This window comes from Ambystoma mexicanum, chromosome 1p (assembly GCF_040938575.1).
Source record: "Ambystoma mexicanum isolate Mex_15411 chromosome 1p, UKY_AmexF1_1, whole genome shotgun sequence".
NCBI classification, from domain to species: domain Eukaryota; kingdom Metazoa; phylum Chordata; class Amphibia; order Caudata; family Ambystomatidae; genus Ambystoma; species Ambystoma mexicanum.
Genome location: NC_090921.1, coordinates 91,231,362 through 91,375,540, shown reverse-complemented (window position 1 = coordinate 91,375,540; position 144,179 = coordinate 91,231,362). Strand labels below are relative to the sequence as shown.

Sequence of the window (144,179 nt, the reverse complement as noted above, 5' to 3'; positions counted from 1 at the left end):
ATGCATATTACTGTGCTTGGAGCACAGGTTCCAGTCATGGCACTAAGGGGCAGTACGTTGCTTTTATGGAAGCTGATGATGATTGTAACATGCCATACTTGCCAACATGATCCAGTCCTGTTTTTTTTTTCCTTTGCATTCTGGGACTTGTAGTTACGATGTTCCCATCATAATACTCGGACTAGGAGTCCCAGAATGCAAAGAAAAAAACAGGACTGGATAAGCACCTACAGATTGGAATGGATCCTGTTGGCAACTATGACACTCACAACAAAAGTAGCCTACATTAAACATCACACAATGCTACTTGTATGCATGTTGTGAACATGGTGCAGTGCACAGCAATTACGGGTGGGCGGAAAATGTGGATGTGGAATCCATACCTTAATTCCATTCCACCACCAGGTTGGAACCTCCCTGAGTCTGCCTTTTTTGTCTAATGCACATGATCAGTTAGCATGCAACAATTTCTGCCAATTAGGAGACCGGCCATTTTCAGGCATTTTAGTCATTTAGAGTGTGTTGTGGGAATCAGTCCGGCCTTCCGGTAAGACGCCACGCCTTGCAGCGCTAACGGATAAGACTCTCACACACAGTGGAGTGCCTTTGCTGAAAATGTTCGGGGCGGGGGCCAGCATGACATCTAAGTGAAAGGGGCCCCTGCCAAATGAGTGGGATAATATGGTGTGCCACAAAAGTTGGGTGGGATAAACACCCTTGTCAGTTGTCACCCCTAAAATTTCACCCATGTTCACACAGCTGTGTTGCTTTACTCTCACGTCACGTCTGCAGGTATGCAGTGTGGCAGCGGGGTGACGTTACGCCATCACTCTTTAACCTTACTTAAAAATCGCCACAGAATACTGAAACTTGCTTAACCGCACAGGACGTGTACCATCATTTCCTGTGTGATGTCCTTCCGTCGATTAAGTAATCCTTGAATTTATCACGCACACTCCGTTGTGCCCAATGAGCGTATCTTGACGTGGGAGGGCTGACTTCTGATTGATGTCTAGGTGAGGTGTCGCCATTGGTCAATTGTCTCCCTTTCATCAGTTGCACTGGCTTCCTAATCACTGGTTCATCATTACCTCCACGTCCACTCTTCCTCGTCCCAGTACTTACTTCATGAGGCCCCTGCCTCCGACACAGGACTTTCTTCTATTTCTTTAAATTCCTATAACTCCTCCCCCACATCCACGTCACTCAGTTTAATTTTTCCTGCCTCCGGCAGGTTGGACTTTTTCTTCCCGGTGCGGGGCACTGGGGAGCACCGATTGCTGGCCCCGTGGGGGGGGGGCTGTGTGGCGGGGCCCTCGGCTCCCTCAGGTGCGGCGCTGCTCCTGGGCCACCTGCGGGGCTTGGGTCACAGTTGAGTGGGATTGCTCGCTCGGTTCTTTGCTGGGCTCCGGACTGCAGCGTGAGCATTGTGTCCCGGGTCATGCATGGCCCGGGGAAGGTAAGGAGAGGGGAGGACTGGGCTTGATGTTTTTTCCCCTCTCCTCCTGTTTTGGCCATCTTGATTCGACAGGCCTTTTCCTCGTGCTCTGTGTACACATCTTTGTTGCAAATGATGGCAAGCACTTGGCAGTATGGACTAGCCTTCCCTTTTGTTGTGTGGCCTCTCTGCTTCTTGTCGTGGGGTGACAGTGGCAGAGAGTCTTTGAAAGTGCGGGGGCTCTGTTCTGTCGCAGGCATGTCACATACCACCCGCTCCTCAGACACACACAGCACAGGATGCACCGGATGTTAGCTGCATTCTCTGGGGGAAGGTAAGGAGAGGGGAGAGGACTGTGCTTTATATTTTTCCCCTCTCCTGCTGGTATGGCCATCTTGACTCCTTCAACATGCCGTTTCCTCGTGCTTTGTGTACAAATCTTTGTTGGAAATGATGGCAAGCACTTGGCAGTATGGGCTAAGTCTTCCCTTTTGTTGTGAGGCCTCTCTGCTTCTTGTCGTGGGGTGACTGTGGCAGAGAGTATTTGAAAGTGTGGGGGCTCTGTTCTGTCGCAGGCATGTCACATACCAATGCTCCTCAGACACACACAGCCCAGGATGCACCGGATGTTAGCTGCATTCTCTGGTGGAAGGTAAGGAGAGGGGAGGACTGTGCTTGATATTTTTCCCCTCTCCTGCTGGTATGGCCATCTTGACTCCTTCAACATGCCGTTTCCTTGTGCTCTGTGTACACATCTTTATTGGAAATAATGGCAAGCACTTGGCAGTATGGCCTAGCCTTCCCTTTTTGTTGTGAGGCCTCTCTGCTTCTTGTCGTGGGGTGACAGTGGCAGAGAGTCTTTGAAAGTGCGGAGGCTCTGTTCTGTCACGGGCATGTCACATACCACCCGTTCCTCAGACACACGCAGCCCAGGATGCACCGGATGTCGGCTGCATTCTTTGCGTGCAGCCTGTGAAAATGGCGCAGATTTGGACGCGTCTGGAAGCGGCTGGAAGGGTACCGGCCTGGCATAGTCTACACTTCGGGTGCGAGTCTCTGCGGTGCTGACTCGGCCCTTCATCCTTCCTAGACCAACGCATTGGAACGATTTAGAGCTTGGGGCTACCAGCTACTGGATACAGGGCTCAGGCCCCCTCTCAGCAATGTGGCAAGTTAGTGGTGTGTTTGGGTCTGTGCTAGCTATGGACGCAGACTCCTTGTCCTGTCCTCTTCCTCTCAACTGCACGAGGGAAGATGAAAGGAGATGATTTTCTTTTCCCTTGTCCGGCATGGAATTATAGAAAATGCACCATGGAAGTAATGGCCATTCAGAGGGTTCCCAGTGTCTCTTCTTTTAGGGCTTAGGTCCTCCGGTGCCGACGTGTTGCTTTCACGCCTCCTCTCAGACTTGTGGGAAGTGATTTGGCACATGGTGGCACATGTCTGTGCTTAGAGGGGTTCTCAGAGCCCCTGGTGTCGGTGGAGGGGGATGTCACTTCAGTGGGTTTTTCCAGTGTAGGAATACCCCAGGTGGGGGGTTGCCTTTCATGTCTGCTATCCGGGATGGATTGCTTTGCCCCGCTTTGTGACAGTACTCTGCCCTTTTGACGCCAGCCTGGTGGCTCCTCTGTCGGCTAGGGGGGGACCATGGTCTGCTGGACTTCTGGGCTGTCCTGTATCTTCCTTTTGATAAGTGGGATCTTTTTGTGGGCTGACAAGCATGCTGTTATATTGTGGCACAGGCATGCTTCAACGTCCTGTGATTTTCCTCTGGTGCAAGTGCAGTGACTGGCGGTTTTCCCTTGCTCCTCGTCTCTGTCTTCTCAGAGGTGTATTGGACCGGTGGGGTTTGGCTTCCTGGGTAATGGGATCCTTCCGGAGGGGGGTATCAGTTGCAGTACCTGTCTCCTCCTGTCCAGGTTTGCATGGTTAGGACTTTGGTACCCAGTTCACGGTCCAAGTAGTTGGCCATGGGATCAGTTCTCTCCAAACGATTGTTGTGGGTTACCGTCTTGCCCATTCCTCTCCCTGTTCAGGGTCAGGTTTTCTACTTGCGGGTGTTCCTGGTCCCTATGCCTTCTAGGATGTGTCAACTGCTTATGGGTCTCAAGACCCTGCACTGCTTGTCCGGACGTCTGGGGAGAGTGTACTCTGGATGTTGTGCAGGGGTGGCACTTGCTGGCTGGTTTGGGCTGGGTTCTCAGAAGGCAGTGTGTCTCGGCTCGCCTGTTGCTGAAGTTACAGGGCACGTGGCATCTTGGGTGTTTTCCGGTTCCTTGAGCCCATCTTCGGTTACGTCCCCTGGTGTCTTATACTCTCTTCCACTGGCTTACGACGTCTCGGCTTTCGTAGTTGTGTTTTCAGTGTCCCCAGCGCTGCGAGTCTCCCTGCTGTGGTGGCGGGGGGTTTCAGGTCTACATGCTGAGGTGTGCATGGTCCATCCTCCTGTGGCCTCTCTTACTACCGACGCCAGCAGAAAGGGTATACATTGGGGGTCCTCTCAGCTCAAGGGTTGTGAGATCTGGGGAGAGCCGGCGATCATCCAATTGGCAAGTTTTGTGCCATTGTCCCAGCTCTGGTGTACTACAAGGAGTTGCTGGACGGTCGGCAGTTTTGATCTGATCGGACAATACGGCGGCCTTGGTATATGTCAACTGCAAAAGGGTTCCGGCCGCTCCTTGAATGCTCTGGCAGCACTGATAGGCACCTGGGAGCAATCTCATCTGGTGTCTCTGGTGGCCTCACGTATCAGAAGGGTGGAAAATGTTCAAGCAGATCTTCTCAGACGCCGGTTTTCACTCCTCGGCAGAACTGGTCCTGTTGGCCCAGGTCTTTGCGGTGACCTGTATCAGATTAGGGTCCCCGGTTCTAGACCGGTTTGCATCCCCGGCCTCAGCAGAAGTTCCCCTCTTCTGCTCTCGGTTTCAGGCCGGGGGGATTGGGGAATGGACACCCTCTCTGTACAGTGGCCTTGGGGTTTTCCTTTATGCCTTTCCGCCTATTCCCCTTCTGCCCCGGCTGGTTTGGCGCATCAGAGTGTCCAGGGTGACTGTGTTGTTGTTAGCTCAGTTCTGGTCCCGCCGGAGTTGGCTCCCCTCTCTGTTGGAGCTTCGGTCATAGGAACCTTGGCTGGTTCCGAGCTGGCTGTGTCCCCTTCAAGGGGATCTGCGGTTGGAATTCCACTGGATGCAATGGGCAGTGTGGCTATTGCTCGGTCTAGGTTGATATCTCAGGCGTTCTCAGATCCTGTAGTTGAGTACATAATGGATGCTCTTAGACCCTCCACTCTGAAGGTGTTCGGCAGGCATTGGGGCCATTTCCGAGACTGGTATGGGCGGTCTGGGATCCCTCCCCTGCGTTCTGGCCTCTGCTATCCTTCGATTCCTCCAGAAGGGCTTTTGACAGGGGCCTGGCAGTTTTTTTTCCCAGGCTTCACTCTCAGTGGGCCTCCATGAAATTGATTTTGGGGGACTCTGATGGTCACTTGGATGGGGAGGTGTTGGTGGGGAAGTTGCTCCAGGGTTTTTCTTCTTCCCGTCCTTGTGCTGATAAAGGGCTTCCCCCTTGGGATCTCCCTCTTGTATTGCAGTTCCTTCAAGGGCCTCCTTTTGGCCCTTTTCCGAGATTGATATCAAACATCTTACACTGAAATCTGCTTTTCTTATTGCCCTCACTTCTGCCCGTAGGCTTGGGGAGATTGGGGCTCTCTTATGTCACCCTCCTTTCCTGAGGGTGCTGCCAGACTCGGTGCTGCTGAGGTGTGGTCCGAAGTTCCTCCCTTAAGTTGTATCTCGGTTTTCACACCTCTCGGGATCCGGTTCTCCCTGACTTCTTTCATGATCCAAGAATGCATGAGGAGGTGGCTTGGCTTAACATTATGTCCGGTGGGACGTGTTGGAGTATTTGGCTAGGTTTTTTTTTCCACCAATCTGATAGTCTTCTGATTGCTTGTGGTCCGGCTGGGGCTGGGCATAACACATCTGTGGTTTCCATTTTCCGTTTGTTCCGGGTTGTGATCTCCAGGGCCTATGTGGGGTTTGGCGGCTTCCTGGGCCGATGCAAGGAGGGTTTTCTCTGCAAGAGATTTGTATGGCTGCCGCCTTGGCTGGTCTAGGGATTTTCATCAACCGCTATGGGTTGAGTTTCTCCCACTCGTGGGGTTGGATCCTTCCTGGTTGGAGTTTTATCTGTGGGGATATGAATTAAGAGTTATTGTGGGTGTGTTTGCTGCACTCTCTTTAGCTCTGTGTCTCATTGGGACCTTTTCCCCGTTCCTGCTTTGGTATACCTCATGAAGTAAGTACTGGGATGAGGAAGAGTGGACGTGGAGGTAATGCTCTGATTACTTACTGGTAATCTTCATTACTCCTAGTCCTACTCTTCCTCGTCACAGTACTGACGACCCTCCTCACCCTCCCTGTGGGGAAGGTCCCATGCTCTGGCTTGGTAATATGAAACTGAGTGACGTGGATGTGGGGGAGGAGTTATAGGAATTTAAAGAAAAAGAAGAAGGTCCTGTGTCGGAGGCAGGGGCCTCATGAAGTAAGTACTGTGACAAGGAAGAGTAGGACTAGGAGTAATGAAGATTACCGGTAAGTAATCAGAGCATTAACCTCCCTGTCCTGGGTAACTTGGCTTCTGAACCAGCTGCCATTTCTTGTTACTCCCCTTGGCTGCTCTGTGCCGGCATCAATTCTTTCAGTCACTGTCATTAGTGGATTTTCATGAGGAAAGCACAGTTTAGGGATGATAGCTCTGGAGCAATGCGCTTGTCTTGGAAGCAAGCCAACAGAGAGCAGCACTGGTTTGAATCCAGATCCTGTGCTTAGAAACAACTCATTGCTATTAAGTGGTTCGAATCCCGATCCTGTGCTTAGAAACCACACGATGGTATTAAGGGGTTCGAATCCTGATCCCGTGCTTAGAAACCACTTGCTGGTATTAAGAGGTTAGAATCCTGATCCCGTGCTTAGAAACCACTCGTAATAAAAAAACAATTATGATAATTTATGGGTGTGGTGACGATTGCATCACACTGGTCATTAAGAGGCATTTGGTTGTCTCTTGTGGCCTGAATGCTATTGGTTGGCATTTCTCTTGATTTGTGGTCAGGCATTGCGAACTGTACTTTCCGGCCTAGAAATGCTTCGGCCGGGGATGCACTTGTGGGTGTGTGCGGGTAACTTCTGTGTGTGCCATTGGAAAATCAGTAAGTACTTTGCCCATCTGTGTGTCTTTTTCACAACCGTTGCGGAATGCCTTGTTCAGTGTTCGCATAACTCTTTCTGTATCTTCATTCGCCCTTGGCCAGTAGGGAGTGATACAACGATGAGATATGTTGGGAAATTGTATGCAGTGGGCAAACTCTTGTCCTTGGAATTGGGAGCTTGTTGACTGATCGCAGCGCTACAGTAGGCTGAAAACATCTATTCCAGGATGGGCCTGGGAACATCAGCCGCTGTGAATGATACAAATTGTACCTCTCGATATCTTAGTATTCGTCCAATATCACAACAAAATGATTGTTTTGTTGTATGGTGCCAGTGTCGTGACTCTGGCCAGGAATTCAACCGGGGAGGTCTTATTGGAGGAGCTGAGGCCTGGCACCACCGACATCTTGCCAGCAGAGAATCAACAGTCTTCTCTAATTCGGGAAAGCATACCTTCTCTCCCTCAAAGTCTTGCCTTTGTTTCTTTGGCACCCTGGTAGCCTGTATGTGCGATCACACTGCCGTATTCACAAGTGTTGGTAGAATGACGATAAGTCTTGTGCCTCTCAAAAGTACTTCTTGCTCGCCTACTGATAGATCATGAACTTCAACCCCAAACAGGTAGGCGGGGGCATCAATGAGTCAGATGAAGAAACTCAAGAAAGCACTGTGCATGCACAGAAAATATTCCCATGGACCAGCATGACGGCATCTGCTTTCCATCTCCGAAATAAGTAATCTTCCATGACTCACGGGTACGTATCACACTCCATCTCGAAGGAAGAGAGCTGTATTCCCTCCCAAGGCATGGCCACCAGCCCTACTACCTGATCTCATATCGCACATCACCTCTGACATTGGAATACTGCTACGTCCTGCGATATAATTCGGTCTAGCTGGACACATAATCAGTCGCCTTGACTCACATACTCTCCTGACAGCCTTCACAGCACCCAACCACTGACCAGTTGGACATGGGTTGCTAGCAGGGACCTAGTCACCCCTACTTACCTTTGTGCTGGCTAAAATGCACACACGCACACACGCATTCTAGATTTGTCTGACCAACCTCCCCTTCCTCGGTCCTCCAAGGCCATTCACCAACAACGCTTTGAGGCCATACCAATGGCACTAGGCGTTATACAAAAGATATATTACATTACATGTCTGACGCTCTGGAGATCCTGTAAAAGAACTCGTTGAATTCTGTTGATGTAAAGAAACAGAAACATGGCTGCCATGCAAAATCCCAGAGTTCGGAGTCACGCTTTTAATTCCTCAGCATGCACGTGAGGGGCCTACAGAGTGCGGTGCTATGAAGCAGGAACTGTTGTATGGCAGTCCAGGGCACTGGGGGCCATACAATAAAGACGCAAACCGTCTTTATGGTTTCTGGGAGTGTCTGTCCGCATGGGTCGATGGACCTACCTTTTATTAACCTGATGACCCGGACGTTACCTGACCCGGTGGCAATCCTGCGCAGTAACATCCCCTCCGACCTCCATTACAACAGGAACTCCATTAAATAGTCTCTCATTCTTCTAGGGAGCCAGTGATCGGATCGCCGAGAGTTTCTCACCGGGCTTGGTGTCGAGGCCGGGTCAGCCTGATGGTCTTGGCTGCTTTCCCTTGCATCAGTTCCTACTTCTCTCGGGCCTTCAATCTCGTCCTGACCCTGGAAGCTGTCATTACTGCCACCTGTCACATCCTCACCACTCTGGGTTTCCCGGAGGCGATGGAACCAGCTGCTGTTCTGGGTAAGCGACTCTCTTTCTCGAGTTGCCGTGATCATCGTCCCCTGTTGAGCAGCCACCCACCATGGGATGGGATAATGTGTCAAATACAGCTTGCTCATTGGGATTCTCATTCTTGCCAGCACTCTGTCTCTGACCTCCAGTGGTCATGCCACCAATCCTTGTTGAGCTGACTCTGTGGCATTATAATGCTTGTGTCCTGCCTGTGCTGCAGAAGGATCCACCGTCGCTGGCTGTCGGGACTCGTGTTCAGGGATGGTTGATTTTACTTTTCTACCGAAGAGCGTTTTCCCTGGCGACACTCCGGTTGTTGAGTGGGGCGTGGTGCGGTACGCTAGAAGAAAGGCAGTGAGAGCAGATTCGAGCAGCTGTCCCTGTTCCAGCGCGATGTGGATGCATACATCTCATGACGGCCCTATTCACCTGGGGCCAGCAAAGTGTGACTCGACGGTGCTCCACTCCGTAGGACGCCAAGAATCTGGCCAGATCCTCACTTTGGAAGGGGGGGCCAATTGTCTGACTACACCAAAATTTATAAATATGTCCAATAGCAACTGGATGAGCGACCGGGCCGCTGTTGAGTCTTCGAACCGCTCCACTGGGAACCATGAGAACTCATCCAGCACCACCAGGAAGTGCTGCAACTGAAGGACAGTGCCAAAGTCTAGGCTGAGGGCTTTCCATGGTGTGTCAGCTCGCTCCAACGATGCAATGGGGGGATCCTTCGCAAGTCAACTAGCTGCATGACACCACGCGCATGAGGCGACAATGTCCTCCACTTTTCATTCCAATTCAGGGATCCACACCTTTGCACAATCATCTTGCTGGTTCGTTGGTGACCTGCATGTGCCAGCCTCAGTACCTCCTCTTCGAGTGCGACGGGGATCACGAGTTGTGTTCCTCAGAGTAGAACTTGTTCACGGCCCAGGGCCAGTTCATTCCTTACCCTCCATAGTCCCTGGAGGAATGCTTGGGCTTGTGAAATGGCCAGAAATCCTTCCCACTGCCAGATCCCCAGTTGCTCGACCAACTCCTGGATTCCTGCATCCTGGTGAGTGGCTATTGCATTGTCAGCAAATGACATGGAGCGTGGGATGGCGGCCTTGGTTAGCATTGCCACTAATTCTTCAGTATCATATGTACTTGCCTTGTGAGGGAGTTCCTGCTGTCTGGGGTGGTGTGGCAAGTAGTCCGCAGGATTATCCGGTCCTGCCTTGAAAACCAGAGTTACTGCATACTCCTATAGTTGTAAGAGCCAGTGTTCAAGTCTAATTGGCGGACCGGGTGCCGATCCACCCAGAACTGGTACCAACAGTTTATGATCGGTGACCACCGTGACCGGGTGCCGATATATGTAGATGTGGAAATGTTGGCACCCCCAAAGGACCGCCAGTGATTCCCACTCGATCTGTGAGTATCTGCGTTGAGTCGGAGTGAGTGCCTTGCTTTCATATGCCACCAGTTTCCTCTGACCGGTCTCAGTGACTTAGCAGCACACCACCCCAGCCCGACGTGGCTCGCGTCGACCATCACCTCGGATTCTCTAACCAGGTCGAAGTAGGCCAAGGTGGTGTTGGCGGGCAGTGCTTCCTTGGTAGCCTAAACTGCATCCTGCTCAGCCTTCTCCCACTGCCAGTCTTGGTCTTTCTTTGTCAAGATGCGTGGCACTCCCTGATGGTGGCTAGATCTGAGATGAACCTCCTGCAAAAGTTCACTATGCAGAGGTAGCTGCGGACTTCCAACTGAGACGTAGATGCCGGTGCTGTCTTGATGTCCTCCACCTTTTTTGGTTCCGGTGATAGCCCTCTGTCATGGAAGACATATTCAAAGAAGTCCACTTTGGGCTCCATTAACCAGCGCTTCCTTCAATTCAGGGTCAGACCTTGCTGGGAAAGCCTTTCAAGCACTGCAGTGAGCCAGGCCATGTGTTCCCTGGGGGATTGTGAGTAGATAAGCACATCATCGCTCACATTGAGGATCTCCGGGAGTCCTGCCAGCACACCCCTGATGGTGTGCTGAAACACCTCAGTGGCAACAGACACACTAAAGCTCAGGAGGTGCCTGTACCTGAACAGGCTGATGTGCGACAAGAATGTCATGATGGCTCTAGAATCTTTATGCAAAGGAATCTGGTGGTATCCGGCCTTCAGGTCTAGCGTCTATAAGAGCTGGGCTCTGTGCAGGTCGGCCAGGATGTCATCCAAAGTTTGTGTGGGGTGCCTCTCCCTTCTGATTGCCCGATTGGGCAGCCTCATATTGACACAAATACGCACCTCCTTAGGGCATTTAGGCTTTGCCGCCACCACTATCGGCGATACCCACAGCATCAGTCCCACCCCTCTCTTGATGTTGCCAGCTCCCTTCAGCTTATGGATCTCCTCCTCCATTTTCTTTTATAGGTATAGCGGAATGCGCCGGTGGCACATTCAGTGGCTGGATCGTTGAGACCACATGTATTCGAATCTCCTGATCTTTGAGGCAACTTACCCCATTGAACAGGTCCTGGAATCTTTCCAGCAGACTTTAAATGTCATGGCGGTATACCTGAAAAGTGAAGTGTACTCCTCGGCAGTCGAGCAACTCAGCAAAGTTTTAGTGGCCACTGAGGTGACATAGAATGTAGGTTTTGCCCTGGCCCCCTTATGGCACACTGTGGTAGGGATGGCACTCTCCATGGGTAACCGTGACACCCCTCCATATATGAAGATGCACATTTTTGGCCCTTGCAGTTTAGGGACAGGGCCTTCTATGGTGTGCCAGCGACATGACATTGACAGAAGCTCCGGTATCCACAACTATGTACAGTTCTGTGTCCATAATGGAGACAGAGCAGCATGGTTTCCTTTCAATGACCCACGTTACTCAGGTAAATGGCCGAAATGAAGAACGCCTCCTCGATGTCGCCTGCACCATCCATCCGTGACAGGACAGATAAGCTCGACCGCTGGCTCTCATCAACTGCCGTGACATGCTGATGTCTGGGCCTTGGTGGTGTCAGGTACAGTCGGGACGACTGCACCACCTGCCAGGGGCTCCGCACATGCGTGCATAGTGGTTGAGCTTGCCGCACCGGCCACACACGGCCGCTACAGCTAGGAAGACCTGATCATGAGGTGCCTCCGCATGCGTCATAGGATTTTCTGTCTTTCCTCTGGCATTCTTGGCATGCCTTGCCTGTTCTACTTGCTGAACCACCCTCGGGATCTTGATGACCCTCTCGCCATGACAGCTTGCATCAGTTCCAGCCTAGCGCCTTTTGATGACTTTTCTAATTGTGCCGCCGGGATGCTTGCAGTTCCTGCGTCCGGCCAAGTTCCAGTATTCTGTGCAGAGAAAGGTTCTTTCAGTATCTGACGTTGCAGTGCCGCTGCTGAGCAGTGCTGTATAATTTGGGCTCTTATTTCATCAGTCTCGTCATTGAGCCGGCAAGTCATGGCTAGTCGATGCAGCCATGCCTGATTTGCATCAAGTGACTCTGATGGCTCTTAGTGCGCCTGTCGCAGGCAGAATCGCTTGTAGTCGTGGTTGACAAGTGGACAGAAGTACTCTTGCAGGGTATCTTTAGCTTCATCATATGAATCATCGCAAGGTCTTAGCATTTTGAAAATCTGATGCACCTCACTGCCAGCATAAAAGAGCAGCATGGCCCTCATATCCTTCTCATCAATCTGCTTGGTGGTGGGAAAAACATTTCTAGCTTCTCCACCCCTGTGGCATCAAACTCTGGTACGGGTCAACCCGTGAAACTTTTATGTGTCTCATGTGGTGTGCTGCTGTTTCTTGCCCAACACACTTGGAAGCCAACAGTGACACTCTTGAAGGTGTGGGTCCACCCACTTCGTCGTCCTGGTCCACACCCAACATAATGGCGGCATTTCTCACGCCCTGTGCATGTGTTCTGCTTGGTACTGAGCCAGGAGCAGCTGTTGAGGCCTCCTACTACTGGCTGCACTGCAATAGCACCCGTTCTTATTTTGCACAGGCAGCTAGCCAGGAGGCTGAACCCTGTTGCTCCCTCTCGCCCCGTACCACTATGCGGCCTTTGCTTCTACCCTCTGTCGTGTTGCAGTCTGCCCCAACGAGCAGCATGAGCCCACTTGGCACAGGGCTGCTTGCTGGATCAGCAACCCGCCTGGTACCTTCTGAGTGTGGCTCACCCACGACACACGTCCTTCACTCGCCGGACCTGCTGTGGACCTGTATTGCAGCAGCCAACCGTCCGTTTTCTTTCTTCTCAGCCTCCACGTGGATTTGCGGACTCACCAGTGATTCCTCCGTGTCCCACCACCCGCGGGGTCACAGCCGTGAGTGCCCTTGTTTTACAGGACACCACCGGAGCCCTACGGGCAGTAAGGCTGAACAGATCAGCTGTTCAGCACTTCAAGGCAGGCAGATCCTGAGGCACGTCGGCACACCGAGTTCATAAACTTGTCATCGTCAGTTGTGGTATGGCCGGCCGGGGTACCAGGGGCATAGAATAATGACGCAAGTATCACCTGGGTATCACCGATCAGGCGCTGGCATGGCTGACCTCATTCCTCTCTGATCGACCCTCCCAGGTCCAACTTGGGTCCTTCCTTTCCTCTATCTCACTCTCTACCTGTGGTGTTCCCCAGAGGTCTAACCTCTCTCCCTGGCTGTTCAATTAATACCTGGCACCTCTCGCCCACCGCATTGCCGCTCTCTGCTCCAACTTTCAGTGCTATGCAGATGACACGCAGCTCGTTTTCAGGCTCCCCTCTGCCACCTCTTCTCCTCTCATCTATGACTGTCTGTCTGCTATCCAGGAGTGGTGTACCACCAACAATCTCTGCCTTAATGCCAGTAAGGCAGAGATTCTCCTCATCGGCACACCTGCACCCTCCTTTCCTCTCACTCTCTGGCCGGCCTCCCTTGGCACTCTTCCTGCTCCCACCTGTGAGGCTAAGAACCTCTGGGTCATCTTTGACTCCAACTCTCCTTTTCTCCTCACATCTCTGACGTCTCTAAGAAGTCAAACTAGCAACTTCACCTCCTCAGAGGTATTCTTCCTTTCTTTCCTCTCCTTCCCCCCAGAAAGCTCACTGTCTCTAGAACTCTGGTTCTTTCTAGGCTGTACTGCCGGCTGGACTACTCCAACAGCCTCTTTCTAAATCTGCCTACTTCTACTCTCCGCCCTCTGCAACTCATCCAGAAAAGGACTGCAAGACTTGTCCTTGGCCTCAAGCCCAGAGATCGTATCTCTCCAGCCCTGAAACTCTGCATTGGCTCCCAGTGGCTGCAAGGATTAAGTTCAAGACTCTCTGCATTGTCCACAAGGCCTTCTGGGGCCTGGGTCCTCTATACCTCCAACTCTCTCTTCGTAAATACCTTTCTACTCGAGCTCTTCGCTTCTCCACCTCCAACTCCCTCAGGGTCAGTCGCTTCTCCAACATATGATTTGGTGGTAGGTCTCTTTCTTCAGCTGGGGCCTCCCTCCGGAACAGCCTCCCTGCCTCTCTAAAACTCTTTGATCCCATGTACAGCACTGTCCCCTCCCCTTTCCCCTGGCACTTTTCCCCTACTCCCTCCGCTGCTCTTGCATACATGCCAACCCTCCCGATTTAGGCGGGAGACTCCCGATTTAGGCGGGAGACTCCCGATTTTTAAATGAAAAACCAGGCTATTTTTTACTCTCTCCCGCCTAAAATAATTATAACCCCAATGCAATCCTATGGGAAAAATACATTCTCCCGATTGTTGTCATGAAATCTCCCTCTCAGGGCCTGCCGAATGTTGGCATGTCTGCTCTTGTACGATTCCAATGTCACTTGTCCTAGTAAGATCGGTCTCTGTCCTTCCTCTTTTCCCCCTTCCTTCCCTCATCGTGCCTTGAAACACCTGTGTATAGGCGCGTTACAAATGCCTTTTCATATTGTATCATATCAAGCCGTCTTTATGGTTTCCGGGAATGTCTGTCCACACGGGCGGATGGGCGTCCCTTTTATTAACCTGATGATGCGGCCGTCACCGACCTGGTGACGGCCGTAACAGGAACAAGGTGCAGTGGGAGAAGGCGAGCAGAGTGAAGTAACAGGAAGGGGTGGGGGAGTCCAAGGACAGCCAGACATATGGTGCATTTGGGATACAAAGCTGCTTCCAACGTGGGCTTGCATCTCTTAATAAAGCCTGTGTTCATGAGCAGCTGGTTGGCTGACACTGATTCCCTGAGTGCTTATAGCACATGAAGTCTCCCGGCACACCCCTCCATTTTGGAGAAGTAATATCACTGTCTGGTGTTGTGGGCAAACCTGGGCCCAGGCTCACAAATGACATGGGACTCGGGGCTCGGGTCATAATCTTTATTGCCCTCACATTACAGACTGCCTTTTCCCTTCCTGTCTCCTCCCCTTCCTCCCCCTTCCGCGTCCACCCCAAAACCTGTCATGTGGCCTCCTCTTAAAGGGACCGGTCTCTCCCTTGTAACACCTCCCCCTTGCTTATCATGAAAGTCATTGGGATCACATCTGTTCTATTAGCTGCAGTGGTTTCCTTACCAGGTAGCGTGGCTCGCAGGTTTCGCCTGGTCTTTCCTCTAACTTCTGTCACCCGTCCGCCAACTGATCTCCCGCATTGCACACTGATATGTATTCTCTTGTGCCTCCTTGTTCTGCCTCTTCTTGTGATGGCTCCATGGCTTCCGGAGTGTGTAGTCGGTGGAAGAACAAGGCATTCTGGGTTATTTCCTGTCCATCCCCTGTCGCTGTGACTAGTGAGCCATTGACTTGGGTCACCAGGAGTCAGTTAGGGACGTATTGAGAGTCTGTCTTTCTCTGTTGCCTTTGGCACACTAGTACAGGATCCCCGATAGGTAACTGTGGACTCTTGCCCATCTTTGCCTGTTGGCCCATCCCTTCGCTTTCTTCTTCTTCTCGGCATCCTGCTCTCAGATCTGTGCATCCTCCTCTGCCGTGTAGTCCTCCAATTGCAGCAAGCGTGTTCAGGGTTTGTATTTGATCCCAATCTCCATTGGTGTTCTCCTCATGACTTCATGTGGTGTGTTCCTGTAGCTCCTAAGCATTTGACAAATTGCTTGGAAAAACGATGTCTCGTCGCCAAGGGTCTTCTGTCTAGTCATTTTGATGGTGAATATGAACTGCTCCACCATCCCGTTAGCTTGCGGCCATAGTGGTGTGGTTTTCTGGTGTTGGAAACCCAGGTGTGTTGCAAGCTTTCTGAATTCATGACCTTGGAATGGGGGCCTGTTGTCTGTCTTCATGACATTTGGTACTCCCCCATTCACTGAATACCTCATCTATCACTCCCACCACATTGTGGAATACTGTGGATTGCATTGGGTTTACTATGGGGAATCTTGAGTACTCATCCATTGCGACAAGCCGATATCCCCCTTCTTCTGGTGGGCGGTAGAAATCCACAGCGACACGCTGCCATGGTCCTTCAGGTAGTAGTACGTTCTTCAAGGGGCAGGGGGCCGAGGGTACCGCCGCCCTCTGGCAGGCCTGGCAGTTCATTAGTATGTCCGCAACTACAGGGTCCATGTAAGGGAACCATACTTGGTTGCGTAGGATCTTTTTTATGTTCGCTAGTCCTCAGTGGCCTTTGTGTGCTATGTTTACCATTGTCTTCCTTAGACACTTGGGGACCACCAGCCGGTTCCCTCTTAATAGGATGCCTTGATCTGTGGTGGCAAGTTCTCTCTGTATTTTGCCCATCCTTTCTATCTCTTTCTTGTCTACCTCCCCCTGCTGAAACAGTTCCTTTCAATGGTTTCTCCATTTGTTCGTGTTGGTGAGTCTCACTGCTGCTCTGATGGTGTGATCCATGTTGCTTTTGTCTCTGGATGGTGCGAGGGAGAGTGTTGGTGGGAGTGCATTCTCCGACAGGTACTAGATGTAGTGCTCTGCCTCCTTCTCTAGCCTCTCATTCCTGTGTCCCTCTGGGTGCCTTGGCAAATAGTCGTCCGGGTTTGCCTCCCTCTCTGGTTTATGGATTATGCGATAGTCATATTCTTGGAGTCTGATGCCCAAACCTTTCAATGCATGGGGGCATTCTGGTTTTCGGATTTCCAAATATGGAGGTGAGCGCCTGGTGGTCAGTTCTGAGGGTGAATCTTCTCCCAATTATGAAATTGTGAAATTTCTTGCATACCCACACGGCCGCCAAACTCTCCCGCTGAGCCTGTGAGTATGCTTGCTCTGTGGGTGATAGGGCCCTGCTGGCATAGGCAACGATGGGTCAGCCTTGTCGTCCGACGGGGTCAGTTTTGGCAAGGATTGCCCCTAGTCCCACACGGCTCTCGTCTACCGTTACTTCAGTGTCCCACTCCAGGTTAAAATACGATAGTCTGCGTTTGTTGGTCAGTTCGATCTTGATGGCTTGGAATGCGTCATTGCATGCCTTGTTCCAGTGGAAAGGGACGTCTTTCTTTAAAAGTAGCCTGAGTGGGTTAGTGAGTGTAGCATCATTTGGAAGGTAGCGAGCGCAGTATGCCACCATGCCCAGGAACGATCGGATTTGGCCACTTCAGTTGGGGGTGCTAGAACAACAATCGCACTTATCTTTTCAGGATCGGCTGTTACCCCTTGGTCCAAGAAGATGTGCCCAAAGAATTTTAGGCTGAGTCTGTTTATGGTACATTTGTCTCCATTTAGGGTAAGGCCTGCTGAGTGGAGGATGTCACATACCCTTAGTAAGATGCCCCATTGCCTACATTGACATTTGTGTTAAATCCGTATCTTGGTATTCAGACACTGCTACCGCTGCAATCATTGTTTTGATGCCCTATTGGCGGGATTGCCTGCATTGCTACTTAGATTGTGCATTTAGCCCTCACCCTCCCTATCCCCTTGTGCACTCTTTCACTTCCTCTAGTTATATTCAAGGCGCTACCGCTACCACTATTGATCTTCATGGCTAATTTGCGGACAGTCACGCTCACCATGGCCACTTTACTACCTCTCTTTAGCTCCATCACACCCACCAAATTCCTTCTACCTGCTGCTCCTATCCAGGGGCCCAGACCCACCTCTGCATACTTAGCAGGACCTACCATTGCTGATTCCGTGAATAGTGATCACCCTCTCACCCCCATCCAGTGGATTCAGCGCTATGCTACAAGGCCCAAGCCTAACATTCCCTGTTCTACCGCGGTCAGAAATACTAGTCTTAGCAGCTCTCGCACTAAACCTAGGTAAACACTGCATTTACCAAACAGATATCAGTTATCTCCAATTTCCCTAGTATGAATCATACAGTTCCCCATTTTTGCTTGCCCCACCAGCAGAGACCCCTCACATCAAAGGAGCTCTCATTAACGCTAGTGTCACAGGTTTCCCCCCTTCTCACCTGTCTGTGTTGTTTATTGGAGTTCTTTGAAGGAGTCTTCTTGCGCACAGTTCGGGTCTTGTATAACCCTGTGCGAACGTCCTCGGGTTCCAGCGTGCGGTCAGTGTTCCGACTCCTGGACGTTCAGAATGTCCGGGAAGTCCTGGAAAACGATGAAGAGTGTACTCTGAGATGGGTACACGGAGATCCAGGATGCAAGAGGTAATAAGAGGAAGGGAATGAATGAGGAGGGAAAAAATAGGAATCAAAAGGAGTTAGCAAGAGCGAACTATGGCAGCGCACGTCTAGCCACTGCAAGCAGTAGCGTTGAGACGCGCGGGACCGCGGGGGCGCGTCTTCTTTATAGAACGTGCTGCGTCTGACGCGGAAGCTGGTAAACAACGTTCCGTGTTTGACGGCCATGTTGGGAGTACAGCTGAGTGCAAGCCCCTATGTGTCAGGGACCAGGAGGTCCAAAAGGGACGCGTCCGATGGTTCATGACAGCATGCCTCCTCCGAAGGCCTGTCCCTCCTGGTTTACCCGGGTGTATAAGATGATACCTTCTGAGTAATCTGGGGGCATTTAGGTTTGAGATTGGCTCCCAGGTGCGTTCACTAGGAGGGTACCCTTTCCACTCAACCAGGTACTGTAGCTGACCACGTCTGTACCTTGAGTCACATATTCTGGACACTTCGTATTCCAGCTGGTCATCGACAATTACAGGGGTAGACCTTGGGGCAGTCCGGGAGGACTGGACGTATGGTTTCATTAGAGACGTGTGAAACACTGGATGGATCCTCTTCCAGGAGTCTGGTAGTTTGAGTCGGAAGGCCACTGGGTTTATGATTTCATTTATGGAGAAGGGGCCATAGTACCAGGGAGCCAACTTATTCGGTCATAAATGTCGAGGCAGTAGTTTCGAGGATAGCCAGACCTTATCACCCACTGCATAGGAAGGTCCTGGTCTTCTTTTGGAGTCTGCATAATGCTTGGTGTTAGTTCGGGCCCTTTCTAAGTTTCCTTGGCTTCCTTGTGTACATTGATGAGAGTTTCAATCCAGGAGTCGACTGTAGGTACTGATGTAGGATATAGGAGAACGGAAGGTAGAACCGAAGGGTGGAATCCTTGGCTGCAAAAAAAAGGGCTGGTCTTGACAGCTGAGTGATCCAAATTGTTGTAGGCGAATTCAGCCACAGTTATTAAGAGTGACCAATTGTCCTGTACCTTGGTGGTAAAACAATGAAGAAATTGCTCCAGGGTTTTGTTCAGTAGCTCTGTTAGTCTGTGGATGATAACCTGAGGAGAGGGCGCGTTGGATTCCTAGTATACGCCATAAGTGTTTCCAAAATAGAGAGATGTATTGAGGTCCCCTCTCTGATATGATCTTGGAAGGGAGTCCATGAAGCCGAAATATGTGTTTCAGGGAGATTCCAGCGAGTTCTGAGGAAGATGGTAGTTTATACAATGGTGTAAAATGAGACATATGAGTGAATAAATCAATGGTGACCATGATAGTCTGTCAGGACCTTATCCCCTTCTAGGGGTCACGGGCCCATAAGGACCTCATTTGGCTCGCCTCGGATGCCCTGGAGCCAGTCTTGGCGCAGCTGGCATAGGAGACGCTTGCAGGAATGGGGTTTCAATGAGCGTTGGACCAGCATGGCCGCCCCCAGGTGGAATACAGGAGAACTGCATCCTGCGGTCTAGCTTCCAGGGTGGGGTCTGCCCCAAAGACACCTGGGAGGCCGCCTTGCCATTTAAACCACGCCCGTCTTGAGGCACGCGCTTTGCGTTAATCTGCTTAGCAGCGTGACGCTCATCTGGTCCTGTCCAGCATACCTCCGGCTTCGTCGACATCCAAGGCCCGAATCTTCTCCATCCTTACCTGCATCTCTGCATCCATCGGCTAGACGGTGTCCTCCGGCTTCGTTGACATCCAAGACCAGTCTCTTCTTCATCCTACCCTGTATCTCTGCATCCGTCGGCTAGACGGTGTCCTCCGGCTTCGTCGACGTCCAAGACCCGTCTCTTCTTCATCCTACCCTGCATCTCTGAATCCGTCGGCTAGACGGTGTCCTCCGGCTTCGTTGACATCCAAGACCAGTCTCTTCTTCATCCTACCCTGTATCTCTGCATCCGTCGGCTAGACGGTGTCCTCCGGCTTCGTCGACGTCCAAGACCCGTCTCTTCTTCATCCTACCCTGCATCTCTGAATCCGTCGGCTAGACGGTGTCCTCCGGCTTCGTCGACTTCCAAGACCAGCCTCGTCTTCATCCTTCCCTACACAGCATCATCCACCGCCTGGGCAGTACCCTCTCCTCCCGGATTTTCGAGGACAATTCACCTCTGGGCCGCCCTGGCCTGCAAGATAAAGCAAATCACAGTTTAGCCATTTGCAAGGACGCTTCCGCGCCGCTTGGCGTTCACTTACCTGTTCGGACTCGCCTTCGGCTACTTCGCAGCATCATCACCTGCAGCAATAGTAAGAAGGTTACTACCGTCGAATTCATCACAGCAAAACCCCACCCAAAGACAGTGGGCCTCATTACACGGTAGGCGGTGAACCATGGCGCAATTAGCGCCATGGTTCATGCCGGTAAAATACCAAGGTTGGAGGGGCGGTAATTCCCCCTTCCACCATTGCCCTTCCCCATTCCCATTTTTGCCCCATAGGGCATAATGGGAATGGAGAAGGCGCTAATTACGGCACCGCAAATTGCGGTACCGTAATTAGCTCCCTGGGTCCCTTTGCGGTATGGTTTTTAACGCCTGCAAAAAGCAGGCATTAAAATCCCCAACCCGCAAAGGGACCTCGTAGTAAGGCGGTACCGGTAAACCCTTACCGCCTACCGTGTAATGAGGCCCATTGTTCCACCAGTCAAGACTCACCTGAATACTTACCTGGATAGGAGTTGCAGCCGGTCTGAACTCCGGCCCTTGCCAGTGAAGTAACTCAGCGATACGGTCCCACATCGACCCGCCCCTGGCCAGTGTGGCAGGACGGAGAGCGCATCTTTACATCATACAAGGTGAGAGCCGTCACTGGGGGAAAACTATAAGGGGAACCCGGGTGGAGGGTCTCGAAGAAGGAGCAGTTTCTAAATCGCCCCTCCTGTCTTCCAGTGTTACCTCTACCGATTCCAGGGGCAGGCGAAGGGTTCCGAAGAACTTCCCGGTTATCGAGAGGCGCCCCCGTGGAGACACAAGGTGAGCGTTTACAGAACGCGAAGCCCTAACTTAATAATCCACCTGGGCGTCTAGGATGGAAACTTCAGAAACAGATCAGCTAGCCCAGTTGTTGGGACAGTTGCGTGCGGAAGTCCATTCCGCGCGGCAGGAGACCAACGTGTTACGAAGGGAACTGATTGTCGCCAAAGAGAGGACGGAGGACTTAGGGCGGCAGCTTCTTCAGTCCCAGGCAGGACAGGCTCCCTTGCCTGGATTGGGTCCGTCCACCTCAGCCACCGCCAGTAATCCAGTTCAAATCAATCTCCCTGGAACCGTGCCACTAGCTCCTCCTGAGCGTTTCCGGGAGATCCCCGGCGGTTCGCCACTTTTATGAACAAATGCCACCTCCATTTTCTGTGCCGACCGGGGGCCTTCCCTATGGACCAAGCCGTGTTACCTTTGTACTATCTTACCTCAATGGGAGTGCAGCGGATTGGTCTGGTCGCTGCTGCGAGACTTTGATGGGTTTCAACGGGAGCTGGAGAAACTCTTCGCTCGACGCCACCATGGGCAGGCTCTAGACAACAAACTCCTATCACTCCGTCAGGGGAGTCAGGACTTGCTAACCTATATCGCTACGTTCAATCGGCTGGTGGTCGAGGCTGACTGGCCGGAGGATAAGCAAACTACCTTGTTTCATCGGGGTCTTCGTGGAGAGCTAAAGGACGTCTTGGCCCAAGTGGTGGACCCGCCCCAGAATTGTGCTGAATTCATCACTCTGGTGGTACAACTGGATTGTCGCCTACAGGATAGGAAGAGTGACCGTGGAAGATCGGATTTGCGTCCCTTGTTCTTACGTCCCAAGGAACACTCCTTGCGGGGCCCTGAGGGAACCAGTGAACCCATGCAGATAGGAGGTGCCAGACCTCCGCTAACCAAGGCCGAGAGGGAGAAAAGAAGGGAGATGCAGCTGTGTCTTTACTGTGGCAAAGCAGGCCACTTCTTGAAGGAATGCCCGGTTAAGACCCCCAGACGAGCACCCGGTGCCACCGATAAGGAAACTCTGCAAGAGGAATCGGGAAACGACCAAGCCCGGCAATTGTAGGGGTTCAATTGTCGAGCAGAGAAACCAAGCTTCAGACCTCTCATTTTACGATACCGGTGATCTTAATTCCCCACCAGCAGTCAACCAAAATGCATTCACTGGAAGCTTACCTCAACAGCGGGGCAGTGGGGAACTATATCGATCAGGACCTTGCGGTAAAGATGGGCCTAGCCCTGTGCTCCAAACCAACTGCAGAGACCGTTACCACGGTTGATGGCACCGAGATTGCTTCAGGCCCCATCTCAGAGTGCACCACTGAACTTACCCTTCTGTGCGAAGATGGGCATTGTGAAATCATAGCCTTTGAGTTAATTAAGGCGCCCCAATTCCGGCTGATCCTGGGAATGCCTTACTTAGTAGCTCACAATCCTCGAATTGACTGGCGAGATCGGGAACTGGTTTTCACCCATAGCTGTACGCATACCTGTTACCCAAAGGGAGGAAGGCCAAACTCGCAAGTGCACCGGGTCGAGAGGGACTGGCTCACACCCTTGGAGGGGTCGTGACCCTGCCTGCTCATTACCAAGACTTCCATGACGTTTTCCAGAAGGAACAGGCAAACACGTTGCCTCCCCATAGACCTTATGATTGCCAAATCGATCTGCTGCCCGGAGTCCAGATTCCGTGTGGTCGCATTTATGCGCTCACTGAGCCTGAAAATCAACATCTTAAGGCATACTTGAAGCAATACCTGGCCAATGGCTTCATCCGCCCGTCCAAGTCTGCAGCCGCGGCGCCATTATTCTTCATACCAAAAAAGGAAGGTGAACTGATAACATGCATCGATTATCGTGCATTGAACCAACTGACTGTCAAAAACCGCTATCCATTGCCCTTGATTCCGGAGCTACTGGACCAGGTTAAGGAAGCCCAGATTTACACAAAGTTGGACCTAAGAGGGGCCTATCATCTGGTGCGCATCAGAGAAGGGGACGAGTGGAAGACGGCCTTCCGTACGAAGTACGGCCTATTTGAGTACCAAGTAATGCCGTTTGGCCTCTGCAATGCCCCAGCCGCGTTCCAATACTTCATGAATGAAGTCCTCCGAGAGTTCATTGATGTCTGTGCTCTTGTATACTTTGATGACATCCTGGTGTATTCCACCTCCGAGCAGGAGCATATAGGGCATGTGCGGCCGGTCCTGATTAAGCTGCGCAAGCACCACCTTTATGCGAAACTGGAAAAGTGCTTGTTCCATGTTACGGAAGTGGAGTTCCTGGGCTTTGTTCTTTCCCCCCAGGGCATTCGAATGGACGCACATAAGGTGGACGCAGTCCTCAATTGGCCAGCCCCTACCTCAATCAAGGGAGTCCAAAGCATGCTGGAGTTCGCAAACCTCTATCGTCGCTTCATCGCAGGTTTTTCTCAGATTGTGCACCCAATCACCTCGTTGCTCAGAAAATGCAACAAGACTTTTACCTGGACTGAAGAAGCGGAGAAGGCCTTCCAAGAACTCAAGATAAGGTTCACCTCGGCCCCCATTTTAAGTCATCCGCGTCCAGAGCTCCCCTACGTGGTGGAAACTGATGCCTCCAGTCTGGCCAGGGGGGCGGTTTTGTCCCAAAGGGATCCGCTAACTGGTCAGCTACACCCAGAAGCCGTTTGGTCACGCAAGATCACGCCGGCCGAACTCAACCACGCAATTACCGATAAGGAGTTATTGGCCATAAAGGCGGCTTTCAAGGCCTGGCGGCACTACCTCCTGGGGGCCCGGCACACCATCACGGTGATAACGGACCACAGGAACCTCCAATACTTGAAAGGGGCAAAGGCCCAATCTTCACAGCAGCAGCGTTGGGCTCTATTCTTCGCAGAAGACCACTTTGTAATAACATATCGACCTGGTGTCAAGAACGGCAAAGCGGACGCTCTCTCCCGCATGGGCACAGACAAGTTGGCACATACGCCGCCTGATCCAGTGGCTATCATACCGGAGAATCGGATCCTGGGCATTACTACTACTATGACCCAGAGTGAACTTCTGTATGAAATCCAACAAGTTCTCACCCAGGAGCAGCTACAAGAGTGGGCCTCCAGAGGAAAGAACTACAGTGTCAAGAACCAACTGCCATATTATCGTGAACGGTTATTCGTCCCGGTCAAGGAATTACAAGAGCAGGTAATCTCCGGGCATCATGATTCCCTTATGGAAGGCCATCCAGGCATCACCAAGACTCTAGCCAAAATCAAAAGGAACTACTGGTGGCCCACTTGGCGAAAGGATGCGATCGAATTCGTGGCTTCGTCTGGAGTGTGGGCCCAAAACAAGTCCAGCAAGCAAAGACCAGCCAGACTCCTTCAGCCCCTGGCCATCCCACCAGCCCCGTGGCACACATTGTCGCTGGATTTCATCACCGACCTTCCCCCGTGTCAAGGCTTCGATACCATCATGGTGATTGTGGACTTATTTTCCAAAATGGCCAACTTCATCCCCTTTAAGGGACTCCCAACTGCCTCCGGTCTCGCCAAAGTCGTCTTGGAAGAAGTCGTGCGCCTGCATGGATTCCCGTCGGTCTTAGTATCTGATCGGGGAACTCAGTTCGTGTCCAGCTTCTGGAAAAAGTGCTGCTCCTTGGCCCAGATAGACATCCGTCTATCCACCAGTCACCACCCTCAAATCGACGGCCGGACCGAAAGGACAAATCAGACTCTTGAGCAGTATCTGCGCTGCATGCTTCACCAGGGAGAAGGGGATTTTGAGAGAGCTCCTATGGATCGCGGAGTACGCATATAATAACTCGTTACACAGCAGCACGGGGCAAACCCCATTCTTCACGATCTACGGTCGGCACCCACGGATTTCCGAACTAGATATCCCTACCACCCTGGAAATGCCGGCAGTCGAGACTCTGCATACGACCATCACCCAAGCTTTCGCCAAGGCTCAGGAACAGCTACGACAAGCCAAGGCACGCCAGAAGAAGTGCGCGGACCAGCATCGTTTAGAAGCTCCTGTCTATCAGGTGGGAGACATGGTGTGGCTTGCCTCCAAGCACGTACCAATCAAGGGAAAGCAAACGTTTCGTCCACGGTTCTTGGGACCATACCCAGTGGAAGCTATCATTAAACCAGCAGCGGTGAGGCTGTCGTTACCAGCCAACATGCGTATACACCCAGTTTTCCATGTGTCCCTCCTGAAACCCTTCAAACCAAGTACCTGTGTAACAACCCCACCTGACCCGATCATCATCCAAGGAGAACCCGAGTACGAGGTAAAAGACATCCTGGACTCCAAGGAGGTAGGGTCGAAGCTTTACTACCTGGTGGACTGGAAGGGGTAAGGACCTCAGGATAGGACGTGGAAGCCTAGTGAGCATGTTCATGCCCCTCATTTGCTTCAACGCTTTCATTGGACATTTCCCTCTAAACCCGGACCTGGCCGGAGAACTACCCTGAGAGGGGCCTTAGGGGGGAGTGCTGTCACAACCTTATGCCCTTCTAGGGGTCACGGGCCCTTAAGGACCTCATTTGGCTCGCCTCGGATGCCCTGGAGCCAGTCTTGGCGTTGATGGCATAGGAGACGCTTGAAGGAACGGGGTTTCAATGAGCGTTGGACCAGCATGGCCGCCCCCAGCTGGAATACAGGAGAACTGCATCCTGCGGTCTAGCTTCCAGGGTGGGGCCCGCCCCAAAGACACCTGGGAGACCGCCTTGCCATTTAAACCACGCCCGTCTTGAGGCACGCGCTTCGTGTTAATCTGCTTAGCAGCGTGACACTCATCTGGTCCTGTCCAGCTTTGTCGATATCCATGGCCCGAATCATCTCCATCCTTACCTGCATCTCTGCATCCGTCGGCTAGACAGTGTCCTCTGGCTTCGTCGACGTCCAAGACCAGTCTCTTCTTCATCCTACCCTGTATCTCTGCATCCGTCGGCTAGACGGTGTCCTCTGGCTTCGTCGACGTCCAAGACCAGTCTCTTCTTCATCCTACCCTGCAGCTCTGCATCCGTCGGCTAGACGGTGTCCTCCGGCTTCGTCGACTTCCAAGACCAGTCTCGTCTTCATCCTTCCCTGCACAGCTTCATCCACTGCCTGGGCAGTACCCTCTCCTCCCGGATTTCAAAGGACAATTTACCTACGGGCCGCCCTGGCCTGCAAGATGAAGCAAATCACAGGTTAGCCATTTGCAAGGACGCTTCCACGCCGCTTGGCGTTCACTTACCTGTTCGGACTCGCCTTCGGCTACTTCGCAGCATCATCACCTGCAGCAATAGTATGAAGGTTATTACCGGCGAATTCATCACGGCAAAACCCCACCCAAAGACATTGTTCCACCAGTCAAGACTCACCTGAATACCTACCTGGATAGGAGTTGCAGCCGGCCTGAACTCCGGCCCTCGCCAGTGAAGTAACTCGGCGATACGGTGCCACATCGACGCGCCCCTGCCCAGCGTGGCAGGACAGAGAGCGCATCTTTACATTATACAAGGTGAGAGCCGTCACTGGGGGAAAACTACAGGGGGAACCCGGGTGGAGGGTCTCGAAGAAGGAGCAGTTTCTAAATCGCCCCTCCTGTCTTCCAGTGTTACCTCTACCGATTCCAGGGGCAGGCGAAGGGTTCCGAAGAACTTCCCGGTTATCGAGAGGCGCCCCCGTGGAGACACAAGGTGAGCGTTACATAGTCGTGTATCCTCTGGAAAGTGGTAATTCCACAATAAAGTCTGTAGCGATTAATTCCCAGGTCCTTGTCGGTAGCGTAGGTTGAAGTAGGAGACCCGCCGCTCTCTTGTTATCATGTTTGTTTTGATTGCAGACTGCACAGGCTTGAATGTACAGTTGAATGTCAACTTTCATTTTTGGCCACCAAAATTGTCTTTGTATTAGACGGAGGGTGTTGGTGATGCCACGATGTCCTGAGTGAAGGGTATTGTGACAGAGGTTTATAATCCTTTGTTGTAGTCTCTGTGTGGGAATGACCAGACCATTATCCTTGAACAGATACCCGTCCTTTGTTCTAAGATTACATTCATTCTTCCCTGTAAATTCCTTCCAGATCTCAGAGGACTGGGTTTGCATCCGAATGTCTTCCAGGAGGCTGATTGCTTGGACTACAAAAATTGTGTGGGGAAACATCTTTGGGAAGGACCGATCTTCAAGAGTTTCGTAGTCGGGACATCGGGATAAGGCATCAGCAATTATGTTCTGTGTTCCAGGGACATGATGGATCTGGAACTGGTACTGGGCAAAGAAGAAGGCCCAGCGGGCTTGGCAACTATTCCTACATTCCAGAGATTTTAAAACTTGAAGATTCCGATGGTCCGTACGGACCTGAACAGGATGTTTTGCTCCCAGAAGTAGATGACGCCACTCTGTCAAAGTTTGACGGATGGCTAACAGCTCCTTTTCCAAAATAGAATAATAATTCTCACTGGGAGTTAGGGTTCCTGAAAGATAAGCAATGGGATGTTCTAAGTTATCCTCAAATTTCTGCTTTAGAACTGCTCCTATGGCGTAGTTAGAGGCATCCGTCTCCACTAGGAAAGGTCGATTGATGTCAGGTTGGTCCAGGATGGGGGCTTGTGTAAACTCTGCCTTCAATCGTTGGAACACTTCATGTTGGGCTGCTGTCCAGAGAAAGGGAGTTCTTTTTTCAACAATGTAATGATCGGTTGAACTATCTCAGAAAAGGAAGGTATGAATTTCCGGTAAAAGTTGGCAAGTCCCAGGAAGGATTGAATCTGTTTCACGGTAGTTGGAACAAGCCAGGATAGTATGGCTTTTACCTTTGAGTGATCCATTCCAATTCCTTCTGGACTAAGGACAAATCCTAGATAGTGAACAGTAGAGACATGGAAAAGGCATTTCTCGGGTTTAGCCAGGAGCTTGTGTTCACGTAGCCGCTGTACGCTGCCTTAACTCGCTCTTCATGCTTAAGATGGTCCTTGGAGTATATCAGAATATCGTCCAGGTAAACTATGACGAAGAGGAACAGCATATCGGAAAACACCCTGTCCATGAAACATTGGAAGACCGCTGGGGCATTGGCGAGTCTGAAGGGCAAAGTGACCAAAGGGTGTTCTAAAGGCTGTTTTCCATACGTTACCCTCCCTAATATGGATCAGATGGTAAGCACCTCTGAGATCCAATTTTGTGAAAACTACAGTTCATCTCACCACTTCCAGGATATCTGAGATTAAGGGCAATGGGTAGCGGTCCTTGAGGGTGCATTGATTTAAATCACGATAATCAAGACAAGGCCTAAGCTCTTTAGTATCTTTCTTGGGAACAAAAAACAACGAAGCTCCAGCTTGAGATTTGGATGGTCGTATGGTGCCATTTTCAAGGTTGGTATCCAAGTATTCTCGGAGGGCCCTTTTCTCTGGTTCGGATAAAATGAACATCCTTCCAAAATGAATCACTGCTGAGGGTTCAGTATCAATAGCACAGTCTTCAGGTCTGTGAGGGGGTAGGGCCTGAACTATGGCAGTTGAAAACACATCAGTGTAATCCTGATAGGCCCTAGGAACCTGGATGATATTTGAGACCATGAATGGGCCTTGCTGGTCTGTCAGCGTACCTTCGGAAGATGTTGATGAGGAATCCAGGGATAGACAGTGAGAAATGCAATGCTCGGGACCAAGAAACAAGGATCCTGCTGTCCAGTTGATGTATGGGTTGTGCTTCTGTAACCAGGGCATACCCAGTAACATTGGGTAATGAGCAGACTTTATGATGTCAAATGTGATCACCTCTCAATGATGGTTTATCGAGAGCTGGATCTCTTTGGTTTGTAGGGTTATGGGTCCTGAAGAGAGAGGTCTTCCATCGATAGCCTCTACAGGTTGCATGATGCCTCGAGTTTCATATGGAATGTGGTGGGTAGTGACCCAATCTTGATCTATAAATATCCCCATGGCTCCACAATCCATCAATGCCAAAATGGGGTAGGTTTCGTTCTGGGATGTCGATAGAAAGGCCTGCAAGATCACAAGATTGTTTTGTCCAGGAGAGTTCAAGGATGGAAAAGATGTGGAGCAAACATCTCTCTCCCGAAGCTGTGCTCCATGTAGGATCGGGAGCTGGCATTTCCCGAACGCCGTGGAGGGGCTAGGGGACATTCTCTCACAAGATGTTTGTCTGAGGCACAATACATACACAGCCCAGTGTCAATTCGTCGCATTCTTTCTTGCGGGGATATGGGTCCGCGGAAGGCCCCCAGTTGCATGGGTTCTGGGTCAGTAGTGGGGACAGGAGTGGACTCAGCTTTAGAGGAAGGTTCTATGGAGGTCTTCTGGTAAGGCATTCTAGTCTTCTTCTTTTCTGCCTTCCTTTCCTGGATACGGAAGTCTATCTGTAAAGAGAGGTCCATAAGAGCCTGGAAGGAACCTGGGCGAGCCACTCTGGCTAGCTCATCTTTTATTTCTTCATTCAGTCCTCTTCGAAAAAGGGTAAAGCAGGATTCTGAGGACAAATCTGCTTCTTTGGCCAGTTGCTTAAAGCGTGTCACATATGTAAGCATATCCTGGGAACCTTGTTGGAAATCCAGTAGGCATTCCTGTGCACTGTAGACCTGTTCTGGGTGGTCAAACATGGTCTTTAGAGCCCGTACGAATCCATCGTAGTCATCCAGGAGGGCATCTCCAGAATTAACTAAGGGCGTAGCCCAAGTTAATGCATTCCCGAAAGATGCAAAATCATAAAGCCCACCTTTGCCCTGGTGGTAGAGATGTAGTAGGGCTTAAAGGTAAAGTGGACTAAACACGAATCCAGGAATCCACGAAGGTTTTTTGAAGAACCGTCGTATTTATCTATTTCTCCGCCCAGCAATACGCTTTCCTTGGTCACGGGGAATCATGGGACAGGACTAATTGTTTTAATGTGACATTCTCGGCTTTAAGATTCTGTACTTCTGTTGTTAACTCCTGCATGCCACGCATGAGGTCTTGAACTGCCGCCTCCATGTCCGTATCAATTTCAGTTTGTTGGCGTCTCAATCTGTCACAGGTTTCCCCCCTTCTCACCTGTCTGTGTTGTTTATTGGACTTCTTTGAAGGCGTCTTCTTGCGCACAGTTCGGGTCTTGTATAACCCTGTGCGAACGTCCTCGGGTTCCAGCGTGCGTTCAGCGTTCCGACTCCTGGAACGTTCAGAATGTCTGGGAAGTCCTGGAAAATGATGAAGAGTGTACTCGGAGACGGGTACACGGAGATCCGGGTTGCAAGAGGTAATAAGAGGAAGGGAATGAATGAGGAGGTAAAAAATAGGTGCCAGGAACCAGGAATCAAAAGGAGTTAGCGAGAGCGAACTACGGCAGCACACGTCTGGCCACTGCAAGCGGTAGCGTTGTGATGCGTAGGGCCACGGGGGCGTGTCTTCTTTATAGAACGTGCTGCGTCCGATGCGGAAGCTGGTAAACAACATTCAGTGTTTGACGGCCATGTTGGGAGTACAGCTGAGTGCAAGCACCTAAGTGTGTGGGACCAGGAAGTCCAAAAGGGACGCGTCCGATGGTTCATGACAGCTAGGTCCTTGATCGCTCGTGCGATAGATAGCGCAGATCTCATCTCCTCTAATCAACTTGGTTTTCTAGCAGCCACAAAAACGTGGCGTCACCCAGCAGCAGGACCTTCCCTCATGCTAGCACTACCTGAAAACAACACAATCATTAGAGCCGACAGAACCACAGCAGAGGCGGAGGGGTCGCATTGATCGCCAAAAACCAACTTGGCCTCAGAGATCTTGTCAGCCAGCCTATCCCATCAGGGGAACTCCTCTCGGTCAAACTCCCCCTTTCATCCGCTCATACACTACTAATCCACCTTATGTACAGACCACCTGGCCCCTTGTCCTCCTTCGAAGAAGCCATTACACATCTACTCACCCAGAACACTAAACCCAGTACACAATTCATGCTTCTGGGTGATCTGAACCTAAGCCTACATGATCCACAAGATAACAATGCCTTAGCCTCTCTCTCAGAATTAGGCTTCTCTCAGCGCATCTCCGAACCTACTCATAGCAAAGGCAGAACCCTCTATTGGGTTGCTGATCTTAACTGTAACACAAAAATCATCTCAAATTCCCTGTGAGCATGGTCAGATCACCACGTCATTTCCTTCAAAATCCATGACATTAGTAACCCGCCTCAACATGGTCAACAAGTCCCACCTGCCTTAACCAGAAACAACCACCTTCTCACCGGGAGAGCATACTCCTGCTCTTCCAGCCCATCACCAACCCACACAAGTACTTTGATAAGGACCCCACCAACATGGTGGACCTCTACAACCAGAATGTACTCCAAGCCCTTGACCAAATAGCTCTGCTCAAATTGAGAAAAGCCAAGCCTATAGCACACCTTAACAAATGGTTTCCACTAGACTTAAAAGCCCTCAGCAAAGATAAAAGATGCTCAGAAGCTATCTGGAAAAAAAAAACTCAAGCCAGAATAAGGAAAAGTTCAACAATGTTTCCAACATCTATAAAGCGGCCATCTTGAAAACAAATAGTGACACTTTTAATAACAGAATCCAGAACGCCAAGTCCAGATCCAAAGAGCTCTTCTCCATCCTCAAAGAGCTTGAGTGACCTATCTCCCCACCTGGCTCGTGCATTAAAGACACCTTGTTGTGCGTTAACATTCAGAAGGCACTTCTTGACAAAATCACACTATTACAAACGGAAATTTAAGTCACAAAACTCAGCCTCACACCGAATGCCAAACCTAGCGAACTCCAATCTATTCCCGCTAACCCCTGTTGCCTATTCGAATTCTCCCCAATCACGACCAAAGAGGTAGAAGCTATTATTGCTAGTCTTAAACCCTCCAGATGCCAGGGAGACATCTGCCCAGCTACTATTAAAAAAGAGGGTACTAAGGAACTTGCTCCCTTTATCACATCATTAATTAATTCCTCTTTCGCCTCATGCTCTGTTCCAAAAAATCTTAAAGAAGCTTGGTTCATGCCTCTCATAAAAAAAATGCACCTCGACCCTAGCGTACCAACTAATTACGGACCAATAACAACTGACCCCTTTCTCTTAAAGATACTGGACAAAGCAGCCTATATCCAAATACAGAACCATCTGGAAAATAATAACCTCTTAGGCCTCAGACAATCTGAATTTAGGCCAAGACATGGTACTGAGACTGCACTCTTGGACTTAAAAATCCATATGGATGAAGCTAGGGACAACAGAAATCCTGCCCTACTTCTATTACTCGACCTGTCGGCAGCCTTCGATTTAGTAGATCATAATATCCTAACCACACATCTGACTGCAGCAGCCTCTTTCTCCCTTAAAGCGGCTGCATGGGTCCAATCCTTCCTCTCTGATGGAACAATGAGGGTTTTCTCTACCATCAGCCGCAGCAGACCCCTCACCTATCACCTGTGGTGTCCCACAGGGCTCCTGCATCTCTCCAACCCGATATAACATTTTTACAAAACTTCTGTCTGACCACCTTGACGACATGGGCGTCCCGTACACAAATTATGGGGACGATGTGCAAATTCTCATCACTCTCTCAGGCTCATACGATAAAGACTCCTCACTCCTAAATGAAATTTACCTCACAATCCAAGCCTGGATGGCTGAGCATGGTCTTTGCCTCACTGACGACAATACCGAGTTACTACTCATCGGCTCCAGGCACTGCCTCAATAAACTAGATCCCCAATACACTTCATTTAACATTGATGGGAATAATATAAAAAGTGTCTAAGGATGCCAAAACACTTGGTGTCTATTTAGACTCCACCTGATCCTTGACCAAACAAGTCAATGCTACAGTGTCATCAACTGCCTATACTTCTAAACTTATAAATGCTTGCAGAAACTTCCTGTCCACCTTCAGCTGTATCACGCTTGCAAGAGCTCTTATACTCTCCAAACTGGACTACTGCAACAATCTATACTTAGGCACCAGCAAACGTAACCTAAATAAGCTACAAGTTATGCAAAGCAACGCCCTCAGATCAGCTCTAAATATTCCCCACTCCAAACACATATCTTAAGCAAGGCGCAATTCTAACTGCCTTCCAATACAAGACAGGATCACGTTCCGTACCTTAAAGATCACTCACAAATGTCTCTCTAATTCGGCCCCTAAATACTTAATCAATAAATTCTCTAGAAAGGAATCAGACAGACCGACCAGATCGAACTATCTTCACTGCCTTTACATCCCAAATTTCAAATTGTTGAAGGCAGGCGGGTCTAGCTTCCCAGTGCTGGCAGCTAAAACCTGGAACTCTCTGCCCCCTGCTTTAAGAGCCAAGCCTTCCTTTCCTTCCTTCAGAAACAAGGTAAAATCTCGGCACTTCTCCCATCTGATCTAATGATACATGACCATACTTGATTCTACACGAGGTGTGCAGTATGCTGCTCTGCTCACTTTGTACAAAAGAATCTGCATCTAGATATGTATCACTAGACGGCCCCTATCGTTGCCCACCAGGCTCATGCCGGTATAATATTCTGTATATAACTTGTATAGTACCCTCCAAGTCACTGCATTTATCTGGCAATACTATGGGCCTCATTACGACTCAGGCGGTAAGGGGTTTACGGCGGCGTAAACAGCGCCGACCCTTACCGCCTGATTCCGAGGTCCCTTAGCGCCATGGAGGTTTTAACACCTGCTTTTAGCAGGTGTTAAAATCCATGGCGCTAAGGGACCTTGATGTTAATTACGCCACCGTAATTTACGGCGGCATAATTAACGCCTTCTCCACTCCCATTATGCCCTATGGGGCAAAAATGGGAATGGGGAAGGGTAAATGGGGATTGGGGACTTACCGCCCCGCCAACCTCGGAATGGGGCGGTAAGTCCGCCAACCACCATGGCGTAAACGTAGTTTACGCCATGGTGGTAAAGGTACGACCCAGGCGGTAACTTACCGCCTGGGTCGTAATGAGGCCCTATGTATTTAACTGGCAATTTTATGTATCTGCTGGCAATATTATGTATTTGCACACGCTGCATTTTACTGTATCTTAGTGCCTCTTTATCAGACTGCTGTGTGTTCTTGTAATTAACTGTATCATTATGTAACAATTGTTGAACATGTAAGCTAAAGCACCAAGATACCTCCGGGTTTGGTGAGCTATATAAGAAAATAAACGAAACTAAACTAAACTGAACTAAGGCTTTGTCGTGCTGGTCCAGGAGGTGCCAAACACCAGGATGTCGTCACTGTAATTAAATGCGGTGGGCACTGGTTATATAAGTCTACGAATGGTTTCCTGGAATATCTCCACTGCGGAGGATATCCTGAAGTTCAGCCGATTATAGCAGAAAAAGTCTCTTGTGTGTTGCAAACATGGTGATGGGTCTGGAGACTGGGTGGATCACCAACTGGTGGTACCCCTGGTTGAGGTCTAACTTTGAGAACCAGGTGGCCTGGTTTAGGCTGACCATCATGTCTTCGAGGTTTGGGACAGGGTGTCTCTCCCTCTGGATGGAGTCGTTTGGTATGTGCATGTCGACGCAGAGACGTATTCAGCCATTTTCCTTTGGGACAACCACCAGCAGTTATACCCACAGTGTCGGGCCTTGCACTCTTTCGATTATCATTGTCCAGGAGAAGTTGCAGTTGGTGTGTTACTTGGGCTTGCAACTGAAAGACGACCCAGCGTGGATGTTGGGGTACTGGGGTAACCCTTGGATCAATGTGTAGGGTGATGACCACATCTCTGAGCATGCCCACCTCTTCAAATAGTGCTGTGGAGGAAGTCTTGCGTGTCTGAAGTGACATTTCTTGTCAGGTTAGTGCATGTAACTTGCGCCGGGGACCCTTGGACGACTTTAGATTGGTCATAGTCTATGGCTATTAGGGCCAGTGCCCGTGCTTTGTGAAAGCTCAGTAGGCAGTGGCCAGTTGGGGGGCTTTGTATGACGTGGATGGCTGTGGACACCATCTTGCCCTTGTGCTGCAGGTTGTAATGAAATTGTCAGGTGGACCGAAGTGGATGTATCACACCCCATTAGAATATGTGGGCTTCAGGTGGGCCCAGTGGGTAGCTGTCCTTGCCTGGTGGAGGGTTTCGTTCATGGCATTTATGGTCGTGCCCGTGTTCACTATGAAGTCATGCATCCCCCTAGCATGTCACGTGTCCTCTCTTGAAGGTACCAGTGTCTCCCTTGTAACCATCCGAAGGGCGGCCAAGAGGGCACGTGGCTTCAGTAACTGCCATGCATTGCACCACCTCGGCACGGGGATATTTCTGACTGGGCCATGGAGGAATTTTTTTTGTTATTATCTAAAACGTTGCTTTTCTCAAGTGGCCTGAGTTGAGCCTATCGTGAGAGGCTCTCTGTGGTGTTATTTGGAACTCTCTAGGAAACGCTGCATTTGAGGGAGGGGTGTTTTTTTCCAGCGGATGTGGGGAGAAAGCACCAAGTCACGCACGCAGGACACCACAAGTGCAAGGCAGATAAACAGCTCCGCGCCTCTGTGTGAAGGCGGCAGGAGGGAGCGGCAGGGGGCAGGAAGGAGGCCAGCAGAGACCAGCAGCCACCCACAGAACAATACACCCCGGGCAGAGGAGGCCTGCTGTGTGACAGGGCATCGCGGCCCACGCCTGCTGGTGACATGGTGCAGGCGCAGAACAGTGGCGCGTGACTTCCTCAGCCCGGGAGGTGAGTCTGTTGTGAGGGAAGGGGTGCAGGTGCGCTGCTGCTGGTTGCGCTGAACACATTATGCTGTCACTCCCTTCCTTGAACGTGTACTGTGCGTCGGCGTGGACTGGCTTATTCGGAACTCTGTGCACCCTGGGCCCTTTTTGTGCGGTATCCCATTTTAATTTCAAATATTCTCATAGGAAAAGTGTTGGGCATGCTGAAAGTGTGTAATATGGGGCCACTTTGAAAATGATTTCCGGGGCCCCCTTTGGCTCCCACTCCACCCCTGGCTGTGTGTGATGTGTAAGATTGAAAGGTTCATCTTTGCACCATACCTGCCCTGTGCGTGAGAAAGGCTTCTGCTGCTGCGGCGGCCTGTGCTCTAATTCTCCTTGTGCTGCTGCATGTAGTGCACTGTGCTGTACTGTGCTGTGTGTGATGTCTGTGTGGGAGGCCCTTGCACTGGTGGAGAGTCTGCTGGATACCCGAGCTGCCCTGCGCATAACGGAAGCTTATGCCTCTGCTGTGTGTGCTGTCTCTGTTCTTTGTGAGGGAAGCTTGCACTGCCACATGTGTGTGTCAAGCGTGCAGTCAGTGTTGCTTTCCAAGTAGTACATTTTCTGTGTGTGGGAAGCAAACGTGCAGTGCTGCTATACATAGTACACGTTTTTCTGTGTGTAAGTTTGTGTGTGTGTGTGTGTGAGAGAGAGAGAGAGAGAGAGAGAGAGAGAGAGAGAGAGAGCGAGAAACATCCAGCCTCATTATAAGTTTGCCAGTAACTGGCAAACTGACCTACTGTTACCAGTGCCTGATAACCCAGAATTTCTGGGATATTACAGGCTCCGGTAAGGGCGGTAAATCCCCATTTGGACTCCATGGAGGGGATTGCTGGTATATCCGGCACCAGTTTTATTGGTGCCAAAAAGCGTCTGGTTTCTGCCAGTGGATAATGGCTTTAACTCGAGCTCTTGGCTGTAGGTAAATCAGGGTCCCCATGGCAACCTAGCAGTTTTGCAATGCGGGAAATATGATGGTAATGAGTCCCATTGTGTGTGTGTGAGAGAGGGAGAGAGAGTGCAGTACAAGAGTGGGAGGGAATCTTGAACTGCTGACAGAAGCTTGCAGCTCACTTCCCCACCTTGTACTTGCAGTGTGTGTGTGAGGGGGGCACGCACTACTCCTGCTTGTAGTGTATCTGTTCTGAGATGCTACTGCTTGCTGCCTGTGCGGCATCTTCTCCGTGTGTGGGAAGCGTGCACCGTGGCTTACCATGCAGTACGTGCTCTGGGCCTGCGAGGGAAGCTTGCACAGGCCCTGTCCATGCGGTGCCTCTTCAGTACATAAGAGAAGCATGCAGGCTGTTTGCCGCCTTGTACCTGCTCAGTGTGTGTGTGAGGGGGGCACGCACTACTCCTGCTTGTAGTGTATCTGTTCTGAGATGCTACTGCTTGCTGCCTGTGCGGCATCTTCTCCGTGTGTGGGAAGCGTGCACCGTGGCTTACCATGCAGTACGTGCTCTGGGCCTGCGAGGGAAGCTTGCACAGGCCCTGTCCATGCGGTGCCTCTTCAGTACATAAGAGAAGCATGCAGGCTGTTTGCCGCCTTGTACCTGCTCAGTGTGTGTGTGAGGGGGGCACGCACTACTCCTGCTTGTAGTGTATCTGTTCTGAGATGCTACTGCTTGCTGCCTGTGCGGCATCTTCTCCGTGTGTGGGAAGCGTGCACCGTGGCTTACCATGCAGTACGTGCTCTGGGCCTGCGAGGGAAGCTTGCACAGGCCCTGTCCATGCTGTGCCTCTTCAGTACATAAGAGAAGCATGCAGGCTGTTTGCCGCCTTGTACCTGCTCAGTGTGTGTGTGAGGGGGGCACGCACTACTCCTGCTTGTAGTGTATCTGTTCTGAGATGCTACTGCTTGCTGCCTGTGCGGCATCTTCTCCGTGTGTGGGAAGCGTGCACCGTGGCTTACCATGCAGTACGTGCTCTGGGCCTGCGAGGGAAGCTTGCACAGGCCCTGTCCATGCTGTGCCTCTTCAGTACATAAGAGAAGCATGCAGGCTGTTTGCCGCCTTGTACCTGCTCAGTGTGTGTGTGAGGGGGGCACGCACTACTCCTGCTTGTAGTGTATCTGTTCTGAGATGCTACTGCTTGCTGCCTGTGCGGCATCTTCTCCGTGTGTGGGAAGCGTGCACCGTGGCTTACCATGCAGTACGTGCTCTGGGCCTGCGAGGGAAGCTTGCACAGGCCCTGTCCATGCTGTGCCTCTTCAGTACATAAGAGAAGCATGCAGGCTGTTTGCCGCCTTGTACCTGCTCAGTGTGTGTGTGAGGGGGGCACGCACTACTCCTGCTTGTAGTGTATCTGTTCTGAGATGCTACTGCTGCCTGTGCGGCATCTTCTCCGTGTGTGGGAAGCGTGCACCGTGGCTTACCATGCAGTACGTGCTCTGGGCCCGCGAGGGAAGCTTGCACAGGCCCTGTCCGTGCTGTGCCTCTTCAGTACATAAGAGAAGCATGCAGGCTATTTTCCGCCTTGTACCTGCTCAGTGTGTGTGTGAGGGGGGCACGCACTACTCCTGCTTGTAGTGTATCTGTTCTGAGATGCTACTGCTTGCTGCCTGTGCGGCATCTTCTCCGTGTGTGTGTGGCTTACCATGCAGTACGTGCTCTGGGCCTGCGAGGGAAGCTTGCACAGGCCCTGTCCATGCTGTGCCTCTTCAGTACATAAGAGAAACATGCAGGCTATTTGCCGCCTTGTACCTGCTCAGTGTGTGTGTGAGGGGGGCACGCACTACTCCTGCTTGTAGTGTATCTGTTCTGAGATGCTACTGCTTGCTGCCTGTGCGGCATCTTCTCCGTGTGTGGGAAGCGTGCACCGTGGCTTACCATGCAGTACGTGCTCTGGGCCTGCGAGGGAAGCTTGCACAGGCCCTGTCCATGCTGTGCCTCTTCAGTACATAAGAGAAGCATGCAGGCTATTTGCCGCCTTGTACCTGCTCAGTGTGTGTGTGAGGGGGGCACGCACTACTCCTGCTTGTAGTGTATCTGTTCTGAGATGCTACTGCTTGCTGCCTGTGCGGCATCTTCTCCGTGTGTGGGAAGCGTGCACCGTGGCTTACCATGCAGTACGTGCTCTGGGCCTGCGAGGGAAGCTTGCACAGGCCCTGTCCATGCTGTGCCTCTTCAGTACATAAGAGAAGCATGCAGGCTGTTTGCCGCCTTGTACCTGCTCAGTGTGTGTGTGAGGGGGCACGCACTACTCCTGCTTGTAGTGTATCTGTTCTGAGATGCTACTGCTTGCTGCCTGTGCGGCCTCTTCTCCGTGTGTGGGAAGCGTGCACCGTGGCTTACCATGCAGTACGTGCTCTGGGCCTGCGAGGGAAGCTTGCACAGGCCCTGTCCATGCTGTGCCTCTTCAGTACATAAGAGAAGCATGCAGGCTGTTTGCCGCCTTGTACCTGCTCAGTGTGTGTGTGAGGGGGGCACGCACTACTCCTGCTTGTAGTGTATCTGTTCTGAGATGCTACTGCTTGCTGCCTGTGCGGCATCTTCTCCGTGTGTGGGAAGCGTGCACCGTGGCTTACCATGCAGTACGTGCTCTGGGCCTGCGAGGGAAGCTTGCACAGGCCCTGTCCATGCTGTGCCTCTTCAGTACATAAGAGAAGCATGCAGGCTGTTTGCCGCCTTGTACCTGCTCATTGTGTGTGTGAGGGGGGCACGCACTACTCCTGCTTGTAGTGTATCTGTTCTGAGATGCTACTGCTTGCTGCCTGTGCGGCATCTTCTCCGTGTGTGGGAAGCGTGCACCGTGGCTTACCATGCAGTACGTGCTCTGGGCCTGCGAGGGAAGCTTGCACAGGCCCTGTCCATGCTGTGCCTCTTCAGTACATAAGAGAAGCATGCAGGCTGTTTGCCGCCTTGTACCTGCTCAGTGTGTGTGTGAGGGGGGCACGCACTACTCCTGCTTGTAGTGTATCTGTTCTGAGATGCTACTGCTTGCTGCCTGTGCGGCATCTTCTCCGTGTGTGGGAAGCGTGCACCGTGGCTTACCATGCAGTACGTGCTCTGGGCCTGCGAGGGAAGCTTGCACAGGCCCTGTCCATGCTGTGCCTCTTCAGTACATAAGAGAAGCATGCAGGCTGTTTGCCGCCTTGTACCTGCTCAGTGTGTGTGTGAGGGGGACACGCACTACTCCTGCTTGTAGTGTATCTGTTCTGAGATGCTACTGCTTGCTGCCTGTGCGGCATCTTCTCCGTGTGTGGGAAGCGTGCACCGTGGCTTACCATGCAGTACGTGCTCTGGGCCTGCGAGGGAAGCTTGCACAGGCCCTGTCCATGCTGTGCCTCTTCAGTACATAAGAGAAGCATGCAGGCTGTTTGCCGCCTTGTACCTGCTCAGTGTGTGTGTGAGGGGGGCACGCACTACTCCTGCTTGTAGTGTATCTGTTCTGAGATGCTACTGCTTGCTGCCTGTGCGGCATCTTCTCCGTGTGTGGGAAGCGTGCACCGTGGCTTACCATGCAGTACGTGCTCTGGGCCTGCGAGGGAAGCTTGCACAGGCCCTGTCCATGCTGTGCCTCTTCAGTACATAAGAGAAGCATGCAGGCTGTTTGCCGCCTTGTACCTGCTCAGTGTGTGTGTGAGGGGGGCACGCACTAACCCTGCTTGTAGTAGATCTGTTCTGAGATGCTACTGCTTGCTGCCTGTGCGGCATCTTCTCCGTGTGTGGGAAGCGTGCACCGTGGCTTACCATGCAGTACGTGCTCTGGGCCTGCGAGGGAAGCTTGCACAGGCCCTGTCCATGCTGTGCCTCTTCAGTACATAAGAGAAGCATGCAGGCTGTTTGCCGCCTTGTACCTGCTCAGTGTGTGTGTGAGGGGGGCACGCACTACTCCTGCTTGTAGTGTATCTGTTCTGAGATGCTACTGCTTGCTGCCTGTGCGGCCTCTTCTCCGTGTGTGGGAAGCGTGCACCGTGGCTTACCATGCAGTACGTGCTCTGGGCCTGCGAGGGAAGCTTGCACAGGCCCTGTCCATGCTGTGCCTCTTCAGTACATAAGAGAAGCATGCAGGCTGTTTGCCGCCTTGTACCTGCTCAGTGTGTGTGTGAGGGGGGCACGCACTACTCCTGCTTGTAGTGTATCTGTTCTGAGATGCTACTGCTTGCTGCCTGTGCGGCATCTTCTCCGTGTGTGGGAAGCGTGCACCGTGGCTTACCATGCAGTACGTGCTCTGGGCCTGCGAGGGAAGCTTGCACAGGCCCTGTCCATGCTGTGCCTCTTCAGTACATAAGAGAAGCATGCAGGCTGTTTGCCGCCTTGTACCTGCTCAGTGTGTGTGTGAGGGGGGCACGCACTACTCCTGCTTGTAGTGTATCTGTTCTGAGATGCTACTGCTTGCTGCCTGTGCGGCATCTTCTCCGTGTGTGGGAAGCGTGCACCGTGGCTTACCATGCAGTACGTGCTCTGGGCCTGCGAGGGAAGCTTGCACAGGCCCTGTCCATGCTGTGCCTCTTCAGTACATAAGAGAAGCATGCAGGCTGTTTGCCGCCTTGTACCTGCTCAGTGTGTGTGTGAGGGGGACACGCACTACTCCTGCTTGTACTGTATCTGTTCTGAGATGCTACTCCTTGCTGCCTGTGCGGCATCTTCTCCGTGTGTGGGAAGCGTGCACCGTGGCTTACCATGCAGTACGTGCTCTGGGCCTGCGAGGGAAGCTTGCACAGGCCCTGTCCATGCTGTGCCTCTTCAGTACATAAGAGAAGCATGCAGGCTGTTTGCCGCCTTGTACCTGCTCAGTGTGTGTGTGAGGGGGGCACGCACTACTCCTGCTTGTAGTGTATCTGTTCTGAGATGCTACTGCTTGCTGCCTGTGCGGCCTCTTCTCCGTGTGTGGGAAGCGTGCACCGTGGCTTACCATGCAGTACGTGCTCTGGGCCTGCGAGGGAAGCTTGCACAGGCCCTGTCCATGCTGTGCCTCTTCAGTACATAAGAGAAGCATGCAGGCTGTTTGCCGCCTTGTACCTGCTCAGTGTGTGTGTGAGGGGGGCACGCACTACTCCTGCTTGTAGTGTATCTGTTCTGAGATGCTACTGCTTGCTGCCTGTGCGGCATCTTCTCCGTGTGTGGGAAGCGTGCACCGTGGCTTACCATGCAGTACGTGCTCTGGGCCTGCGAGGGAAGCTTGCACAGGCCCTGTCCATGCTGTGCCTCTTCAGTACATAAGAGAAGCATGCAGGCTGTTTGCCGCCTTGTACTTGCAGTGTGTGTGTGAGGGGGGCACGCACTACTCCTGCTTGTAGTGTATCTGTTCTGAGATGCTACTGCTTGCTGCCTGTGCGGCATCTTCTCCGTGTGTGGGAAGCGTGCACCGTGGCTTACCATGCAGTACGTGCTCTGGGCCTGCGAGGGAAGCTTGCACAGGCCCTGTCCATGCTGTGCCTCTTCAGTACATAAGAGAAGCATGCAGGCTATTTGCCGCCTTGTACCTGCTCAGTGTGTGTGTGAGGGGGGCACGCACTACTCCTGCTTGTAGTGTATCTGTTCTGAGATGCTACTGCTTGCTGCCTGTGCGGCATCTTCTCCGTGTGTGGGAAGCGTGCACCGTGGCTTACCACGCAGTACGTGCTCTGGGCCTGCGAGGGAAGCTTGCACAGGCCCTGTCCATGCTGTGCCTCTTCAGTACATAAGAGAAGCATGCAGGCTGTTTGCCGCCTTGTACCTGCTCAGTGTGTGTGTGAGGGGGCACGCACTACTCCTGCTTGTAGTGTATCTGTTCTGAGATGCTACTGCTTGCTGCCTGTGCGGCATCTTCTCCGTGTGTGGGAAGCGTGCACCGTGGCTTACCATGCAGTACGTGCTCTGGGCCTGCGAGGGAAGCTTGCACAGGCCCTGTCCATGCTGTGCCTCTTCAGTACATAAGAGAAACATGCAGGCTATTTGCCGCCTTGTACCTGCTCATTGTGTGTGTGAGGGGGGCACGCACTACTCCTGCTTGTAGTGTATCTGTTCTGAGATGCTACTGCTTGCTGCCTGTGCGGCATCTTCTCCGTGTGTGGGAAGCGTGCACCGTGGCTTACCATGCAGTACGTGCTCTGGGCCTGCGAGGGAAGCTTGCACAGGCCCTGTCCATGCTGTGCCTCTTCAGTACATAAGAGAAGCATGCAGGCTGTTTGCCGCCTTGTACCTGCTCAGTGTGTGTGTGAGGGGGGCACGCACTACTCCTGCTTGTAGTGTATCTGTTCTGAGATGCTACTGCTGCCTGTGCGGCATCTTCTCCGTGTGTGGGAAGCGTGCACCGTGGCTTACCATGCAGTACGTGCTCTGGGCCTGCGAGGGAAGCTTGCACAGGCCCTGTCCATGCTGTGCCTCTTCAGTACATAAGAGAAGCATGCAGGCTGTTTGCCGCCTTGTACCTGCTCAGTGTGTGTGTGAGGGGGCACGCACTACTCCTGCTTGTAGTGTATCTGTTCTGAGATGCTACTGCTTGCTGCCTGTGCGGCATCTTCTCCGTGTGTGGGAAGCGTGCACCGTGGCTTACCATGCAGTACGTGCTCTGGGCCTGCGAGGGAAGCTTGCACAGGCCCTGTCCATGCTGTGCCTCTTCAGTACATAAGAGAAACATGCAGGCTATTTGCCGCCTTGTACCTGCTCATTGTGTGTGTGAGGGGGGCACGCACTACTCCTGCTTGTAGTGTATCTGTTCTGAGATGCTACTGCTTGCTGCCTGTGCGGCATCTTCTCCGTGTGTGGGAAGCGTGCACCGTGGCTTACCATGCAGTACGTGCTCTGGGCCTGCGAGGGAAGCTTGCACAGGCCCTGTCCATGCTGTGCCTCTTCAGTACATAAGAGAAGCATGCAGGCTGTTTGCCGCCTTGTACCTGCTCAGTGTGTGTGTGAGGGGGTCACGCACTACTCCTGCTTGTAGTGTATCTGTTCTGAGATGCTACTGCTGCCTGTGCGGCATCTTCTCCGTGTGTGGGAAGCGTGCACCGTGGCTTACCATGCAGTACGTGCTCTGGGCCTGCGAGGGAAGCTTGCACAGGCCCTGTCCATGCTGTGCCTCTTCAGTACATAAGAGAAGCATGCAGGCTGTTTGCCGCCTTGTACCTGCTCAGTGTGTGTGTGAGGGGGGCACGCACTACTCCTGCTTGTAGTGTATCTGTTCTGAGATGCTACTGCTTGCTGCCTGTGCGGCATCTTCTCCGTGTGTGGGAAGCGTGCACCGTGGCTTACCATGCAGTACGTGCTCTGGGCCTGCGAGGGAAGCTTGCACAGGCCCTGTCCATGCTGTGCCTCTTCAGTACATAAGAGAAGCATGCAGGCTCTTTGCCACCTTGTACCTGCTCAGTGTGTGTGTGAGGGGGGCACGCACTACTCCTGCTTGTAGTGTATCTGTTCTGAGATGCTACTGCTTGCTGCCTGTGCGGCATCTTCTCCGTGTGTGGGAAGCGTGCACCGTGGCTTACCATGCAGTACGTGCTCTGGGCCTGCGAGGGAAGCTTGCACAGGCCCTGTCCATGCTGTGCCTCTTCAGTACATAAGAGAAGCATGCAGGCTATTTTCCGCCTTGTACCTGCTCAGTGTGTGTGTGAGGGGGGCACGCACTACTCCTGCTTGTAGTGTATCTGTTCTGAGATGCTACTGCTTGCTGCCTGTGCGGCATCTTCTCCGTGTGTGTGTGGCTTACCATGCAGTACGTGCTCTGGGCCTGCGAGGGAAGCTTGCACAGGCCCTGTCCATGCTGTGCCTCTTCAGTACATAAGAGAAACATGCAGGCTATTTGCCGCCTTGTACCTGCTCAGTGTGTGTGTGAGGGGGGCACGCACTACTCCTGCTTGTAGTGTATCTGTTCTGAGATGCTACTGCTTGCTGCCTGTGCGGCATCTTCTCCGTGTGTGGGAAGCGTGCACCGTGGCTTACCATGCAGTACGTGCTCTGGGCCTGCGAGGGAAGCTTGCACAGGCCCTGTCCATGCTGTGCCTCTTCAGTACATAAGAGAAGCATGCAGGCTGTTTGCCGCCTTGTACTTGCAGTGTGTGTGTGAGGGGGGCACGCACTACTCCTGCTTGTAGTGTATCTGTTCTGAGATGCTACTGCTTGCTGCCTGTGCGGCATCTTCTCCGTGTGTGGGAAGCGTGCACCGTGGCTTACCATGCAGTACGTGCTCTGGGCCTGCGAGGGAAGCTTGCACAGGCCCTGTCCATGCTGTGCCTCTTCAGTACATAAGAGAAGCATGCAGGCTGTTTGCCGCCTTGTACCTGCTCAGTGTGTGTGTGAGGGGGACACGCACTACTCCTGCTTGTAGTGTATCTGTTCTGAGATGCTACTGCTTGCTGCCTGTGCGGCATCTTCTCCGTGTGTGGGAAGCGTGCACCGTGGCTTACCATGCAGTACGTGCTCTGGGCCTGCGAGGGAAGCTTGCACAGGCCCTGTCCATGCTGTGCCTCTTCAGTACATAAGAGAAGCATGCAGGCTGTTTGCCGCCTTGTACCTGCTCAGTGTGTGTGTGAGGGGGGCACGCACTACTCCTGCTTGTAGTGTATCTGTTCTGAGATGCTACTGCTTGCTGCCTGTGCGGCATCTTCTCCGTGTGTGGGAAGCGTGCACCGTGGCTTACCATGCAGTACGTGCTCTGGGCCTGCGAGGGAAGCTTGCACAGGCCCTGTCCATGCTGTGCCTCTTCAGTACATAAGAGAAGCATGCAGGCTGTTTGCCGCCTTGTACCTGCTCAGTGTGTGTGTGAGGGGGGCACGCACTACTCCTGCTTGTAGTGTATCTGTTCTGAGATGCTACTGCTTGCTGCCTGTGCGGCATCTTCTCCGTGTGTGGGAAGCGTGCACCGTGGCTTACCATGCAGTACGTGCTCTGGGCCTGCGAGGGAAGCTTGCACAGGCCCTGTCCATGCTGTGCCTCTTCAGTACATAAGAGAAGCATGCAGGCTGTTTGCCGCCTTGTACCTGCTCAGTGTGTGTGTGAGGGGGGCACGCACTACTCCTGCTTGTAGTGTATCTGTTCTGAGATGCTACTGCTTGCTGCCTGTGCGGCCTCTTCTCCGTGTGTGGGAAGCGTGCACCGTGGCTTACCATGCAGTACGTGCTCTGGGCCTGCGAGGGAAGCTTGCACAGGCCCTGTCCATGCTGTGCCTCTTCAGTACATAAGAGAAGCATGCAGGCTGTTTGCCGCCTTGTACCTGCTCAGTGTGTGTGTGAGGGGGGCACGCACTACTCCTGCTTGTAGTGTATCTGTTCTGAGATGCTACTGCTTGCTGCCTGTGCAGCATCTTCTCCGTGTGTGGGAAGCGTGCACCGTGGCTTACCATGCAGTACGTGCTCTGGGCCTGCGAGGGAAGCTTGCACAGGCCCTGTCCATGCTGTGCCTCTTCAGTACATAAGAGAAGCATGCAGGCTGTTTGCCGCCTTGTACCTGCTCAGTGTGTGTGTGAGGGGGGCACGCACTACTCCTGCTTGTAGTGTATCTGTTCTGAGATGCTACTGCTTGCTGCCTGTGCGGCATCTTCTCCGTGTGTGGGAAGCGTGCACCGTGGCTTACCATGCAGTACGTGCTCTGGGCCTGCGAGGGAAGCTTGCACAGGCCCTGTCCATGCTGTGCCTCTTCAGTACATAAGAGAAGCATGCAGGCTGTTTGCCGCCTTGTACCTGCTCAGTGTGTGTGTGAGGGGGGCACGCACTACTCCTGCTTGTAGTGTATCTGTTCTGAGATGCTACTGCTTGCTGCCTGTGCGGCATCTTCTCCGTGTGTGGGAAGCGTGCACCGTGGCTTACCATGCAGTACGTGCTCTGGGCCTGCGAGGGAAGCTTGCACAGGCCCTGTCCATGCTGTGCCTCTTCAGTACATAAGAGAAGCATGCAGGCTGTTTGCCGCCTTGTACCTGCTCAGTGTGTGTGTGAGGGGGGCACGCACTACTCCTGCTTGTAGTGTATCTGTTCTGAGATGCTACTGCTTGCTGCCTGTGCGGCATCTTCTCCGTGTGTGGGAAGCGTGCACCGTGGCTTACCATGCAGTACGTGCTCTGGGCCTGCGAGGGAAGCTTGCACAGGCCCTGTCCATGCTGTGCCTCTTCAGTACATAAGAGAAGCATGCAGGCTGTTTGCCGCCTTGTACCTGCTCAGTGTGTGTGTGAGGGGGGCACGCACTACTCCTGCTTGTAGTGTATCTGTTCTGAGATGCTACTGCTTGCTGCCTGTGCGGCATCTTCTCCGTGTGTGGGAAGCGTGCACCGTGGCTTACCATGCAGTACGTGCTCTGGGCCTGCGAGGGAAGCTTGCACAGGCCCTGTCCATGCTGTGCCTCTTCAGTACATAAGAGAAGCATGCAGGCTGTTTGCCGCCTTGTACCTGCTCAGTGTGTGACAGGCAGCTCTTTGTTTTTATCGCAGTTTTTACAGATTTTGCCGCTTTTTGCTGAAAAAGTCAGAGAGTGAACCTCCTTAGCCTCACCCACCCACACCCTTTCCCAATTTGATATTGTCTGGCCTAAAGCTAACCCCTGCCTTTTGAAGGAAAACATTGGTAAAAAGTGCATTAAAACAATTTGGTGGTGACTATTCTGCTGAAAAATGATTTGATACCATGTGGCAAACGCTTGCACTGCTGCTGCGCTGGACCCTTTTTGTATGTAAAGCGTGCACTGCTGTTCTCTGTACTGTTTGAGATATGCTTGCACTGCTGCTGCCGCGCTGGACCTGCTATGTATGTAAAGCTTGCACTGCTGTTCTTTGCACTGTTTGAGATAAGCTTGCACTGCTGCTGCCGCGCTGGACCTGTTTAGAATGTTAAGCTTGCACTGCTGTTCTCTGTACTGTTTGAGATAAGCTTGCACTGTTTGAGATAAGCTTGCACTGCTGCTGCCACGCTATACCTGTTTTGTATGTAAAGCGTGCACTGCTGTTCTCTGTACTGTTTGAGATATGCTTGCACTGCTGCTGCCGCGCTGGACCTGCTATGTATGTAAAGCTTGCACTGCTGTTCTTTGCACTGTTTGAGATAAGCTTGCACTGCTGCTGCCGCGCTGGACCTGTTTAGAATGTTAAGCTTGCACTGCTGTTCTCTGTACTGTTTGAGATAAGCTTGCACTGTTTGAGATAAGCTTGCACTGCTGCTGCCACGCTATACCTGTTTTGTATGTAAAGCTTGCACTGCTGTTCTCTGTACTGTTTGAGATATGCTTGCACTGCTGCTGCCGCGCTGGACCTGCTATGTATGTAAAGCTTGCACTGCTGTTCTTTGCACTGTTTGAGATAAGCTTGCACTGCTGCTGCCGCGCTGGACCTGTTTAGAATGTTAAGCTTGCACTGCTGTTCTCTGTACTGTTTGAGATAAGCTTGCACTGTTTGAGATAAGCTTGCACTGCTGCTGCCACGCTATACCTGTTTTGTATGTAAAGCGTGCACTGCTGTTCTCTGTACTGTTTGAGATATGCTTGCACTGCTGCTGCCGCGCTGGACCTGCTATGTATGTAAAGCTTGCACTGCTGTTCTTTGCACTGTTTGAGATAAGCTTGCACTGCTGCTGCCGCGCTGGACCTGTTTAGAATGTTAAGCTTGCACTGCTGTTCTCTGTACTGTTTGAGATAAGCTTGCACTGTTTGAGATAAGCTTGCACTGCTGCTGCCACGCTATACCTGTTTTGTATGTAAAGCGTGCACTGCTGTTCTCTGTACTGTTTGAGATATGCTTGCACTGCTGCTGCCGCGCTGGACCTGCTATGTATGTAAAGCTTGCACTGCTGTTCTTTGCACTGTTTGAGATAAGCTTGCACTGCTGCTGCCGCGCTGGACCTGTTTAGAATGTTAAGCTTGCACTGCTGTTCTCTGTACTGTTTGAGATAAGCTTGCACTGTTTGAGATAAGCTTGCACTGCTGCTGCCACGCTATACCTGTTTTGTATGTAAAGCTTGCACTGCTGTTCTCTGTACTGTTTGAGATAAGCTTGCACTGCTGCTGCCGCGCTGGACCTGTTTAGAATGTTAAACTTGTACTGCTGTTCTCTGTACTGTTTGAGATAAGCTTGCACTGTTTGAGATAAGCTTGCACTGCTGCTGCCGCGCTTAACCTGTTTTGTATGTAAAGCTTGCACTGCTGTTCTTTACACTGTTTGAGATAAGCTTTCCCTGCTGCTGCTGCGCTGGACCTGTTTTGTATGTAAAGCTTGCACTGCTGTTCTTTGCACTGATTGAGATAATCTTGCACTGCTGCTGCCACGCCGGACCTGTTTTGTATGTAAAGTGTGCACTGCTGTTCTCTGTACTGTTTGAGATAAGCTTGCACTGTTTGAGATAAGCTTGCACTGCTGCTGCAGTGGACCTGTTTAGAATGTAAAGCTTGCACTGCTGTTCTTTGCACTGTTTGAGATAAGCTTGCCCTGCTGCTGCTGCTGCACTGGACCTGTTTTGTATGTAAAGCTTGCACTGATTGAGATAATCTTGGACTGCTGCTGCCACGCTGGACCTGTTTTGTATGTCAAGCTTGCACTGCTGTTCTCTGTACTGTTTGAGATATGCTTGCACTGTTTGAGATAAGCTTGCACTGCTTCTGCCGCGCTGGACCTGTTTAGAATGTTAAGCTTGCACTGCTGTTCTCTGTACTGTTTGAGATAAGCTTGCACTGTTTGAGATAAGCTTGCACTGCTGCTGCCGCGCTTGACCTGTTTTGTATGTAAAGCTTGCACTGCTGTTCTTTGCACTGTTTGAGATAAGCTTTCCCTGCTGCTGCCACGGTGGACCTGCTATGTATGTAAAGTGTGCACTGCTGTTCTCTGTACTGTTTGAGATAAGCTTGCACTGTTTGAGATAAGCTTGCACTGCTGCTGCCGCGCTTGACCTGTTTTGTATGTAAAGCTTGAACTGCTGTTCTCTGTACTGTTTGAGATAAGCTTGCACTGCTGCTGCTGCGCTGGACCTGTTTTGTATGTAAAGCTTGCACTGCTGTTCTTTGCACTTATTGAGATAATCTTGCACTGCTGCTGCCACGCTGGACCTGCTATGTATGTAAAGTGTGCACTGCTGTTCTCTGTACAGCAGAGAACAAGCTTGCACTGTTTGAGATAAGCTTGCACTGCTGCTGCAGTGGACCTGTTTAGAATGTAAAGCTTGCACTGCTGTTCTTTGCACTGTTTGAGATAAGCTTGCTACTGCCGGAGCTGTATCTGTTCTGTGTGCGGGAAGCACGCGCTGCTTCTATCTGCACTGTGGCTCTCTTTGAAAGAAGCTTGTGCTCCTGTTACCTGCGCTGCATCTGCCGTGCGAGTGAAGCTTGCACTGCTGACCTTGTTCTCGGTTTGTCGTAAACCTGCAGCACTGCGGTTCATGCTGGACCACCCAAGTGTATGAGAGAAGCTTGTAGCGCAGTTTCCCTTCCTATGCCTTTTTCTCTATACCCGGACTTGAAGCCCCACCAACTTTGTGGAAGCCACACCCCTTGACACACCCCCTTGACACACCCCTCGACACACCCCTCTTACGGATTTTGAAACTGTAGTTTAATAGCAAGAGAAGAGAACACATCATGCTTTCAGCTATTTGTTTTATTGTACCTATATTATTTTTTTAATACAATTCTGCATTATTAAAATAAATAATTGTGTAAGGCTGAAATGACATTTAACTACATTATATACCATACATTTTTTGACCTTGAAAAGATGAAAAGCTAAGCTGGTTGGTTCAGACAAGATTGGATACAGTGACTAGCAGGCTGTTAAGATTTTAACAAGATGTGCATTAACCCACCAAGTCACCATTCCATCTGGGGAGAAAAGGTGAGTGCTTCTTTAACCATTTTATAAAGTGCACACAAATTACAGAATGGCCTGTTGCCATGTATTTAAGAAGCTTTGCTATTATTGGCCAACTAAATTAATTGCATATGAGTACTACAGTTTAAAACCTAGTTTAGGCACAAAGATGGTTCTTCCCAAGCAATATCAACCCTTTGGAGGCAGAAGCCAGTCATAACATATTCTCCACCAGAATTCGTTTTGTCAGATGACATAAGAGGCTGAGCCCGGTTTAGTGACTTGTAACTGACTTCTCCCAGTTCCACCTTTCAAAGATACTGGCCTGTTATTACATATTCCCATGTTATCTTTGTTCTTGCACCTGTTAAGCATATCATACAACAATATTATAGATATCTCGCTCCCTTAAACCATAATGAGGCTGCCCCAGCTTTTAGCGATTTCGCAATCATTTAAATGACTGCTGTTTTACACAAACACAAAATCAGCCATTTTTGAAAAAACATACAAAGACAGCAGTTTTTCCAAAAATGCCCATGAATGACAAAAAGAACCAATCTGCATTTATAAAATACAAAACTAGTCATCCTATGAGGGAAGCAGTGGGACAGACGAGGAGTGGTGAGCCAGAGGGGGAGCAGTGGGCCAGAAAGCGCAGTGAGGAAATGGTGGGCCAGAGAGGGAATGGTGTATTAGTATTTAGTATTTATTTATTTATATTGCGCACCTAACCCCAAGAGGGGTAGCAAGGCGCAGAGGCAACAAGAGGAATGCAAAGCTTGGTTACATACAAGGAATGAAGTCCAGCCGTGGTTAGTGTGCTGGATGCATAAAAAGAAACAATGCACGCCGATGAGGCATGGGTTACAGAAATATACAATATAAGTAATACTATATACAGTAAATCGGTTGTCTCATGAAAGCTGTCGTCTCGACTACACTGAGCAGTTGACACCCTAAATGTACATATTTACAATCACAGTGGTGGAGCATTAGGGTAGCAAGAGAGCAAGAGGTTGTTATGTGTCGTGAGTCTTGAGCCAATGGATGGTCTTAGTTCTGAATAGGCGGTAGGGGAGGTCCTCCCTGCAAGGTGGTGGAAGGGAGTTCCAGTATTGTGCTGCTTTAACAGGAAAGCTGTTCCCACCCGACATAGAACGTTTAAACCTGGGCACCAGGAGGAGATTGGAGTTGGACATTCTAGAGGGGCGAGAGGAGGTAGTTCTGGTGAATATAGTGATAAGGTATTGAGGGGCTGCTTGGTGGAGGCATTTGTGGGTCAGGGAAACTGATTTGAGGAATATTTTGTCTTTGGTGGAAAGCCAGTTGACAGACCTTCTAGAGTCAGAGATGTGGACTTTCTTTGGGATACTGAGGGCCGCTCTTAGGGCGTTGTTTTGGAGGATCTGAATTTTGTTCGTAATGTATTTGTTGCATCCTTCATAAAGTGCGTTGCAATAGTCCAGCTTGGACAGGATCAGAGCCCTGGCTAGGGTGATACAGTTAGAAGGTGAAAGGAAGTTGGACGGGAGAGAAAAGGTTTGGCTTCTCTGATGAGTTTGCATGTATAAGATGTGGCGGATGCCATCGCATTAACTTGTTTTTTAAAGGTGAGAGTGGAGTCTAGGTAAAAACCAAGGGTTTTACCCTCCTTGGCTACCGTGATCTTATTGTTGTCAATTACGAAGGAGGAGTAGTTTTGGTCTAGTTTGTTAAGGTTATGTGAGGACCCTAAAATGAGGAGTTCTGTTTTGGCGGTGTGCCAGAGAGGGAAAGGTGGGCCAGAGAGGGGGAGCGTTGGGCCAGAGAGGAGCAGATGGCTAGAAAGCAGGGAGGATTGGGACAGAGGGCAAGCGGTGGGCCTGAAAGAGAGGGAGAGGCGGGCCAGAAGGACGGAGCAAGCTGCGGATTGTGAGATAGGAAACGGGAAGAGCATGATTAACTGCGAGAAATGTTGTGAGAAGGAGGAGGGAGAACGGATGAAGGACTGTAGGCTGTAAGAGGAACTGGAGCGCATAATGTGTGAGTTTAGGGCACGATTGAGAGTGTAGCAGGGACTAGGAAGTGTGATTTGTGGCTTGGCGGTGTGACAGAGCAAGCAAGTCTGCACAAGATTGTCAGAGTGAGGGGTTTGGGAGAGTACGGTACGATTGGAGAATTGGTGAGTGGGAGGGGTGTTGGTGAGTGAGGTGCATGTCACTGCTTGGGGGATTGAAGAAAATGGAAGGGGAATTTTGGCACCATTACAAATGATAACGGTCAATAAAGTAATTCATTTAAAATAAAGCTTGTGCAATAAACCATAGAAGTAGAGCAAAACCAAGAATGTTCTGTCAAGCCGGGGACATCTGGGACTCGTAACATGATAGCAGAAACTACAATCAAAGGGTGCACAAAATGACAAACTAGTTCTCTACAAAATGTGAAGCAAAACTACTGCAACTAATACAAATGTGTGCCACCAAATGAGCTTTTTTATGCAGTAAGATGTACAATTTCATGCTTAAAAATCCTGGCAGGTCTGAATTATGAAGTTGAATTTTTCCCAACGGAAATGCGGATCTCCAAGCAGCATGCTTGATGGTTGATGTGGCCTGGTGGCCATGAATGCTGTAACCCGCACTAGACATTGGTTAGCTAGATAGAGAGGGGCAGGGCTTTAAGTGGGCCGGGGCCTGCCGGGGCTGGGCCCCGGCAGGCTCCGAAATTTCGTTTTGAGGCGGGGCCCTGCCGGGGCCCACTAATCTCCCCTGGCAGCCCCGGCCACTCCACGAAAAGGCATTTTTTTCTACAGCCTGAAGCTCTCGCTCGTGTGCGAGAGCTTCAGGCTTCAGAAAAAAAATGCCTTTCAGCCATAATGGTGGCGCCTCACCTACGAAGCATCCCTTTAATCAAGTGATGCACGTGGGCCGGCGCCACCATTATGGAGAAAACGTGAGGCCGCTGGAAGCAGAGGCCTTGCTTTCTAAATGCTGAAGCTCCCGCGGATTCGCGGGAGTTTCAGTCTTAAGGAACACGGCCTCTGCTTCCAGTGGCCTCACCCTTTCAGCCGTAATGGTGACGCTGCCCCTCCCCAGCTGGCGAGGAGCAGCACCACCATTAAGGCTGAATAGGGAGGCGCTGTCCCCTGCCAGGCAAGCCTATAGAATATAAATGCAGAGATCATCACCCTCTCCCCTATTGGGGAGAGGGTGCTAATCTCTACAACAGGCTGCCTGGCAGGGGTGCCAGTAGCCCATTGAGCCGGGGCTCGTCAAGGGGGCGTGGCCTAACGGGTCATCAAGGCCCCTGCTGTTAGGCCACGCCCCCTCGATGAGCCCCGGCTCGATTTGTAGTGCCACTTAAGGCACTGGAGAGGGGGCTGAATTCCAAAAAAGCTTAGAGAAGTGATCCTATAACATGTCTGACACCTCCCACACTGCCCTGGCTGTACATTCAACTGCCATTTGCCTTCTGGGAATTGTAGTTCATCTTTTCCCAAAAGTGTGTGCAGCAAAGCAAATCTAGATTGGCACTGGATAAAAAGCAAACACTGGCTACAAGTCAGCTGCTTCCAAACCACTTCCTCCTTCATCTATATGGTAGCTGTGAGTCTCCATGTTGGTCAGGTGTGAGTGGTTCCTGCTGTGCTGAGTGTTTCTCTGCATTCTGGCGTTCATAGTTTTGCTTTTCAGTCACCATTTCAGAACTATGACCGAAATTAAAAAAAGGCGGCAGGCCTGGACGCCCTAGTCATGCGTGACACTGTAACAATTGAACGTGCCTGAAGTCTGCTGCGCGTTGGTTGTATTTTAAAAAAACATTGCCTGTGTTTTTCATTATTGAAAAAAGGCATTAGTTGAATTTTAATTTAATCGCATTTTTAATTTAATTAATTTATTGTTTGCTTGTTAGACGCTTATACAGCAAGTACATTCTGTTTCAAAGTGCCCACAGGGCAAAAGGGAGGGGACATGGGAATGAGACAACATTAAAATACATACAAATATTAAATATAGTGGAGGCGAAAAAAGGACGAACTTACTACGCCTTGTGAGTATTCAGAACGTGTAAGTACAGAACGGATGGTGTAGTGGCGGTAGGTGCTGGGTGACCGTGCTCGTGGGTGAAAAACAGAGGCAGTGCAAGGCATGGTAAGTGCAAGCCTCCAGGATGGAGGATGTGCCAAGGCAAGTTCTGAGGATAGACAGAAGTGGGGGCGATTCAGTGTGGGAGGTTAGGGCCCCGAAGATGCATAAGGGCCCTGGACATCAATCAAATCAACTGTGAGATTAGCCTAGGAGAGAACGGGGGAGGGAGGAGGTAAAGAGGAAAGTCTTAAAATGTTTCTGGAATTCAAGAAGTCCTGCCCAAGATTCAGAGGAGGGGGAGGCTGTTCCATAGAGGAAAGCAATCGAGCCTCCTGCCGTCAGTTTAATGAAACGCTCCACACACAAAGAGTTGGTACCAGAGGAACGCCGAAGTCTAGCGGGAGAATATTTAGTAAGAGAGAGTTGCAGATAGAGTGGTCCCCGGCCCCAGACAGCCTTGTGGATGATACAGAGGGATTTGAATTTAATCTGCAAAGCAATCGAGAGCAAATGAAGACTTTTTAGGGCAGGAGAGATGCAGTCCCTGGGCTTGAGGCCAAGGATATGTCTTGCTGCCCTATTCTGGATTAGCTGGAGGGTCGCAGAGTGGAAGAAGGTAGATTCAGGAGGAGGCTATTACAATAGTCAAGCCTAAAGAGAACCACGGCTCTGGTAACATTGAGCTTCTGGGGGAAAGTGAGAAACGGTAGAATTTGCTTCAGAAGGAAGGGCTGGAATTGGGACTTCTTGGCAATGTCCTGGGTGTGAGGGAAGAAGGAGAGAGAGGAGTCGAAGATGACTCCAAGGTTTCTATCTTCAGAAGACAGAGCAGGGGGAGAGCCCATGGAGGAAGGTCAGAGTGAAGCGAAGAAAGGCAGGAGCAGGGAATGAAATGGGAAGGATCTCAGTTTTGCTGGCATTGAGGAAGAGATCATTGGAAGTGCTCCAGGCCTGGATGGTAGAAAGTCAGTCAGGGATGATGGAAGGTGCAAGAGGGTCAGCAGGAAGTTTGAAGAAGAGTTGTGTGTTGTCTGCATAACACTGGAAGTTGGGGGAGAAGGAGGAGATGAGGAGTGCCAGCTGAGTAAGTTAGATGTTAAAGAGCCAAGGGGAGGGGATAGAACCCGGGAAGACACCACAGGTAGAGAAGGAAGTAGTAGTGGAGAGGGTGCCCAGGATGACCTGGGAAGAGCGGTCAGCCAGTCCAGTGCCCGTTCTGAGATACCAAGGGTGTTGTGGCGCCTTTGTATGAGGATGGAGTGGTTCACTGTGTCAAAGGCTGAGGAGAGATCAAGTAGGATGAGGACAGCTGGGGAGTTGGAATACAGAGATGCAAACAGTTCTTCACGGGTGTTCAGAAGAGCAGTTTCTGTGCCTCTGGATGCTCGGAATCCAGACTGATAGTCATGGAGACCACCAACAAGTTCAGCATGAGAGTTGAGTTGGGGCAAGGCCAACTTCTCCAGCAGTTCCCCACGAAGGGGGTGATAGAAATGGGGCGGTAGTTGGCTGGGCAGGTAGGGTCTGCTGAAATATATTTAAGGAGGGGGCGCACAAGGGAGTGCTTGAGGGAGGAAGGGAAAGATCCAGTGGCAAAACAGTGGTTTCAGAGATCAGCAAGGGCGGGGGCAAGAGAGCCGATGTTGTCCTTGATGGTTCTGGATGAGCAAGGGGAAACCTGTTTTGAAGAGACCTTCATGGAGCGGTCAACTCTGGTGACTTCTTCAGGTGTGACAGGGGCAAGGGAGGAGAAGGAGGTGAGGGGCCAAGGGAGGCAAGGGGGTGTGGGATGGTTTGAGAGGGTGAGTAACAAGGCTGTTCAGGATCTCCTGAGTTTTGGTGGTGAAGTGAGTGGCCAGTGCGTTGCAGAGTGCCTGGAAGGGGAGGACGAGACTGCAGAAGGGTTGGCTTGTACCCTACAGATTTTGAAAATTTCAGCCGTGTTGTTGGATGCACCAGATACCTGTGCTTGAATGTTGGCCCTTTTCCTGGCATGAATGGAGAGTCTGTATTACCTTTGGAGCAGGAGACGAGTCAGTTTGTTAGAGGGTGATCCTGAAGTTTTCCACTTCTGTTCTGCCACTCTGCACTTTCGTTTCAGGGTTGCAACTTCGGGATCGTACCAGGTTTTATGCTTAGAGGCGGGTTTCAGGCAGATACTCATGACTGGGGCAAGAATGTAAAGAGTGTTGGTGATGGACAAGTGATAGTTGCTGAGAGCAGTGCCGATGGTAGAATCTGAGTTAGGGGGAAGGGGAGATAAAGGTGGAAGAGAAGGCAGCAGATGAAACTTGTTTCCTCCTGCGGATGTTCGTGAACGAGTTTGGCAGGGGTTTTGTGGGTGCGGTCAGAGTGCCAAAGGGACCCAGGTAGGAGGAGAGAAGAGAGTGGTCTGACCAAGAGAGAGGGGTGACCAGAAGAGATGAGAGAGGGAGGTCAGAGTGGATGGACCTGAAGGGAGAATGGAGAGGGATAGAGAGGTGCAGCAGTCAATGAAAAGAGTGGATGCTGTGCCAGTGAAGTCCAATTGGATGTTGAAATCACCAAAGAGGAGCAGATTAGAGGAGGTTGAAAGTAGCGAAGAACAGAAATCAGCCCATTTAGAGAGGAACAGGGAGGCAGCGCCTGGATGCCAGTAAATGGTTGCAATGGTCAGGGTGAAGGTGGGAGAGATGACCAATTTACATACCAGGCTCTCAAAGGAAGGGTAGTGCTGGGTGGGTAAAATGGAAGAAGGAACCCACTCAGGGAAGATTAAGGCAACCCCACCGCCAGCATGGTGAGGTCGAGCCCTGGAAATGATTTTGAAGCCGTCAGGTAGGATGGAGTCAAAAGCGGTGACTGAGCTGGCATTGAACCATACTCAGTAAGAGCGAGAATGTCGAGGTCAGTGTCTTCAAGAAGGAAGCAGATGTCAGCAGAGTGTTTGTTGGCTGGCGGGCGTTAAGAGTCGCCAGGTGGAGACTGTCTCTGCCTTTGAAGGTTTTCTGAGGTGGAGTACAGGGGTGTGGTACTCCAGTCAGGGGGGAGCAGAAAGAGTGGTAGGGGGAGAGGCAGGAAAAGGAAGGAAGTCAATGAGGGACGGCAGAACTCGGTCAAAGAGAAGGAGGTTGGCTTGAGGACCCTGAACCATGATAGTGCCAGTGTGGTAGACATTAATGATGCAGCGTGATGAGAAGAAGCTCGCCAAGAGGACTTCCCACTTGGTTGCACCATTAATGAGAGAGGATGTGAAAGGGGGGAGAGTAGAGATAAGATGAGAAGTCCATAGGTCTGGAGAGGGGACAGAGAAAAGGATATCAGTGGAGATATCAGTGGAGATCTCTCTGGAGGATGCGCTGACATAGGTGACTGCGATGGGAAGGCCAGGATTTGCCCCTAGAATGCCTTTTTTGTGCTTTGTTCGTCCAGACTTCGTGAGAGATGGAGATTAGGTGATAGTTTGTTTATTTTTATTTGATAATGCGCACAAAACCCAGGGGTAGCCGGGCGCAGCAGGTACAAGGTTACTTAAGCTTGGGTTACATACAGTGTATAGGCGAGAAACAACATAAAAGTGCAGTAAGAACATATCAATACACACCGTGTAGAAGAAAAAAACTAGCATATAGTTTTGAGGGAGTGTACAGGTATAGGTAAGAGAATAGAATCATTTTAGACAACGGTATCGTGGTCATTGGGTGCCACGAGAGTTAGTTGTCGTTTGTCCAGAGCCAGTTTTTTACCTGGCATCTAAAATTGGAGTAGGGTAAATTGGCTCTCAGTGCAATGGGCAGTGCGTTCCAGGCCTGGGCAGCTTTGACAGGGAAGCTTGCTCCGCTCGCTTTGGAACGTCTGAATCTAGGGGTTTCGAGCAGGTAGTGGTTAGTAGCCCTAGTATGGTGCCTGGATGATTTTCTAGTCAGTCTGGCTGAGATGTAGGGGGGAGCAGTGTTGTTGAGCCCTTTATGGGTAAGCGATAGTGTCTTGAGCAGGACTCTGTCGCTGATTTTGAGCCAGTGGTGGTCTTTCCTAACGTTTGAGATATGTGCTTTGCGGGGTATGTCCAGGGCAGCTCTAAGAGCGTTGTTTTGAAGGATTTGCATTTTATTTATGATGGATTTGTTGGCACCTGCATAGAGGGCATTGCAATAGTCCAGTTTGGACATGACTAATGCATTGGCAAGCATGATGCAGTTGGTTTTAGAGAGGTAAGGTCTACAGGTCCTGATTAATTTGCATGTGTACGCTGTAGAGGATGCCAGGGTGTTAACTTGTTTTTTAAGAGATAGAGTGGAATCGAGGTAAAAGCCCAGGGTTTTTACCTCAGTGGCCACCTTGATTGTGTTGCCATCTATGTTGAAATTACGATAGTTGGGGTTCAGTTTTTTTAGGTTGGAGTCGGAACCCAGTATTAATATCTCAGTTTTGTCGTCATTTAGGCAGAGGCCGTGGGAGGCCATCCATGCCTGAATGAGGAGGTAGATTTTGTTTACTAGAGCTGTATCTTCAACAAAGTTGCCTGATAGAGGTATGAGAATCTGCGTATCGTCCGCATAATTCGTGTAGGTTACCCCTAATTTGTCAAGTTTGTCGAAGAGAGGCTTAGTAAAGATATTATACATAGTCGGGGAGACACATGAGCCTTGTGGGACACCACAAGTGATCTGGATTGGGTCCGCTGCCGCTACAGGGGAGAACACTCTCATGGAACGGTTGGCTAGGAAGGATTGTACCCATGCTATAGCTTCACTTGAGAAGTGAGCGGCAGACGCTAGATGGTTGCATAATACTGCGTGATCCACTAGGTCAAAGGCCGCTGACAGGTCAAGGAGGAGGAGCATAGCTGTATTACCTTTATCCTTCAGCTCGTCGATTTGTGTTTTGAGGTCAATGAGGGCTGTTTGGGTACCGTGCAGTGGTCTGAAGCCAGATTGCCGTGTACCTAACAGTTGGTGCGTCTCCAAATGGTTTTGGATTTGGAGGTAGGCTACTCTGTCAATGATTTTGAGGAGAAATGGGACTGTAGTAATAGGCCTGTAGTTAGTGGGGATAGCTGGGTCAAGTGTCTGTTTTTTGAGGAGGGGGAGAACCCAGGATCCTTTAAGGTTGGTAGGTACAGTGCTCGTGTTGAAGGAGGCATTGATAAGTTTCGAGATGAAGGGTGCTAGATCTCTAGCTGCATCCTTAATGATTTGCGCAGGGCAACTGTCGCCTTGGCAATTTGACGGTTTAAGGGACAGAATGACCTTTTCAGTTTCCAATATAGAGATATTGGTAAACATGAAGGGTTTACCGTTGTTTTGGGAGGGTGTGCTGGGTAACTCCTTCAATGGGGTGGTGTGAGTACCGTGAGGGCTCAAGGAGGCTTTTTTCTCAGCAATTTTAGATTGAAGGGTTATGATTTTGTTTGCTAGAGCATTTTGGATGCTAGTGCACCAGGATTTGTCCTTGGGGACATTGTCTGTGGGGGCAATAGGGTTTTCCAATTCACAAAGAATAGTGAAGAGCTCTTTGGAGTTAGAATTGGCTTTACTGATTCTATGATTGAATGAGTCTTTTTTCGTTTGAATAATTTCCTTTTTGTATTTTTTGGCAAAGTTAACAAGTGTGGTTTTATTGTCGGCAGAGGGAGTATGCCTCCAAATAGCTTGGAGTTTGCGTTTTTGGATACGCATTTCTTTGAGATGGGGAGTGAACCAAGAGTTAAGGTGAGTTTCACGTTTACTTTTATGAAGTTTGGTAGGGGCAATCAGGTCTAGAGCTTTGGTCATGGCGTTGTTAAATGATTCAACTAACTCACTAGGGTTGGAATCATTAGGACTAGCTATGAGAGTTGGTAGGAGAAGTGGAAGTAGTTTTTCCGCTGTGATTTCTTTTTTACTTCTTGTTGGCATGGGGGGTGCTATTTTATTCTTATTGGGTTTGGGAGGTTCGATGTTGGCTGTGAAGCATATAAGATGATGGTCGGTCCATATTTGAGGTAGGATACTGGAGATGGTGATGTTGCAGTTGTGGTTGGCTATCCAGTCTAGCGTGCGGCCTTTTGTATGTGTAGGAGCTAGGACATTTTGGGTAATGTCGTGATTGGCTAGAATAGATTGGATTGCTTGTGCTAGTTTGTCTTCAGCGTCATTAAAGCCTAGGTTAAAGTCGCCTAGTAGAAGGAGCGGAGTGGAGTCTTTAATGCTGTCAGTGAGGAGGCTAGATAGGTCTTCCTCAAAGTTGCCTAGTGGGCCTGGTGGTCTGTACACAAGAAGTATTGTTAGTGTGCTGTTGTTTGAGATAGGTATCTTAGCTGAGAGAAGTTCGCACGATGTGAAAGCTGGGTGTGGGGTGAGTCTGGGAGCTAGATGTGTTTTGGTTATGATGGCCAGGCCACCTCCTCTAGTGTTGGGTCGGTCGACTCTTAGGATATTGAAGTTATCTGGTATGGCAGTCGAGAGGGCAGGGCCAGCTGCATCATGGAGCCAGGTTTCAGTGACAGCAAGGATATCTAAATTGTCCAAAGCCAGTATATCTGCTATTTCGGTATTATGTGCTATAAGGGACCTAGCATTAATAAGGGCTCCTGATAGTGTTGGATTTATCGTGTTATCTTTGGCAGTTCTGGGATTGGGGTGGTTGGGTCTCCTCTGTTTGTAGTATGGGTAATCAAGTGGTTGAGGACGATTTGTCGTCGCAAGGTCTAGGAGGTTAGGATTAATGGTAGTGGAGGTGCGTGTGGGTACTGGTGGGTTGGTTCTCTTATTTTTGATGTCATAAAGTCGTGGGAGCCTAGCTCTAAGTCGCAGGTTTCTCTCTTGCAAGTTGCAGGGTGTAGAGTTGGTGAGGGCCATTATTATGGTGATGGTTAGGAGAGTCCAGGCTATGGTCCCACGTGAGTGTGAGAAGCAGGTAGTAGTGTACATATTGTGGGAGTGGCAAGATAATGCTTGTATTTGGTGAGTCTGGTGGGAATTGGGGTGCAAATGTACTATCAGTCTAGATTGGAAGATCCTGTTAGTATCTGAAAGGCGGATATGCTACAGCAAGGGTTCAAACTTGGGAAGTCCTAATCATGGCTAGTAATGCCAATATAGTGGGGCATGGCACTTAGAAATTGACAAAGGCATAAGGCACGGCACAATTTAAAGTGGGCTGAAAGCGACCATAAGGCACAACAAAATTTAAGAGTGGTCTGAAAGCGACCATACGGCACAACACAGTATAATGTAGTCTGAAAGCGACCATAAGGCACAACACAGTATAAAGTAGTCTGAAAGCGACCATAGGGCACAACACAATTTAAAAGTGGCGAGTATACTCAGGCCACACAGCCATACACTAACAGTGCAACACGGTTGCAATAACGGATGGGGTTGTATGCTGGTAGTGAGCTTCTTACCCTGAATAGGTGCCACCTTAAACAGGATATTGTAGGTGGGTTCCAGTAGGAGCATGAGACCTGGCACTCGGCACTTTATAAGACCTGGACCGAAGGCACTTTTTGTGGAGAAGGGTGGCAACAGTGCAGCAGGTGGATGTCTATGATGGTAGCAAGTTCCAGTAGCAAGGTTCGATAGGGGCGAGCGCCTCGCGCCTGCCAGCGGCGAACAGGGGCAAACAGGGCAGCTTGGCCTTATAGTGGCCTTGGGGTGGCCGCCGGCTATTTCGCCTGCCGGCGGAAATTCCTGGTAATGTGGAGCAGGGACGCGTTGCCTAGCAACGAAGTCGAGGCCGAGCCTCGCTTTCATCCCGCATCGCGCCCGACATTTTGTTTTTTGTAATGTCGGCGCGTGCGGGTTGTGGGACAAAAAGAGTGGTAGGCCTGCAAGTGAGGCCCTGCAGTGGTGGCAGGAAGGGCCCGGGAGGGGTATGGTCTCCTACCCGCTCCGAAGGAGTAGAGGTGGGGGCTCCTGCCCGCTCCGAGGGAGTAGAGGAGGGGGCTCCTGCCCGCTCCGAGGGAGTAGAGGTGGGGGCTCCTGCCCGCTCCGAAGGAGTAGAGGTGGGGGCTCCTGTCCGCTCGCCGGAAGGTTTCTGAAGTGGGCAAACAGGGCGGCTTGGCCTTATAGTGGCCTTGGGGTGGCCGCCGGCTATTTCGCCTGCCGGCGGAAGTTCCTGGTAATGTGGAGCAGGGACGCGTTGCCTAGCAACGAAGTCGAGGCCGAGCCTCGCTTTCATCCCGCATCGCGCCCGACATTTTGTTTTTTGTAATGTCGGCGCGTGCGGGTTGTGGGACAAAAAGAGTGGTAGGCCTGCAAGTGAGGCCCTGCAGTGGTGGCAGGAAGGGCCCGGGAGGGGTATGGTCTCCTACCCGCTCCGAAGGAGTAGAGGTGGGGGCTCCTGCCCGCTCCGAAGGAGTAGAGGTGGGGGCTCCTGCCCGCTCGCCGGAAGGTTTCTGAAGCGGGCAAACAGGGCGGCTTGGCCTTATAGTGGCCTTGGGGTGGCCGCCGGCTATTTCGCCTGCCGGCGGAAATTCCTGGTAATGTGGAGCAGGGACGCGTTGCCTAGCAACGAAGTCGAGGCCGAGCCTCGCTTTCATCCCGCATCGCGCCCGACATTTTGTTTTTTGTAATGTCGGCGCGTGCGGGTTGTGGGACAAAAAGAGTGGTAGGTCTGCAAGTGAGGCCCTGCAGTGGTGGCAGGAAGGGCCCGGGAGGGGTATGGTCTCCTACCCGCTCCGAAGGAGTAGAGGTGGGGGCTCCTGCCCGCTCCGAGGGAGTAGAGGAGGGGGCTCCTGCCCGCTCCGAGGGAGTAGAGGTGGGGGCTCCTGCCCGCTCCGAAGGAGTAGAGGTGGGGGCTCCTGCCCGCTCGCCGGAAGGTTTCTGAAGTGGGCAAACAGGGCGGCTTGGCCTTATAGTGGCCTTGGGGTGGCCGCCGGCTATTTCGCCTGCCGGCGGAAGTTCCTGGTAATGTGGAGCAGGGACGCGTTGCCTAGCAACGAAGTCGAGGCCGAGCCTCGCTTTCATCCCGCATCGCGCCCGACATTTTGTTTTTTGTAATGTCGGCGCGTGCGGGTTGTGGGACAAAAAGAGTGGTAGGCCTGCAAGTGAGGCCCTGCAGTGGTGGCAGGAAGGGCCCGGGAGGGGTATGGTCTCCTACCCGCTCCGAAGGAGTAGAGGTGGGGGCTCCTGCCCGCTCCGAGGGAGTAGAGGTGGGGGCTCCTGCCCGCTCCGAGGGAGTAGAGGTGGGGGCTCCTGCCCGCTCCGAAGGAGTAGAGGTGGGGGCTCCTGCCCGCTCGCCTAGTGTAGCAGTTAGAGAGGATAGGAGAGATGGTGTGTGCCATGTCAGTGGCAGAGGATGGATTAGAGAAGGAAAAGGGTGGTTAGGGGGCTGCACTGCACAGCCCTGATCCTTGCTCCAAGGCAGCCTAGTAGTTAAAGAGGGCACAAATAGAAATGCAGAGCAATAGGTGTGGTGCAGGATTCAATTATAAAAAGGATCACAATGTAGTGCACAAAATGGGTGCAAGATATGAAGCACACCCACCTAGATATGATTTCAAAAAGGATCACAATACAGTGCACAAAATGGATGCAAGATGTAAAGCACACCCAGCTAGATATGATTTTAAAAAGGATCCTCTTCTCCCTCTCTGTGTGTCCCGGACTCCTTGCCTTCAAGTATAATGCTACACACGAGGCAGGCAGCCTTCCCACACAAAGTATTTTAACCAATCAGTCAAAATCAAATATTTCAGTTAGCTCGCCCTTGGTTAATTCTAACAACTTGCTCAAATGCGGGCTGCTCTTCAGTACTACACACAGTAGAAATCTCAGACTGTATTGTGTTAAACGATTTTGAGCTATTATTGCTTACTGAGACTTGGCTACATGAGGCAGCCCAGCACGCTGTGTGTTAGGAAAGATTTCATAAGTGGATGTAATTTTCCCTCCATGTGGCAAACCCAAACCTTTTGCTGTTGTTTTACACCCTGGTCTAGACTTTGCTAGAGAAGCGCAGCCTTCCGCCACACTCCTCTGGGCTTTCGGTCAATTCTTATGGGGAAACTGACATGCCCTTAAGACAGTCAGTACTGGGAGACTTTGTTTCCCTTAGTCCTTTCCTCATGTTGCAGCTTTTGAGCAACATGAAACAAGAGTGCACCGTAACTTCCATTACCGTGCTCTTGGGTCTCTAGTCATTCCAAAGGCCCTAGAAACTCTCGCTGGACTTATTATGAAATGTGCAAGTGTGTCACAGACGGGACTGGTGACAGCTATCTTTTCTCTTGTGTTTTTAACCCTTTTTTGCCATGTATCCGCGCTTACCGCGTTTGGCACGAATAGGTGGCCTGGCTCCCAAAATGGCCTTGCCACGAGGCTCTTTGTCCTGTCCGCTGACCGTCTTGCCCCTTCACCTTCCCCCAGGTCGACCCGGGTCAGGCCTTATTTGGTCATGCACTTTCCTGTGAAACACAACGCTTTCGTGGGCTTCTGCATGCCTTGTGTGTGCCTCCAGGATGTGGGCTTGGATGTCTGTTCCCAATACACATCCTGGGTGCCAGAGAGTCTAGAGTGTCCAGAATGCCTGGGACCACCGTGGCCTGTGATAGGTCCACGTATGGTGTGAGTGTTTGTGAGCAGATCTGCCATTGGGGCCTCTCCGTTTTGGCGCGTAGGGAACTTTGGATAAGAGGAGGCTGAAAACACTGCTACCATGTCATTCTCCTGAGTTCACACCGAACAAAGGATAAGGAGCCAAGTATCCTGCAAGAAGCTGAGTCGAGGAACCGCTGGTGACCCGCTGAAGGTTTGGCACCTTGAGCCGCTGTCGTCCTGCGAGACCTCTCTGCATCTGATCGTCCCAGAAGGTCTGCAAAGGCGCTTCGACCTATTGGAATAGTGGGATCAACTATTCCCGTCACCTTCATCAAACCCTGCAAGTAAGCATCTCCGGAAGTGTCCCTGGGCCAATCAGTGGGCTGACCAGCTTACGCAGGACGCTTTGCTCTGTCACCTCCGCTGTTTCGGGGAAGCCCTCGAAACTTGGTCTACTGCTTGCTCTGCGTCCACGGCACCCTCACACCGAATTCGTACACTTGGCATTCCCAGGGCTGAAGTGAGACGAGTGCGCCCGGACCAGAGTAAACGCGGTTGCGATGATGCCCTGCTGTGGTAACAACCTGTGCACGTCTGCTGCATTCGGGACACCCTCTACCCTCCATCCTGCTACGCAGAATCTACACGGTGTCGAGACGTCCTGATCATCGCAGCTGAACCTGCCAGCAACGTGAACTGAACTAGAGAAGTCTGTGTCTGCCTGCGTCGGGGACCGGTGAGTAGTCCATACCCCAACCGGTGGCCCCTCTCGCAGGAGCCCATATCTTTTCTACCGGTGTTGTGAAATAGCGACTCTATCCTGCACTCTCACCCTGCCTATGCCCACAAGTGGAGGCCTTGCTTGAGTAGTGGGGACTTGTTCTGTATCGCTTCATTCACCTTCTTCAACTGCCTGATATCCTTGAAGAGGCCCTCCTTTGTCCATTGGCACCAGCGCGTGCATGTACTTTTGAGCATAATGCTCCTCTCTTCGTAGGGCTCGGACTTCCTCCTAGTTAGGCGTATTTCGATGTCGAACTGGGTCTAATGATTACTTGCACTGCCTGTTTTCCTCCCCATCTAGGTGGTCTACATATTACATGCTCCAAACTCCTTAGACCCTGCGGTCTTGTATATATATATTGTATTGATTGTGATGTGTTGGTTTGCTTTAGTATTTTTGTGATTCTTTGCTATGGTCGATGTTACAAAGGCCTTGTAATAAATGTGTCTATATTTTTAATATAACACCTGTCTGAAGTAATTTGTAAGTGTCCTTGCTTTGTGTGCTCATTGAGGTTTTTCTGTCACCCTCGCCCCTCTTGAGACTAAGAGCCTCATTACACGGTAGGTGCTAAACCATGGTGCTATTAGCAATGGGGAATTACCACCCCATTCCGAGGTTGGTGGGGCGGTAATTCCCCATGCCGCCATGGCCCTTCCTCATTCCCATTTTTGCCCCATAGGGCATAATGGGAATGGGGAAGGCACTAATTACGGTACCGCAAATTGCGGTACCGTAATTAGCACCAAGGTCCCTTTGCGGGTCCCTACTTTAACGGCTGGTCTTCACCAGCCGTTAAGGTCGGGTCCCGCAAAGGGACCTCGTAGTAATGCGGTAAGGGTTAACGGTCACCGGTAGCATTATCGGTGACCGTTAACCCTTACCGCCTTCCGTGTAATGAGGCCCTTAGTCTTGACCGCCACCATCACTACCCTGATTGGTCTGGCTTGTCTAGAGGTTATCCTGTTCCAAGAAACTAGGCTGGCCTTCTGAACCTCTGCCCCTCCAGGTCAGAGTTCAGAAATCCATCTTAACAAATTGGTGTAAAGCGGTTGGATACGACTGAAAGTATCCAGTGTTGCGCACGAGCAAAGGCATTTCAAGTTATTCCTAACAGGACACGTAGTGAATTGTCGTAGTATAACTTTTTAAAGGCCATAGTCCTATCTAACAGTATGGAAACAAGTACCTTGTTAACTTTAAATGCTTCTAAATGCGAAACATTGAAAAAGATGTGTGCTGAAAGAGGTGTCTCCTCGAAAGGCACAAAAATGCAAATGATTCAAAGAATCATGGCATGGCAAGAAGTTCAGTTTAGCGCTATAGCTTCAGAGGAGTGCAGAAGGAGGTGGGGCTGCTCTCACTGGTAGAACTGACATAGACTGAAGAATTTAGATTCACAATAGAAAAACGTTGTGATTAATGGGATCTCTATCCCAGTCTCGGATTCAGTAAAGACACTCGGAGTCTATTTTGACTCCCACCTCTCCTTTCAAAAACATGACTCCCATTTAAAATGTTCGTGTTCATATTATGTACATCTACTGTGGCAGATTCGCCCCTACTTATCGGAGTATAATAGGGCTCTGATTGCGGCGGCCATAGTAAACACAAAGTTGGATTACTGTAATAGTCTTCTTTTGTGGACATCAAAAGGCAACATTAGGAAACTCAAAGTACTGCAAAATGGTGCAGTTCGAGCTGTCTGCGGCCTTGACCGCCAATATCATGTTTCGGACTATTTCAGGAAGCTACATTGGCACCCGATTGAACAACGTATCAAATTCAAAGGCGCCATTATGGTGTTTAAATGCCTGATGGGCGAAGCTCTGAGTTACCTCTCCTCCAGAATTAAAAAATCTTCCTCCTGTCGCACACTATGTTCAAATAACAAGATTTTACTGGAACAACCACGCGTTGCCCTGAAAAATCTTGGTTGAGCAAGCTTTAATGCCTGGGCCCGTCTCTTTGGAACTTGCTTGCTCTGGAAATCAGGGGGTATGTCTCCACTCAGCACTTCAGGAAACGATTAAAAACATTTCTTTTTGAAAGAATCTGAACTGATGCGCCAAAACATTAGCCTGGATGGACCCCTCTTGGTCCAGCATGTTGCTACATTTGCAGCACTCTCTGTTGTATGTCTGTCTGTCCGTGAGCATCCTGAGGCCTTCGGACAAGTGGCGCTATATAAAAAATATTTTAGTTAGTTAGTTCATAATCCCAATGCAGTCCAGAAAATGGGTTCAAGATGTAAAGCACACCCACCTAGATATAATTTTAAAAAGTGAAAAAAGGATCACAATGCAGTGCACACAACGGGTGCAAGATGTAAAGCACACCCAGCTAGATACAGAATTTACCTTTGTAGGACACAGAGTGTAGTCAAAGAAAAATAGGTATTGAGGGCAAAAAGGCAAAATAGGATTGGCATAGTTATGGTTCCAGGAGATATGTGGAGGAGGCAATAGGACAGTTCAGGCATCACTCACATTTGAGCAGAGGGAGCCTGGAGGTGCTGGGGCCACGTTTGTGCAAGAGCAAGACGTGCACAGGAAGCTGCAGCATTGTTTGTAGAGGGGCACGAAGGTGGGGGCCCTTTCGAGCCCTTCCATGCCCGGACAGGCACAGACAGTGGACTTAGGAGTGGGGCCCTTGAAAGGGGGCCAGCTTTGCCGGCCGTCGACCCTGATTGGCCCTGACATTCTGGGCTTGGTTTATCACAAGGCCCCAGGCATTCAGCCCACCAAAGCCCACCAGTGCTAAAAGTAGGTGGCCATCTTGGACCTGGCACGGGTCCCTGATTAATGGTGCAAAGTGCCCAAAAGGTGGATACAGCCACTAAATTCGATGTGGCCCCATAATAGCAATGAAGCACTGCAATAGCAATGAATTGTAGCAAGAATCTGCCATTTGCGATTCCACACAGAGGTCTGCCCAAGTGGGCTTACCTGCTGCGCCTCTGTTGGTGTCCAGGAAATGGATGCCTCATGGTGGGGGGATGGGTGGAAGTGTCGAGCCCTCTGGCGAGCTGCTTCGCTCGGAGCAGCTTGTGAAGTCTTTGCGGTGGCTCCACTATATTGTTGTGCATAGGTTTACATAAAATGTTCAATTTTGCAAAAAAGTACTTTATTTGCGTTCAAACAAGCAGGCAACTTTGCACATTTCTTTAAATAAGCAGTTTATCTTGTCTTTCATGAATTCACCAACTCTTGGGATCTATTGTCTGGACTTGGCTTTAAAATGCATATGGGACATTACAATGACATAGCTCTCAACCATTTTTGTCTTAAAGACGGGTGATATCATCCGATTTTGTTTTTGGCAGGTGAGACGGCCATTGGAATGAATGGGGGTGCAGGAGGCTTGGCGGGTGAGTCTGCCCTTTACAAGGCGGGTGATCCCGCCAAAATCGTGTGAGTTGAGAGCTATGCAATGAACAGTCACAACATTAGCACTTTGCTTGAAGAGTTGGAATTTTGAACACAAAGGGGTCGCAGAAGGTGAATCTGCCCGTCCCTCGTTATCCATGAATTGTTATCTAATGGGCAGCCCACATCAGCCAACAGAGCTGTCAATCACAGCTCCCAGGAACACAGCAGGAAGCCATAACCCCCACAGGTCCAGCCCCCTGGCTTCCGAGTCTTGAAACGGGAGACATAAAACCGGATGTAGTGGGTGTAAATCGGACAACCGGACAAAGTCCAGATGTGTGGCAACTCTACTGTAAAGCGTAGGGTGACCAGACGCCCCTGTTTTGCCGGGACTGTCCCGGAATTGGGCCCCCTTTCTCAAGATTATTTTTCCATTAGAAAACCCAGGGCCCTGGTTTCTGGTAGTAAGTCTTCATGGCTGGCAGGCATGCGCAATCTGACTCAGAAGAAATGCTGCATTTATTTCGAATTAAGATAGTGGTAGTTTGTGAAAAATGAATTATAATATGTGTTTATTCCAACTGTAACACCTCCTTCTCCTCCAACCGCTACTGCAGTGTAGTACCTTGAGAGCCACAGTTGAACGTTAGCCCTACTTTTATGTTAGTTGCCCTGTCCTTATTTTTATTTTTTAAATCTGGTAACCCTAGTAAAGTGAAAATGCTAAATTCTGACCAACTGAAATATCTGCCTGGCAAATGTTGGGGCAACAGGTTTGTACAAAAAAGGAGTTTGGTATTAGGGTAGTGAGAAGCAGAAATGTACAGAAAGAAACAGTGTTGATGTGAAGGGTGGAACATGAAGGGAAGCCCCAAACGCCCCCCCTATCCCTCTGCTACCCCCCACCACCCGATAAAAACAAATCTCTTTGTAAAAGGGTTGAGAATAAAAAGGGTAGCCTGTTGGAAGCTGAATTTTAAAGTAAGCTTGCACTGCTACTATCTGAGCTGAGCATGTACTGGGTAGGATGCTGTGCCTGTTCTGCGTGTGGAGGAAGCTTGCACTGGTACTATCTGAGCTGAGCATGTACTGCGTAGGATTCTGTACCTGTTCTGCATGTAAAGGAAGCTTGCAGTGCTACTATCGGAGCTGAGCATGTACTGCGTAGGATGCTGTACCTGTTCTGCATGTGAAGGAAGCTTGCACTGCTACTATCTGAGCTGAACATGTACTGCGTAGGGTGCTGTACCTGTTCATGCGTGTGAAGGAAGCTTCCACTGTTACTATCTGAACTGAGCATGTACTGCGTAGGATGCTGTACCTGTTCATGCGTGTGAAGGAAGCTTGCACTCTTACTATCTGAACTGAGCATGTACTGCGTAGGATGCTGTACCTGTTCTGCGTGTGAAGGAAGCTTGCACTGCTACTATCTGAGCTGAGCATGTACTTCGTAGGATGCTGTACCTGTTCTGCGAGTGAAGGAAGCTTGCACTGCTACTGTCTGAGCTGAGCATGTACTGCGTAGGATTCTGTACCTGTTCTGCGTGTGGAGGAAGCTTGCAATGCTGCTATCTGAGCTGAGCATGTTCTGCGTAGGATGCTGTACCTGTTCTTTGTGTGACGGAAGCTTGCACTGCTGCTATCTGAGCTGAGCATGTACTGCGTAGGATGCTGTACCTGTTCTGCGTGTGAAGGAAGCTTGCACTGCTACTATCTGAGCTGAGCATGTACTGTGTAGGATGCTGTACCTGTTCTGCAAGTGAAGGAAGCTTGCACTGCTACTATCTGAGCTGAGCATGTACTGCGTAGGATGCTGTGCCTGTTCTGCGTGTGGAGGAAGCTTGCACTGCTACTATCTGAGCTGAGCATGTACTGCGTAGGATGCTGTACCCGTTCTGCGTGTGGAGGAAGCTTGCACTGCTACTATCTGAGCTGAGCACGTACTGCGTAGAATGCTGTACACGTTCTGCGTGTGAAGGAAGCTTGCACTGCTAATATCTGAGCTGAGCATGTACATGTAGGATGCTGTACCTGTTCAGCGTGTGAAGGAAGCTTGCACTGTTGATATCTGATTTGAGCATGTACTGTGTAGGATGCTGTACCTTTTCTGGGTGTGAAGGAAGCTTGCACTGCTGATATCTGATTTGAGCATGTACTGCGTAGGATGCTGTAACCATTGAGCGTGTGAAGGAAGCTTGCACTGCTGATATCTGAGCTGAGCATGTACTGCGTAGGATGCTGCACCTGTTCAGCGTGTGAAGGAAGCTTGGACTGCTGATATCTGAGCTGAGCATGTACTGCGTAGGATGCTGTACCTGTTCAGCGTGTGAAGGAAGCTTGCACTGCTAATATCTGAGCTGAGCATGTACGTGTAGGATGCTGTACCTGTTCAGCGTGTGAAGGAAGCTTGCACTGTTGATATCTGATTTGAGCATGTACTGTGTAGGATGCTGTACCTTTTCTGGGTGTGAAGGAAGCTTGCACTGCTGATATCTGATTTGAGCATGTACTGCGTAGGATGCTGTACCTTTTCTGGGTTTGAAGGAAGCTTGCACTGCTGATATCTGATTTGAGCATGTACTGCATAGGATGCTGTACCTTTTCTATGTGTGAAGGAAGCTTGCACTGCTAGCTGAGCTCTGCATGTACTGTGTAGGATGCTGTACCTGCTCTTTGTTTGAAGGAAGCTTGCACTGGTACTGTCTGATTTGAGCATATGCTGTGTAGGATGCTGTACCTGTTCAGCGTGTGAAGGAAGATTGCACTGCTGATATCTGAGCTGAGCATGTACTGTTTAGGATGCTGTACCTGTTCAGCGTGTGAAGGAAGCTTGCACTGTTGATATCTGATTTGAGCATGTACTGTTTAGGATGCTGTACCTTTTCTGGGTGTGAGGGAAGCTTGCACTGCTGATATCTGAGCTGAGCATGTACTGTGTAGGATGCTGTACCTTTTCTGGGTGTGAAGGAAGCTTGCACGGTTGATATCTGATTTGAGCATGTACTGTGTAGGATGCTGTACCTTTTCTGGGTGTGAAGGAAGCTTGCACTGCTAGCTGAGCTCTGCCTGTACTGTGTAGGATGCTGTACCTGCTCAACATGTGAAGGAAGCTTGAACTGCTATTATCTGATTTGAGCATGTACTGTGTAGGATGCTGTACCTTTTCTGCATGTGGAGGAAGCTCACTGCTACTATCTGAGCTGAGCATGTACTATGTAGGATGCTGTACTTGCGCTGTGTGTGAAGGAAGCTTGCATTGCTGCTATCTGAGCTGAGCCTGTATTGTGTAGGATGCTGTACCTGTTTGGCGTGTGAAGGAAGCTTGCCCTACTACTATCTGAGCTGAGCATGTACGGTGTAGGATGCTATACCTGTTCGGCATGTGAATGAAACATGCATTGCTATTATCTGAGCATGTCCTGTACAGGATGCTGTACCAGTTATGCATGTGTAGGAAACCTGCGCTGCTTCTATCTGAGCTGAGCATGTACTGTGTAGGATGCTGTACCTGTTCGGTGTGTGAAGGAACTTGCACTGCTACTATCTGAGATGAGCATGTACTGCGTAGGATGCTGTACCTGTTCTGCGTGTGAAGGAAGCTTGCACTGATACTATCTGAGCGGAGCATGTACTGTGTAGGATGCGGCTCCTGTTCTGCATGCGAAGAAAGCTTCCACTGCTACTATCTGATTTGAGCATATGCTGTGTAGGATGCTGTACCCGTCCTGCGTGTGAAGGAACCTTGCACTGCAACTATCTGAGCTGAACTTGTACTGCGTAGGATGCTGTAACTGTTCTGCGTGTGAACGAAGCTTGCACTGCTGATATCTGAGCTGAGCATGTACTGCGAAGGATGCTGTACCTGTTCAGCGTATGAAGGAAGCTTGCACTGCTGATATCTGAGCTGAGCATGTACTGCGTAGGATGCTGTACCTGTTCAACGTGTGAAGGAAGTGTGCACTGCTGACATCTGAGCTGAGCATGTACTGCGTAGGATGCCATACCTGTTCAGCGTGTGAAGGAAGCTTACATTGCTGTTATCTGATTTGAGCATGTACTGCGTAGGATGCTGTACCTTTTCTGGGTGTGAAGGAAGCTTGCACTGCTGATATCTGATTTGAGCATGTACTGCGTAGGATGCTGTACCTTTTCTGGGTGTGAAGGAAGCTTGCACTGCTAGCTGAGCTCTGCATGTACTGTGTAGGATGCTGTACCTGCTCTTCATGTGATGGAAGCTTGCACTGCTACTATCTGATTTGAGCATGTACTGTGTAGGATGCTGTACCGGTTAATCCTGCGAAGCAAGCTTGCACTGCTGATATCTGAGCTGAGCTTGTACTGTGTAGGATGCTGTATCTGTTCAGCATGGGAAGGAAGCTTGCACTGCTGATATCTGAGCTGAGCATGTACTGTGTACAATGCTGTACCTGTTCAGCGTGTGAAGGAAGCTTGCACTGCTGATATCTGAGCTGAGCATGTACTGTGTAGGATGCTGTATCTGTTCAGCGTGTGAAGGAAGCTTGCACTGCTGATATCTGATTTGAGCATGTACTGTGTAGGATGCTGTACCTTTTCTGGGTGTGAAGGAAGCTTGCACTGCTAGCGGAGCTCTGCCTGTACTATGTAGGATGCTGTACCTGCTCAACATGAGAAGGAAGCTTGCACTGCTACTATCTGATTTGAGCATGTACTGTGTAGGATGCTGTACCTTTTCTGCATGTGGAGGAAGCTCACTACTACTATCTGAGCTGAGCATGTACTGTGTAGGATGCTGTACTTGCTCTGTGTGTGAAGGAAGCTTGCACTGCTGCTATCTGAGCTGAGCCTGTATTGTGTAGGATGCTGTACCTGTTTGGCGTGTGAAATAAGCTTGCCCTACTACTATCTGAGCTGAGCATGTACGATGTAGGATGCTATACCTGTTCTGCATGTGAATGAAACATGCACTGCTATTATCTGAGCAGGTCCTGTACAGGATGCGGTATCTGTTATGCATGTGTAGGAAGCCTGAGCTGCTTCTATCTGAGCTGAGCATGTACTGCGTAGGATGCTGTACCTGTTCGTTGTGTGAAGGGAGCTTGCACTGCTACTATCTGAGATGAGCATGTACTGCGTAGGATGCTGTACCTGTTCTGTGTGTGGAGGAAGCTTGCACTGATACTATCTGAGCTGAGCATGTTCTGTGTAGGATGCTGTTCCTGTTCTGCATGCGAAGGAAGCTTCCACTGCTACTATCTGATTTGAGCATGTGCTGTGTAGGATGCTTTACATTTTCTGTGTGTGAAAGAAGCTTGCACTGCTACTATCTGAGATGAGCATGTACTGCTTAGGATGCTGTACCCGTCCTGCGTATGAAGGAAGCTTGCACTGCTACTATTTGACCTGAGCATGTACTGCGTAGGACGCTGTACCTGTTCAACGTGTGAAGGAAGCTTGCACTGCTGATATCTGAGCTGAGCATGTACTACGTAGGATGCTGTACCTGTTCAACATGTGAAGGAAGTGTGCAATGCTGATATCTGAGATGAGCATGTACTGTGTAGGATGCTGTACCCGTCCTGCGTATGAAGGAAGCTTGCACTGCTACTATCTGAGCTGAACTTGTACTGCGTAGGATGCTGTAACTGTTCTCCGTGTGAACGAAGCTTGCACTGCTGATATACGAGCAGAGCATGTACTGCGTAGGATGCTGTACCTGTTCAGCGTTTGAAGGATGCTTGCACTGCTGATATCTGAGCTGAGCATGTACTGTGTTGGATGCTGTACCAGTTCAACGTGTGAAGGAAGCTTGCACTGCTGACATCCGAGCTGAGCATGTATTGCGTAGGATGCTGTACCTGTTCAACGTGTGAAGGAAGCTTGCACTGCTGATATCTGAGCTGAGCATGTACTGCGTAGGATGCTGTACCTGTTCAGTGTGTGAAGGAAGCTTGCATTGCTGGTATCTGATTTGAGCATGCACTGAGTAGGATGCTGTACGTTTTCTGGGTGTGAAGGAAGCTTGAACTGCTGATATCTGATCTGAGCATGTACTGCGTAGGATGCTGTATCTTTTCTGGGTGTGAAGGAAGCTTGCACTGCTTGCTGAGCTCTGCATGTACTGTCTAGGATGCTGTACCTGCTCTTCGTGTGAAGGAAGCTTGTACTGCTACTATCTGATTTGAGCATGTACTGTGTAGGATGCTGTACCTGTTCAGCCTGCGAAGGAAGCTTGCACTGCTGATATCTGAGCTGAGCATGTACTGTGTAGGATGATGTATCTGTTCAGCATGTGAAGGAAGCTTGCACTGCTGATATATGAGCTGAGCATGTACTGTGTAGGATGCTGTATGCTGTACCTGTTCAGCCTGCGAAGGAAACTTGCACTGCTGATATCTGAGCTGAGCATGTACTGTGTAGGATGCTGTATCTGTTCAGTGTGTGAAGGAAGCTTGCACTGCTGATATCTGAGCTGAGCATGTACTGTGTAGGATGCTGTACCTGTTCAGCGTGTGAAGGAAGCTTGCACTGCTGATATCTGAGCTGAGCATGTACTGTGTAGGATGCTGTACCTGTTCAGTGTGTGAAGGAAGCTTGCACTGCTGATATCTGATTTGAGCATGTACTGTGTAGGGTGCTGTACCTGTTCAGCGTGTGAAGGAAGCTTGCACTGCTACTATCTGATTTGAGCATGTACTGTGTAGGATGCTGTACCTTTTCTGCATGTGGAGGAAGCTCACTGCTACTATCTGAGCTGAACATGTACTGTGTAGGATGCTGTACTTGTTCTGTGTGTGAAGGAAGCTTGCACTGCTGCTATCTGAGCTGAGCCTGTATTGTGTAGGATGCTGTACCTGTTTGGCGTGTGAATGAAACATGCATTGCTATTATCTGAGCATGTCCTGTACAGGATGCTGTACCTGTTATGCATGTGTAGGAAACCTGCGCTGCTTCTATCAAAGCTGAGCATGTACTCTGTAGGATGCGGTACCTGTTTGGTGTGTGAAGGGAGCTTGCACTGCTACTATCTGAGCTGAGCATGTACTGTGTAGGATGCTGTTCCTGTTCTACATGCGAAGGAAGCTTCCACTGCTACTATCTGATTTGAGCATATGCTGTGTAGGATGCTGTACCTGTTCTGCATATGAAGGAAGCTTGCACTGATACTATCTGAGCTGAGCATGTACTGTGTAGGATGCTGTTCCTGTTATGCATGCGAAGGAAGCTTCCACTGCTACTATCTGATTTGAGCATGTGCGGTGTAGGATGCTTTACATTTTCTGTGTGTGAAAGAAGCTTGCACTGCTACTATCTGAGATGAGCATGTACTGTGTAGGATGCTGTACCCGTCCTGCGTATGAAGGAAGCTTGCACTGCTACTATCTGAGCTGAACTTGTACTGCGTAGGATGCTGTAACTGTTCTGCGTGTGAACGAACCTTGCACTGCTGATATCCGAGCTGAGCATGTACTGCGAAGGATGCTGTACCTGTTCAGCGTGTGAAGGAAGCTTGCACTGCTGATATCTGAGCTGAGCATGTAATGTGTAGGATGCTGTACCTGTTCAGCGTGTGAAGGAAGCTTGCACTGCTGATATCCGAGCTGAGCATGTACTGCGTAGGATGCTGTACCTGTTCAACGTGTGGAGGAAGCCTGCACTTCTGGTATCTGAGCTGAGCATGTACTTCGTAGGATGCTGTACCTGTTCAGCGTGAGAAGGAAGCTTGTACTGCTACTATCTTATTTGAGCATGTACTGTGTAGGTGCTGTACCTTTTCTGCATGTGGAGGAAGCTCACTGCTTCTATCTGAGCTGAGCATGTACTGCGTAGGATGCTGTACCTGTTCTGCGTGTGGAGGAAGCTTGCACTGATACTGTCTGAGCTGAGCATGTACTGTGTAGGATGCTGTTCCTGTTCTGCATGCGAAGGAAGCTTCCACTGCTACTATCTGATTTGAGCATGTGCTGTGTAGGATGCTTTACATTTTCTGTGTGTGAAAGAAGCTTGCACTGCTACTATCTGAGATGAGCATGTACTGCGTAGGATGCTGTACCCGTCCTGCGTATGAAGGAAGCTTGCACTGCTACTATCTGACCTGAGCATGTACTGCGTAGGATGCTGTACCTGTTCAGCGTGTGAAGGAAGCTTGAATTGCTGTTATCTGATTTGAGCATGTACTGTGTAGGATGCGGTACCTTTTCTGGGTGTGAAGGAAGCTTGCACTGCTGAAATCTGATTTGAGCATGTACTGCGTAGGATGCTGTACCTTTTCTGGGTGTGAAGGAAGCTTGCACTGCTACTATCTGATTTGAGCATGTACTGTGCAAGATGCTGTACCTGTTCAGCCTGCGAAGGAAGCTTGTACTGCTGATATCTGAGCTGAGCATGTACTGTGTATGAAGCTATATCTGTTCAGTGTGTGAAGGAAGCTTGCACTGCTGATATATGAGCTGAGCATGTACTGTGTAGGATGCTGTACCTGTTCAGCGTGTGAAGGAAGCTTGCACTGCTGATATCTGATTTGAGCATGTACTGTGTAGGATGCTGTACCTGTTCAGAGTGTGAAGGAAGCTTGCACTGCTACTATCTTATTTGAGCATGTACTGTGTAGGTGCTGTACCTTTTCTGCATGTGGAGGAAGCTCACTGCTACTATCTGAGCTGAGCATGTACTGTGTAGGATGCTGTACTTGCTCTGTGTGTGAAGGAAGCTTGCACTGCTGCTATCTGAGCTGAGCCTGTATTGTGTAGGATGCTGTACCTGTTTGGCGTGTGAAGGAAGCTTGCCCTACTACTATCTGAGCTGAGCATGTACGGTGTAGGATGCTATACCTGTTCTGCATGTGAATGAAACATGCATTGCTATTATCTGAGCATGTCCTGTACAGGATGCTGTACCTGTTATGCATGTGTAGGAAGCCTGCACTGCTTCTATCTAAGCTGAGCATGTACTCTGTAGGATGCTGTACCTTTTTGGTGTGTGAAGGGAGCTTGCACTGCTACTATCTGAGCTGAGCATGTACTGTGTAGGATGCTGTTCCTGTTCTGCATGCGAAGGAAGCTTCCACTGCTACTATCTGATTTGAGCATGTGCTGTGTAGGATGCTTTACATTTTCTGTGTGTGAAAGAAGCTTGCACTGCTACTATCTGAGATGAGCATGTACTGTGTAGGATGCTGTACCCGTCCTGCGTATGAAGGAAGCTTGCACTGCTACTATCTGAGCTGAACTTGTACTGCGTAGGATGCTGTAACTGTTCTGCGTGTGAACGAAGCTTGCACTGCTGATATCCGAGCTGAGCATGTACTGCGTAGGATGCTGTACCTGTTCAGCGTGTGAAGGATGCTTGCACTGCTGATATCTGAGCTGAGCATGTACTGCGTTGGATGCTGTACCTGTTCAATGTGTGAAGGAAGCTTGCACTGCTGATATCCGAGCTGAGCATGTGTTAAGTAGGATGCTGTACCTGTTCAACGTGTGAAGGAAGCTTGCACTGCTGGTATCTGATTTGAGCATGCACTGAGTAGGATGCTGTACCTTTTATGGGTGTGAAGGAAGCTTGCATTGCTGGTATCTGATTTGAGCATGCACTGAGTAGGATGCTGTAACTTTTCTGGGTGTGAAGGAAGCTTGCACTGCTAGCTGAGCTCTGCATGTACTGTCTAGGATGCTGTACCTGCTCTTCGTGTGAAGGAAGCTTGTACTGCTACTATCTGATTCGAGCATGTACTGTGTAGGATGCTGTACCTGTTCAGCCTGCGAAGGAAGCTTGCACTGCTGATATCTGAGCTGAGCATGTACTGTGTAGGATGATGTATCTGTTCAGCATGTGAAGGAAGCTTGCACTGCTGATATATGAGCTGAGCATGTACTGTGTAGGATGCTGTATGCTGTACCTGTTCAGCCTGCGAAGGAAGCTTGCACTGCTGATATCTGAGCTTAGCATGTACTGTGTAGGATGCTGTATCTGTTCAGTGTGTGAAGGAAGCTTGCACTGCTGATATCTGAGCTGAGCATGTACTGTGTAGGATACTGTACCTGTTCAGCGTGTGAAGGAAGCTTGCACTTCTGATATCTGAGCTGAGCATGTACTGTGTAGGATGCTGTACCTGTTCAGTGTGTGAAGGAAGCTTGCACTGCTGATATCTGATTTGAGCATGTACTGTGTAGGATGCTGTACCTGTTCAGCGTGTGAAGGAAGCTTGCACTGCTACTATCTGATTTGAGCATGTACTGTGTAGGATGCTGTACCTTTTCTGCATGTGGAGGAAGCTCACTGCTACTATCTGAGCTGAGCATGTACTGTGTAGGATGCTGTACTTGCTCTGTGTGTGAAGGAAGCTTGCACTGCTGCTATCTGAGCTGAGCCTGTATTGTGTAGGATGCTGTACCTGTTTGGCGTGTGAAGGAAGCTTGCCCTACTACTATCTGAGCTGAGCATGTACGGTGTAAGATGCTATACCTGTTCTGCATGTGAATGAAACATGCATTGCTATTATCTGAGCATGTCCTGTACAGGATGCTGTACCTGTTATGCATGGGTAGGAAGCCTGTGCTGCTTCTATCAAAGCTGAGCATGTACTCTGTAGGATGATGTACCTGTTTGGTGTGTGAAGGGAGCTTGCACTGCTACTATCTGAGCTGAGCATGTACTGTGTAGGATGCTGTTCCTGTTCTACATGCGAATGAAGCTTCCACTGCTACTATCTGATTTGAGCATATGCTGTGTAGGATGCTGTACCTGTTTGGCGTGTGAAGGAAGCTTGTCCTACTACTATCTGAGCTGAACTTGTACTGCGTAGGATGCTGTAACTGTTCTGCGTGTGAACGAAGCTTGCACTGCTAATATCCGAGCTGAGTATGTACTGCGTAGGATGCTGTACCTGTTCAGCGTGTGAAGGATGCTTGCACTGCTGATATCTGAGCTGAGCCTGTATTGTGTAGGATGCTGTACCTGTTTGGCGTGTGAAGGAAGCTTGCCCTACTACTATCTGAGCTGAACTTGTACTGCGTAGGATGCTGTAACTGTTCTGCGTGTGAACGAAGCTTGCACTGCTAATATCCGAGCTGAGCATGTACTGCGTAGGATGGTGTACCTGTTCAGCGTGTGAAGGATGCTTGCACTGCTGATATCTGAGCTGAGCATGTACTGCGTTGGATGCTGTACCTGTTCAACGTGTGAAGGAAGCTTGCACTGCTGATATCTGAGCTGAGCATGTGTTGCGTAGGATGCTGTACCTGTTCAACGTGTGAAGGAAGCTTGCACTGCTGATATCTGAGCTGAGCATGTACTGCGTAGGATGCTGTACCTGTTCAACATGTGAAGGAAGTGTGCACTGCTGATATCTGAGCTGAGCATGTACTGCGTAGGATGCTGTACCTGTTCAGCGTGTGAAGGAAGCTTGCATTGCTGGTATCTGATTTGAGCATGCACTGAGTAGGATGCTGTACCTTTTATGGGTGTGAAGGAAGCTTGCATTGCTGGTATCTGATTTGAGCATGCACTGAGTAGGATGCTGTAACTTTTCTGGGTGTGAAGGAAGCTTGCACTGCTAGCTGAGCTTTGCATGTACTGTCTAGGATGCTGTACCTGCTCTTCGTGTGAAGGAAGCTTGTACTGCTACTATCTGATTCGAGCATGTACTGTGTAGGATGCTGTACCTGTTCAGCCTGCGAAGGAAGCTTGCACTGCTGATATCTGAGCTGAGCATGTACTGTGTAGGATGATGTATCTGTTCAGCATGTGAAGGAAGCTTGCACTGCTGATATATGAGCTGAGCATGTACTGTGTAGGATGCTGTATGCTGTACCTGTTCAGCCTGCGAAGGAAGCTTGCACTGCTGATATCTGAGCTTAGCATGTACTGTGTAGGATGCTGTATCTGTTCAGTGTGTGAAGGAAGCTTGCACTGCTGATATCTGAGCTGAGCATGTACTGTGTAGGATACTGTACCTGTTCAGCGTGTGAAGGAAGCTTGCACTTCTGATATCTGAGCTGAGCATGTACTGTGTAGGATGCTGTACCTGTTCAGTGTGTGAAGGAAGCTTGCACTGCTGATATCTGATTTGAGCATGTACTGTGTAGGATGCTGTACCTGTTCAGCGTGTGAAGGAAGCTTGCACTGCTACTATCTGATTTGAGCATGTACTGTGTAGGATGCTGTACCTTTTCTGCATGTGGAGGAAGCTCACTGCTACTATCTGAGATGAGCATGTACTGTGTAGGATGCTGTACTTGTTCTGTGTGTGAAGGAAGCTTGCACTGCTGCTATCTGAGCTGAGCCTGTATTGTGTAGGATGCTGTACCTGTTTGGCGTGTGAAGGAAGCTTGCACTGCTGATATCTGATTTGAGCATGTACTGTGTAGGATGCTGTACCTGTTCAGCGTGTGAAGGAAGCTTGCACTGCTACTATCTTATTTGAGCATGTACTGTGTAGGTGCTGTACCTTTTCTGCATGTGGAGGAAGCTCACTGCTACTATCTGAGCTGAGCATGTACTGTGTAGGATGCTGTACTTGCTCTGTGTGTGAAGGAAGCTTGCACTGCTGCTATCTGAGCTGAGCCTGTATTGTGTAGGATGCTGTACCTGTTTGGCGTGTGAAGGAAGCTTGCCCTACTACTATCTGAGCTGAGCATGTTTGGTGTAAGATGCTATACCTGTTCTGCATGTGAATGAAACATGCATTGCTATTATCTGAGCATGTCCTGTACAGGATGCTGTACCTGTTATGCATGTGTAGGAAGCCTGCGCTGCTTCTATCTAAGCTGAGCATGTACTCTGTAGGATGCTGTACCTTTTTGGTGTGTGAAGGGAGCTTGCACTGCTACTATCTGAGCAGAGCATGTACTGTGTAGGATGCTGTTCCTGTTCTGCATGCGAAGGAAGCTTCCACTGCTACTATCTGATTTGAGCATGTGCTGTGTAGGATGCTTTACATTTTCTGTGTGTGAAAGAAGCTTGCACTGCTACTATCTGAGATGAGCATGTACTGTGTAGGATGCTGTACCCGTCCTGCGTATGAAGGAAGCTTGCACTGCTACTATCTGAGCTGAACTTGTACTGCGTAGGATGCTGTAACTGTTCTGCGTGTGAACGAAGCTTGCACTGCTGATATCCGAGCTGAGCATGTACTGCGTAGGATGCTGTACCTGTCAGCGTGTGAAGGATGCTTGCACTGCTGATATCTGAGCTGAGCATGTACTGCGTTGGATGCTGTACCTGTTCAACGTGTGAAGGAAGCTTGCACTGCTGATATCCGAGCTAAGCATGTGTTGCGTAGGATGCTGTACCTGTTCAACGTGTGAAGGAAGCTTGCACTGCTGATATCTGAGCTGAGCATCTACTGCGTAGGATGCTGTACCTGTTCAACATGTGAAGGAAGTGTGCACTGCTGATATCTGAGCTGAGCATGTACTGCGTAGGATGCTGTACCTGTTCAGCGTGTGAAGGAAGCTTGCATTGCTGGTATCTGATTTGAGCATGCACTGAGTAGGATGCTGTACCTTTTATGGGTGTGAAGGAAGCTTGCATTGCTGGTATCTGATTTGAGCATGCACTGAGTAGGATGCTGTAACTTTTCTGGGTGTGAAGGAAGCTTGCACTGCTAGCTGAGCTCTGCATGTACTGTCTAGGATGCTGTACCTGCTCTTCGTGTGAAGGAAGCTTGTACTGCTACTATCTGATTCGAGCATGTACTGTGTAGGATGCTGTACCTGTTCAGCCTGCGAAGGAAGCTTGCACTGCTGATATCTGAGCTGAGCATGTACTGTGTAGGATGATGTATCTGTTCAGCATGTGAAGGAAGCTTGCACTGCTGATATATGAGCTGAGCATGTACTGTGTAGGATGCTGTATGCTGTACCTGTTCAGCCTGCGAAGGAAGCTTGCACTGCTGATATCTGAGCTTAGCATGTACTGTGTAGGATGCTGTATCTGTTCAGTGTGTGAAGGAAGCTTGCACTGCTGATATCTGAGCTGAGCATGTACTGTGTAGGATACTGTACCTGTTCAGCGTGTGAAGGAAGCTTGCACTTCTGATATCTGAGCTGAGCATGTACTGTGTAGGATGCTGTACCTGTTCAGTGTGTGAAGGAAGCTTGCACTGCTGATATCTGATTTGAGCATGTACTGTGTAGGATGCTGTACCTGTTCAGCGTGTAAAGGAAGCTTGCACTGCTACTATCTGATTTGAGCATGTACTGTGTAGGATGCTGTACCTTTTCTGCATGTGGAGGAAGCTCACTGCTACTATCTGAGCTGAGCATGTACTGTGTAGGATGCTGTACTTGTTCTGTGTGTGAAGGAAGCTTGCACTGCTGCTATCTGAGCTGAGCCTGTATTGTGTAGGATGCTGTACCTGTTTGGCGTGTGAAGGAAGCTTGTCCTACTACTATCTGAGCTGAGCATGTACGGTGTAGGATGATATACCTGTTCTGCATGTGAATGAAACATGCATTGCTATTATCTGAGCATGTCCTGTACAGGATGCTGTACCTGTTATGCATGGGTAGGAAGCCTGTGCTGCTTCTATCAAAGCTGAGCATGTACTCTGTAGGATGATGTACCTGTTTGGTGTGTGAAGGGAGCTTGCACTGCTACTATCTGAGCTGAGCATGTACTGTGTAGGATGCTGTTCCTGTTCTACATGCGAAGGAAGCTTCCACTGCTATCTGATTTGAGCATATGCTGTGTAGGATGCTGTACCTGTTCTGCATGTGAAGGAAGCTTGCACTGATATTATCTTATTTGAGCATGTACTGTGTAGGTGCTGTACCTTTTCTGCATGTGGAGGAAGCTCACTGCTACTATCTGAGCTGAGCATGTACTGTGTAGGATGCTGTACTTGCTCTGTGTGTGAAGGAAGCTTGCACTGCTGCTATCTGAGCTGAGCCTGTATTGTGTAGGATGCTGTACCTGTTTGGCGTGTGAAGGAAGCTTGCCCTACTACTATCTGAGCTGAGCATGTACGGTGTAGGATGCTATACCTGTTCTGCATGTGAATGAAACATGCATTGCTATTATCTGAGCATGTCCTGTACAGGATGCTGTACCTGTTATGCATGTGTAGGAAGCCTGCACTGCTTCTATCTAAGCTGAGCATGTACTCTGTAGGATGCTGTACCTTTTTGGTGTGTGAAGGGAGCTTGCACTGCTACTATCTGAGCTGAGCATGTACTGTGTAGGATGCTGTTCCTGTTCTGCATGCGAAGGAAGCTTCCACTGCTACTATCTGATTTGAGCATGTGCTGTGTAGGATGCTTTACATTTTCTGTGTGTGAAAGAAGCTTGCACTGCTACTATCTGAGATGAGCATGTACTGTGTAGGATGCTGTACCCGTCCTGCGTATGAAGGAAGCTTGCACTGCTACTATCTGAGCTGAACTTGTACTGCGTAGGATGCTGTAACTGTTCTGCGTGTGAACGAAGCTTGCACTGCTGATATCCGAGCTGAGCATGTACTGCGTAGGATGCTGTACCTGTTCAGCGTGTGAAGGATGCTTGCACTGCTGATATCTGAGCTGAGCATGTACTGCGTTGGATGCTGTACCTGTTCAACGTGTGAAGGAAGCTTGCACTGCTGATATCCGAGCTGAGCATGTGTTGCGTAGGATGCTGTACCTGTTCAACGTGTGAAGGAAGCTTGCATTGCTGGTATCTGATTTGAGCATGCACTGAGTAGGATGCTGTACCTTTTATGGGTGTGAAGGAAGCTTGCATTGCTGGTATCTGATTTGAGCATGCACTGAGTAGGATGCTGTAACTTTTCTGGGTGTGAAGGAAGCTTGCACTGCTAGCTGAGCTTTGCATGTACTGTCTAGGATGCTGTACCTGCTCTTCATGTGAAGGAAGCTTCTACTGCTACTATCTGATTCGAGCATGTACTGTGTAGGATGCTGTACCTGTTCAGCCTGCGAAGGAAGCTTGCACTGCTGATATCTGAGCTGAGCATGTACTGTGTAGGATGATGTATCTGTTCAGCATGTGAAGGAAGCTTGCACTGCTGATATATGAGCTGAGCATGTACTGTGTAGGATGCTGTATGCTGTACCTGTTCAGCCTGCGAAGGAAGCTTGCACTGCTGATATCTGAGCTTAGCATGTACTGTGTAGGATGCTGTATCTGTTCAGTGTGTGAAGGAAGCTTGCACTGCTGATATCTGAGCTGAGCATGTACTGTGTAGGATACTGTACCTGTTCAGCGTGTGAAGGAAGCTTGCACTTCTGATATCTGAGCTGAGCATGTACTGTGTAGGATGCTGTACCTGTTCAGTGTGTGAAGGAAGCTTGCACTGCTGATATCTGATTTGAGCATGTACTGTGTAGGATGCTGTACCTGTTCAGCGTGTGAAGGAAGCTTGCACTGCTACTATCTGATTTGAGCATGTACTGTGTAGGATGCTGTACCTTTTCTGCATGTGGAGGAAGCTCACTGCTACTATCTGAGCTGAGAATGTACTGTGTAGGATGCTGTACTTGTTCTGTGTGTGAAGGAAGCTTGCACTGCTGCTATCTGAGCTGAGCCTGTATTGTGTAGGATGCTGTACCTGTTTGGCGTGTGAAGGAAGCTTGTCCTACTACTATCTGAGCTGAGCATGTACGGTGTAGGATGATATACCTTTTCTGCATGTGAATGAAACATGCATTGCTATTATCTGAGCATGTCCTGTACAGGATGCTGTACCTGTTATGCATGGGTAGGAAGCCTGTGCTGCTTCTATCAAAGCTGAGCATGTACTCTGTAGGATGATGTACCTGTTTGGTGTGTGAAGGGAGCTTGCACTGCTACTATCTGAGCTGAGCATGTACTGTGTAGGATGCTGTTCCTGTTCTACATGCGAAGGAAGCTTCCACTGCTACTATCTGATTTGAGCATATGCTGTGTAGGATGCTGTACCTGTTCTGCATGTGAAGGAAGCTTGCACTGATACTATCTGAGCTGAGCATGTACTGTGTAGGATGCTGTTCCTGTTATGCTTGCGAAGGAAGCTTCCACTGCTACTATCTGATTTGAGCATGTGCGGTGTAGGATGCTTTACATTTTCTGAGTGTGAAAGAAGCTTGCACTACTACTATCTGAGATGAGCATGTACTGTGTAGGATGCTGTACCCGTCCTGCGTATGAAGGAAGCTTGCACTGCTACTATCTGAGCTGAACTTGTACTGCGTAGGATGCTGTAACTGTTCTGCGTGTGAACGAACCTTGCACTGCTGATATCCGAGCTGAGCATGTACTGCGTAGGATGCTGTACCTGTTCAGCGTGTGAAGGAAGCTTGCACTGCTGATTTCCGAGCTGAGCATGTACTGCGTAGGATGCTGTACCTGTTCAACGTGTGGAGGAAGCCTGCACTGCTGATATCTGAGCTGAGCATGTACTGCGTAGGATGCTGTACCTGTTCAACATGTGAAGGAGGTGTGCACTGCTGATATCTGAGCTGAGCATGTACTGCGTAGGATGCTGTACCTGTTCAGCGTGTGAAGGAAGCTTGCATTGCTGGTATCTGATTTGAGCATGTACTGCGTAGGATGCTGTACCTTTTCTGGGTGTGATGGAAGCTTGCACTGCTAGCTGAGCTCTGCATGTACTGTGTAGGATGCTGTACCCGCTCTTCATGTGAAGGAAGCTTGCACTGCTACTATCTGATTTGAGCATATACTGTGTAGGATGCTGTATCTGTTCAGTGTGTGAAGGAAGCTTGCACTGCTGATATCTGAGCTGAGCATGTACTGTGTAGGATGCTGTATCTGTTCAGCATGTGAAGGAAGCTTGCACTGCTGATATATGAGCTGAGCATGTACTGTGTAGGATGCTGTACCTGTTCAGCCTGTGAAGGAAGCTTGCACTGCTGATATCTGAGCTGAGCATGTACTGTGTAGGATGATGTATCTGTTCAGCATGTGAAGGAAGCTTGAACTGCTGATATATGAGCTGAGCATGTACTGTGTAGGATGCTGTACCTGTTTGGCGTGTGAAGGAAGCTTGCCCTACTACTATCTGAGCTGAGCATGTACTGTGTAGAATGCTATACCTGTTCTGCATGTGAATGAAGCTTGGCTTGCTATTATCTGAGCATGTCCTGTACAGGATGCTGCACCTGTTCTGCATGTGTAGGAAGCCTGTGCTGCTTCTATCTGAGCTGAGCATGTACTGTGTAGGATGCTGTACCTGTTCGGTGTGTGAAGGAAGCTTGCACTGCTACTATCTGAGATGAGCATGTGCTGTGTAGGATGCTGTACTTGCTCTGTGTGTGAAGGAAGCTTGCCCTGCTACTATCTGAGCTGAGCTTGTATTGTGTAGGATGCTGTACCTGTTTGGCGTGTGAAGGAAGCTTGCCCTACTACTATCTGAGCTGAGCATGTACGATGTAGGATGCTCTACCTGTTCTGCATGTGAATGAAACATGCATTGCTATTATCGGAGCATGTCCTGTACAGGATGCTGTACCTGTTATGCATGTGTAGGAAGCCTGTGCTGCTTCTATCTAAGCTGAGCATGTACTCTGTAGGATGCTGTACCTGTTTGGTGTGTGAAGGGAGCTTGCACTGCTACTATCTGAGCTAAGCATGTACTGTGTAGGATGCTGTTCCTGTTCTACATGCGAAGGAAGCTTCCACTGCTACTATCTGATTTGAGCATGTGCTGTATAGGATGCTGTACCTGTTCTGCATGTGAAGGAAGCTTGCACTGATACTATCTGACCTTGCACTTCTGCTGCCCGTGGTGTACCGCTTCCTGCCCTAGCAACATCTTTGCTGTGGGAGGGAAGCTTGCACTTCTGGTGTCCGTGCCACACCTTTTCTGTTAGTGATTGACGCTTGTGCTGATCCAGCCAAAGCTACACTTGTTCTGCGGCAGTGAAGCTTGCACTTCTGCTGTTGTGCTCTACCGCTTCTGTTTGGGATTGAAGCGTGTGCTGCTACTGGCAAAGCTATAATTGCTCTGTGGGAGGGAAGCTTGCACTTGTGTTGCTCGTGCTGTACGGTTTCTGTGATTGAAGCTTGTGCAGCTCCTGCCAAAGCTGCACTTGTTCGGCGGCAGGGAAGCTTGAACTTGTGCTGCTCATGCTGTATCATTTCTGTTAGTGACTGAAGCTTGTGCTGCTCCTGCCAAAGCTTTACCTGTTCCGCAGTAGGAAAGCTTGCACTTCTGCTGACACTATATACATTTTTTATATAGAAACATGAACTGCTGATGTCTGAGTGGTAAGTGTTGGGAGTGGCGATAAGTATGCACATTATCTGTTCATAGAGCACCATGTATGTATGAATAAAGGTATATATGTGGACGTGGGTGCAATTAGAATGGTAAACTAGTAAGGGGGCACCTGGAAGGGTATTGCTGGAGGATGTGATTTACTTCCATCCGACCTCCGGTGAAGCCTGGCAGGTCGGACTGCATGCACGCGCTCACACACGCACTCAGCAGGAAGCGTGCAAGAAACACGACCGAGCCTTGTGGATGTGTACTCGGCCTAGCCCTTCTGGAGCAAAGCCATCTTTATTACCGGCCTGTCATGTGGCGTAGTTCTCCCCTTGCTCACGTGACCCGGGTCACACTGTATACGCCACATTGCTCCCAAACTTGGAATATTTGAAACACCACAATCTTATTGTCTCTTACTGGTTCTTTTCCGCTTCTCCCCTGCCACCTGGGCTTCTCTCGCCTCGGGTCTGCGGTGGTAGATTCCATGTAGGACGTATCCTTGTAGCCAGGTCTAGGGTTGTGGTTTCTTTTCTCCCGGAGTCGGTACCTTGTGCGTGATCTCTCTGGTAGTTTTGTCGCATTGAAGCCTACGACAGGATCTTCTGCTCAGTCGAGTGGTGGCACTGTGTCTGATTGCTGGGAAATGTTGCTCGTCCTTAGCTGTAGATCAGGGTCCATTGGAGGATCTACGCCTGGTGCTTCGGGGTTTGGTTGTTCTCTCCACAATGTTGTTGGTACCTTTCAGAAATGGGATATGTTCTGCGTCACCACTTCTTGTCCTCGGGTGGTGGTCACCATACTGTGATTGGAGTCCTGTACTTTCCATGGGCATGATTCGTATGCCAGTGTCATCTTTTCGAGGGTGCTCTGGTTTTCACAAGTACATTGTTGTCTGTCTGTAGTTCTCTGTGTTGCGCATGGCGGCCTTAACTCTCCTTCTCGTTTCGTCTTTCCCGTCTCTCTTCCATGTGTGCTATGTCTGGTTCTGGGGTTACCCAGCTTGAGTGTAGAAGTAGTTTGGCTTGGATAGGCATCCCGAACATTAATGCCGCTGGGCAGACTCCTGTCAATGTGTGGTGAGTTTGTCTGTGTGAGGAACCGATACACTGCCGGCAGCCAGAGTTGATAGTGGTCCTTTGAGAGCATCATGACTTTGTTTAGGGATCCCATGAATCGTTCTGCATCTCTGTTTGTCTGAAGCCAGCATGGGGTGATCATCCAGTGTTTGACGTTTAGGCTGGTGAGAAACTGCTTGAGATTGTGACTGGTGAACGATGGCCCATTGTCACTTTTCTTGGTATTCCATGTATGGCAAACACCTTCTCGAGGGAGGTTATAATTGACATGGCATTTGACGTGGACTTGACATGCTCCACCTCTGGGTATCTACTGAATTTGTCAATTAGAGCAAACAAGTACCCTTCACCCGGGATAGTGCAAAAGTCCACAATCAATGACTTCCACCTTGTTTTGTTCCTGGGTGCGCTTGTTATGGGTTCGGGGCTGCTAGTCTCCTTGATGACTGGAATGCCAAGCAGGTTTCTACCGGTTCTGTTACACAGTTCTGTATCCTTGGCATCCATATTCTTGACTTCAGATAGGCCTGGGTCTTCATAATGGCTTGATGGCCCCCATGTGCTAACTTTGGTGCTCATTCTTCTAGTGTTTCTGGTAGGACGATTCGGTGTCCTTTCAGTATGATGCCTTCTTCAGATACTGTTAGTTCATGCCTGATTCTGAATAGCACCCGTAGCTTCTCCTGAGATGTTGCAGTGCGGTGTGCCACCGCGGACAGATAGTTTCTCCAATCACCCGACTGGATGGTCTGTTTCATGCGTTGCAAGTAGGCATCTGTCTTTGTTTCTTCTGCTATTTCCTGCAGCATTAGTGCTTGTGGATGTGCGTCGGCTATCACATGTCACAAATGTTCCTCTGTCTCAACGGCATCTACTTCTTATTTGCTGGCGGGTCAGGGATGGCGAGACAGGTAGTCGGCAGGGTTGTTCGCTCCTGCTCTGTAGGATACGTCAATGTTGAACGGCTGCAGTTGGAGCATCTACTTTTCTTGCCACGCTAGGGGGTGTGGGGCCAATCCCTTCAAAATAGGTACCAGTGGTTTATGGTCTGTGAGTACTTTTGCTGGTTGTCCTAGAAGATATACCCGGAAGTGACGGCAGCCCCATTGTATCGCCAGTGCCTCCTTTTCTATGTGGGCATAGTTCTGTTCAGTTTTGGTCAATGTCTGACTGGCAAAAGCAACTGGATACATGGTGCCCTTTCTGTCCACTTGGGTGAGCACAGCTCCCAAGCCCACAGGGCGGCATCCACCAGCAGTTCTGTGGTGCGGTTAGTATCGAAGAATGCCATGTTGGTAGTGCTTGATAATGAGTTTCAGATGCGTTGGAATGCGTGTTGGTGTTGTTCCGACTATTCCCATAGTTTCTCTTTCTTGGTAAATTCTCTCAGTGGTGCTGCAATGGTGGCTAGGTCGGGGATAAACCTGGCACAGTAAGTGGTCATGCCCATGAAGCTTCTTACTTCTGATACTGATGCTGATGTAGGGGCTTTTGCTTCTTTGATATCGGAAACCATTTGCCGGGTTGGGTGATACACCATCTGCGTTGAACATGTATCCAACAAAATTTAGTTCACATTAGTTAAATTCGCATTTCTCTGTGTGTAATGTGAGGCTGGACCACTCTAGGCGCTGCAGTCCTGCGGCCAGCCGCTCGTGGTGTTCTTCTGTCGTGGTTCCGTACACTACGATGTCATCACTGATGTTGGTGGTTCCTGCAAGGCCATTCAGTACTCTCCTGATTTTGTTCTGAAAGACCTCTGCAGCGGAGGATATTCCAAAATGTAGTCTTTTTTTTATCTTTGATGCAATGAAAATGTCATTATATATCTGGATTCTCGGGTGAGGCGTAGTTGATGATAGCCGGAGCGTAGGTTGAGTTTGCTGAAAACCTTCCTCCCGTTAGGTCCACGATCAGCTCATCGATTGTAGGAGTGACATGAAGCTGTCGACCGATGGCTACATTTGGTAACCGCATATCAATGCATATCCTCACTGTGTTGGGTTGCCATGGTTTTTGGGCGATGACCATGGGTGATACCCATGGTGTTGGGCCAGATGTTTTCTCTATTATCCCTTGCTTCTCTAGTTTCTCCAACTCTTTCTCAACGGCCTCCCTCATGTGAAAAGGGACTCAGCGGTGCTGCCCTGCCTTGGGCTCAATCGTTGGGTAGATGCGCAGTTTGATTGTTTTTCTGCTGAGACATCCTATTCCATGGAACACTTTTTGGTGTTTTGTTAGGAGATTGTCTATCTCTGATGGGTTGACGCTAAATGCGAAGTGCACTAGATGTAGTTCCGCAGCGGTGCGACAGCTTAGCAGTGCCTCTAGTCCTGCGTCCACTACGTATATCCTGGCCCGGCATGTGGTTCCATTGTGCGCCACGTCAGATCGGAATGACCCTGCTACAGGTAGTGGCTTCCTGCACCCATACGCAAAAAGTTGTACTTGTTTGTTCTCGAGCTTCGGCTTCAGGTCTAATTTGTTGAAGAAATGGATGGGCATGACGTTCACCATCACTCCTGTATCTATAACCACTTTGTTGGGAGTTCCATCGGACAGGATGGTTACGGGATGGTCACCTAGGTTTCTTCCATTTTTGATTGTACTTTGTCGGTTTTATGGCAGAAATCATGTGGACTCGATGCACTCGTCCCTTTCTCCTTTTTTTCTGCTTATCACATCCATCTGGGGACGTTTCTTCGTCTGAGGAGTCTTCTGTGTCGCTACTGCTTGGCGATTGCCGCATGGTGGTGACAGCTCTCACTTTTCCTCTTCCTCTTTTTTGTTGGCTCGAGGTGTCTTGCCATCCCAGATCCCTCAGAGGTATGGGGTACAGGCATACAGCTGCGAAGTTATTCAGCCTATTACACTTCCGACAGGTCACTCCTAGAGCTGGACATGGTTCCCCCTGTGCCAGGGTCCTCCACACCATTTGCATGTGTCTTCCTGTCTTGATGGCCATCCTGGCCCCGTGTTGTTGGGTCGCCTCTCCTCTCACCGGAAGGCCGCTACTTCTTCTTCCTTCTGCGTGTTGTCAATGGGTAGTTGCTGCATTGCTGCTTCCATGACCACTACCTGGTCATCCATGCGCTCCCGCAGACACCCCGTAGCTGATTGCAGTCCAATGGGATGTTTCTCTCAGACAACATCGCCCTTCGCAGTTTGTCTGACTACAAACCATTGATGATGTGTAGACGGACAGTGAACACTTCATCTGGGAATTCGCATCCTAGCGCTACCTCCCTGAGCCGTGCATGGAAGTCGTCAATGGGTTCACTTTCTCTCTGATGGGTCATGCAAAATTGGAATCGCTCAAAGTCTGTGTTCAATTAAGGCTTGAACGTGTTGTTTAGCACTGCTTTTGCTGTGTTATACCCATCTGCTGTCCCTCTGTTTGGAAGCGTGATGAACAGACGGAGCGCAGAGGCGCCAATATTCAGCAGTAATAGGGTGCGTTTCCTGCTCCCTTCGATGATGTCTTAGCCTATAGGTCCAGTTCAAATTTTTGGAGCCATATGCCCGATCTAAGAGCCACCCCAGTGGTGTATGGGTCGAAAAGTCTCATAAAGGTTGCCTGAGTAGTGTTATGACTTTCAAGTCTCAACATATTGTCCCTTAGGTGTTCGCTGCTGCTGCCTGTTGTAAGGCGACTGGGGGCTGGCCATCCTTGTGTGGGCTTGCTGTTCTCAATTGCGTGCATTTGTTTGTTTTTGTGGGCTGCACACTTACTTCTCGCTTTTGCCTCCATCTTCAGTCTGCTTGCTTGGTCTCTGGGTCAGCAATCAGTGCTCATCCTTCATCCAGTGGTCTCCCCACCTGGTCACTGGGGCAGTTGCTATGTCCCAGTCGTATTAGTTGGTGGTTTAATGTATCCTTTCTCTCAGCCTCTCATAGGCCTTTTCCAGCAGCTGTGTGTGGGGCCTGGTGTTCAGGTTTTCGTTTTGCATTGGGGTCGTTTCTTTTTTGTTTTTTTTTCCAGACCTTCAGGTGCCTTATCTGGCAACTCTGCGTGGGGCTCGGCGTTCGATTTTCTCACGCTGGGCACACATGGTCTCCGAATAGACCCTCGTTGCCAGTGTGCTATACTTCCATCCGACCTCCGGTGCAGCCGGGGGGGGGGGGGGGTTTGATTGCATTTGCGCGCTCACACACGCACTCAGCAGGGAGCATACAAGAAACACGTCCGTGCCTTGTGGACAGTGTAGGCTTTCCGAGACCAAGCCGTCTTTATTTCCACTCTGTCACGCTGTGCGGGCCTCCCTTCGCACACGTGACCAAGGGCACACTGTATACACCACAGAGGGGAAAGCGGGAGCTGCAGGCAGGACCATTCAGGTAGAGTGCTTCCTACACGATTCACAGGATGATACGACCTTCCTACCCGCACCGTTGAGTCCCAGGGTCTGCATCAGTGATCACTTCCCTTGCCGCCTTGTTCTGCTATCACCGTCGGTTATTGGGGGACAGCGAGGCACGGAGTAGCAAAGGTTTCTTTTTGCAACTGCCCCTCCCCGACCTCCTTTCCTTTCAGTGACGTGCCCCAGTATGTCTGCAGTAGTTGTCTGGATCCTAGCAGATTTTTGGGGTGAGTGAGGCTGTTTGCCTCGTTTCATTTGGGGCGCACTGCTCAATCCCTGGGGTACTAATGCAGGGAATAGGTGGTCCTTATTTTTCACCTTTGTGTTTAAACTGTAGCACAAGTTGCCTTCAGTGGAGTTCTGCAGGGACGCCGCCTGTCCCTGTTGTCTTTTCTGGAAGTAACACCCCGGTGTGCACTAAATGGCAGTAGACCGTGATAGGTACCTTTTCCCGGTTCTCAGCCATGCACCGTTATCTTTTGCCACGTTAATGCTTTTTTGAGTACCATGTAATGAGCCAGACTGCTCCTTGTGGTACACGCCCTGTTTGCATCAGCGTCCTTTCTCTTCAGCTTGGACATATCCGAATAAGCGCGTGCAATCTCCCAGTTGTGGACTTTGGATCAGTGCGTGTGAATTGGCTGAACCGCTCACCGGACTGTCTAGTCCCAATGCACACTTCATCCAAGGTGTATCCTGTTGCAGGGAGTGCATTGGACCCTCGGCTCTTCCTCCCAGTTAAAAACCACTACAGTGGGCCAGGTTCCCCAGATCCACAGCCAGAGCTTGTCCCCTCTGGGGAACGACCAATTCCAGCAATCCTTGGGAGGTTTTGAAACCCTCACAGTCTGGCGGTGGTTACCTGTCCCGCCTTTTTTGTTTGTTATCCGGTGGTCATTGGCTCCTCATCGTCACTTTCTCAGTAGGATCCTGGACTGGGGGTGTGGGATTGCACCAACATGCTGTCCGAATCGGGGCGCCCTCTGAGAAGGGGCTACGGGTTAATGATTTTTGTACCCCAAGGCTTCCGGAATTTGACTGGTTATCTGAGCTGGGGAGCAGTCCAGTTAGCCTTAATTTAGAGGACCCTTAATGGCACCCAATTCTCTTCTACTCTTCTCGCCCCTCTGCAAGTCTAATTCCTCAGGAACCCTCTTGTACTCCCTGACACTCTCTGCTTGTATATAAAGCCTCACTCTGAACTCTAGTTACCTCCCCACCTCCATGCTACGTGATCGTGCTTCTTCCCAATTAGTTCATTGGTTCATCGGGTATGTAGCGTACCTGGGCTATCGTTCAGGAAGGGGCTTCGCTTCAGCGGGCTAATGATCCTCTCCTGCTGAAGTTCCTCCTCTCCTTCCTCTTCCTTTCTACTTAATGTCTCCTGCTTCCCTCCACTGCCGCCTCCTGGTCTTTTTCCTCTTACTCCTACTGTCTCACCACCCGTTTGGCAAGTTCCATTCCTTTTTAGATGCCGTGGACCCCTCAGTGCTTAATTTCTGGGGGTGTTTGCCAGGGCACAGCCCCGGCATTTTATTTACGAGCCCTGGCACATAATGTCTCAGACTCACTTTAATTATGAAGTGGTGATAGTCAGTGCACCCATCAACCACAGGTGAGCAGGTGCAAGCTGTAGTGTCACTCCAAATATGTCGACACAGTGGGGAGCAGCTGTGGGTGGTGGCCGCAGTGGTGCGGAACTTCCCCCCTCCCCTTGCAGTTTCACAGGTGTGCTAGAAAATATTTGGGCCCTGGCACTTATCTTTTTTTTTACAAATTATGCACTGGGGCCTCTCCTGTGGGGTGGTTCACAGATGTGCCGGGTTGATTGTGGAGTAAATATGGTAGGTTTATTTGAATTTCTGGCCCTTCTACTTTACCACGCTGTGGGCTCCATCCACTCCTGTTGCAGCTTAGCGTGACAAATCGATATCTGGGCTTGATGAAACATCGACATTGTTGGTAGCCAAGCACATGGTCATCTTTGTGGGGTGGTGCCACCCTCCCTGCGAGTCTTTTTGGGGTGTGAGTCCTCGTGGAGGCGTTACCCAGCACGCGCATTTGCCAACTCGAGCTCAGGAAGGCACAGTCCATCTTCCTTCTCCCTGTGAGGTGGCATACTCCAAGGCAGCCAATTGGAAGTTTCCTGGGCACCACATACTTGAGTTACATGTTTCTCAGCCCTTTAAAGGGACAGTGCTCTTTGGTGGTTCCCTGACACAAATGTCTACCAAAAGCCACCCCACCCCAGGTTCCTGAATATGAGAGAGAGAGAGAGAGAGAGAGAGAGAGAGAGAGAGAGAGAGAGAGAGAGAGAGAGAGAGAGAGAGAGAGAGAGAGAGAGAGAGAGAGAGAGAGAGAGAGAGAAGAGAGAGAGAGAGAGAGAGAGAGAGAGAGAAGAGAGAGAGAGAGAGAGAGAGAGAGAGAGAGAGAGAGAGAGAGAGAGAGAGAGAGAGAGAGAGAGAGAGAGAGAGAGAGAGAGAGAGAGAGAGAGAGAGAGAGAGAGAGAGAGAGAGAGAGAGAGAGAGAGAGAGAGAGAGAGAGAGAGAGAGAGAGAGAGAGAGAGAGAGAGAGAGAGAGAGAGAGAGAGAGAGAGAGAGAGAGAGAGAGAGAGAGAGAGAGAGAGGAGAGAGAGAGAACCAAAACCAAACTTTAGTACCAACATCCCATCTAGGATTAGGTTGTCTTTTGAGATCTGCCCACCTCTTGTTTCTTCGATTTGATACTTCAAGGTTGTCTCGTGTTCTTTAGTGACTGAAGCGTGTCTAGCAGGTGGTCAACCGAAGGTATGTTAGTAGAAACCGGACCATACCAGAGGAATGTGTCTAGGATGGGATCCATAGGTACACGAAAAGGGAGGTATGTCGAGTGTTGTTGTAAGAGAATTCTGCTATGGGAAGAAGTTGGCACCAGTCATTATGCTTGTGGTTACAGAAACACCTGATGTATTGTTCTAAGGTTGTTTTGAGGCGTTCAGTCTGTCCGTTGCTCTCTGGATGAAATCCTGACGAGCAGTCCAGAATTTGGACATGAATTGCGAGCCTCGATCTGAAACTATGGTGTGAGGAAGCCCATGTAATCTAACCACGTCCCTCAAGAACACTTCTGCTGTGGTATACACTGTAGGGTACCCTTTCAATGGCGAAAAATGAGCTAACTTGCTGAATGAATCAACTGTGACCATGATGGCTGAGTAACTGTTGGAAATGGGTAAATCCACGATGAAATTGGTTGAATTTATGTTTCCATGGACCATCTGGTGGGGGTTCCTGTTGTAGTAGTCCTAAAGGTTTACGGTATGCATACTTGTTCTGAGGGTTCCATGTAATAATGTCCCGCAAAAATATCAACCATGCAAAAACATTGCCGAAAAAATTGCTATTTTTTGTGGGGACATTATTACATGGAACATGCGGGGGACACCCCGCAATCCCCAAACCTTTGTTTTTTCCAAATGGTGAGTGGGGGACACCCCCGCAACCCTGCGGCCCCTGTCCCATATATATGGTCACCCAAATAATATCACCACGACTTTTTCCCGGCGATATTATTTACGGCGACCATATATATATGGGGATAATATTACCTGATACTGTTCTAAGCACATGTGGGACATGATGCTACGTAGTTCCTGACGTCCTTGGTCATAGTGGCCCATCAAGAATGTCTAGACGTTAACTCACGAGTGGCATTTTGTCCCCTGTGCCCAGCCAACGGTATGTCATGACAGCAAGCCATGGACTGTTCTTGCAGGTCTGTAGTGGGCAAAAACAAAGATCCTTCCTTGAATAATAGTTCTCCTCTTTGGGTAATTTCTTTGTTCAAGTAGCTTGTTCCCTTGTTCCCTGTCCGTACAGATCATCAAAATGTGAATGTGCTCCAGAAGATGTAATGTCGGAATTCCAGACATGCAAGATGGGCTTATATTCTTTCCCAATTTAATTTTGTTCTTACATACTTACCAGGAAAGGACAATCCTCTGGCTGACTCTCTCTGAGTTATTTTGGCAGGGAAAAAGTTTATTAACACTGTTAATTCTTTCCTTCATCAAGTTCAAACAGCCCAGCGCAAGGGAACAAGCCTCAAGTACCAGCCTGCAATGGTAGGTTGCAGTAGACTGATGTAAATATGTCAGCGGTGAATGACTTCAAGTACCAGCATGCACTGGCATATAGCAGAGGAACTGAAGCGGACAGGACGAGGTCAGTACTTCAAGTACCAACATGCACTGATAAGAAACAGCTCACGTGGAAGGATGGAATCAAACAGAGACGTGAGAGCTGTACTCCGATAAGAGTAATGGTCCTGGCCGTGTGTGAATACACGCTGTGAAGGAAGCAGGTAAGCAAACACAGCGGCAGCGGAAAACGCAACTCTCCGTGTACAGTTCAGGCTGTAACCCGTCTAAAGAGGAAGAAGGCAGCAGCTGCGGAAAGCGTAGCTCTCCGTGAACAGTCCGGGCCGAACACCGCCCGAAGCGGAAGGCGTCAAAGCAGAAACCGCTAAGGAGCGGAATCGGAAAACACACAAAGGAACAACGGGACCACACAACAAGGGAAGGGGGGAAACAAGCGGGTAAGGAGCTTAGTAAGACTCACTGTGGGAACTCACTGAGGGCAAGCAAAGCAAGGGAGTTGCAATGAACAGGTGGTCTTCATTAGCTGCTATAAGAAGCTGCTAGTGAAGGAAGACTAGACCGCACTGCGCATTGATCTGGTGTTCTTATTCCTTCTTCCATATCGCCCATCGTCTCCAGAGCTTCCACGGGCAAAATGTGACAGTAGGTGCCTTAATACTCTCCTCAGCAGACATTGTCTGCGTGGTGATTGTGAGTTTTATTTGATCTTGTCCTTTTGGATGAGTTCTCTTCCAACAATAACATTTTAGATGTTATATAATGAGTGAAATTGGTGGCTGAATAAGAATCTGCCCGCTGATAGAAGGATAGTGTATCATAATCTTTTACCATAGTTTCAGAGAATTTTACAGTTTTTTTCTGGGTCCACTTGATTCTATTACCCATGTTGTTTGTCATTATGCCTTCATTATAAATATCAACCATTGAACATTGAGAATTGGCTGATATTTCCATGGTAAGCATACAATGGTCACTGCAGGCTGACTCCTTAACACCAAATTTCAACAGACGTTTCGCCAAACCACCCGAAAGGAAAATATAGTCTATTGTTGACGCATAGCCCCTAGCTTTCCAGGTATAATGGCCATTGTACAACAGGTCAAGCCCTCATAACTCAGCAAAATGGGTCCATAGTCTCCCTCGCAATTTGGAGTTCCCACCCACTCTGACCTGGGTGCCGATGTTATAGTATATCACATCCCCTGTCAAACGGTCAACCAAACAGTCTGCGTTCATATCACCAGCAATAACAAGTTGTCCCCCCGGGTCCTCATGAATCCATCCTTTAATATAGGAGCCTAAATTGATTAATTCATTCTCTAGTTGTTGATCAGACTGCTCACTGGGATTCCAATACACGTTAACAATAAGTAGTGGAAGGCCCACTTCTTTGTCCCCCACCATGAAGGTTACCACCAGAAAGAAATGTGAAAAACAACATTCGCTTGTTTTGAACAGTCGATTGAAGTCTTTGGCTGCTGTGATTAGACCACCCTTGGGACGTCCCTTTCAACCACCATGTGCACAAAGAGTAAACATGTTAAAACCTTCCCAGCACATTTTCACTCTGGACCACGATTCTTGGCTAAGAATAAAATCATACTGTGCCAAATCTAACATTAGTTTCTCATTGTTTATTAAATTAAACAGCCTCTCGAATTCCAACTCAGCAACTTTAAACTATTTTGAGAGCTAAAGGGGTTTGCCCAGCTCTTTCAGCGTGTCAATTGACTCACGCAGAAACAGAGCAAGCCACCTCCAGTCCTGTATTTCCGAGTTGGCTTCCCGGTTGCAGGTTACCCTCGCTTGCTTTACTTCTTGGTAACCCCATTCATTCTTCGTTGACCGTTGTGCATTATTATGGACAGTAGAAATCCTAAAGCTCTGTTCAAGAATGTCAAAGCCTTTACATTGCAGCAATTCAGCTTCTTTCAAAAGCAGTGATCTAACCAGGGGGGAGGGAATAATCAGACATACATAATCGTATCTGACTTTATGAATAAAATCAACTAAATATATGTCTGCTGATGTAATTAGACTTAGCTCAGGGATGGGAGCAAATAGAGATAGAATGTATGGTCTATTCAGGGATATATTACTAGTATCATTGAATAAAGATCTTATAACCAACCCAGGTAACTCTGGGTAGGCGGGTCTTCTCAGATCAGTCTCATAATTCATTGATGTAAGCGCTGCCCGACCCCCCCCAAATTCATTCACATTCTCATAGTGACCAACATCGGTGTTCCCTTCAACCACATATCCCTTATTTTTGCTAAAATTGGTTTCCGTTGCTTTGATTGACGATTCAGGGTCAGCCAGATTACTCCTATTCTCAGAATGAATAAGATTTTCAGCAAACATCTTAAAAATCAGACGTCGCAAATCCTCTTCCTTGTAGATTGCTCATCCTTGTCGAGCACTTTAGGCACATCTTTTGTAACATTTGGAGCCAATGGGTCTCCATTGTTACCTTGAGTGACTACAAGTTCAGACTCTAGAGTGGAGTTACTACAGGTCGTGCATGAGAGACTTTCCACTCTGAATTGCCAAGACCTGTATTAATTGTAACTCTCTCTACCTTCTTTAGGGGGTCAGATGAGTCACGTATATTAGTAGTGGATTGAGTTGATCAATTCGTTATGGCTGGAGCCAAGGAAGGATTGTTAGTACATTTAGGTCCCCAATCATAATTGGGGTTAGGTATCTCAGAGGTATTAGTAGATATGATCGAGTTTTTAAACATTTCAAAAGCATCATCCCTTTTCTTTTTCATTACATCAAAGAGTGCATAATCTCCCTCTGAAAATACACTCTGTGAGGCTTGATCAAAGGTTGTCATGGGCTGGGTCTGCGGCCCTGGATCGGTGATACCCTTCCTTTCCACTGGTCTTTCTAGCATCAGTACCACTTGCGCTGCCTCTTGAATTGTATGTTTGAAGTCCGAATCCCTGAGAAATGTCCTTGATAATTTTCTATTTGCCTCACTTTTTTTTTTAGTTTAGCTAGTTTTTTACCCTGTCTTTTAGACGTTTTAGTTTGAAAGTCTTCAGTATCCACCTCATTCAATCTCCCTCCTTCTCCACTTGACTGATTACCTTCAGCTCCCAAAACCTCATTCCTTGATCCTGTATCTCCAACAGAAGGAAGAGTAGTCTGAGCCCCGTCCCCTCCCTTCTGTTTCTGGTGGCAGCTTACGCCCACTAAACATCGTTGCAGTGGTTCCGTCCCTCTCCTTTACAAGGAGCTTGACAGATGCATCCTTTGGTGCAAAAGATAGTAGTGCTCTGCCCATTCTAAAGGGTAGCATCCCCACCTCAACAGATAGATTGGTAATTGCAGCCGTCTGCTTTCGTAATTCTAGCAGAATCCATCTGTTGAAAATACCTAGCGTGACCAAGGTATCAGAACCAACTGCTGGTTGATTAAGATCGAACACGGACCCAGTGTTGTTACTTTCAGAAGTATGTTCCTTTGGCAGGAAAGTATTTGGAGAGTCAAATAGATAGTCGTAATTGGGGATAGTAGGTTTACACAGATCCTCCAATGTGGGTCTCATATCTTGTTTATCTTTGATTAACTCAATTGGCTCCTCCTCCACAAACAGTGGTTGGAACGGGTCAATAAAGTCCTCCATATTTTTCGCCATTAAGGAGCAATCTTGTGCGCACTGTAACAGGGCATCCTCTTCTTCATTGGACTCAGGTAAAGGTAGGGCTGCAGCTCTAGCGAGACTGGCTCGTAATCGTAGTTACAGCTGCAAAATAATCTGCCTCAGGTTCTTTCCTGAGCGGTGGGATTTAGTTCTTCCTCATTATGAGTAGGAAGTCAGAAACTACCAATCTTAAATCACACGTGCCACTACAAACGGCCCGAAACTGGCACACAAACACAGAGGGCCTCATTACGAGGAGGGGTGTAAAGGGTTAACAGCGCCGGTAAGGGTGCCGGAGCCGTTAACCCCTTACCGCCCCATTACGAGGTCCGCTCGCTTGACCTGCTCAGGACGCCTAGTTTTACCAGACGTCCTTAGCGAGTCCCGCAAGCTGCCCAGCATGCTAACAACAGGCCCATCATTAATGGGCCCGTTGTTAGCATGCTCCCCATTCCCATTGAGCCCTATAGGGGCTCAAATGGGAATGGGGATGAACCGGGTCTGGGTTCCCTGAATGGGGAAACACCGGGCCCTCCAAGGTCGGATTTGCCCGGTATTTCCCCATTCAGGGAATCCGGACCCGGGTTTGGGGGTAGCCATGCCCTTATAAAGGGCATGGCTATCTCCAAACTCGTAATGAGGCCCAGAGAGTAATAAATGAACCGTTACTTCAAAGGTAAATAAGCCTACTGCCTCCGCTAGCCGAACAGCCCAACAGCCAACACACTTTCGAACACTTCCGGATGCGCGCACGAGATGCGCGTGCACCGGATATTTATGTGCACAGTTGGTGTTGGACCAATGGAAAATGCGGGAGGTGGGTCACAGGAGGGCGGAACTGAAAAACACAATAAAAAGAGAAAGAATAGAGCGTGAATCAGTAACTCTGACACTTTGTTAACAAAGTACAGCAACGGGGCGTGCCCACAGTTGGGTGCGAAAGCCCAGTCCCAAGATATTTTCATGAGTTAGAGTTCAGTGCTGAATTTTCGTGTTTCTGCACCTTCAAGCTTTCTCTTGCTGACTGGTGCAAAATGGTTAGCGCAGTCGTAGCAAGTCCAAGTAACAGGCTTCCCAAGAGCAGCAAGGAGCACAGAACATGGGGAACAGCCCAAAAGCCAACACACTTTCGAATACTTCTGGATGCGCGCGTGAAATGCGCATGCACCGGATATTTATGTGCACAGTTGGTGTTGGACCAATGGAAAATGCAGGAGTTGGGTCACAGGAGGGCGGAACTGCAAGCTTCCGCTTGCCGACTGGTGCAACGTGGTTAGCGCAGTCATAGCAAGTCCAAGTAACAGACTTCCCAAGAGCAGCACTGAGCGCAGAACATGGGGAACAGCCCAACAGCCAACACACTTTCGAACACTTCCGGATACAATTCATACAATGTATATAATATTCAATTTCGTAGATATTGGGCCTCATTACGAGTACGGTAGTAAGGCAACAACGGTGCTGGTATCGCTACCGGCACCTTTGTTACCATACCACCATACTACGAGTTGAGGCTGCCCTTGCAGCTACCTGGTCTGGCCATACCGGCACCCGCGAGCAGAACTTGATGGTAATAGCGGTACCGTTATTAACGGTACCAGTACTACCACCCTCCCCATTCCCATTGAGCCCTATGGGGCCATATGGGGATGGGGAGTCCCTTATTACCGGCACCCGCGAATGGGCAATTACCGGGTCCGCCAAACTCGGCATGACCCGGTAATTGCCCATTCGCGGGTGCCGGAAAAAAATGGATACTGGCGGCAGCTGTGCCGTACTACAGGCACGGCTACCGCCAGCCTCGTAATGAGGCGCATTGACATTTAGAAAACACAGTTAAAGGCATGGTCCAGTAAACATTTTTATTGTCCCTACGGGTCGGCCATGTTTTTTTAAGCCTAAGTGGCTCGATTTTAGAAAACTTTCCTATGGACCTTACCCGAGTTTTCGTCCATTAAACGCATGCAAAAACAGGCACCAGGGAGCTGCCATTTTGTGATAATCCTATCACTTGCCGCATCGCCCTGGCTGACCTGCTTCTACGGCACTAAACCAATTCCCCCGCCCCTGAGCCTGTCATCAGCAGACTCGTACCACCCATTTCCCAACGCCAAAGCATGTCTTGTGTCAACATTCGCTGCGCTTCATCTAATGACGTGTCGCCATGGAAATGGCAGGACGCCTTTTTCCTCAATAAGTATAAACAGACCGTTTCACAACACACAGCAGCAGATTTTCGATTCCATTCCTCTCTCTGTGTTACTTAGAGTATTTTGTGACTCGTTTCTGTGCTCTGGTCAGCTACCTTCGCCGCTTGTAGCCCGTGTGAACACCTGTACCATCTCAGTAAATTATTTTACTTTGTTTACCACACAATGTCTACAATAATGCCCTACATGTACGAGCCCAAGTATACCGAGGAGGAACTACTGGAAAGGGAAGCACGCGAAAACTATGGGGATTCGGACGGCAGTTGGCAGGACGAATCAACAGATGAAGAGCCTGGGCCTAGTCGCATGGACGGTGTCTCCACCTGGTGCACACGCAATCGGTGTGAGCTAATGCCAACCGAGGAGGAGAACTGCTGCTGCCGAGAAAACTCGGGATGCCTGGCCTACATTTCGGAAGGCGAGCCACGACCACAATGCATCACCGAGCTGACAGACTTCAGGACAGCCTGCCTCACACGGGCCGTGTTGAGAATAATGATGGTGCTTATGCACGAACTTCGCGCAACTGTTCGTAATCCGAGTAACGAGTAAGTATACTCTGCTTGTCAAGCTACTCCTATTTCATGTTCTTCTACTATATCCAAAATTACATCTACATATCATTGTAACACATGTAAGTCATTCAATAGTGTGCATTGTCTAGATAGCATTTGTCCGTGCAGAATGCCATTAGTTACAAGAATTGTCATTGACAACAAAATTAAACTTATCTTGGTCATTTAAAAACAGTTTGTTTCATTCCTTTTCACAGGTGGTACAGGCTGGTGGCCTATCGTTCCTTTACATGGTGGCTCCACGGGAGGATTGGACACCGCGTTCGAAGAGTGATACCCACCTGTGCCGTTCGTGCCATAAGAGAAACGTTCCCGAGTGACAGCGCTCAGTACAGGGGATTTTCTCTCACTGTGCTGCAACCTGACCTGTATAATCTTTAAAGTCTTGTATTTTTGTGTCATGAAAATAAGATACAAAATAAAACACCACATATATTTTAACAACGGTTGTTTCGATTTTTTAAATGAATCAAGTGTGTCTCCATTCAAGGATGGGCGTCAGACATCTGTGCTCCGAATGGGTGAATGTCTGGTCGCTGTGAAGCAGGGTGGTCACTATCTATCTAAGCTAACATAACATATTCTCGATAATGCTTGCACTAAATAACACTTGTTCAAAGTCTTTCAGTAGCTTATGTCTCTCTAAAAGTCACACATATATCTATACTAACAATTACCATTGGATTATACAGGCCTTAGGTTAAGGGTCTTGACCACTATAATACACCGGTTGAAGTGTGGGTCTGTGCTCACAAGAAGCTCCGGTATGTGGCATTTGTTATTGATAAGCAACGATATACTATTAAAGGAAGTTCGCACCCGTGGATGAGCGCTGGCATGTGGGTCTGTCTGGAGCGCGAACGGCCAAGGTGCCAAACAGCATGTATACTTCAAAAGGTATCCCACGCCAAGGGTCCATTGCTCACATGGCCTCCTCAGACCCCGTGTCTCCAGCCAGGCCTCCCCTTGAAGCAGGCCGTCCCCCTGCAATCCACATAAGTGTGTCTCCATTCAGCAGTCTTCCTGTGCCTTATCTGCACGCCCCAGGCCCATCCATCCAACCCCCTCTATCAAAGGCAGTTCGCACCCGGGGATGAGCGCTGGCATGGGGGCTGTCACGGGCGCAAACGGCCAAGGTGCCAAACAGCATGTACACTTCAAAAGGTATCCCACGCCAAGGGGCCATCGGTCACATGGCCTCCTCAGACCCCGTGTCTCCAGCCAGGCCTCCCCTTGAAACAGGCCGCCCCCCTGCAATCCACATAAGTGTGTCTCCATTCAGCAGTCTTCCTGTGCCTTATCTGCACGCCCCAGGCCCATCCATCCCACCCCCTCTATCAAAGGTGGTTCGCACCCGGGGATGAGCGCTGGCATTGGGGGCTGTCACGGGCGCAAACGGCCAAGGTGCCAAACAGCATGTACACTTCAAAAGGTATCCCACGCCAAGGGGCCATCGGTCACATGGCCTCCTCAGACCTCGTGTCTCCAACCAGGCCTCCCCTTGAAGCAGGCCGCCCCCCTGCAATCCACATAAGTGTGTCTCCATTCAGCAGTCTTCCTGTGCCTTATCTGCACGCCCCAGGCCCCTCCATCCCACCCACCCTCTATCAAAGGCAGTTCGCGCCAGTGGATGCGCGCTGTCAGTGGCGCGAAAGGCCAAGGTGCCAAACTACATGTACACTTCAAAAGGTATCCCACGCCAAGGAGCCATCGGTCACATGTCCTCCTCAGACCCCGTGTCTCCAGCCAGGCCTCCCCTTGAAGCAGGCTGCCCCCCTAATACCACGACATACATACGTCGTTCATTCACAAACACACCCCTGTTTCTATTACTTTATAAACCACTTGATATGTCTCATGAGAACATCTTTGTGCTTTGCAAGTCAACTCCTGAACGTGCTACCTGGCAACCACTGAGATCTACGCTAATCTGCTCGTCGTCGTGCTATCCGTGAACTTCTGGGACCGCTTAGAGCAAACCCATCAGTGTGCTACCTCTGGCCACCCACATATTCTCCTGCAACATACTGCTCTGCTTGCTGAATCCAACTGTTTGTTGGTCAAGGTAAGGCCATGTATCCTAGTCATATTTCGCAGATTTTTAAATTTCTATCTATTTGCGAGTAGAGTACACAATAGTGCTATGTTCATTGGTCTCATTGCTATTGACTTGAGTTTCCATTGCTATGCTATCAATATATCTATTTATTTTCATCTGTGTCTATTGTCATCGAATTGCAGCCTTCGGGGGTCCAGTCTATAATGTAAGCATGTTTCCTTCTCGTGCAAGACAGAACATCCAAGGAACGAGTCACATGTTCAGATTTTAGTCACATCATTTATACATTTCTGCAATTTATGCAAATACTAAGCCGCACATAATGAACTGGTATAGTTCCTGCGACCAAAACAAACCTTGATCATTGTATGATTCATTTACTTTTGTATCAAATCTTTATTCTTGAAGATTGTATAATAATGTCAATATTTACTTTTCAGATTTATCAACAATGCCTGCCTGTTCGATTAGCGGTTGCCCTTCGAAGACCCATGCGAAATCTGAAGGCACTACAATGCATGTATTCCCGAAAACTGTTGATCGAATAAGAGAATGGGTCAGACATTGCGGATATCTACTGGATGAGCTGGAAAGTAGAGTCCAACAAGTCTTACAGGACAAGACGGGTGATCGATACCGCAGCTGCAGCCGGCACTTTTCCTTGGACATGTACACAACATCTTGGGTAACAAAGAAGAATAAACGGCGAACGACACGGAAATTGCTTGAAAACGCTATTCCCACTCTATTCGTCCACATTCCGCCACCGGTGAGTCAAGTGTCCGGATTTAGCATTAGGCCTTGCAGTAGTGTGTAGGTAGCCGAATGGATTAATTGATATTGTAGGTGTTCTATCCCTTGTAATAATTTCGATATTGATATGAGTGTATAGTTTTTTGAATAATGACATTTATCAATATATTCTTTTTCGATTTCATAACCCACAAACGCAATGTATATATATGGGAACAGGGAACTGTGCTGTATTGAGCATTTTTCAAGTATTCTGTCGCCTTACATGGCTATTTTTAATATTGGCATTTCATTATCAATCATTATATATAATACTTTATTGTGGTATAATCCAAGAAATGGATTTTACACAACACATTTTAAACACATTCATTCATACATCACTTATCCATATATATAAAGATTTATACTAATAAAGGATATATAAAGAAATAAAATAAAATAAAATAATATGTGCAATATAAAATGTATCAAATATATCAAGTGTAGAAGATAAAATATAAAATACCATATAAAAGCACAAAACAGCGTAATATCTCAACAGTATACTATATTATCAATCATTAATTTACCGTTACAACTTCTTGACTATCCCTTGAATCTGAACATTCTACATCCTTGACTTGGTCGCAGTTATCAACCACTTCTAGCACGTATCAGGTAATCTTACTAGGCTAATCCGCTACAGACTTGTTTTATGCATGTCAAGTAATAGTTTTATTCTATCGTGTAATTATTTTACTGAATGTTTGGTTAGTGCTTTCCAATTGATATACACCTTAGTTATCGTCCACTGGTGTTTGTTTTCAGTTATAATTAGTGTTATCCATACTAATGCAAGTTCTGTCTTTCAGGGAGATGCTGAAGCGTCCGCCACATCTACAACATTTCTAGATGTTCTTTACCAGCAGGAGGTATGGATACTGACAGCTCCATCAAGCGTCATCATCAGAGCTGGAATTCTTGTCGTTTGATTGTTCTACACAATGTTTAATTCGTGGTTAGCCGTTGATATGTACCTGTGCTGTCGACCCCAGGTGTGTGTTATGTTTTCACTATTGTAATCCTCACTAATGCAAGTACTATGTTTCAGGCAGTTGATGGAGCGTCAACCCCTGCACTTGATGTAGAGCCTGACATTCAAGTAATTCCAGGGGAAGTGGAAGCGGGACCATGCGTATACGAATCGGCGCAACAGCTTTCGGAAGTGCGCACTACATTTGCAACATCCATAGATATTCTTCAGCAGTACGAGGTATGGATACTGACAGCTCCATCATGCGTGATCATATAACGTGATTCCATTTGCTATACTTTTTTCCCTATTAATGCAAGTGCTGTGTTTCAGGGAGACGACGGAGCTTCCACTACAATCACAACATCCCATTTAGATGATGCAGATGTAAATAAATCGGAGAAATAAGTCGATGAAATGTGATCATATTTAGATTTTCCTTGATTCTTTTAGACAATGCATCATTTGTGGTTATCTCTTTATATGTACCTGTGCGTTCGACTCCAAGTGTGTGTTATGTTTCCAATATTGAAAACCATACTAATGCAAGTACTGTGTTTCAGGGAGATGCTGATGCCTCCTCTCCAATACAACCATTCATGGCAGTCCATGCAGAGCCTGAGGTATGGATACTGACAGCTCCATCGAAATAGATCATCACTGGTCGAATACTTGTCGTTTGATTGTTGCACACAATGTTTAAATCGTGTTTGGCTATTGAGATGTACCTGTGTGTTCGTCCTCATGTGTGTTTTATGCTAACAATATTTTGATACATAGTAATGAAAGCACTACGTTTCAGGGAGACGATGGAGCCTCATTCCGTGCTGTCTATGCGGATACAGAAAATATAGTCATTGCAGCGCAAGAGGAAGGGAGGGCATGCGGAAACGAATCGGAGCTACAGCGTGCAGATGTTGAAGGTAGAGTCAAAAAAAGTTGCAAAGAAAAAAAAACAAAAAAAGGTTAGTTACAAACAGTTCATAACTTTAAAAAAAATGTTTGTGCTGGGGACTATTTTTTTCCAGTCAATTAGACTACACTTTATCTTGTGTTTAAACTGAACATCCCTTTTCCAATCCTCCTCCAGTTACCCGTGGGTGTCAGAACTATACATACACAGACAGTGAAGCGAATGAGAGATGTTACTTGCCAGACCATGTACACTATGGAGGAACTATTAATTGAGGCGAGGCGTGTTCAGGCTCGAGATGCTCATGTCCAATAGCCAGAACATGAATTAACTGTGTTTGGAGAATACAGCAAAGTTGCATTGGACCATTGCTACAGTGCGACCGCACCACCACAAGAAGATGATATTGAATGTATTGAAGTAGTTGCAGATCAATTCACACAATCTACACCCGCCCAAAAATTGCCACCCAAAAACCTGTCGACATTGTTGTGTTCTCCCATCAATGTTGAAGTAATAGATGTCGAAATGACAGAGAATGAACCAGCTGCAGCATCCATAGAGGCATCAGAACTTGATATTAGCGATATTACTTTCCAATGTGCTGAAATCTCTGCATTGTCACAGGCCGAAACAACGTTGACGCAGGATGACAGTCTAATGAAAGAGAGCAAATACATTGTATTCGACAGTTGTTTGATGGAAATTATAAGTATGCTGAAATGTGTGCATTCCGTTAGAGTGAAAGTATGTGGGAAGCCATTGATTACTGTGACTCACTCGTCAAATAAAAGGCAGTAACGTCAAAATAAATGCCGCCTGTAGATTAAATCATAGGTTCTCATGGTCTGCACAAACAATGCTGGGGAAAATGCCAATAGGCAATCTACTGTGTGCAGCTGCATCACTTTTTAGTGGCTTCAGTTTTAGAAAGTTAGAGGCTTTCTTTCAGTTTGTGGGACTCCATTTCATTTCTAAATCGCTGTACTACATATACCAACGTGATTATCTGTTTCCGGCCATTAGTGATGCTTGGAAAACTGAACAATTGTCTCTAGCAAGTACATTCGAAGGGAAACGTTTCAGGCTAGCTGGCGATGGACAGTGCGACAGCCCTGGATTTTCTGCCAAGTACTGCACCTACCACTTTCAGGACATCGATAGTAAGAAAATTGTGAGTTCGGTGGTCGTGCAGGTAACACAATGTCCATCCTCAGTGGCCATGAAGAAAATAGGATTTATAAAATCAGTGGAATATCTACAATCAAGGGGAATGCACATCAAACTCATAGCCACAGACAGACACGTTTCAATTGACAATGAGAGAGCAGTTCCCACATATTAATCATCAATTTGACGTATGGCATCTTGCTAAATCAATCAGTAAGAAAATCTCGGCTGCAGGAAAAAAAAAGGTTTTGAAAGTATTTTGCGGTGGTCCCAGTCTATCACCAACCATCTTTGGTGGAGCTCAAAAACTTGTGAAGAGTCAGTGGAAATACTACTTGAAAAATGGCGGTCACTGATGCACCACTGTACCAACGTTCACCGCTGGACAGAAAACCAACATTTCCACCAATGTGAACATGGCCCTTTGTCCCCAGAGGAGGCACGGAAGAAGAAGTGGTTGATTCCATCTTCACCGACACACAAAGCCATTGAGAAGATTGTTTTCGACAAAACTCTATCAAGAGATTTGAGAGGACTGACAGAATTCTGTCACACAGGAGATTTGGAGGTGTTCCACAATATGTGCCTAAAGTACAGGCCAAAGCGCTTGCATTTTAGCTTTCGGGGCATGAAACATCGCACTCTACTAGCGGTCTTGGCTCATAACAGCAATGTATGACGTGAACAATCTAGGACTAGGGGTAAAGTAAGGAGGCCTCGCTACACTAAGGTGTTTTCAAAACGAAGTAAGCAATGGGTGATCAAACCAGTCTATGATGAAATGCAGTTCGACTTTGTGAAAGGCCTTATTGTTGCTGTGTTAGAGAAGCACAGATATGGAATTTTGGACGTTTCTGTGCAGAGCAGTGATCCATTGCCACCGGACATTGCAACTGTGCCATGTCCACCCGAAGCACAGCTGGTTGTGAAGTACAAATCCCGGTTTAAATAATTGCGATACGATTGTCTTTTTGTAAATAAATGTTATTGTACAGTGTACCTGTAACCCTAACCCCTACCTTCACCATCATGGGTGGCGAACAAGCTGGGTGTCATCTTTGAATTCTCTCTATTCACCTCATATATGTGTATGTATATATTTTTCTCATGTCTTATCTCATGTAAATGTAAATGCTGCGCACTGTTAACGGAGGGGAGGCTTGCATATTGCAAATAATAAAACAAACAAACAAACAATAAATCTCACTTTTAACTCAAATCCTGTGGTACTTTATACTTTCCCTGACCTTCTGCCAAAAATTAAATGTCTCCATAGTTATGATTATTTGGGGCTGCAAAGCTTGCAGACAACGGGGACAAAATTGGGGGCCTTAGAACGCGCCAAGCGTGCCGTGGCATTTGGGAGAGAAGCCAGTTCGCATTTGCACATTGAGGCGCACTACATAGAGAGATTCTAAACTTCAAGTTCTCACAGATGCCTTTACTACGTGATTTTGCAAATAAAGAATGCGAAGGACAGTGGCTTTGATTTTCAGCTCGAGCCCAGAAGAGGCCCACAAGTCGCACTGGAAGTATAAAGGTCAGGGACAATGCCGGAAGAACTACATTTGAAGGGTGTGCGCAATAACGTAAGAGACGATAAGGCAGAAAATTCAGAAACTAGACCGAGTTTCATTTTAGTTCAGTATATGAAAAATCGTTGTCAAGAGCACGGTCCGTTTTACAGACTGCATTACGAAGAGACACAATGGAAATTTCAAATATAATGTGAGTAAATCTTTAGACGCTTTTATACCGGAATGAATAATTAATGAATGGATGCATGAATAAATGAATGAATGAAGAGCTAGGAAAAGCAAGGAAAACGTGTTCGTAGTGGGCACATGGGCATGCAGGTCCACTGGTCTCACCGATCTCGGTCCTTGGCTCAGCCACTTTTCCCTGAACTGCCTACCTGCACTACGGGACTGTCTCTGTATCCTTCAGCCCCTTCTCCCGGCATTTACCTTGCACTTGCCACCAGCTGGCCCTATTATTTACCTTGTATTCGACTAACCATGTACATCACTTTTACCCCCCCCCCTTCCCCATGTGCGATCTGAAAGACACCTAGCCTAGTAGGATCGTTGTCTGTCTGCCCTTGTTCCCCCCCTGCCCCGTCGCATCTTGAAACACTTGTGGATAGGCGCGTTACAAATGCCATATCATATATCATATCATTCCACACGCATGTAGACTAACTGTCGTTTATCACTGTGTGTTGGCCTCGATTTATTTCGTTACTTTTCGCATTGATTTTAGAGCCGAACATACTCCATTGAACTATCCTTGCAAGCAAATAGTTTCTGATCGGCCGTAATAAATAAAATGAGTATTATTAATGAAGATCGGCTGGCGAGACTAATTATATTTTTTTTGTTTTCATAACAGGTATTTGCTCCCCTTCTGCTACTGTCATCAGTTTGAGACACCGGCAGACGGTTTTTTCGTGAGACACCTGCAGCTTCGTGTGAACAACTGGAGCACACTGACAATTTTATGGGACGATCGCCAAGGGCCCACATGCCCTTACGCTGTACTAGTGGCTAGAAGCAACATATCAACCTTTACGATGGACTAGTGCCTAGTTGATGGAACAACCTTGCAGTTCACCGTGCTTCCAAAGTGCTTCTTTTAACAAAAAGCAACACCCTGTGTACCATTGCGGATACAGATAAAAATAAATGGCTTTCGAAGTTCATATGGCAATTGCTGAATATTCTCTAAACATTTAGTGTCAAATAAATGTACTTTACCAAATGTACCGTGTTGCTGTTTGATTTTAAAGTACAGTTTCATATTCCGAATTGTGGCGCGCTGTGTTGTGAGATGTGAGATGGTCTGTGTTGGTTTCCGGGTTCTGTGTGGAGTCGCGCAGTAGACGACTGGGCGTGTTTGCCTACGCAGCACAGTAACGTCACGGAGAGAGGCGGGGAATATGAATGTTTTGATAATGTCAGGCTCAGGGGTAGGGGAATTGATTTAGTGCCGCAGAAGCAGGTCAGCCAGGGCGATGCGGCAAGTGATAGGATTATCACAAAATAGCAGCTCCCTGGTGCCTGTTTTCGCGTGCGTTTAATGGACGAAAACTCGGGTAAGGTCCATAGGAAAGTTTTCTAAAATCGAGCCATTTAGGCTTAAAAAAACATGGCCGACCCGTAGGGACAATCAAAATTTTTACTGGACCATGCCTTTAATACCAAATAAACATGATCAATCAATTTCTACATTAATAAACGAATTTAATGATAGGGACTATTCCAACTTTAAGCTGTCAGGAAACCCTACAATAGAAGTTACACATGAATTCCTTTGGGAACATGCAATGCAGCTACACTTCATTAAGGCAGGCCTCATAATTTTTTATCTTTTTACACAAGAAGCATGACAATGTGTATTAAAAAATGCTCCTGTGTACTGTTGGCAACCTGGTATCTAAATGCAGCAATTCATGTATCCTGCTATAGAACTGAATCTAACTATTCTCTATACTTTGGGCTTGCGCCCCCTATAAGCCGAAACTACTGCATTAGAGTCCAGATAGGGAGGAATGGCGTATGAGGAGGGACACACCGCTTGTAGGCGTTGTGTGGTTATTGGCCCACCCGTTGACTGCCTGTGGCCATGCCAATCCCTACGGTCATTCCAGCCCAGTTCCTGTCCCTCCCCGCCCAAAACACTTCCTCATTGGAACTCTTTGAATGCGCTTTAATGTTAAGCATTAGTATCAAACTTTGCATTTGAAGTGCGTGCCAGTGTTTTTTTCATAGCAGCCTTCTGTAAGTTAATGGGCCTCATTACGACGTTGTTTTCCGGTAACAACGGTGCCGATAAGGCTTCCGGCACCGTTGTTACCAAACCTGCAGCGTACGACTCTGCAGGCTGGTGCCGTCCCGCCCGCCAGGGTCAGACCTGGCGGGCGGAACAGCACCCGCCCGCAGAGTATCACGGATGCACCGGCAAGGTTATTAGCTGTGCCGGTGCTTCTGTGGTCCCCATTCCCAGGGGACTCAAATGGAAATTGGGATTAACAATTTACCGGCACCTGACTTCCCGGAACTCCAGGGTTGTAATACCCCGGTGTTACTGGCAAGCCAGGTGCCGGTAAATATTGCAAGTCCGGCAGCAACCCGCCGGTATCACCGGCAGGATTACCGCCGGACTTGTAATGAGGGACAATGACTTAATTGGAGTTGTAAACCTGCTACTGGTGTAAAAAAACGTGTTAACCAGGTCTGCTTTCAGCCACTACATTTATAAGCACTATGCTGGTCCTTCACTAAAGTCCTGTTAAAAGCAAGCATTGGCAAAGTCATCAGTTTTGGCTTGTGTATAAGTATTAGGCATTTGCCAGGCACTGTTAGATGCCAAAAAGCTTGCACAATTTTGCACCAGCTACCATCAATGGCCAGTTAACCCATGCCTACATAAAAGCCCACACTGTTGGCATTGCCAATGCTTGTTTTAAACTTGTGCCATAACAAGTACTATTTTAGCAAACTCTTTTACAAATGTCCTGTGAGGAATGCTTGCTCGGGATAGTTTGGGGATACTGTCACTTCGAAAAGTCACCAGCCGAAACTGGAGAGCCTTGTACATACGCATCATGTATGTGTCACCAGTGGCGTAACACAACATTTGGGGGCCCCCCTGCGAGCCATGCTGAGGGGGCTCCCCCCCAACTCGGCAACAAATCACGGGTCGTGCCACACTCTTGGAATGACGCACACTGCACTAGGAGAAAGATATAAATATGTGTTTTAATACAACATACAGCACACTTTCTGAAATAAATTGGCTAAAAAGGCACAGTGTTTGCAATTGTTTTGTAGGGTAACACCAATCCAATACATGCAAGTCACCAACAGTGCATGGAACATTATTGCTTTGCTATTAAAAAATTCCATGCCAGGAGGAATACATGTCCAACTGGCTGCACAATGTAGACCAGTGTACACACGTAATAACATTAGACTAAAGCATGCCAGGCCACATTTAGACATACCTAGAATGGTAGCACCCAAGTGCAAGTCGAATCAATAACACTCATCACGTCGAGAGCACACATTCAAGCCATCTTCTCTATGGCCTCTAACAACACGGCTGAACTCTTTAAAATCTGCAAGGAAATGGCCAATCCTGTTGCAGTCTCTACCTCTCCTGTTCCCTCAACAGGCCCTCTCTACGGCTCTGGCCTCTCACATCTCCACTAAAACTCAGGACATCTTGTCCTCTATCTCCTCTTCCTCTCCCTCTTTCTCAGCCCCCCTTTGACACTCTCTCCCTATCCTCCTCCTTTCTCCGTTTTCTCTCTGATAACACTTGACAAGGTTTCTAGACTAATCCTATCTACGAAAATGTCTTCCAAACAGGTCCTCCCCTGCTCCTCCCGAACCATCAAGGACCATATAGACACCTTTGCTCCAGCCTTGGCTGATTTCTGTTATCACTCTTTCCCCACTGGAACCTTCCCCTCTCCCCTTAAACACTCCCTTGTGCACCCACTCCTCAAGAAGCCGTCTGCCAATCCTACCTGCCTGGCAAACTATTGCCAAACCTCCATCACCCCTTTCCTGGGTAAACTCTTGGAAAAGCTGGCCATCTCCCAGCTTACTCTGCACACTGAATCTGCTGGTTGTCTCCATGACAATCAGTCTGGCTTCAGAGCTACCAGAAGCACGGAAACTGCTCCCCTGAACATCCATGAAGATCTGGTCTCTAACCTTGATTCCAGCATTCCTTCTGTCCTCATCCTCCTTGATCTTTCCTCTGCTTTCAACACGGTCAACCATGCCATCCTGAACAGTTGACTCCCTGAGAACTTGGGCATCACGGATCAGGCCCTAGAGTGGCTGACCTCCTTCCTCTTGGACCGCCCCTCCCAGGTCCAACTTGGTCCCTTTCTCTCCACCACCTCTCTCTCTACCTGTGGCATTCCCCAGGGATCTATCCTCTCACCCTGGTCTTTCAACCTCTACCTGGCCCCTTTGGCCCACCTGATCTCTCCCTTCTCCTCTAACTTTCAGTGTTATACGGATGACACTCAGCTTTCTTTCAGGCTCCACTCAGTCTCCTCTCCTCTCTTGTTCATTCCTGACTGCGATTTAGGATTGGTGCACATCCAAGGATCTCTGCCGTAATGCCAGTAAGACGAAGATCCTCCTCATTGAGACTGCTACCCCTACTTTCCCTCTCTCACTCTGGCCACCCTCCTTTGGCCTTCGCCTTTCTGCGAGGCAAAAAACCTTGGTGTCATCTTCAACTCCACTTTCTCTTGTTCTCCTCACATCTCGGACGTCACCAAGAAGTCCCACTACGAGCTGCCCCTCCTCAAAGGGACTCTTCCCTTTCTCACTTTCCCTCAGAAGCTCACTGTCTCCAGAGCCCTGGTTCTCTCTAGGCTGGACCACCGCAACAGCCTCTTTCTCAGTCTGCCTTCCTCTACTCTCCAATCTAATAACTTACTAATCCAGAACAGGACTGCAAGACATATCCTTGGCCTCAAGCCCAGGGACTGTATCTCTCCAGCCATGAACTCTCTCCACTGGCTCCTGGTGGCTGCAAGGATCAAGTTCACAACCGTTTGCATTGTCCACAAAGCTTTCTGTAGCTGGGACCTGCACTACATCCATAGCTCTCTTCAAAAATACCTTCCTTGCTCAGCTACCTCCAACTCTCTAAGGGTTAGACGCTTCTCCAGACAGAGACTCGGCGGGGGGTAGATCTCTCTCCTCCGCAGGTGTCTCCCCCTGGAATGGCCTCGCTGCCACTCTCAAACTTGAGCCGGACCACCTGAAATTCCGGAAGCAGCTCAAAACATTCCTCTTCTCCTCTCTCTCCCTCTCCTGCTGACCTACCTGACCTACCCGTCTGCTGTACCGACTGGTTGCTTGGCAACTCTCAGTCTCACAGAGTCCATGCTCTTTCTTGATCAGTCACCCTTGCAATGCGTCTGGGGCTACTATGCACTTAGGGGCTGTAATTGTAACCCTACAGTCCCCTGTTCTCCTTGCACTACCCACAGCCGCGCTGCCCTGGCTGCACTTACTCAGAGCATTGCTGCTCTGTTTTCCCCACCCCTCTGCCTTGCACTTCTCCCACTCCCTTTACACTTGCACTTCTCGTTTTTGCACTTGAACGATCTGAATGACACAAGGCTTAGTAAGATTGTTTGTATTGTCCTCCCTCTGTTTTCCCTATCTTGTCTTGTTGCACCTAGAAACACTTGTGTATAGGCGCGTTATAAATAACTTAGATCATATTTTATCACAGATGCCCAGAAATATATGCAATGCTGCAGTAAGAAAAATGCTAGACTGGCGGCACCCAAATGCCAGTCTAGCCAGGTAATGACACTTAGCAGGACTGCTTTATCAGAAATGGCCAGTTAAAAATGTCATAACAATAAACTGGCTTCTCCAAAATACCTCTTTGCCACTAATTCCACATATCATGCCTGCTTAGCCTGGACATGAACCATTATGATTTATCGTACAATCTCGCCCCCGCACACATCTCCTCTCCCTCCCATCCCCTACTCCAACCTCCAAAATCAGCTCCTTGACCCAGAATGACCTACACGTCCATCTTACTTGTCCCAGTGCTTACGTATGAGGCTCCTTGCCTCATAAGTAAGTACTGCGATGAGGAAGAGTGGGACTAGGAGTAATGAAGAGTACAGGTCTTAAAACAGGCATTACCCCCATGTACCTCTACCTCCTCCCCGTGCTTGTGTATGAGGCAGAGTTCCTCATACAAATTACTGCCTCATACACAAGTACTGGGAAGAGGAAGAATACGGCTGAGAGTAATGAAGATAACCAATAAGGAATCAAGGCATTAAACACAAGTAGTGGCACAACACCATTGAGCTGAGGGGGCTTCCACATTCCCCCCTGAAATGTTGGGCTATGTTTGTTTGTTTGTTTATTTATCTGTAATGCGCACCAGACCCGAAGGTATCAGGGCGCAGAGAGAGGAAACATGAATACTTACAGCTTGATGTTACAAAGATTACAGAGCAAATGTACAGGGATTTACACGGAAAATACAATACAAATAACAATTGAGTGGCAGATAAATATATACAAATATATACAAGGTAGAATAAGGTGTATAATTACATGCTTTACAAGTTAGAGTTCAATATATAATGAGTTATACAACATCAGTGTACAGTTAGGCCAAGTAGGTGAAATCATGAGGCATAGAGGAAGAGGGAAGAGGGAAGAGGATGTTTACTCGACCTGGCAGTTGCTGGACCGAAAAAGAACACAAAGATGTTAAACGGCACCTGGGTTTCACTGTTACCGGGGTCCGGCCCAGCAATTAGTAACGTACAGCATTTCATTGTTAGTACCTACATACAAATGCAAAAAATGTTAGGCAATTGAAATCGTGATGTGGGTAATTACCGGCATGCCAGGTGGGTGATTGGAACGGTAGAGAGGGGACTGGAGACCGCTCATTCTAAGAGTAGTCCATACGCGGGTGCTTTCAGACTTAAAGGAGGGAGTTAACTGCTTGTAACATTGAAACTGCACTAGAATAGTCGCATTAAAATGCGTAAAGAAGTCAGATGCCCGCACACAAATAAGTTTGCTCCTCCCCCACCACCCGTGAAGTTAGCACCTCTCCCAACATTTGAAGGGTTAGCCCACCTGAAATGTAGGCTTTATTGCGCCCCTGAACACAAGCACACACACTATTCACCATAGACACACATGCACACCTTGCCACCCATACATTTCATTGTGCAACCTATCACCAAACACTCACACACACAGCCACCTATACATGGAAGTGTGCACCCTTTCACCATACAGGCACACCTAGGCAGCCACCCATACATGTATGTGTGCACACCTTCACCGTACACCGTTCACCGTACACGCAGACACGCACACCCAGCCACACATACATTTGTGAGCAACCTTTCACCATACACTCACACAGGCAGCCAGCTATACATTTAAGTGTGCACCCTTTCACCATACACGGACACACAAACACTTCATGGGGTTGAGTGGAGTCATATTACTTCAAAAAGAAATAGTTTCTTTTTGAAGTCACTCTGACTTCATAAAGAAATGATTTCTGTTAAGAACCGAACCATAACGGAATGTCTTCATGAAGGAAGAGTGACTTCAAAAATAAACGATTAATTAGCCTAGGGTCTTCCATGTCATGAGGCAAGAGTAGCCCCCGGACTTCAAAAAGAATGTTTCTTTTTGTATTCAATCTGCCATCATAAAGACATTTGGCCTCATTCCGAGTTTGGAGGTAAGAACCGGTCATTACCGCAATGGAGCAAATACCGTGTCCGAGCTGGTAATAGACCGCTAAAAGTGGCCTATTACGACTTTGCGTGCACAAGCTTTGAGCCATGCTGGTCATGTACCTAGCGCCATGCCGCAAAAGGGCCCCAAAAAGCCCTTACCGGCATGAAGCGCCATAGAGTAAAGCAGCAAAAGCGGTGGCCGTAAATTACAGCTACAGTAAATTACGGCCACCGCTAAATAGCGGAACCAGAAATATCGTCATCGCACAGGAACAGGAAGGAGCGCGACGGCCATCTTCAAAAACACAATCCATTGCCATCCTCACCAGGCAGGACCCCTGGGACCATTGTGAATCTTGGAAAAGCCTAACAGAAGCACAAGGAATGCCAAAAGCACCCAAGAAGGGAGCAGACCAGCTCCGCAAGGAGCGCTTTAGCCCCGACGAATTGCAGATGATGGTGGACACCCTCGAGGAGCATACCGACATCATCATCAGAGGAGACATGCGGAGAGGGCCGGTGCTCAGGAAGAAAATCATCTGGGCACTAGTTGGCCAGAGGGTGAGCGCAGTCGGCAACACCCCCCGCACTCCCAAGGACTGCCGCAAGCTGTGGGACGACCTGTGGCTGAGGGTGTGGAGCATCCTCTCAGCAAACCGCAGCCAGGCCCAGGAGACTGGAGGGGGCCCAAGTTACCCCATTAAACTGATGCCATGGGAGGAGACGTGTGCCGGCTTGATCGGCCAAGAATCAATTGAAGGGGTCGGCAACATGGAGTGTTGGGCACCGTCGTCCGCTAATGGAGGTGAGGTGAGGTGAGTCAACACTGCCCACAGGTCTGATGCAGCGACTCGGGCGAGCCAGACACACCTGGCCAATGTGCCCATGGACCATCACAGGAACTAGCCAATCCTGTGCCCAGTCCCCCAGGCGAAGCCCTGGCAGGTCATGGCAGCACACCATCGGCTGACGTGCAGCGTGCAGCGCAGCTCACCGCCCTCATTACCAAGCTGATGCAGGACAATCGGCAGGGCAGGGAGGCGTGGCGGGAGGAATTAAGGGCAATGCGGCAGGTGGTGACGGACAGCACCAACCATCTATGTGAGGTCCTCGGCCGCATTGCTGATGCCCTGGAGGATGCACGTCCTTCACAACAGGCCGATCATGAGGACACCCCGTGAGACTGCAGCACGAACATATGCATGATTGTGCAGCTGGAGCGCGCGTGCACAAAGTCCTATTTACTGTCCAATTGGATCCAATTTTGTATAGATTGTTATTGATGGAAGCATCCCGAGTGTTGGCGTGGGGACTTGATTTTGACCAACAGGGAACGATAAAATGCCAACATACACCTAATTTTCCTTTTTCAATCGCATATCCCAAGCACATCACACATAATCCCTGGCAATAATCTACTTGCCGTTTATTCACATCTTTGTAAATGTATTTGAATGACAATTGCAACTAGGCATTGATAAGAGTCCCTCCTCACTCAAGATGGCCGCACCTAACTGACGCGATTCACACACTAGATTTGCAGACTAGTGTAGTGAAACTTTAAAACTCTCTAAGCAACCGCACGGCACCGCGCGTTAGAAATCAGAGCAGCAACACGTTCGAATTAGGTAAGACTGTTGATACACAGCCCCTTAGTCATGCGTGATATCGCGGACCCCCAATCCAATCAGCGGCTTAACCGCTATATGCATAGGGTTGTATGGAATTAAGGGGATGCTTATATCCCGCTGGGTTTTCTCTTTCTCCTTTCTCCCATATTACGCGGAACCTGCCACTCCAAAATGATGGATTTCGTAATGACACTTTGCCACACGGATTAATGTGGATGGCCTGGATGACAACATACCAGGGTAGTTATTTCCGCAACTGCAAGGAATTAGAGGTACGTCTATATTCAGGGCTTACTAAGAAAATGGTGACATAGATTGTTTAGATCACAAGTTCACGTAAAGTAACACATGCCTATTACATTATCATATTTCTTGCACCTTAATTTAGTTATACGCAGTCCCGACATCTAACCAGACTGGCATCTAACCAGACTGGACCAATTCTTTCTGGTGTATACCCAATAAAATTACAAGGTACAGGTCAATCATTGATTTTTTGTGCCTGTGCGCGTAACCGCACTTTTGTGCTTTATGATATTAATGCACCCAAACCATGGGCTCACTAATGGTGTATTTTTTTGTATTTCTCTCCTATTCCCCCTCCCGTATCTCTCTTTTCCAAACAATGCACCTCATTCCGAGTTTGGGGGTAATCATGGCGCTATTAGCGCCATGACTACCTCCAATACCGGTACCGATTCCGCCCTCGTTCAGTGGGGACTTACCGGTCTATTCCGACCTTTGCGGGACCGGTAAGTCCCCATTGAAAAAGCCATTCCCCATTCCCATTTGAGCCCCCATAGGGCTCAATGGGAAGGGGGAAGGCGCTAATAACGGTACCGCAAATTGCAGTACCGTTATTAGCTCTAAAGTCCCTTAACGGGTCCCATCCTTAATGTCTGGTAAAACCAGGCGTTAAGGAAGGGACCCGCTAAGGGAACTCGGAATAGGGTGCAAAGGGATTACCGTCACCGGTGTCCTTACCGGTGCCCGGTATCCTTTGTGCCCAACTCGTAATGAGGCCCAATGTGTATGTTTCTACAATGTTTTGACTATGGTTCAACTTATTCACAATTGTGCATGCATTTAATGCAAATACTTTGTTATTTGATGTGTCTCGACTCTTGCACGCATTTGTGAGCGTCTGGATGCATTATTTTATGTATAGAATCTCATATGTTTGATGACCATTTTTATTGTAAACAGCCTCCGAGGAAGAGCAACTGTATGCTCGAAACACGTGTCAGGCTGGACATGATGGACTTGAATTAATACATTTCTAATATTGGAAGTGCTTTCCAATCCATCTAAATTCGGCGCTGTGAGACTGGTTTGTCTTCGAAACAATTTACCTTGTGGTGTACTTAGGCAAAGTACCCAACTTCAACTAGTCACCTGCAGCCTTAGAGTTATTCTCTTATTCCACTTTGCAGGCGCAGTGGACTCTTAGTGACTTTTTGCCACAAGCTCTAACTCAGATCCCTGTATATTGACCTGTTATTTGGACACAAGTCCTCTTGTAGAGTCTTCACCAAATTCTTGGCAACCCTTGTGTTTCTCCTGCACAAGGAGTAGGTGGCAATGTTCCCTTACCTGGACGATCAGTTGGTGCAGAAAATGGACAGCGAGGGCGTAGGTGCTGGACTGTTAAAAACTGTGAAGTAGTTACCGGCACATGGATTTGATATTAACCTTCAGAAGTCGAACCGCCAACCAGCCCATGAGTTGCGGTTTATAGGCGCACTATGGGATGGGTCTGGCTACCCAAAAACAGGGCGCTATTGATCATTGAGGAGGTCTCAAGGTTATGAGAACTATCCCTGCCCCCAGTGAGGCAATGTGCCAGAGGTCAGGGCTTGATGACCATCGGCATCTTGGTGACACCTTGGGTAAGTCTTTGGCTAAGTCTCCTCCTGGCACACCAGCTCAGACACTGGAAGCTGGCCTCCCAGGACTACGAGTGCCCTGTGTGAACGGTATTTTCCCTTAGGCAATGGCTACATTGGTGGTTATATCCGGATCATCTCCTGCTGGGCTTCCCTTGAGCCCTGTGCTGCCAGTTATGGTAACAGCAGATTCCAGTTGGCAGGGATGGGGTGGTTCTTGGGAACCGACAAGCACAACGTCGCCGGGGAAATTTGCACAGATTGATTTCCGAAAATTCACAGAGTAGTGAAGAGTTCTGGGCCCCAGATTGCAGGGAAACCGGTGGTGGTGCCCGAGGACAATACAACAGCAGTGGGGTAATATTATTTTAAAAGATCACTCATAGCCTTGGCCATCTCCAATGACCTGTCTACCTCCCACAACAACATGCTGTTCTCTCGGTTCTTTTCCAGGAACCTAGAGCCAGAAGCTCGGCGAACGGACACTCTCATATCTCCTTGATCCGAGGGCCTCCTTTTGTGCTTCCTCCCATTCCTCTCATCTTGAGGTTGTTCCGCAGGGTCCCTCCACCTTCCCCTCTTATTTGGCTGAGGAAGACTTGGTTCCATCGGTTGTCCAACCTGGCCACCCAAGCACCTGTGATGTTGCCACAATCCTCATCTCGAGTAGTAAATACTTACGCCTGACAGCCGAACAACAGATGGGTTAGGGAGGCATGGTCCGTGAAAGACCAGGCTGTCCAGACATGAGTTCACAGGAGGGGTATCACCCACCTTCAATCTGGGTTTGGCGCCATCGTTGCTGAAAGCACAATGGGCTGGTATTAAAGTAGTTAGGCAACCCTGGGATGATCAGGAACAAGACTCGGGTTAGGTCGCTCAATCTCCTTGGAATCTACCATTGGTTTTGTAAGCCCTATATGGGCTTCCCTTTGAGCCAGTAGCCTCAGTAGACCCAACATTGCCAACCCTGAGAACTGCATTTTTGGTAGCCATTACCACGGCTAGGCAAATTGGCATGATGGGGGCTCTGCTTTGCTCAGCTCCATATTTTCTGGTGGACCCGGAGGATGTAGTTTGCGCTGTGACTCTGCTTTCTGCCTGAAGGTTACTTATTTGTTTCATGTATCCCAAGAGATAGTTATATTCGAGATCCCAGGGGACATATCTAGAGAGGAGATGAGTCCTAGGGCGAGCATGGATGTACGTCAGATCCTGCTGACTGACAGTCAGCGGATGTATTTCTTTAGGCCTTCAAATAACCTATTTGTTGCTTTTGAAGGGGTGGGGAAGGGTCACAAAACCTTCAGTTTGTCTCTTAGGACGTTGTTGAGGAAGGCCATTTCTCTGGCATAGGGCAGGGTCAGGAGTTCCACACCAAACGGTGGTGGTGCAGAGATATTCCACGAGGGCTATGGCCACTTCCTGCGCAGAGGAAAGGGGAACCGGCCATCGGGAGATCTGGTGGCCAGCAGCGTGGGCTTCTTCGGTCACCTTTGTGATGCTTAACAGGCTGTACCCCCTGGGGCGGGGAGATCAGTCATTTGCAGAAGTCGTCTTGGGATCCAATCGACTAGCTTGAATGGTTTGAGAGAAATAGTGCCGCGAGTGCTGGTTTTAAGAGGGGCCCGGAGCAATCAGATATTTTGCACACTTCATGGTTACCCTAATGGGAGGAGGAAGAGGGACGTGGGCAATTTGCTTTCATTACCAGCAATTTTCATGAACCCCTAGCCCTTCTCTTCCTCGTCAAAGTGCTGGTGTACGCCATCCTCTCCCCACCCTTCCCACCCCCAGGCGATTGATCCAGTTCCTTGTGTATGGGACAGATGGAGGTCCCATTGCAAAGGTATTGTTTTTCTTGGATGCGCCAGTGCTGTTGAGGGAGACTGGGGAGGCGGCGGGGGCAGATTTTCCAAGAGCTTACGAGAAGACAGTCAGTCTTCATGATTACTGTAATGCCGATTACTGGTAAGTAATGAAAGCATTACACCGAGTGGATATAGGGCAGTGTCAGTTTGAGCTCAAGGCTAGTTGATTAATGCAAAGGGCAATAGGGGAAAGAGAAATAAGCACCCCTACTCCCTTCCCCAACAGTTGGGTTGGCCATCAGATACTCTATATTAGCAGTCAGAGACTTGCCAATCGCTGCCCGGCCTGTACCCCTTTCGACAACAGAACCCAGGTTTAGGCCACAGCCTTATTACGGGGTGCATTTATGGTACAGCCCCTAGAAGGACCCAAAGCACTGCATGTCGATTCCACACCGAGCTGCCGAGTGGCCTTTAATTGGCAGGACCCAAGAGCAAAGCGTTCATTCTGTGCAGGCAGCAAACACATATCACACCACAGACATGCACGTAGCTATGTTCAAATAGGCCCTGGCCCTGAGCCACTTAGGAACAACAACAAAAAACACTGATTCTGCACAATGCCCTGGAAATAAAACATGAAGCCAAGATGCAAAGGAATAGCTTTATATTTCAAATTGTTACAAAAGTTATAAATAATGAAAAGGAAGAGTAAAAATAACTTAATAAACATTAATAATGTACCACTTTAGGTGTCAAACTACATCCTATTTTTTGAAACAATCATGCGTATTCTGATTAAACTGGGTGAGGTGACAAGCCTTGTTGGTAGTTGGCGCTGGCAGTTCGTGGTTGTCCACTTTCTGTGCGGTTTATCCTGGTACCAAGTATACGGAAGTGAATGGAGAATGTAGACACATCAGTCAAAGGTTGTTTCTGTACATGCTTTTTAATGTACTCAAAAACATGTGACAAATTCTTGCCACATTTGCCATAAAGGTGAAACAAAGATCTGACGTGCGTTTCGACCGTAGTCTTTATCAAGGCCGACACAAGTTAGGTGACATGGACGCCAGATGGAAGATATTGAGCTCCCAACTACCAACAAGGCTTGTCACCTCACCCAGTACGTAAACTCCTGAGAACCCTGGAGTTTGGTTCTCTGACAAACCATGTGCCAGGCCGCAGGCAATAATCTAATTCAAAACTAAAACGGTGCGCAGGGGACCGGTCTTCCCAACCTAAACTCCAACCCTTCTGAAAACATATTCTGATTAAACATTGGCATTTATAATACCATGATGGGGTACAGCTGGTACCTACTTGCCCCCATCCCCTTTTATCCAGACTGCGTTCTCATGTGCTCACTACCATTAATTATGTAGTAACACTGAAAGGGATAACGGTCTATCCTAACTATCCCGAAAATACTGATTGAATGCATTGAAATAATGTGCCTCACTTTGAATGCACCAGTTATTTTTTTACTTTTTATTATTTTAATGAATGTACTAAACTAAAAAGTAAAAAGATAAGTGCAATCTTCCACTGTTAGACGAAATCAAATAAAACTTTCTTGCTTATTCTGTTCTCCTAGGGCATGAACCGCAACAATTGGACTATGTGCCGACTCTTCCTCTTGGCGTCTACTCTGATCGGAATGGTAATGTCAAAGGACCGCTGCGAAACCGACATGAATGTGCACGGCAGGAGTGAGACGAACTGCAGCCAACGAAGCCTCACCGCAGTCCCCATCGATTCCATACCCAAAACCACTGAAATCCTCCTCCTAAATTTCAACAATTTGAAAACCATCTCCACCAGCTCCTTGGGCGGATTCCCGGGACTGACTGAATTGGATCTCTCCAACAACGACTTGTCCAAGCTGGACACAAGCCAACCTCTCCCGCTGGAGGAGCTGAACTTGTCGAATAACTCTCTGACTCAGCTCCCCAACATAAGCAACTTCAAAAAATTGACCAAACTCTTTTTGGCTCACAATTCGATTGCAGTGGTTCCAGATGACGGGTTCAGTGGCTTGGACCAACTAAAGGAAATCGACCTCCAGAGGAACCGAATAGCATTCCTCTCCGATCAGGTTTTCGAAGACTTGCAATACCTGGAGAGCCTCGATCTGTCTTACAACGAGCTGAGGAACCTTCCTAGACACCTGCTCAGCAAATTGCAAAAACTTGACAAATTATACTTGGCTGGGAACCGCCTGACGGAGCTCCCTGACCAGTTCTTTGAAGGTTTAGATGCCTTGGCGTTCGTATACCTGGATAGCAACCCATGGAACTGTAATTGCGCACTGGAGTATTTTCAGACATGGGTCACTGAAAATAATTTCAATATTTACATTAGGAATGGCACCTTGACAGTACCCGCTCCAGAGAGCGTAATGTGCTCCTCTCCGCTGAAGCTCAAGGGCACACCAGTCGCACAATTTTCCACCGATCACTGTAGAAAAATTGTAGATGGCTCAGTGTTGCATGTGATGGAACCAACCACTGACCTCCCAACCACTCCAGAGACTACGACTCAACCAACCACCATTATCACAACAACCACAGAGAGAATTACTGCACAAACTACTGTGTTGACAGACCCAACCACTGCAATTGGAACAACCACAGGGAGTGTGACAGAACTAACCACAGCAATGGCAGTAACCACAAAACTACTTACAGAGACCACGACTCCAATCAAAACTACTCTGGAGATAAAAACAGAGCCAACCACTGCACTCCCAACAACCACCAGGAGGATTACACAAACGACCACAGCATTGCAAACCACAATACAAACACAGATGCCAACAATCACTGAGGCTCCACCAACCACTATGAAAGTAATGCAACCAACCACTCGTGTCATTATCAGCACAGAGCGTAAAGTGGAACCAACTAGCCATTACGTCACTGCAGAAAGGTCAGTGACAACCTTGTTTCTTCTCACTCTTTCCACTCAAACCGATCCATCGTACGAGAAAACGACAGGCATAGTGGCGAGCACAAGCAACATCAGCACCCTGGAGTCAATTGCTGTTACCACAGAATTTCCAAGTACCATGGATGTCCTTTCAGTTATCGGTAAACATGAAAAACAATTTGGGACACTCAGTGATTATATCGCCAAATACTGTTGCTTTCTTCATCTCCTCCTTTATCTCATTTCCCTCTTGATTATGTTTTTGGAGACTGTGGTTCTGATTGCTTGGATGTGCTGGGTGTATTTCAAATACTACAGGCCTACCAAGCTTTATGTTCAGAAACCGCCTAACATCTGGCTGGTTCGCTACAGTTTGTTGAATAAAGAAGGGCCGCCGCCAACGGTTCCGATTCCTATGGTGGGCAACTCAAGACCAGTGCTCTCAAGCTTCAAAGGAGCATCACGTCACAGACCTGAGGAAAAGAGACTTTCCGCTCCACATGCCGAGACGGAACTTGAATTGATGGCCACCAACATCAGGGAATATTCACTGTCCTCGTTGTAGGACACAAAGTCTGGCAAGATATCATGGACTACAGTCATAACTGTGCCAAACCTTTTGCAGTCCCTTTTCCACCAACTTACAGCCCAGATGTTGTGTTGCAAAATCCATGACTCCAACTAAAATAAATGCAATAATTGATTGTAATAAAAGTGATGATAGGTTGTGGAAATAAGTCAGGCCTTAAAATCTATTAGAGTTTATTCCAAATTAGAATATGCCCCCCCTTCCATGACCAGGGGCAGCTGACACTGCCATGGAACATGTCATGCCTAAGAATGTATGACATGGGACAAAGACACGTCAGAGGAGACAGTCCTTCATAACGTCATACCAGTTGTCCGCTATGTGCTAGTTTGCACCGAAGTGTTATCTGTAATGAGGGGTAGGATTATTTTTGGTGTATTCAGCTTTCTAGATTTTCAAGCAGCTGTACGTAACACAGACTGCTCTAATTGACTTGAGGGGGTGTGGTTGGTTAGACACCCAGCAAAATAGCCAATTGCACTCATTACCAATGGCTCTTAAGCCAAGAAGTCCCCATTTCAACAAGTGATTATTTACGCTGTACACTCTTCCCACCAGCACGGGTACGCTGGTGTTGGCTTTACAATAGAAGTTCAACAATGACCTATCAAAGAGGTGTTTATGTCCACTTCAAGACCAACGCCCTACCAAAAGCATAGGGTGATGTGGGCATGGTTTGAGGCCTAGGGCAATGAGGACATTGGTTTGAGAAACAAGACAGTCTAAAAGGTTGTTAAAATTAAGTTTCCGTTGTTTCGACCCAAGAAAGCCTACACTTCTATATATATGGAGCACGACCGGTTCTAAAAGTGACATCCTACCTGCGTTTGAGCACCTCTCATTCTGAGTTCTCAGACCTCTAGTTTTGTCATTTCAATTCAGGTTTTGACTTAAGCGACCCACAATGTTTTTGGGGTATCTTTATCACTCCCTGTCGGGCGCCACCACATGTTATGCAGTCTCTAGATTTATATAAAGTGATTTGTGGGTTGTAACATCAGGAGTTAAGGCTATCGATTATCTTGGTTTACATTTTCGAACGCTATATTTTCCAAATGCCATTTTGCCGACACAAAATTGCAGAAACATCTTTTTGAAATGGGGGTTCCCCCCAAACCCGTTTGTTTTTAATTGACACTTTTTGTTACTTACAAAACAAAAATAAAACATGTAAAATAAAAAATACTACATTCAGAATTATTTTTTCTGAATTTATTTTTCGACAAAATGGTATTTCGAAAATATGTTTTCGAGAATTTAACGGGATACCGATTATCTTCTTGGTCTTTTTAAGTGTGAATTGAAAGTGGTTGTCGGTTCTTGTTCCCTCCTCTGCAATTTCTGGGAGTCTAGGTTTTTCAGTATCAGAAATAGGAGAGAAGAGAATTTAGGAGCCTGTCTTCTTCTCCAAGACCCTTTTTGTTAATTTAAAGGGCAATCTTTTAGAAATAAAGGAGATTTTTTTTCTCGCTTTTGGCCAATTTCACACACCTCTTTTCATAACTGTTTGATTTTTAAAATAAATATGCTTTTTATATGGAGTTGGCACCCAGATTGTTAAATCTCTTCTATATAGGCCCTTTCAGACTCATGTATATAGATATACTCTTTACTGGGTTAGGCATCCCTTAGTTGTCCCTTGTCTTCCTGTTCCCTAATCTGGGTGGATTAATAGTTTTCAGTAGTTTTTTAATGTCCTGCTCCACTGTCTTGGTCAAAAGGCGTTTGTCTCTTTTTTGCCTCTGTATCTTCTAAACGTCTAGTGGTGTTATCCGCAGTCTTCACCTCCTGGGCCTTTAGTCTTTATGATGTTATTTTGCCTTTGACATAGACCCTCTGTTTCCCATCAAATCTTGAATCTCAGCGACTCGTCGTTGTGGGACTGACTGGCATCCATGCCGGTTTCTCCCGCCTCTCTGGTCTGGCACAGGCTGTTTGGTGGGGTTCTGATTTGGTTTTCTACTGCATGCATCCATTAAGGGGCGACTCCATGTCTCAGTCTGTACATCTTTTCAGGGCACTGTGGGAACCCAAGTGTATCAGTAGAGACCGGTGGAGGCACAAGTGGAGAAATACAGGGGTACCTGGGAGGCATTGCAGAATCAAAGTACATTGGGGTGGCTGTACAAGTGATCTTATTTCGCTGTTTCTATGGAGGACTGGCGCACCTGTGTGGTTGGTCTTTTTATCACTATATCTATAGAGGACTGGCACATCTGTGCAATTGGTCTTATTTCTCTATATCTATGGAAGACTGTAGATTGAGTTCAAGACGCATGTGAACAAGTGCCAGGTCTCAAGAGCTAAAATACTCCAGATTTAGACAATTTATAATTTTCATTTTTTATTGTCCTAATAAAGAGAAAAGAGACACCTCAATGTGTGTTGTACACAAGGAAAATAGTCACTATCATTATTATATTGGAAATACAGGAAAAAAGATCACCAGCAGAGCATTGTTTTCCCGAACTGGCTCTGCTTTACTCCTACTTTGAGACTGTCGTCACTCCTGAAAAGAGACCGTAATTACTTAAAATATGCTCTTCTTCAATAACTGGGGCTGTTATAATGTCCAACATCGGGAACCCTGCTTAGCAGAAGGAACTTACTAAAGATGGACCTGTATTTTGGAAGAGGCTGACTTCCAGCCGGCATGCCACCTAAAGAAATATCACGTATGTTTTTTTTTATTTTTATAGATGATATAACAATGATGTTAAACTGATTACCAGTAAATTGGCTGGTTCGGAGGTTGAGGAAGTGGAAGTAGCAATTATCTTATATTGGCAATCCATCTTTATCGGAATGGTGAAAGTGTATTTCAAATATTTATAATAACAAAATACAAAACATTAAAAAATCAATAGCAGATAAGCTAGAACACAAAAATCTTAATCCAAAAGTGCAGACACCTGAAATATCAGTCGGCCCCATCTACATTTATATTTTTGGAGGTTAAATGTTGAGTAAATTATAGATATTATTACTACATGCCCTGGACATCGATGTCCCTCTACAGAATTAAGCCAATTGAGTTATCCTCTCTTTTTAATTTCTTATTTTTTAGACTCTATGCCAGTCAGCCTAAGCAAATGCTATCATTGGGTATACAAACACCTGCAAAGTTATTGTGGTTTTAAAAGGACTAGGAAAAAAAATAACTTTCCATGAGAAAGTAGAATAAGCCATTTGATCCAAGACTGGCATGCCACCACGCCACGCATTAGTCGTTGCTGGAAGCCCACCTCCAACTCAGAGCCACATCAGCACAGCATCAAGAGTAGGCAAATGAGCCTATCTGCAAACCTTTCAGTCTATTTCATTTTACAATGATAAGGTATATGATACTGCATGTAGTTCTTCAAAAAGAGTCAATTGTCGTGTTCCTCTTTCTCTTCTGCCACCACTGTGTAGCCCATCATATGCTTGTTGGGTCACCTTGAGCATCACTCAAGGTCTTGTGCTGTTAAACTAACCCCAGGAAACTCTTTCAGCGGGTTGATTAGAGATTTTAAGCATCTTGAGGAGTTTTTCTTGGCCTGCAAGTCCTTCCCTTTTAACTTTTTCTTCAGTGAATAAACACTGCAGGCCAGCCTTTAGGAGCTTGAACTGCTCCTCAAGTTGGTCAGTTTCCAATGATGAGTTGAATGTTTTTGTTTAACTTTTATTAGTTATGTCTCAACATAAATGCTATATTCTGTACATCATAAATGTATTAATTCTGCCAAATCCTATTAACTTTGTAATGTTTGTCATATTGCATTGTAATACTTTTTTTTTACAGATACCATAAAGATCCTACTTGAGTGGCAGCAAAAATGAGCAGTCCCTTTAAATGCAACCTCTCCTAACGTCTACCCTCAAGTGACAGATTCTCATTTGCTCCCATAGAGTGATGACTATGAAACCCTACTACATAGCTGAGCAACTCACCATCTCCTCAGGCCAACACACCACAAATAGACACAACATCAGTAGGGTGGAACATAGTAAGTGCAAGCAGGAGCAAGTGGAAAGACACACCAAAATACCAAAGCACACCAGGATGGCCCCATCCATGTTGCCTTTCAGGAAGGAACTGAAGACTCTACACTAGCATCTCGTCAGCCATTCCCAGGCTTGACTCCCCCCGCCCTATCCATTTCGTCCCCTATCTCTTGAATCCTACTCTAGCCTACTGTGCAGCAATCCAGTGATTTCCAGCTCACTGTGTGCTATACACAACCACATACAATACATGCAGCCCTTCAAACAACTGACACTTAGGATGACACAATGTTCTTTCCAGCGCATAGATAATAGGGAAACGCCAGAAGCAGATCCTGAGGTAGAACTCCGAGGACGCTAGCTAGGTGGCTAGCTCCCACTTCACAGTGAACTATCACTTCAGCAATGGTCCTGCCACTCTCAAGCTTTTAGATTGGCCAGACAGTGAGTCATGAAGGGCACTAAGGGAAGGCACAGGTTCATTAACTGGGAAATAAGGGGGGAAAAGAGAAGAACGAAGGTGTTAGTTTGAAAACGATCACAAGGAAAGGATGAATCAGAATGAAAGACCGAATGCGGTGAATCCCCAAAATAATGCAAAAGAATTAAAAGGTGTAATGTTATCATTGCAAGTATGATATCTAAACTCTTTATCGAAGCCAACTACATTCCAAGAGACCTGTGAAAATCATGCATTAACAGTATACAGCTCGTTGATTAAACACTTATTAAACATCAAGAAAGCCAAAGCATCAAAAAAAGAATCAAGTGTTTTGCATTGAAAGGCATTTTTCAAGCTTAATAAGACCATTTCAAACACAAATCTGACCCTGCCGCTGTTTAGCACGGTTAAAGGCGTGACAAGCCCATTTGACTATGTGCTTGAATGTGTGATCCTGGCAATATTTTCAATATAGCAAGTCCCCAATTACAGAGAGGTTCTGGAGCCGGCTCAAACCAGACTCAAAAACGGAAATAGACATAGTGAAAGGCAAACCCAGCAATATCATCCTCCAAATAAAGCAGGGACAGCGTACAAGCATCAACAAATCTTGGAGCTATGGATTAATTGAATACAAATAATGGATTAAATACTCAAAACTCGTTGTTGCTCGCTTCACAACATAATCTCTCAGTACAAATCCTACAGGCACTAGGTATTAGTTACATATAGGCCCTCATTAAGAGTTTGGCGGTAGCCATGGAACAGCTCCATGGTTGCCTCCAAACCGGGCTCCTTTACCGGGTTCCTGCAATGAGGATTTACCGGTTTATTCCGACATAGGAGGACCCGGTAAGTCCTCCTTGCAGGAACCATTCCCCATTCCCATTTGAGCCCCCATAGGGCTCAATGGGAATGAGGAGGGAGGTAACAACGGGCAAATTACAAGTGTCCCCTTGTTGCCTCCCTCTTCCCCTCGCGGGACCCGGAAAAGAAGTCTGGTTTTGCCAGACGTCTGATCCGGGTCCCGCGATGGGAACCCTGTAATCAGCCCTGACGGAATGAAGGGGGCCGGACCCGTACCGGCCCCCTTCATTCCGTGAGCGCAAGCCTCGTAATGAGGCCCATAGACTCTATACATGTACAATATTTAATTGGGTTATGCCAATCTGATGGCTCCTGCTGAGACCACCTCTAAATTGATAACAGTAAAAATACATCATCTCTGCAATATGTAATTGGTTGGCATAATACGTAATGGTGGGGCCTAATATCAGGGGTTTTGATTGGTTGGCTCTCTACTGACCAACCCTGGGCAACTCACAGGTTGTCAAGCCATGAGCCACACAGGAGTACAGGGAGAGAGGTCCATCGACTGCTTTCCTTTCAATTAAAGAAGATACGTGGCTCATTTCTAGGCCATGAGCCAGAGGGATCTCTTTGTATTTGGACTTGTTTGGCGTCTCATGTCTGGAGATACGTGTAAGGAGTAAGGCGTTCATTGCTAATGAATAGACAGTGTTCTCCAATTATGGGTCACGTATCATGAGACCGTGTTTGGAATAATTTCACCCTGCATTTATTAGGATTTTAGCTAATATTGGTGTGAGAGTTATGGTTTCTTTTACCACTGGGGACACCCTTGAACTATTGTTCATGGGGTCTTTTGGCTTATATTTGTTCTGCACCTGGTTTACAAAGGCTGGTTGTACATTTATACAACCTTAAGTAATCTGAGAGTATCCTTCTTGCGTCCTGGAAACTGCTATCTTGTGCTTTCTCTGCAATGTTCCGACCCTCCCATAATTCGTGTTAAACTTGGCTTGGGCTGCTAGCTACTGTCTGAGCTCTGCACGGATCTGTATTTTGTTATTTCAGTATTTTGAGTTCTCATGAAATCTTGAAGCATTTAATTTACTTGGAAGCGTGTTGTGGCTTCCATTTTGGAAAAGATGGCTGCCCATTACTGTTGAGTTTCTGTGTTAGTGAGCTATATTTCCGTGTCGTTCATGTTGCATTCAGTTTATGTTAGTATTCTTCATGTCTTGCGGATGCCATGTTCATATTCTCCATTTATAAATGCATGTGTTACCCAGTGTTTGCGTTCTTCATACTGAGTGCACATTTGCTTTGTGTCTAATGCATGCACATGTATTGTCACAACGTTGGTTTGGTTTTACTCGTGCCATCTTCAGCTTTAGATTGTATTGATCTCCTGCTGTGCCTGCCTGGGATAAGGACCGTACGGTTGTCTTAGTGAATAACGTTTCTCACCCGTGCAACTTTGAGATGGGGGCGGGGCAGAAGCTATGGATGCCGTATTCATCTGCCTCTCAACAAAACAGTGCAAAGAAAGGTGTATCAGAGTGATATGTTCCCATCATCCAAACTAGAAGAAGAAACAGGGATTTAAATATTGTGCTCCCTGAAGCCTTTTCGTCGCTCCTTTGGGCAGTTATAGCTCGACTGAGTTGTGTTCATTTTGCCGGTTTAGACAAATGCATTTACCACTGACAGTCTATGGGGGAATTAAAGTAAGCAAATGATTAATCTTATGCGCTGCAGGTAAAAAGAAAATAGACTTTGCCACAGTTCTAAGAATCACATATGAACAATTTCCTTAATTAAGTGCAGTGGTATTCAAACTTTTTTATACTAACCGCCTCCACCTTTCCCACTTGAGTAATAATATTGGTTCCTGGACCCCTCTCCCACAAGCTATAAATGCTTTTATTTTTTAATAAAATGCTTTTTCAATTAAAAGTAGTCACCTTTTTAAAGAATCACAGGTCGCACTGTGCCCCCTTTGGGCTCACTTGGAGGTCCGGGGGAAGGGGGTGCAGCACACACTTTGAACACCACTGTTTTAGGGACTTGTACTGGACAAGTCACCAAAGTCTAGAGCAAATCATTAGGCTACAGCTATACAACTGGTGGAGGGGTGAGCGACAGCAACCTGTCTTTTAGGACAGGTACAAGCCAGGCATAGGCCACTGCACCAGATGCCAATGTGGCCGAGGGGACCCAGACGAATCTGGGGGTTGACTGGCTCACTGCTAAAAGCTGGTAAAATAGCTCAGCGGGTTGAGCCCTCACTGCTGCAATCTGAGCGTGATCTGCAGGTCGCAGGTTCGAATCCCGGCAAGGCCAACTCAGCCTTTCATCCTTCCGAGGTCGATAAATGAGTACCAATTGCGGTTGGGTGATATTGTATGTAAATATGTGCTCTGTAAAGCGATTTGGATTAAGGCGCTATATAAATGACACAACATTATCACTAAAAGATCTAGTAGAACTGAGGGACTGTCAATACCCCATTTATTCCAAATGAGCGCAAACATTCAGACCTCAACTGAGTACTTACTGTATTCCTCTGAAGCTTCCATAAAAGATTTCATGACAAATCTTCGATTGGGTTTTTATGAATCAAGTCATTGCAATGCCCTTGACAACTTCTATCATGCCCATGGCCAGCACTCCAGTCCCTTTCTCAAGTGGTTTGGAAGAAGACAAAAACAAAAATACTGTTACCCCTCAGACAAAATATCAGCAGTATGTATCAAATTGCACCATGATATGCAAACTCATATGCAAGTTCTCACAGCAAAGCTGCCAGTATGTACTTCAACAGCACATCAGTGCTATGCAGAGGACCACTTCATTACAATATTTCCCAGTTCCTTAAATCTTGTTTCTGATCCCAGTTAAACATCTACCACCGGGGCCAAATGGGCAGATAAAACACACTCTGCCACTAGGCATGCTGGTACGTACACACCCCATCTGCATGTACTAGCACAGCTTTCTCAGATAGGGAAGCCCTCATATGTTTAATCTTTACAAACAGATGCAGCAATCACTCATTTGATTCAATCTCCTTGGATTTAGTTTTTTTGCAAAAACCTTACCCAAAATCTTTCATGCTGTTTTAAGTTGACGTTGTCGATCACCTCTCCTCTCCCTCTCTGTGCAGTGGATTCAGTGGAATCATCTCCTCTCTGCATATCAATCGAGATAAATACTGGTTTGTTCAATTATAATTAACAGATATCGTTGCTATTGAAGCTCAATGCCTAATGTTAGAGTCATTCTCAATTATTAATTCCCTTAATGCTCTTCTAGTTTCCCCAACATTAAACATAGCTCACAGACACTGGATGTAATGCACCACAAAATTACTTAAGCAGCTAGCATAATGATTCAAGTACATTGGTTTCCCTGATCTGCCGATAGGCAAAATGTGACCTCTTCAGAAAGTTGTTCCACACGGAACAAATTAAAGCAGGGAATGTCCCTACGGTTGAGTTCACAACACGATTTGATTGAGTGTTCATAAGCCTGTGCCTTGCATTTCTCGTGTTTTTATGAGGGAAGAAAGGATAATGGAGCATGATGTTTTTCATTGCATCATCATTCATTTGTTGTGATTGACACTCTTCTCTGATGATGTTTTTCCTGAATGGATCACAAGTTAAAGCACAAACCAATCTCTTTGAGTGGGCTTAAGGTCCTGATGTAGGTAATGATGCTTGTCTTGGTATCAGGGAAGGCTTTTTGAGTCAGTGACTTTTTGTTGTTGTTGCAGCCTCTCAAATAAAATCTCTTTTATCAGTTCTTTACTTTAATTCTTAAAGTCCGCTTCTGTAGAGGAAATCCACTGGATTACTGCCTTAAATAAAGTCTGAAGATGGTAAGAAGAGACAGATGCGGATCCAAGTTCTAGATGTAATAAGACAACTCAACAAACATGAAGACCTGGGCAGAAGATTGGATCTACGAGAGGCATATTGGATTGATTGACTAGACTCCCTTAAACCAGGGGGGATTAATGAGGAAATTAATTACATGTGTTTTCGATGAGTCACGGATCAGCCACACTCGAATTCGAGGAAGCAAGGTGATATTATGGTGAACTATTTTAACACATGTATGCCCCCTGTGATTTGCATCATGTGATGCAAACAATTTGAATGCTTACAACATGATAGCCACACGTATGAGTGTTAGGATCTCATATTGTGAGTATTGATTGGCTACCGAATGCAGTAACGTTGAGAGTCTAAAGGACAGTACTAATGCCTAGGCATGGTTAATATCACACCTGGATACTGACCATAGCGATGTTGATAGCTTAACACAAGCGCACTTAGAATCAGATTAACTTCTGATTCTCTCTTTATTCAGTAATAGTAACGTTGTGCCAAGGCTTTAAGGTGCACTCCACTACTCAACACTCTACATTCTATGAATTCTGAATATTTAAGCGGTGCCCACCCTTAACCTCCAAGAAGAGACATGCAGCAATACAGTTCTGGCGGCTAGTTTTCATCGACTCGACTCCATAGTCTTCCCTAGAGATAGTAGTGTCTAGGAAGTGTACGGAGGTCCATGGGATATCTGCTGTGAATTTAATATTAGCATGTTTTGAACTGAAGTTATCATTAATATACCGAGGATGGAACATAATAAGTCATTCATAGTACTCATACGGTAAAATGTATTTCTATTCAAAATGCTGCATAAATACATTTTCAAGGTTGTTTGTCAACAATTACTCCGACTCGGATCAATTAACTGACACTGCCTGGCATAATTCCACTTGCAGTTGACCCAAAAGACTTATGACCTTCAGGGTCCGCATACGGGTTCTAATAACTTCCTCTAGATGTTTATCCATATATTGAGTTGAAGTTGACTGGATGAAGTTGATCAAAAGAAGGATTGTGATCAAAACTGTCCAGTTGGGGAGATCAACCAACCTTTTATAATCATAGAGTAGGCATCTCCCAGCCTGTGTCGACTGCCAACTTGACAAGATTGGCAAATTGAGCTGGATTCGGACTGTCGAAAGATGTTACAACAGTTTGTCCTGTAACATACTTCAACAGAAGGCTCTCCATTCACCCCTCCTTCTAAACTAAAGCACTAATATCCAACCTAGTCTTGTCCTATATAGCTACATAGTGCTCGAAAGATCACCCGAGAGCACATGAGATGATGTGGTGACTGTAAATTATGGAGGACAGCCAAATGAAGATGTTCTCAGGGGAAAAAATGGTGTCTTTGTAACAGGCCTTTTTTGATCATTGGCCTCATTACAACTTTGGCGGTACCTTGGTGGTACATCCGCTGAGATACCACCAAACGGAATTACAGTTACTGCCAGTTGGTCCAGTGGTATTATTGCCAGATTACAAGTGGTGGTAGGCAGTGTTAAACTAGACTAAGAAAAAGAAACAAACTACTCTGCACTGTTTATGTGGCTTAGATCTACTATAGAAAACGTGAGGGTATAGCATGGTCTGCGGTAGCGGCCATGTAGTTATGTTTAAGTTGCTAAACCCATAGGAAGAGCACTTTTTGGGTGGCTTATAACTTCGCTCACTCTGGACGAATCCTCACCAAACTTTGCAAAAAAAAGTATATGGCCCACTCTGAATTTATCTGCAAAGTTATAGGGGTGGGGTCCCAAAATTTCTTTTTTTCCCCATGGACATAATGGGAAAAACTTTGCTCACGCCTACAGCCAAAACCCCTGGACGGACTTTCACCAAATTGCGGCTGGTGCGGCAGCTTGGTCCCGAAGAGTGCTTTTGTTAATTTGGTGTAAATCCGTCCAGTAGTTTTTTTTTTAAACGACCAAAACGTAAGGCAAAAAAATGTTTGATATCTATGTCCGGTCTGCGGACTCACTTCCCTGTTCGGTCCGTGGACTAGCCTCTGATTGGCCCAGGAAAATTTGCGGGCTTTTGCGTGGTCCGCGGACATCCGGACACAGCCGCTGATTGGGTGGTGAGAAAACAGGAAATTTGTTGGTTTCCACGAAACGCCTGCCATGTTGGATTCGCAGACTTATTGGGGTCTGCGGACAGCACGACGAAACATTAAAAAAAAGCAAGATTGCACTTGTCAAACTCAACAAACAATCTCTGGGTAGGTGGGGTGGTGAGGATGGGATGGGTATGGCCTTAAGAAGCCAAAAATGGGTTGTGTCACCCCCGACCGTCCGCGAACACTCCAGATGTCCTGGGGCAGTCCTGTGGTGTCCGCGGACACTTCAGATGTACTAGGATATCTGTACCAATTTCTGCATTACAGCGTTGGGGAAAAGCAGTTTTTGGATGGCTTAGAACTTTAGCGCCACTCAATGAAACTGCATGTAATTTTGCAATTATATTCTAGGCCTGATACTGAATGGTTTTGCAGGATTTTGTGGGATTCTGTCAAGAGGGGGCAAAACTAGAGGAGGGGGTCCCAAAATACTGTAAAGGCATATAAATGTGGTTTCATTTGACGAATCTGCACAACATTTGGCAAAACGATTTTGGATCTAGATATAAATGGTTTTCTAAAGTTAGGTGGGGTTTTCTCAAGAGGGGCGAAATTAGAGGGGGGTCTCAACATTTTTAGATGGCTTATAACTTTGTTGCTATTTGACGAATGTGGACAAATGTTTTGGGAAAGTTTATAGACCCGACCTTCAATGTTTGTGTAAAGACTGAATGGATTTTGTCAAGTGGGGGCTAAGTTATGGCCGGATTTCGAGCAAACTCGTGAGGAGCATTGGCAAGGACATTAAAACATGGTTTTGCAAATGTGCCCGTGTTTTATTTTTTGACAAGTGTCATAATGTAGGTACAAAAAATAGTCATATACCTTTGGTGACTGAGGTATAGCCTGTGGCCGTAGGCAGTAGCCAGATTGTCTGGGTCATGGCATAAGGTCATTACGCAGACAATCTGGCTACTGGCCATGCCCGCGAGGGACGTAAAATGGTGTAAAAGTGGCCATGTCCACCTGGGACCGGCTGTGTGGCAAAGTTATTCGAAAGTAGGATAGGTTTGAAAGGGAAAAAAATGTGCTTGTGGTAATATGGTCATAGGGTTCTGCAGGCTGCCATAGAAAGGAAAGAGGGGCTCTGTACGGAGCACCACCTTCTCTTTCCATGGTGGTAATCTTGGAAAAGAATTGTCCTTCCTACAGCGGGACACCCAAGGAGTCCCGCTGTAGGAAGGAAAATCCTTCCTTTCTACAGCGGGATGCCGCAGGTGACCCGCTGTCGGAAGAACATTTTTTAGCACCCCGGGTTCCAGCTTTGTGCATTTCACTTTAGTATCTTAAGACTTTGGTACACTCCCAACAGTGGTAAAGAACTGCCACACACATTTGTGATGTCATCTTTGATGTCCTGGGTGTTAGTCTTAGCAGTGCACGGTGGAGGCGCGAGTTATGGTTGCTTAGCTTACCATAACTCGCGGATTTCTGAGATTTTTCGGTTTTACTTGTAACCATGACGTCCCTTTAACAAAGTTTTTTCATTGAATTTCATAGGTTTTTATTAGTTCAACTTAACCATAAAGTCCCTTTAACAAAGTTTTTTCATTGAATTTCATAGGTTTTTATCAGTGCAACTTAACCATAGTGTCCCTTTAACAAAGTTGTTTCACTGAATTAATATATATATATATATATATATATATATATCTTTATACATGTGTAATAACAATTTATAATGACCCTCAAGAGAGAGCAAAGGTTCATAGAAACATTGTATTAATATACAAACATTAAAAACACATATAAATATGCATTTATCAAAATATAATATTCTTCAATATCGCAAAGTGACTTGTGCTACCCATAAAAGTGACATGTGCAATATAATTTCACAAATTCAGACAATATTATATAGCTAATAAATAAAAGAAAAAGCCACAGCTCAAAAGTGTCTGCTATCCAACACACTGTAACCGAATTAATTATAGACACATCTTGGTAAACAAATCGTGTCAAACTGTAGAGGTTTTAACATACCAGGAATCTACTGGAATGTAGATCACTCTAACATTCAATGTGTAATTAATACGTCTGTCCTATAGGTACAGTATGAATGTGCCCAACATGTTTCGTTCTTCAGTATATAATTGTACTATTGGTAGAACTTATTCAGGGGACAGTTTACCTAGTATTAGTATAGCTTTCATAAAAAGATCTCTCAAGGATCGGCTGGTTCTTAGTAACACACGGTAGAGATGAAGTCTTCTGATATTAGTGGTCACCTAGAAAACAGTGCAGAAACAGCAAATATTAGTGCTGTTCTATGCATTAAAAATTAGATAACAAGCACAACTCGAAAAATTGAAGCTTGACTTTTCAATAGTGGTAGTTCAAGCATCTAATCATTAGACCAATACCTGCAATTATTTACATTAATGTCACTGGTGTATTAACATAATCCTGCACAATAAAAAAACACCTTATCTTTCTAGCCAAAAAAGTCAATTTGGGTATTTCCTATGTCACTTACTGGAGCTCATAGGAAGTGGCATCTCATTATTTTTTCATGTCTAGACATAAATAATAGGGGTTAATTTACAAGAATCCTTGCTCAGGAATATACTTCTACAGAACGAATAAACAAATAAACAAGGGCAGAAGGGGAGGGCAAGCCAAACCAGCGACATATTGGTCAAGATTAGAGTAGCTATATTGGTATCCATCATACACAGGGTCAAATTCTGTCACTGGTGCTGGCATAGAAATCCGGAATAAATGTCCAGGGAGCAAAACTATGTTGCTTACAAATTGTATCAGTTTTTATTTAATCATGATACAGAAATTTGAAAAATAGTCAATTAATGACACAATACTTTAAAGAACATATTATTACATATCACAACAGCAAGGGTAAACATTACACATGGTTAAATTAGTCCATCATCAAAACCATTCATAGTGCAGCATTCAAACCATGCAACATTCAAAGTGACATTCATCCAAACAGCAATAGCTAAAAATGACAAAATTGATTCATAATCGGGAGTGAGCACAATCCTCGCATCCCATCTGATTATTTTGATATTTTTTATTTTTTAGAAGTAGAAAAACATACAATAGAAATGATTAAAACAATCTAGAAGTAGAAAAACATACAATAGAAATGATTAAAACAATCTATCATAAGGGCGGATCTAAGAGTGAAAATGTTATGTAGATCACATCCCTGGGGAACAAAGCTCAACCGGTTTCGACGTAGTATGTCTATTGCACAGCGTCTTCATCAGGAGATATGGAACGAAAGACTGCAAGAGAAGAGCATTACTGCATAAATATGCGGCAGTGCCCCACCTCATAAAACAGACTCAACAGTTAAAAATGTATTGTGTACACACCATGTGCCACCTTTTACAAACCATGCAAAGAGAAAGTGAAATATTTAGGTGCTGGGTAAGTCAAACAAAATCAGGAACACATCCCAGTAGCGGAGGTATATTTAAAAAGGCCAAACGCAGGGGTGCCAGCTCTGTGCGATGTGCAGGAAGAGCAACGCTAGTTGGAAACACCAAGGAGAGGCTAGAGAGAAGAGAGGCATGTACACCCGATCAATTCAGGTGACTGAATGACCGGAGGAATCAAGACCCAGTGTAAAAGTGCACTAGTAGGTAATAAGCCAAACTGACCTCACACGGTCAGCCAATCACTGACATGATGGATGGAAGGAGTATCTATACTGGAATAAGAACCCACAAGGGGCTACAGCTGTTCATGAGCTGAAAGACAGGTATGGCACAAATAATACCAAAAGAAGATAAGCACTACACAGAAAATACTAGCTGTGAAGGGTAAATGGATTACCTGTCAGGGCAGGAGAACTGTGCTTGATGGTGCCCATCGTTGGTAAATCCGATGAGGTGGCCTACTGGGCGTTGAATACGGTGAGAAAGCTCGTATCAGCTTCAGATGCCCAGGCTGGCTGTGGACCAAGTTATAGTATGAGTGTAAGTTCAGACTGTGTCCACAAAGATGAGGCAAACAGTATTGTACTGAGACAGTTGGTAAATAACACGAGCGGAGTACGAGAGTCTTCCCGTGGAACAAGCCAAATGACACTGTTGTGAACTAAAGAACAAGTGTCTAAGCACTACAGCAAAAAAATGCTGTAGCCATGAGGGGGTCCGCGACAACCAAAGAAACCCCCGGGGTCAGATTGCAAAGAGCAGCAGGGCTTTCCAGTTGTTAATAAAAATTACTAGCATGTACATAATGGGCGCCTACCCAGATGAAATACACAGTCGGACACCAAGGGACTGTAAAATGAAAACACCCGGACTTACTTGGTACTTGGTACGCGGGCTGAAAAGAGGGGCAACTGAGGAAATCAAGCAGCCTGCTCGCGGAGCTCGGCGCAGTCACGTACTGCGTTATCGGGAGTGCAGTCAGTGCACTAAATCTAACTCAGCCCGCGGTGTAGGTCACGTGACCAAAACACAACGCGTAACCGGGCTAAGTAGCGTGATGCTGGACAGCCTCCACATCAGAGTGTCAGGCCCGCCCAGCATGGAGATAGAAAGAGGACTGGTGCAGAGCCTCAGTTAAAGCAACGGCTGCAGTGAGAAATGTGGGTGCGGGTGTACCACGGAAATGGACCAATTAATTGAATATAGGGAGATGGGGAGTCCCATGACGGAAGTGGTATCGCCAAGCCCACATG

The 144,179-nt window shown here is 48.3% G+C and overlaps 1 protein-coding gene across 4 annotated transcripts; it reads left to right on the top strand.

Annotated features, from left to right (window-relative positions):
- Positions 1 to 35,371: 35,371 nt before the first annotated feature.
- Positions 35,372 to 137,302, top strand: GP1BA (glycoprotein Ib platelet subunit alpha). 4 transcript variants are annotated; one of them, XM_069643875.1, is made up of 3 exons: positions 35,372 to 35,567; positions 50,204 to 50,320; positions 126,337 to 137,302. In XM_069643875.1, exons 2-3 carry the CDS (start codon positions 50,276 to 50,278, stop codon positions 128,233 to 128,235), a joined length of 1,944 nt encoding a protein of 647 aa, XP_069499976.1. In that variant the 5' UTR covers positions 35,372 to 35,567; positions 50,204 to 50,275; the 3' UTR covers positions 128,236 to 137,302. The 4 variants fall into 4 exon arrangements, with proteins under 4 accessions (XP_069499976.1, XP_069499996.1, XP_069499987.1 ...); XM_069643895.1 differs by lacking the exon at positions 50,204 to 50,320; XM_069643886.1 differs by lacking the exons at positions 35,372 to 35,567; positions 50,204 to 50,320 and adding an exon at positions 120,980 to 121,039.
- Positions 137,303 to 144,179: the final 6,877 nt, after the last annotated feature.

What these genes read in the sequence shown, in the direction of transcription:
- GP1BA (XM_069643866.1), top strand. Translation starts at nt 121,132, where the DNA reads ATGGAATTAAGGGGATGCTTATATCCCGCTGGGTTTTCTCTTTCTCCT. An exon ending in GCAACTGCAAGGAATTAGAG is followed by an intron (nt 121,315 to 126,336) that starts GTACGTCTATAT and finishes CTGTTCTCCTAG; the next exon opens with GGCATGAACCGCAACAATTG.